The 144,179-nt window shown below is 39.2% G+C and overlaps 6 protein-coding genes across 7 annotated transcripts in view; 1 reads left to right on the top strand and 5 right to left on the bottom strand.

Moving 5' to 3' along the window:
* THSD4 (thrombospondin type 1 domain containing 4) overlaps positions 1-21,564 on the bottom strand; it is a 236,975-nt gene extending 215,411 nt beyond the window's left edge. The window contains exons 1-2 of the mRNA XM_083871241.1: positions 21,541-21,564; positions 1,731-1,838 (exon numbers count right to left, since the gene is read on the bottom strand). Coding sequence (XP_083727367.1) covers positions 1,731-1,759 — 29 coding nt within the window. The 5' untranslated portion in view covers positions 1,760-1,838; positions 21,541-21,564. The remainder of the gene's footprint in view (positions 1-1,730; positions 1,839-21,540) is intronic.
* Positions 21,565-55,322: 33,758 nt separating this feature from the next.
* On the bottom strand, positions 55,323-96,661 carry LRRC49 (leucine rich repeat containing 49). The gene is made up of 16 exons (XM_083870694.1): positions 96,605-96,661; positions 96,086-96,148; positions 95,472-95,559; positions 93,155-93,254; positions 92,372-92,575; positions 90,969-91,035; positions 86,860-87,003; positions 82,845-82,906; positions 76,865-77,012; positions 69,965-70,048; positions 67,055-67,206; positions 64,824-65,061; positions 63,424-63,609; positions 59,515-59,624; positions 58,694-58,847; positions 55,323-56,682 (listed from the first exon to the last, which is right to left on the bottom strand). The coding sequence occupies exons 1-16, from the start codon at positions 96,656-96,658 to the stop codon at positions 56,476-56,478; spliced, it is 2,061 nt and encodes a 686-aa protein (XP_083726820.1). The 5' UTR covers positions 96,659-96,661; the 3' UTR covers positions 55,323-56,475.
* A 2,395-nt stretch (positions 96,662-99,056) lies between these two features.
* On the top strand, positions 99,057-106,679 carry LARP6 (La ribonucleoprotein 6, translational regulator; the record flags this gene model as incomplete). Of its 2 annotated transcripts, none has more annotated exons than XM_083870700.1 (3): positions 99,057-99,117; positions 103,430-103,622; positions 104,710-106,679. In XM_083870700.1, 2 exons carry the CDS (start codon positions 103,581-103,583, stop codon positions 105,775-105,777), a joined length of 1,110 nt encoding a protein of 369 aa, XP_083726826.1. In that variant the 3' UTR covers positions 105,778-106,679. The 2 variants fall into 2 exon arrangements, with proteins under 2 accessions (XP_083726826.1, XP_083726825.1); XM_083870699.1 differs by lacking the exon at positions 99,057-99,117 and adding an exon at positions 99,382-99,572.
* A 1,144-nt stretch (positions 106,680-107,823) lies between these two features.
* MAPDA (N6-Methyl-AMP deaminase) lies at positions 107,824-115,457 on the bottom strand. The gene is made up of 10 exons (XM_083871157.1): positions 115,375-115,457; positions 113,846-113,976; positions 113,350-113,410; positions 112,911-112,998; positions 112,252-112,333; positions 111,405-111,531; positions 110,656-110,736; positions 109,919-110,057; positions 109,362-109,462; positions 107,824-108,494 (listed from the first exon to the last, which is right to left on the bottom strand). The coding sequence occupies exons 1-10, from the start codon at positions 115,432-115,434 to the stop codon at positions 108,303-108,305; spliced, it is 1,062 nt and encodes a 353-aa protein (XP_083727283.1). The 5' UTR covers positions 115,435-115,457; the 3' UTR covers positions 107,824-108,302.
* Positions 115,458-116,464: 1,007 nt separating this feature from the next.
* TM2D3 (TM2 domain containing 3) lies at positions 116,465-120,424 on the bottom strand. Its single transcript, XM_083870858.1, has 6 exons — positions 120,332-120,424; positions 119,327-119,425; positions 118,424-118,581; positions 117,756-117,930; positions 117,093-117,168; positions 116,465-116,818 (listed from the first exon to the last, which is right to left on the bottom strand). Exons 1-6 carry the CDS (start codon positions 120,417-120,419, stop codon positions 116,653-116,655), a joined length of 762 nt encoding a protein of 253 aa, XP_083726984.1. The 5' UTR covers positions 120,420-120,424; the 3' UTR covers positions 116,465-116,652.
* Positions 120,425-121,157: 733 nt separating this feature from the next.
* Positions 121,158-136,053, bottom strand: LOC310914490 (threonine--tRNA ligase 1, cytoplasmic-like; the record flags this gene model as incomplete). The annotated part of the gene is made up of 19 exons (XM_083870651.1): positions 121,158-121,990; positions 122,106-122,220; positions 122,959-123,031; positions 123,798-123,902; positions 125,016-125,116; positions 125,217-125,294; positions 125,749-125,886; positions 126,516-126,678; positions 127,183-127,349; positions 127,675-127,773; positions 128,392-128,538; positions 129,763-129,841; positions 130,536-130,600; positions 131,251-131,368; positions 132,167-132,288; positions 133,390-133,513; positions 134,078-134,268; positions 135,036-135,128; positions 135,619-136,053. 19 exons carry the CDS (start codon positions 136,051-136,053, stop codon positions 121,842-121,844), a joined length of 2,562 nt encoding a protein of 853 aa, XP_083726777.1. The 3' UTR covers positions 121,158-121,841.
* Between the last annotated feature and the right edge of the window lie 8,126 nt (positions 136,054-144,179).

The raw sequence follows: 144,179 nt of genomic DNA, 5'->3' as shown, positions 1-144,179 counted from the left end.
TAGATTTTAAATTTGCTTCTGTATCTGCAATTGGATCTGTCAGAAACAATGGTATCAAGCTACTATTTCAAGCACACAGGAAATTTGCCAGGAATACTTAAGCTATCCTGAGGTAAGCCCCTAGCTTCAAATCAGTGTGTGGCAATTTAATTTTTTTTAATGTTATTTCCCTCAGCAGCTTGCTTTGGCCAACTTCTCTGGACTAGGCTTTTTTACTTGTCATGCGTGACTAACTTTAAGCCTCCCAAGCTACAAAAATAGGCTTCTCCAATTTCAGTGGGGTTGGTCCAGGTATTCTCACAGTGGTGCAGAAAAGCCAAAAAGAACAAGTGCTTCTCAAAATAAGGCAAAACTTTTCAAGTGTACCTGAACAGGTGAGGTACCAATTGCAGCTGATTGGTGGCTGTGTAACTCAGGCCTCCAAGAGCCTTGCTGGTACAGCCCCTGCTCCCACAGTTAAGGCACTGTTTGGAGCCAACACCCAGTTTGAAGCACAGTCAGACTTTAAACTGTCTCACTTTCTCTTACTGGCAACACCAATTGCCAGAAATATAAAAAAACAAAAATATAAACATAAATATAAAACTAAATATAAACAGCTGGGGAAGAGGGGAAGGCACAAGCACAAAGCAAAGCAACATTAGGTCCGTTGTAGGAGTAGCATGAAGAATTGTGCAATTTAACAGCTTGTTTAGGAACACCTCTAAGAGTTCTTCCTAGTCAGTGCAGTGAGTGTTAGCTCTGACGAATAAAGCTAGAGGGTACCAAAGCAGATCTCTCACATGTTGCTGCCCTTAGTAGCTACATTTCATGGAGGAATATTATGGGCAAGTGTGGATTGTCCAGATACAGGTGATCAGTATTGACTAGTGCAGTATGGCTCTTGTCTCAAATTCCCAACTTCCTCCCAAACATGCTGAAGAGCCCAAGTCTGGGACAACTTGGGAGGAGCTGTGCAGGTCATCTTTCAACAGGAAAGACAACACTGGTAGTGCCAGTAATGTGTGACAGATCCATTTCACTGGAAAATCTGCCCTGGCATATTAGAAAGGTGCCAAAATTGCAATTCAGATATTGATGTCTCAAACTCAGGAGAAGCAAGGCTGGAGCAGAGGGTTACAGTAACTCCATCCCAAAGACAGAGCACTCAGCTGTCACTCTTTGCAGGAGGTCAGCCTGTGTTTGTTTGTTTGTGTGGCATCAGGGCTGCCTGTCTGCTCTGAATCTGCTCACCCAAGGACAGGACAGAACCAGACAGACCAGCTTAGGAGCAGCTGAATGTTTCCTTTGTTAGGAAAGCTTTTGAAAGGTCTTTCCCATGTTTGCCCACTGGCAAACTGTTTCAGGAATGTATAAGACAAATCCGTGAATGAATTGCAGCACAGGTACTAAAACATGTAAATCAGCAATTTAAGCCCAGTGACTGTAATTGTACAACCTCATCAAAAAACACAGAACTTTCCAGTAATACAGAGCATCACATTGGCACACACTGACAGATGCCTTAAGCATGAACAAACACTGAGAACTTTCTTTTTTCACTATCACCAAAGAATGCTATGTCTGGTATGCATATACTTGAGTATTTGGTCTTGGGACAAGATTTCTATTTACCCTCCTATGATACAGACACTTTTAACAGCAGAGCAAGAGACCACCAAATGGAAATTCACTGCAGTGTGTTAAGAGCATGTTAAGTAAGATCTTAAATGTTTTATTGCATCACTTACCTCAAAGAAACTATTAAACTGTCTACCATGATCTTTTAATGCAAGGTATCTTGAAGTGAAAAATTCCTCTTCACTGTGGTACAACACAATGACAATCACACACAAATCCTACAAAAAGAAAGGAGAAAAACAATTAACACGGCTTATTCAGTATTTTCCAGGATACAGACCTACATTAGTCATCTCTACTCCAATTCTTGAGACTTTACAGCAATTCAAAATGAATATCCAGTGCATGTTACAGGAATAAACTGTACGCACACTATTTTTTGCAACAGGATTTCAATATTACCAAAGCGCTCTACAGAAACACTGTGGAACTCAAAATCTTGGTTTGATTCCCAAGAAGGCAAATCTGATGTTAGACTTACTTGCCTTTTTAACTTGTATTCCTGGTATGCCACTTGTACAACAATAAATCAAACAACCTCATTTAAAGTCTTGTGTTAATAAAATTCAAATAACTGAAACTGGGTTACCAACTTATAAAGTACTAAACTTCTAAAGTAATATTATTAATACACTCTGCATTTTGGGAGCAATGCAAGGATGACTCTGTGAGTGCTCATAGTTTGCAGAAAAGGCCTGAAGAGCAGCGTTGTGTCCTCTAATACTGATGGAAAACCTACTCACAATGAAGTGAAATGCCTTGCCCACAGTCAAGGAGGAAATCTGGAGTTAAACAGCATTTTAAATATAAATTTAACTGATCCTTATTTCTAAGTACTATCAGTGCATCACAATTACTGTGAACACACAGAAACCCTACCAGCTCTTGGGAGGATTACCCAAGCGCACTTTCATTTGTTTGTAAATAATCTCAAATGTTCAGACACCTGGGAAGTTCTTATTTTAGTAAATTTATAATCATATATTGGGCATCTAAAATGCACCAGAATTTTCAGGTGGGAAAGAGGTCCTTGCAGTAAGGAAATACTGCATAAATCAAAGGCCTGGTGGGAGAGTGGCAAGGAGGGAGGAAAAGAGGACATAAAACACTATTAAAACCATACCCAAATCCATACATTTCAAAACTTTGTCAACCACTGTCTGTATCTTTCCTTTTACAAGTGGTTACGTGTTGAAACGCAGTGGAGTGAAGAGAAACAAGAGAACATTGCTGTTCACAGATAAAGAGCTCTCAGCCAGATAATTGAAAACTGCCTAGAATGGGACAGGACTGACAAGAATGTAAGAAATGTGCAGTTAGATAAAGTACAGATCCTGCTGCTAAGAAAATGCAGATTGTTCACAGGTAACTGGACAGGTTAAATATTCCCCACCCTCTCTTAAAAGTCAAACAACAATAAATTTGGTTTAGGAAATCCCAAAACACTTGTAATATCTTCAAAAGAGAATTCCATGATTGATTCATGATTTGAGTGTTTAGTTTTTTAAATGGAAGGCATTAAAAGATGAGTACTTGGGAAAGTATCACACAAAAGTTCTGTATGTAATAGTTTTGAGTTAGTCCTGAGGAAGAAAGCACTAAAGCTGAGCTAAACTTCATCCTCTCCTGCAGTTTCACAGTTGTCAGTAGATTTAAGAGGTTTTCTCAAACTTATTCACGGTTTTCACTACTTAACACTGTAAAATTGGCTTGTTATAAGATGGGAAGCACTTCTGAAAACAGATTTTTAGTCTAGATCTGCAACACTTCACACCGTTTGAGATTTTAGCACATTCAGTAAAAGCTGCATCCCTTTAAACGTTAGGTACACATCCTGCACCACCACCAGGCATTTGGACAGATCCCCTAACACAGGACTTACTAATTCTGAACTGAGAGGGAAGCAAATGTCTCACTGCCTACAACCTGACTCTTCATTACCAGCCATACTGAGGCAATAGTTGCTTATATCACTTATTGAAGATGGAGGCTCTGCCTGTAACATGGATTGTAACAACATGGTTTCAAGTTCTTATCATCGTGGGGTTTTTTCCAGATGTACTCTCTTTCAGATTTTTCACTCCACAATAATCTTTTCATCCACCAACCTTGCGTGAAGTGACAGAGTCTCAAAAAAACACTGCTACGGGATACAAAAGCACCAAAAAAGCAATGTACACTCCACTAATCCCTTCTATAAACTGCACCTCGTTTGAGAAACAGGAAAGATAACATGATAGATTTAGTTTTGCAAAAAAAAAAGAGAAGGACCCTGAGTGTTTCTGGAGATTGTTGTTAAAAAGAGTGCCTAAAGTCCATGCATATGTTTTCAGTTTTTTTCAGTTCATTTGTATCTTCATTGTCAATGGCAGGTTGCATTATTAACTCTGCTTTCAACTCATTTCAATGCCTTTTTCAAAACACCTCTTACTGCAACTCATAGATGCATTTCTTTTGAAGTATCATTTGTAGCACATAGTGCAAAACCTGCTAAATATTTAAGTGACTTTAAGAGCTTGTTTTGCAGATTATTTAAGAGCTTAGGTGCATACAGCCCACTGAAAGGCACGTCGTTTTGGCAGTGGTGTCTTTGATATGAAAATGTGAAAACGTGACAATCATTTTCCCTCCAGAAGATCCAGGGCAAAATGAATAACTGAAATGGCTACACAGTTAACACTGGGATTGAATAACATGAATTTGGCAGGGAAACTTTCAAAAGCCTGATGAGGTGTACTAGTGCTCGGTCAGTCTTGCATTCTAAAAGTCAAATTGCCTTCCCAGAAGGGGCTTAAAAGCACTATAGACCTTTCTAGCAAAAAACTCTCTAGTAACCCTGCATACAGCAAAATAGATATTAATTTTTCAACTGGAACAACCTACTCTTCTACTTCACAGAGTCAGCAAGATTTTCTCCACTGCATTAAAATATTTGACATTTCAGCAGCCTTCCCTATTTCACTTCCAAGCTGGATGAAGAAAAGAACAATCTGTGAAACTGGGTGGAAGAAAAAAAGAAAAAAAAACCAGCAAAAGCACAGCCCTCCCAGAAAACCAATCAATCAAACCTATCCAAACCACCTCACAGGATGGGATAGAATACAAACCTCCCCAGAACCAAGGATGACAATCAAAGGGAGAGGTGTTTCCTTGCATATAATCAAATGTGCATTGGGCCACAGAAATGATTTAAGGAGCCTGCTTAGAATCTCCTCCCCTTTCACACTGCAGGTGAGTGGTTTTAACACCTTCCAAGTGCTGCTGTCAGTTTCAGCAGTTATGAGACCCTACCAAGCAATGTGCCATAACCATCCCTTAACTTGGTATTTACTGACATTTACCCACACCCTTTCTTACAACATTAGAAAATAAAAATACTAATTTGTAATGGAGATTTCAAAAAGGAGTGGGGATGGATAATGGCAGTAAAAAAAAAAAATAATAGGCTTATAGGCAATCACAGAAAATTGCTGATAAGGAGAACATATATTTCTCAAAGAGTTAAATGACACAATACACAGAATTATCTTGGCAGACACCACAAATACTGTGCAGAAAGTTAAGAAAAGAAGAAGGAAGTTCTTCTGGGAAGTGAAAGGTAAGAGTTACCCTTTGGCTAATTAACTTCAAGAAACGTCTTCCTACTAAGAGGTTTGAAATTTCACAGAGAGCCAACCTTATCCCAACCTCTTAATTATCACGGGACCACTCACACGTGGCTTTTCATGTGACTGTACCCTTTGTGCATTGTGAGTGGATGGGATTTCACTGCCATGAATTCCTGTGTCATTTTACCATCAATCTGTACTCCTTGTAAATCCTGTCAATGCACAAACATCCATCTGCATCTGTGTATTAACTGTAACAGAAATTCCTGAGCATGTGCCTGTGTACAGTACCTACTTAAACAACCCAAGACCCTCTTTTAACTCACAACAGGAATGTGAGACTCATCATATAGAAACATATAACTCAACCAAGTTCAGAAGTGCTCTGAGCTTTTAGCCTCTCCTACCTTGTGACTTACATATATATGAAGCCAACTTCAATTTCCTTCAGTATTTATCTTTTTGGTCGGATTATGTGTCTTGCCAGCTATTGACAATGGTAACTTGAGGCAGCTATGAAAGTTGAGCATTGTTCCAAAGTCATGTTTCCACTGATAGGAAAAGTTCTATTTTGTTTGTTTGTTTGTTTGCTTTGGGGGGTAGTGGGAGGGAATCATAAATAAAAAATATCTAGAAACACTTTAAAGATAATATTGCACCCTTTAAGACTGCCTTTGAATCTGTTGCCTTGCACATTGGTAAAGTACATTGTATCTGTTGGTTTAGTTGTTCAAATCTATTAAATCATGTTCAGTGCGAGTCCTTTGGACTGCATCCAAAATTTACTACATTCACAAGACTTTGATAAAGCACTCACAGTTTGCCAGGTTTATCTAGTACATAATTTGTGCACACATCCAACGGCTTGAACTGCAGCTGTTGACACCTACCACCAGAGTTTTAATCTCTTCAAATATTCATTAACTACATTAAAACATACACTTGTCTCTGAAAGCTGCATAAAAGAGAAATCTACCATTAGATCTGATGAAAAGTTCTGATACTTACACGGAGCAAACATTTTATTAAAACAAAAACATCGAGTCACTCCACCTAACCCCGCAGGTACCTTTCTTTTTTATTAGAAATGCTTTGAGAACTTCCAGGTTCTCCTTCTGGGTGTGCCCTGAACTGCTGCAGCCCGAGAAAGCTCAGCGCCTGTCTGCAACGTAAGTGAGATGGAGATGCAGTTTTCATTTCTTTGCCTAAAATCCCACAGGGGGGTAGTGCAGTCAGTGTACTGCACAGACAGCAGTGGTACCCCGACCCTGCCCAGGGCTGCCGCTCACAGCCGGATGGGGCTCGCTGTGGCTGTGGCTGGGGCAGTATCTGAGCCAGCTGGGGCTGTGGATGGGGCTGTGGATGGGGCTGTGGCTGAGCCGGCTGGGGCTCGGTGTGGCTGTGGCTGGAGCTGTGGCCAGGGCTCGCTGGGGCTGTGGCTGTGTCTGTCTGTGTCTGTAGCTGTGTCTGTGGCTGTGTCTGGGGCAGTGGCTGGAGCTCGGTGTGGCCCTGTCCGTGTCCCGGTGACCGAGCGCAGGCCGGGCCCGGTGGCAGTGGTGGTGGCCAGTGGCGGTGGCAGTGGTGGCGGTGGCAGCGGCGGTGGCAGTGGCAGCGGTGGTGGCAGTGGTGACAGTGGCGGTGGCAGTGGCGGTGGCAGTGGCGGCAGTGGCAGTGGTGGTGGCAGTGGTGGCGGTGGCAGTGGCGGCAGTGGCGGTGGCAGTGGCGGTGGCGGCAGTGGCAGTGTCGGTGGCAGTGGCAGTGGCGGTGTCAGTGGCGGTGTCGGTGGCAGTGGCAGTGTCGGTGGCAGTGTCAGTGGTGGCAGTGGCAGTCGCGGTGGCAGTGGCGGTGGCAGTGTCAGTGGTGGCAGTGGCAGTCGTGGTGGCAGTGGCGGTGGCAGTGTCAGTGGTGGCAGTGGCAGTGGCGGTGGCAGTGGCGGTGGCAGTGTCGGTGGTGGTGGTGGTGGCAGTGGTGGTAGCGGTGGCACTCCCCGGCTCTGGTCCAGCCCGCCCCGGCACCGCAAACCCGCAGTGAAACACCCACCTTGGAGCACCCGGCAATTCCCGTCCCGTCTCTAGAGCTTTAACTCTGCAAGCCTTTCTCTTCTCAATGAACAAGTTCAGCTCATTTGTCTGCATTTCAGTGGAAGAGGTGTGTAACCCCATTATTTGGCATCCCACCTTATAATATTTAATTGTTCTCTGAAAATCTAGGAGGCAAATGTGGCGGAATCCAACAGTGACCATAATCCACAATTTCCCAAAATATCCATTCACAAAACGCAAATTTTGGCTTTTAAAAGTATCATCATGCTGGAGGGTGCCATATTCAAACAATTTGCTTCCATCTTTCTTGAAGAATATATAATTTAAGATCATGCAAGGGTTGTGACATTAATGTTGTAAGTAAAGGGGAGAGGCAGGAAAGTGTTTGCTGACAGGTCGTGAGCTGCAGTCAAATTTGAGTAGTAGCATTTGTTTCTTTTAATTTTTCTTAATCTTTGTTCACAACACTGATTATGTATTTGCTGAATGAGCACTAGTAATAAAAATATTATAAAAAGTGGAATGATTGCAATAATGAGCCTGGTCTAAAATTTACTAAAGATTTCTTAAATTCAATAATTGGCTTAAATATGGATTTAAGACCATAGGTCTGATAAGCAATTGAAGTATATTGTTGTGGTATAAAATATGACATGTAGTTAGCTAATTGACACCCAGTTCAATTGCAAAGAAAACACACTAGAATAGCAGCCTTAAATTCTGACATTATTTACAATCACCAGACTCTGTAAAGGTAGTTTATGTGGAGTTCAGACATACCAAATTTTAAAGAGAATCCAGAAAACACAAAATCAAATGTCAGAAAAACTGAATGAGTTGCTCTTTTTTATGTCTTTGAACTAATAACCCAGATGAATGATACCTTCTCAAGATGCAGGCTGCACCAAAATTGCCATTGTTAGTATGATTTTATCCCCTTTTTTACCTTTTGAAAGCATTAGATAATTCACACAAAAGCTTACTGCATGTAAAGGTCTCATGCAGTTTCCAGGCAAAGGACAATTAGGCAAAACATAAAATTAATCACAAAATTGAGATCCTATCACTCTCCAAATTGACAAAGATTTTTGGGATGCAACTGTGTGGAAACAATTGCAAACCTATCTTAAGTTCATTTTAAGATTTCAGAGTGGTAGGCTGTGCAATTTTGGCCAAATCCCTGGAATTAGTTTTAAAACTGTGCTTAGCAACCACATGGTGGCTGGTTTTTTACCTTCCCTTCTGTGTCTAAAGAGGCACTGCAGGAATCTGGATACCACCTTGTCACCATTCACTGGTTTAAGGAATTTCAACTTTTGTCACAGCTGTTCTGGATAACTAGTAAAAAACAAACTGAAAAGACCTTATACAAGACAAGAGTGCAGAGACTGGGCAGATCTGTTCCCATATGAAAGGCCAACTCAATGTTCAGCTGTTCTATTCCACCTGTGCTGTGTAAATGTGGCTGAATATTCCCTTTGCCCACAGATCCACTCACTGCACACACAGCCCTTGAGAGCTCCCTGTTCCACACTTAACCTCCCCAGAGAATTGAAAGGTTCCAGCAGTTTCAGCATTTGAAAACCATGAAAGGTGCTACTTATCACAGCTCTACACATAAGATATCATTACCTCTAATAACAAAACATATTTCATGTAGTTTAATAAATTTTTCTTTCCTTGTAAAGAACTTTTTTGCTACAATCTGAATCTTCTAAACCAAGGATGTAGAAGGGGCTAAACACGTAAGCGGAATGGAGACATTACAAGTTAAAAATCCTTTTCATTAAACAGCCACACTAATTTCTTTACCTGTAAATATATCAAAGAAAATTAACTTTTATGCTCTTTTCAGGACTAGGTTAATGAAGGCCATTTTCAGAATTGAAGAAAGGTTGAAAGTTAGAAGCTTTTCCTAGTCTGTCTCCAAAACACAGGCTCCCAACAGCTTTTAACTGGTGGTTCTGAGGACCTACTGCCTTTTGTATGAAAACCAAGGACTCACCAGCCTCAGAGAGTTGTAACACACCCTGTTTAAAAAGGTCATAGAAAACAAATATTTCAGCAAAACTAATTGAAGGCACATGTACAAGGAAAGCACAACATATTTCAGGAGTATAATCAGCTATTTCTTAGTAATGCAGCTAGGTGTCTCCTCTCTCATTATGTAAAAATCTTTTATATTACATAATTATTGTGAAGTTAGAAGATGCCTTCCTTTTGCAAAAAGGAAACATGATTTTCACCCATCTGTTTAATAAGAACGTCTGTCTGGCAGACACAAGTCTCTTATTTTTTTTCATTTTTTAAAGCTGCTTCTCTTGAGAATGGTGTTCAAGAAACATTGTAAATACATGCCTAAGCATCAATATCCTCCATGTAGTAAAAAAAAGAACAAAATACAGGAAACTGTGCCTCAGAGAATAATTTTTAAAGTATTAGGCAACATTCAGTATCATTTATAGGTGAAGAACAAGTGTTCCTGTTGCTAATGTACCCTCTGAAAGAAGTATTTACTGGTAAATAGATGTGTGTGTCATTAGCCTACAATTAACTCTCTGCATTGCTCCAACACAAGTAGAATAACTGATGTAAACTGTCCTTTCCATAAATTAGAGCTGATTCACAGTAATAGGATAGTAAAAGGAGTCAGCAATTCCTCTGTGAAGTCACAGAAACATTTTTAACAGTATAAAAACCCTGAAATTCATAGCTGTGATTTCCTTAGGAAGAAATTAAGCAGTAGAGGAAGGCTTAAATATATCACAGTCCTCATAATTATTACTTTTTTTTCCCTATCAAGCTATTACCTGAACACATACAATCTCAAAATACTAACTTTTACAAAGTCCCTTCTGTTATACTGGCATGATTTCTGAGGTGTTGTGGTACCAGTGTCAGAACACAACATGGAGGACAATACGAGATGTGGACTTGTAATCTGTGCCTGCTTACTCAGAAATAAAATATTTTCTTTGGAGTATGAGTGGGAACCATCTCTCTGCATAAATAATCCCTCCAAATAACAATGCCTTCCGGGAATACCCCTACATTATCCACAGCAGACAAGGACTGAAGTGTTTCAGTACAGAGACACTGCAAAAATCAAACCAAACCACTTTTAAACTTGTTAGCCAACCTCTAATGGCTAAGCTAAATCTTCTTAGTCCTTGGAAGAGATCACTTTGCATCTTCCATTTGCCAGAGAAAACACAGACTTGTCAAGAATGACTAGGCATTTTTCTTCTGGGTAGCTTTTCATAGCCACTATCATCAGATGTTTAATTTTCTAAAGTTAAACTCTATGCAGAGGAACAGTTACTAACTGGAACATGTACCTATAAATACAACACAGGCATCCTATCGAAATTAGCAGTAATATCCCTGGGATTCAAACTTCAGCTACAGTGACTCCAAGGGTTTCTGTACCATTATTCTTGATGTACTGAACTATAAATGGGATAAAAACCGTTTCTGGGGAACTTTAGAGATTTCCCTGCCTATTATGTAGCTCTCTGCCTTGGGTGAGTCACTCTAAAGAAAGACTGGCATTCCCTGGAGACTGAATAGGTCTTTGACACAGAAGAACAATTAGGGGAAAAAAACCCAAACAAACCCAACCCAAACCTATTTGTTAGTACAGGTAAAAGCAAGGCAATTCCGTGTCAGTTTACTTGTCCATGTACTTAGAAATAAAATACATTTATGAATGGATATGCCAGGCCACAGCCCAACAAGTCTCTCTCCCCTGCAGTTTGGCAGCAAAGTAACATTGTCTTGGTAGAGCAAGGACTGTCCCCAGTGTTCTAGTGCAGGGCTGCACTGCAGACACTGCAGACACTGCCTCCTGTACTTTCTCTAATGGAGATTAATGGGTGCACACATCCCAAAATAACTCATCAAATCCTTTTCTGCACAAGTTTTCAAGGACAAATGTTTTAACACACATTTCAATGCCACCAAAACTGGAAGGATAAACACCACAGGTGTCCCCTGACGCACATTTTGTACCAACAAATGTCCAAGAAAAAGTGACCAAGACTTTCGTAATAGACTCTAAACATGATGAAAGTCCTCTTCCCTTCAGTCCTCTTCTGCAGTCAGCAAACTGCTTTATTTTGGCAAAAAAGGGAGATTTCTCTTTTCTATCATGCAATTCCTACATAGCCTGGGCTTCACTTCAATCAGTGACCTGTAGTGCTCAGGAGACAGCACTGTTGCAACTCAGTTGTCATGAAAAATCTGAGCAGCAGCTTGAAGGTGCTGTGCTGTACTGGGGCATGGAGGGGCAGAGGTGCACCATCCTAAACATCCAAACAATGCTTTGTCCTCTAACATTTGGGATCATTTGGGCACTAAACCTTTGCTAAATAGTTTCAGTACATGAGAGCAACACGAGGCTTCAACTGACCAGAGGCCAGACACAAGGATGTTGAACATCTCAGGTACCCCTGTGGGAACATATTTTAGGGATCACTGAAAAATAAGTGACACATGTCCAAAAAAAAGCTGAGATTATTATGGCATCCTGGTAACTGCTGGACATGCCTTTGCTCAATAAAGCATAAAAAAAATCAACTGTGCACATCAAGGAAATGTTATATACCTAATAGCAAGGCTTAGAGGTTTTATTTTTTAAGAGGAAGTACAGAAAACTGCTAGATCATGAACAGAAAAACAGTTCACCATGTAGCTTACACATCTTCATTGTGCATTTCAGAGTCTAGGCTCCTGAAACATCTTGAAATTAATGAATTGTGCAAGATTGCCTAAATTACTTTATTATTAAATAATACTATAAGAATTATGAGATTCTAATTTATTTCTGATTAAAATTCTGTCTGGTGTGAGGGTCCCCACATACCGGTACAGAAATGCAACAATGGAATGTGAAGATTTATTGTTTTCTTTTATGTTTCTACATAATGATGAATAATAGGTCTAATGAGAGATCTTGCGAGAGCACTGTGAAATTAACTTTTTTCATAATTTTGAAATAGAATACCAGGGAACTTCAAGCCAACATGAAACAATAAACTATCAATGGATCTCGGCTGGAAGGATGGCACTAAGTTATCTTGCACATCTTTTGCAAATATTAAATTCTGCATGCAAGTAAATACAGGGATAACTCAGAGAACACACTGAAGAACTGTTCCACAGAGGGCTATTTAGCTTTTATCCACAGCAAAATTTAGATGAGGTCTCCAGCACAACAACACAGACATTCAATATGTTTATCTGCTGGGCTTGATATATATAGAATCTTACAAATAGTTCAGATCCAAAACTGGACTGGCAACAAAGATAGTGGCATCAGATGCCAATTGTGCTGCCAAGCCTTTACCACTTAAAGGGGTACATTTGCAGAGGTGCATCTCTTTTCTATAGGAAGAAGATGTTAATGGAGAAAAAAGGGAAAACACTAAGTTACTAAGCTTAAATTAGTAAAGATGACAAACAACACTATCATTGTGTCTTTTCAAGGGAAATTAGGATGCAGCATGATTAGTCATAGCAGAAGAAATGTAAAATCCCTATGTTCAGAAATCCAGAAACAATTTTACAGTTTCAATTCTATCCCCAAGACTGATGCCACTGAATATAATTTTCCTGAAGTTCTTATTTGGTTCAGGTTGCAGAAATATCCTAATGCTTGTATCAATCATAGCTCCATGTGGTGAACCCTTCAGCCTCCTGCCTTTTAAAGCTGAACTGCAAGATCCTTTAAGTGTTGGGAGACAGAGCTGTTTATTCTTATCCTGTCAGCTTGAAAGGGATTTTAGACATCCTACAAATCTTGTCTTGCTGCTATGCCTCATGTGCTCTGGTGGTCTAGATGACAGTTAGTATTTCAGTCCATTTGATGTAAACTGCATGAACTGTTACACTCCTACAGGAGATACCAGTCCTTGACACAAAACCACAAAGATAATCATACATTCAAGGAATCTTGAGCTATCATTCACTGAGCAGAGAAGCTGAAACCTTTCACCAGCTGCAGATTAAAATCTCCCTATTAGGGAATATATAGTTTGGAAGATGCCATCCAGTGGCCTGTACAGAATAAATTTATGGTTGACAGATAAAAGATCCAACCTTGCAGAATCACCAACAGCCCTTGTCACCTTTGCTAGTAGCATTATTCAAAAAACCTAAACATGCCAGGAAGATGCCTTTTTGACTTCCAGTCATCCTTTCCAGGTCAGGTTCTAGCCTTGAGTTTTTCTCAGCCTATAAGTGAACTCAATACTGCTTCCAATAGAGGTTTGCCTAGAGAGTAAGACACAATTGTAGTCTGAGTTTGAGAGTACTGAATCAACTTTGCTACTTGAAAAGTCATTCACCAGAGCTAATGCACATAAGTACCCACTCATATCTGCAAAAGCCAGAAGGGTTGAAGAGAAAAAATGGTAAGAAATACCATACTTCCCTATAATTCCTGCATGGGCTTGCAGAGAATGGTAGATTAAAGAAAACCCCTTTTTAACAAAGCAGTGGAAACCATCAGTACAGTTAGTCACCACATAGTAAAGAGGTGACTCTATCCTGCCTCCCCATTTAGCCATACACCATTTCATTCAGAATAAGGCAGTCTCAACATGCTTGCAACACAGCAGTTTGAGGAAAAATATTATATTTACTTTAGTGAGACCCTGTACCTCACAGCTTATAAACATACCCAGACTAGGAGGATACCCAGAGGGGGAAGTGTGACTACCATGACACAGGTCCACTCACTGACAGCATATCCAGCCTTTTGGCTGTACCTACAGACACTGACATTTCAGATTAAGGTATTATTTTCTGTCTGTATATAACAAAAGTTTTAATACACAAGCATCTTTGCTCACTATCTCTGTTAATCAGATGCAGCTTAGAAACTGTACTTCATAGTAGTAGTTTCAGAGTTGGCAGCTGTGCGAGTCACAATGAAGTCACTTCTCCCTTCTGACCACAATAAGAGCCAAATCTAATTCAGTGTATGAAAGTCAACTACAATCCAGAAATCTCTGCCACCATTATACCAAGTTTTGGGACTTTCATAATCATTCCTGCTCAAGAAAACCTATTCAAGTGGCTGGGACTTGGCCTAAGCAAAGTGAATAGGGCCCTTATTGCATCAGGTAAAAAGAAGTCAAAGGTCATCTCTTGGCAGTAGAGCCTGAATTTATTTGTGCTTGAGGGCAGGTTGTTACAGCACACTGACCCTCACCTGACGTCACTCAGTGCTTCCCATGTGTCTGCAAACTGAAAAACAGGGACTTAAAACAGGAATGTGGGACTTCTTGAATCTGCATGACAACAAGAACAGCCTATTACAAAACACTGGCAAAGGAAACCAAGTAACTCCTCCAACGCTGTGGACTTCATTTGCTGCTTTATATAATCTGTATGCCAGAGGAGATAGAGTGATCTTTTAAAAAGGGTGACCAAATCTCATATGCTGTCTTTTGGACTTTGGGGGTTTTTTTAGTCACTGCTATTGCACAAACTGCTTAGAGTCAGACGGTCTTGTAGAGTTACTTTTAATCTTCTACTTGAGTACTCACTGTTGGAGATAGGTGAAGACTTGCTGAAAGGAATGCAACTCGAATGGAATCACTCTGGGCACCGCTTCACACTGTGCTCTCTGTTTTAACATAATATCTGTATGGTCTGTGGAAACAGGCTCTTTGCAAAGCCTGGAGTTTTGAAAAGCCCTTCTAATTTAACTTTAAAAAACAGCGAAACAACAAGCAGAAACAAACCCCACCTTTCTGAATTCTCAACTGCTGGGAAGATACATTTGGAAACAGTTTCTCCCTCCTTCCCATTTTAAAGCAGCAGAAACAATCACAACTAAATCACAAGCACTATGACTCAAAAGAAATCAGAAAATTCTGTCCTATTTTAACAGTATGAAAGCAGCAAAGATATTTTAGCCCCTTCATGCCCTCATGATTCAAAAGTGCATAAGGATTTTTCCTTGTTTAAAATAATTCTTAGTTACTATTATTTAAATTTTGAACATGCTCACAACTCTCATTTTGCCATGGTGTGATGAATTTGGCCAGCAAAAAATACAGGCAGAAGGCACAGCTTTATGACAATTGATTAATTACAGCAGCATTGTGAGTGCCTAAGTAATAAATCTGAACCTGATCCTGCACTGTAAACATTCCTATAGAAAGAAATAAAGAATTCCAATTGCCCTAATCTGAGCAAATCTGTGAACTGGAGGGGGGCAGTAAGAAAGAAAGAAAGAGACAATCTTTTTGATGTGCAGTATGTATTAATGAGTACACGCAATGCCTGAAGAAGAAGGATATAAGAAATTACATTTTTAATGGCTGCTTATCACTACAAAAAAATCAAAACTGACATCCTGCCTTAACCCCTGTGTTTCAATACATGAACAGCATTTCCTGGGCCAACAAAACTGAACAATACTAACAGTTAATGGTTAACCCACTCTATTCTTTTAAATCCTTATTCATATGCTGGTTTAAAGTGCTTCAGTTCCACGTAGAGCCCCTGAAAATCTGAAGGAGGTTTGCCCACTATTCCCCACTCACTTCCCCTGAATACAGCTCCATGGAGCTACAAGAAAATGAGACAGAGCTTTCCTTTCTGCCAAATTAAGTAATTGCATCCATTCCGTACAATTTATCACTCTTTTGGGCAGCTTGTGTCATGGGATGACATTTTATTGTAATTATGCAGGGTGGGATTGGACAGGCTCTTGCTTCTCTTTGCCAATCTGATAAGCAAAAATATTTATTTTTTTACTTTCGTAGAAACTACATGTTTTAGATAAAAATAACCAAACAAAAATACAAGTATAATGCACAACCAACTAACAGTTTGATGTTACCGAGTCAGGACTACAGCAACCACCTTTACTGTGGAAAAAAAATCCAGGATATCTGAATACTTTCCAAGTCAACATTTACTCTCAGATTAGTGTCAATAGTTTTGCTGATTTTGCCATTTACAGCTAGGTTTGTCCTTCCATGCACTTCTCTGCAGCTGACCCAAAGGGAGCATCAGGGGAATCCGCCTGATTCAGGATTACAGATTTGACTCATACAATATTCAAGTGTCCAAGTGACGTTTTTCTCCTGAGGGAATAGTATCCATGCTCACATATATCCAAGTGCTGATCCAGCAAGGCCAAGCACAACAGATGTTTTTCACCAAGAGGCAGGTTTCATGAAGAAGGGCTTTTTAAAAGGGCTTCTTTATCCATCCTTTTCCCAAAACCAGAACGAAGAAAACACATTCCAACTGGGATATCATGACTCATAGAAGGGAACAAGCAGGAAACCACAGTACTTCTATCAGTGTTACAGACAGTATCCTCAGGCTCCCAACAAACACTTTGGGAAGCTTTCTCCTCCTGTTCTTTAATCTCACCAGACCATGCAGTCCCAAAGGACAGACCTTGGCCCAGCTCTTGGGCAAACCAGGTCCAAGGTGTCGCATCAGCCCCGCTCATTCATCAACAGAGACACTGGGGGAGTCTGCTCACTGCCAGGTTTCTCTGCTAAACTTCATTCTGATACAAGAAGAGGTCAATACAATCCAGTCAAAGATAAAGAAAGTTCAGAAGTTGAAAGTTCAGAAGTTGGGACTTCTGTTGTCACGGCAGTTATCTCTTGGATTTACTAAAAGGGACTATTCTTTTATTAATGTTAGTATTTTAAGAAGCTTGGGGTTAGGAGAAAAAGCACAAGTAAACAAAGTTAAATCAACAAATACAACATTCAAAAAAGAGTAGTTTTCTGTATTTCTCTCTACAGTTAATCACATATGGCTATATATGACTCATGAGTTTATAGCAGTCTAATAGGAAGGGAATAAAGGATCACAGTTACAAACAAGTGGCTCCTCTGCAAAAGGATGAATTTCATCTACCAAATCCTGTAAGTTAAATATGTTTCTGGCACCCAGAGTGTCTTCCAAAGGCTCCAGTTCCTGGAATCAACTATACAACAAGTATAACTTGTTAAGCTAAAGAACAAGTTACTAACCCTTGTACTGTCAAAAAAACCCACTGCAAACTCATAGCTAAAACCAGTGGTCCTGCTTTCCAATGACAAGAGCACATCAGGTGGGAGTGGCCTGATCTGAAAGACACTGAAGTTGCTGATAACCTTTTCCTTGACTTTACTGGCTCTTAGACCAGAGCTTTAAATAAAAGAGATAGTGGCTCTTGCACTTACTGAGAAAAAAAAATATACAGAACTGATGGAAAAAGTAAAATTTTTAAAATAATTTTTTCCATATAAGGAGCCTGGAATCTTCCTGTGAAGGGAAATTCCAAAACCAGGACCAAAATAAATACTGAAGTGGGATGCCAAGTAGTAGCAGCAGCACAGGACTGATGTGCAATAACCAACAAGAAAGACCTTAAGCTGTGATTTGGAGAAACACAGTAATAAACCTATGGAGCACATACTACATCATTTGGGTTCATTCATGTACAATAAATATTTTTACTCAAACAACTTTTTTTTTTCCTAGCATCTTTGCATGCAATCTATCTTCAGGAAATTTAACAGTTGACCAACATCCTGTAATTATCATACCTAGTTCAGAGATAAAGGAACAAGTTCAGAGATAAAGCAAGATGAGCAGCACAGCCAATGGCAGTGTTGAAACCAGAAGCCCACATTCCAGGAACTCACACATCCTTCACCTCAGCAGCCCACAGGGCTCCTTGCCCTCACAAGGACAGGACTGAGATCATATCTGCATTTCTAGAGCAAGAACAGCTCCTGTGGAGGAGCCCCACATTTAACACTTGGTACCACCATTTAAAAAATATGTAACAGATGTCTGTACATGGTGTTGACAAGTGCTGACTGTTTAACAGCAACCAAAATTATGAACATTGACCCATCTCTGGGAATGCCATAACCCTGCAGGGGTTACACAAATTTGATGTGTGACATGACACTCGAGTCCCCAAGAGGAAAATGGGTGGGACAGAACATTCCAGGAGGAGAAAACGGAGCTGGTTTAAATTACAGAATTTTAATCTGTTATTGTCACTGACACAAAGAACAAAAATTAACAAAAAGTAATCAGGCAACACTAAAGCACATGGTCTCAGCTGTGCTTCCTTTATACAGAGTAAGGTATGAGGCAAAATCAGGTCCATCAGATCATTCTGTTAATCAATTATACATACATATATATATATACACATATATATGCTTAACATCCTTCTAATTAATCCTCTAAATGAAGTACTAAACCATGCATTCTTCCTAAAAATCTAATATACATGAACAGAATTATCTAGTGTAAAGTACTAACTATCCTGAACAAAAATGAAGCTATTCGATGCAAAACACTGTTACTTGTCCTGCTAACAATGAAATCATGTTCATTGGTCACATACTGAACCACATATATTCATAACTTAATTAGCTTTACAATTACTCAAGTCATGGCCCAAACTGCATTTAGATCAGGTAGAGCTGCTGTCTGAAAACAAAAGAACGAAGAACTGAACTGTACATGTGCCTGCTCAAGGGAACAAGACTTGTCACAGAATCTGTTTTTCAGCCAGCACTGTTACCACTGGAAGCATTTCACAACTGAAAGCTACAAAATGCTTTCCCTATCAACTTTGTGGTAAAAGGGCTACTATCAAGGTCCAAACTCTTTAAGAATTTGGTTTGACACAGTAAGTTTTCTTTTACTTCTTTTCCTACTTGCAAAAAATAACAACCTTCCAAACCTGAAGCTTGTTATGATAACACAACACTACAGGGGACACAGCTAAAATTGCTTATGCATGGTTGACTTTGGAGCTCCTTGGGTTTTTTAAGTGCTCAACCACCAAGCCTCACTTCTCTGGTGCAGGATTTAAAGCCCACAGAAGTGTCTGCAATGACTGCACTTCACTGTAGATGATATACCTGATGATTTTGAAAGTAAAAAAGAAAATCCCAAGTACCACTAAGTGTCTCACCAGCACTTCACCTCTGTTTTTACTCCAACTGCCACTGTGAACAGTCTGAATATTACACATCTGATGTCACATGACAGAAAACTGAGACTGCAGTGTGAAAACCCAGCTTTTCTGTTGTCACTGTCTGCACAGAACCACACACTGAGGCCAATATGAATCTTCAAGATGATTCTGCTTTCTTGTTTTGTTTTCAGCCTTCATTTAATGCACATTTCTAATACAGTTGCTCAGTTTGTTTTACAGCAAAAGCAAAGATTTTGTACTGAGATCATAAAACCCATCATGGCCTGGAAACAACCTAATTCATCTTCTACAATTAAATCTCTGGGGCTCTGAAGGAACCTGCTGTATGAAATGCAGAAAGACAGAAATCTTGCACCACACAACACCTCCAAGTGTTTCTGAGGGTTAGTCAGGAATCAAATTGCTCCTTCAATTACAATGGAGCCTTTTCAGATTAAAATCAGCAGCAGCAAGACCTTGGGTTAGCCCTGCTCCTGGATAAAGCCTGGTAAGTTATGTTCAGGGCACAATTATGATAAATAACCCATATTTCCTACCTATACTCACTTTGAAGGATTCCCTATGACAATCCACACCAGCTGGCCTCATATTCTAACTTGGCTAGAAATGCTCACTGTGCAGCACTTTTCTTGGTGAAAGGCAGTCTCTCCTCCCAGTCTACTCAATTCTATTCTCCCACTAGATTCTCTGGAAATGGAGTTCCCTGGTGATGGAAAAGAAAGCACCAAAAATTACAGATGTCTAACAAATTTCAGCAACATCCAGTTTCAATTTAAACTCCTGATGATACTGAATAGGTGAAAATCACATCAACCAGTAGATTACTACTAAGTTTACACCAGAAAGAACTCCAAGCTGGCAAACTACAGCTTTGGTAGATCAGCTTTCTAAAGTGGCAGTTCCACAAACAGCAATAAACAGACAGATTTGGGCTATTTTCAGTTCCTGCTCTTGCCACAGAAGACAGGGAAAACATGCACAGCAGGCTGACAGAATATTAAGAGCTCATCAGGCAATTATTTAATCCATAACTTTATACCCCTGAATTGAGCTACTGACCACTAGTGCCTTAGACAGTGGTTTCTGATTAAATCAAGTGATTTATCAACAGGTGACACACTGAGTTACAAATATTTCTATTACTTTTGATGGCTATTCATGGTATTGATGCACCAAATTATCTGTCATCTCTGCTAGCAGACATCATCATGCCCTTATATAACCCTGTTGCATTGAAATCTTCCATATAGCTCAGTTTTACTGATCCCTTGATTACAAAAATTATGAAAAAAATGAAAAAATACAGGAAAGAGAAATTACACTGGCAAGAGATACAGAAGAAAGGTGATTAAAAAGCTAAGAATTCTTTAACCTGAAATAAAGAATAGCTGGGTAGACAGATAATGAAAGAACACAGCTCTGAAACAGCAGAGATAGTGAGCAAAACCCAAGCATAACTCTTTTTATAAGGTCCATACCAGTATCAGTCACAAAAAATAAGCCAAAGGAAGTAGTTTTTCCACACAACAACCTGTGGAACTCCCTGCTGCCAGCCTCTCTAAACTGCTCATGCACCCAGAATCTGGGAAAAAATAATTGGGCTGAATTAATGTCAAGCGTGTCAAGAGCTATAAAACACACGGATGTGGACACACTGACAGTTGCAAAAATGTAAAGCCCCAGCTGAAGAAGAAAAGGTATTTCAAGGTTCCCCTCGGCTCCAGGACATTCCCCTGAGCCTGACAAGAGCACAGACAGCCCGAGTGCCGGGGGAATTAAAGACGGTAACAAAGCCAGGGCAGGAAAGCGCGGAGAGAAACGCGGAACGCCAAACGCGGCTCGGGCTCCGCACACTGTGCTCGGTTAGAGCAAAAGACCTGGCCCAGAGCAGCAACAACTGCAACACGCATTTCTCCCCGAGGCGAGTTACCCTCTTCTCTCCCTCTCCCGTACGAGCTGCTGGAGCGGGCTCAGGCTACGTGCAGCACGGCTCCTGCCGGGACAGCGGGGGGCTCCTCGGGCTGCCCGGGATGCGGCTGCTGGAGCCGGCCGAGCGAGGGGAGCAGCTCTGCAATGGCTCCGTGCGCAGCCCGACACGCGGCCCGAGCCCCGCGGAGCCCGAGGCGCCCCCGCGCCGGGGAGGGCGAGACTCCGCGGCCCCTCAGCTTGGCCCCGGCCCCGCCGAGCGCCGCCGCCCCGGGCACTGCCCGCTGCCCGCTGCCCGCTGCCCGCCGCCCGCCGCCCACTGCCCCGGCCCGGCCCGGCGCCCACCGCCCACCTGGCGCCCCCGCTCCGGGCCCGGCCTCACCGCTCCGCGTCCCGTCCGGGGCCCCGCCGCCAGGCGCTCTCGGGGCCGGAGGGCTGAGAGCCGCGCGGCCCCGGCGCGCCCTCGGCCGGGAGTGCCGGAGCCCCGCAGGACCCGAGCAGGTTCCCGGCGGCTCCGGGGCTCAGCCGCAGCCTCTCCCCGCTCCGCTCCCCGCGCTCCCGCCCGCGCCGGGCTGCGCGCCGCCTGCTGCCACCTGCCGGCCGCCCCGCGCCGCGCAGCGCGCCCGCCTCCCTCCGGCCTCCCTCCTGCCCCGGGGTCCGGCGGGGAGAGCCGCGGGGCGAGGTGCCGGTGTCCGGCGGGGAAGGCTGCAGGGCGGAGGCGCGGGGACACCGCTCCGTCCGGCGCCGCCGGTGCTCGGACGTGCCGGGTAAGGCGGAGTGCGGCGGCGGCTGTGAGGGACCGGCCGGGGGCTGCCCCGCGGATGGATGGATGCCCCGCGGATGGATGGATGCCCCGCGGCCGGGAGCGCAGGTGTGCCCGCCCCGCGCGGTGGGAGCGGTGCCGGAGGTGTCGGGAGCGGAGCGCTGCCCGGGCCGGCCCCGCACTCTCCTCTGCAGGAGCGGCCGGGCAGGTGCTCCCCCAGCGCGGCCGTTCTGCAGCGGGGTGATGATGGGCACAGGGTGCTCCAGCCCTTCGCTCTTTGAGACCAGGGCACTAAGGCACCCCACGCTGCTGCCCTCGGACACGACAAGAAAACGCGGGAGACAACTGTCATCTCCCTACTCACTCTTGGTGAAAGACCACTTGCTTCCAGAAAAAATACTGACAACTAGAAAATAATGTGTTCCCGATAGTGTTTCCTTAAACGTCTGAGATCCACCGAGGCAGTAGCAGTGATACACTGGCACTGTGGAAAGCACACCACCGATAAGTAACTGTGAGGAGAATCTTCTCTTGGTAACTTTTGAGTTAGCATCTGAGGAAAAGGCCTGGAATTGTGTCTCTGTTCCTGCTTTGTATTAACTGTGCTGGACCTAAGATCCCTAAGGGCATTTTCACTGGAAAGAGCAATAAAGCATCCAGCATGAACTCTAAACTTTAGAACCAGATAGTCACTGGCAACAGTTCATCGCAACATTTAGTTTTATGCTTTAAAAAACCCACAAAATTACTATTATTATGCTGGATCTGGCCCAGCCAGGTGAATGTATTTATTTTAAAGCACAGCAAAACAGGTTGTTTTTTCCTGCCAACTTTTTGGGCTTCATTACACTTGAACCCAGACAAAAAGAGTAAAAGATGATGTGTTGACTATGCTATTCATTGCACAAAAACAACCTTCTCCATCCCCAAGTTCATGTCTAGATATGAGCTCTAAGCAAAAGATCTGCTGCAGAAAACCTACATTTCCCTGTGTGTTCACCAGGCAGTTGCCACAGCACAGCTCTCCCAGGCAGTTTCAGATGCCTTGTAGGCACCATGGCAGATGCTGGTTGCAAAAGGACAGCTGTGCACAGCTGTATGGTAATGATTGCTCATGTGCAAAGAAAAGTTGCATTATAACACTAAGAGAAGGGTAGCTGTGCTACCTCCAAGAGGTCTCATTTGTAGGAAGAAAATGGGTTTGGAAACAACCCATTTAGATGTAATCTAGAAAGAATTCTGCCAGTCCTTCCTGAGTTATGAGGTGGTTTGTTATCAGGTAGAACTTTACCTATGCTTCAGAACCCAGGCTGAAGCCTGTTTGGCAGTGGTAGACAATCTTTCAGGAAGCAAATGCCGCGCTGCTCTGACTATGATCTAATGAAGTACATAAATAAGTGACTAATTGCTAAGCCAGGTAGCATGTGAGCAAGACTAGCTCTGGCATGTTACAGTATTTTAGTTCTAATCTCTGCTCAGAGTACACATTCTACTTCACCTACTCTGCCAATTGTATGACTACTGTTTGCTTCAGGGAGAGACGACTGCAGCCAGATGGACTAGAGGCAGGAGTTCTTTTCAAGAGCAAAGACCTAAGTACTAAGGTATTAATTAATTCATTACTATACTTAGTTTACATGATGTGAATGCTCTGCTTGAGACAGTTCCTAACTCCTGATACTGGAGAAAGATTAGTTAACCTGTGCCAGTCTGAAAATTTTATCAGCCCTCTGGGGAGCAAGATTGTTCTGAATTAAGGGCAGCTGAACAGCATTATCCTCCACTCTCGAGGTGCCAAAGGCTGTTCAGCTGGGCACAGCCAGCATCAGAGGAATACATTAAAGCAGAAACCATGAGGAGGTCTTTTGAAAAGCCAAGGAACAAACACTTGTCACTGTTTTCCCTCCCTGTCCCTTTTGATGCCTCTACTTTAATTCCCCTGACTTCCCTCTTGCTTGCTATTTGAGTTTTCAAGTGAGTGCTCCCTCCCAAGGGCTAATGCAGAGTCCTGTCTGTCATGCCTGTGTCTCCTCCTCCCCTTGCTGCTGCTGCACTGCTGAGAACAGCGAGCATCGTGTTCCCAGCAGTGCAGGAGGAAGTTGTCCTGCTGCTCAGGGGGTGAGGAGCAACCCTTCCCAAACCTTATCTGTGCAGCAGAGCAGCTGACACTCAATTTGTTCTGAACAACTGCAGAGTCCCCTCATTGCACTGCAATGTTATCTGAGGTCTTTCATGGTCTCACTTAACAAACATGGCTATCTGATGAAAACCATCCAATATACTCAGGATATTGGCTGTTTTTTTCTAAAAAATGGACATCAAGGGGAATGTGAAATGGCATCTCTCTTTTAAATAGAGAGCAAAACATAAATGCTTGAAAGAAAGCAGCATTCGCTAGGAGATTAAATGTAATTGCAGTAACTCACAAAGGAAATGCTTGTTTAAAACTTTGATTTGCTAGCAAAAGATTCTGCACAAAATAATGCTTTTGAGGGAGGTATGAACTCATCAGGCAAAGAAAGATCTGAGGGTAGGACAGGAATCATAGAATCATTAATGTTGGAAAATTTTCCAGGCTCCTCTAAGATCACTGATTCCCAACTGTAAACCCACCACTGCCAAGCCCACCACTGAACCATCTATCAGAGTGTCACATCTACAGTAACCACGTGAATTAACCCACTTGATCATCTCTTCAGCAGTGCTGATTTAGTCACTCCCTCTCCTCAAGTCAGGGCAGGGAGAGCCACCAGCAGCACTCACCCAGCAAGTTGCAAAGATTTCCCTTTGAGATGTAAGGGGTACTGGGGTATTTTTACTTCCAAAGCTGAAAGACTTCCCTGCCCATGAGCCAGTTCTTTGGCCAGCTGCCTCAGTGAAAGAGGAGGAATCTATTTCGATTAGTTTCATTAAAATTCTTTGTGTTACAGCAGCTTGGGAACAAGACATTAGTGCTACTTCAAAAATTCAGACAAGGGTACAGCATAAAATGATAAGACTGGCAACAGACAAGAGGGTAGAAGAGTGCTGTAGGACTAAACTGCTGCTTGCTGGTCACAAAGAACCATTTCACACTAACAGTGGGAATGAAAGTGTGTGAAAATCCCCATTGGGATAAGGAAAGAGAGAATCTGAGAAAGAAGATTAGATTGTGGTAGAGTAGGAAGCTAGAGTTTCCCTCCCTTGAATTGTTTCAGCCACTTATTATTTGTTTCAATAGTTCTCTGTGAGCCACTAATTGTCGCAGTGGGATCTTTCTGCTTCATTTCCTTCTCTTTGTGAGAGCAGGCGTCAACACTGCAAAGAGTTAGAAATCTGCAGCCTGGTATACAGAAGACAACGTCCAATTTGCAACATGTCCAGCATAGGTCAGTGGCACGGTTAAGCCTTGGAAAGTGTCTTTTATACAAGCATTAAAGATCTTTGGGGAAAAAATACCACTCCTGCAAAATCCAAAAACAAACAGAAAAAAAGAAAGACAGTAGATTTACAAGTTTCCTCTTCACCCCTCGATCTGTTACTCTTTAAGTAGGAGTACTTAGTAGAAAGAGTACATGTCACCAAAAGAAAATAATAGTAGCTCAGTTGCAGCTTAGGTATCCCTGAGCAGCAGCAGTGTTTTGTAGTTTACACTCAACCTGTGTTCAGAAAAACCTGGTTTATGTCCTCATCCATGCCTTTCCCCAGTGCTAGATCAACAGTTCCTCTCAGATCCTTGCCTGAGTACAGCAGGGATGCATAAAATTTCTTGAATTAATAAGTGACACTACAGAAATGGGAGAACATGCCTGTTTTAAACTTATTGTACTTTGCATGTGAGGGCGAGTTCCAGGAATGGCAGTTCCCTGGGACCTGCTCTGATCTCTGATACCACTGCCTCCTTCTGAAGGCAACTTCACAACAGCACAGCAGGACAAGTTGACTTTCTAGCCAAACAAAAGAAGGACTTGCCCCTCCCTCCTCCATACCAAGTATTTCTCTTTGGCCACACTGAAGGACTCCTCTGTGTTCTGGATAAGCACCAGCCAGGTCATGTACAACTACACAGACACATCCTTTGCTCAGCAGTTGTCTTCATGTGGACATACTCTTTACTTTCTTCCATTGCCTTTTGCTAATCACCATCCTTAGTCCTTTAGAGCTAGTATTATGAAACATATGTCAAATAACCTGTCTACACATCTTTCCTGCTTAAGCCTTCCTTTTAAAACACATTCACAGCAGAAAATACAAGTGAAAGAGAAGCAGATGACACAGATTTAGGTAAAGCAAAAATAGACATTTAGGAAAACATGAAGGTCATTCAACTGAGGGACCTTTGTAGCTTGTTTCTTATCTTTACTATCTAATAGCAAGACTGGAGACCTACAGCACACACATCATGTGCTGTTTTACATTTATTTTCCTTTGGTGTTTCTCAGCTGTATAATTTAAACCTTCTTTCTTTTACTATATCTGTAACTACAACACATTCTAATATTTACAAATGGAGAGTGACTTGGCACAATATTGGGTGCAGTCTGTCTGCCATAAGAGAGGCATTCTTCAAATGGACCTGCCCACTGCAAGAGCTGGGGGATCTGAACTGTTTATTTAAAACCTAACTTCCTCTGAAAATAGCCATGCACAGCTGTAGGTCTATTGAAAACTGTTAAACAACTGGAGATTTAGACCAAAACATTGGTTAGAATCCTCTTAGGGAACAGCTAGATATGCCATGATAAGTGGGAGCAAAGGGTGTCCAAGGTGCTCAGAAGCAAGCCTTAATCCTGCCATGGAAAAGAGGTAGGAACCTAATTCTTGGAACTTAGAAATAAGCATGGATTATTTCAGGGGTTAGAAACACAGATGCTCAGTCACCAACAAACTTTGCCTAAGATATCTTTATTCCCTCTGGATGCAAAGGGATAATTACAAAGACCTGTGATTAAGACTGAGAACATCCTAGCTGACTGAGTATCCTAGCTGAAAAGCACCACCTCTGAGATGAAGAGTGGGATATGCTGAAGAGTAGCTACAAACACCCAGTTCCCTCAAGATGCTCCTACATCAGGGATTTATTGACAGGAAAGCATTAGTGCCAGTTCTGGCAGTGCAAACACACAGTGCTGCCTGCTGCCATGGGCAGATGGGGCCAGAAGCTTCCAGTAAGAAGCTCTAAGCCAGGACAGCCACTTCCATTCAGCACCACAAAGACTGGGGGGAAGAACCCACAGCCTGGCCCTCCCTGCTCCACACTTCCTCTCTCATCACAAGTCTGTGCACTTCTCCCCATGCTGGAGCTCTGCAAATGAGCCTTTTAAGCAGTGTGAGAATAACAGGATGATACTGAGGAAATTGTTCTTGAGCATGAGCTTTGACCCTTCTGGGCAGTGAATATGAACCACATGGGCTGGACAAGTCCCTGGCACATTAGCTGCCTTTGTGAAGTTATTTGCTGATTCAGAGGTGTGAAACTTTAAAAAACACTGTGGAAGCAATGGCACTGCTTGTGGTACTGAAACAGCATGGATTCCTCCTGGGCTGTTATGACTTCATAAATATTGACTTTGGATAAACCTTCTAACAATATTCTGGTTGAGGTGTTTTTTTTTTTTTTTCCCTTTTTCCTCCCAAGTGGATGCCCAGAGCTAATTTACTTAAGGCAACATACATGACACAAGAATAAGCCCTTTGAATAGTGATGCAATTGCTTGGTCATGAAATGAAAAAAATCTGATTTTTGATTGGTAGCTGGAATTCATGCTGTTTGTTTGATTTACTCTGGATTCTTTGTCACCTCAGTGCTATTCCTGCCAACACATGTCAGAACACTACTGATTATGGGTTGAAATGCTGTTTGAAAGCTTTTTATTAAATTTTAGATTATCAGTTTTCCTTTCCATTCCATAGGAGCAATGCAAATTTAGCCATGAATCTTTTTTCTTCAAGAAATCTCAGCTACAACTAGCCTCATGCTATGCCTCTTCCTTTTCTCATCTGCAGCAGTATGAAAATTAAAACAGCATCATTTATTTCCATGAAATCATTCCTATGCACAACATTAGAAGTAGGTCTAATATACTTTAGGAAAGTTCTATTATTTTTCACTCTGTGGCATGATTGCAATTGCTTTAGTATGCTGCTATACCAGTTGTCAGTCACAACTGTCACCAAATGAGCACCAGCACACATTTCTCCCAGTGTTATGCACAGGAAAGCCCTGATCCATTACAAAAGTGTCAGGATGCTACAGTGAAGATAAGTACATGGAGGAAGTGATTGCTTCCTTGTTTTGGAGACAAAATCAGACATTTCTTCCACTAGAAAAGCTCTTCAGTGTTAAATGTTCCTATGTGTTAGTCCGAATCAGGCCCAAGCTTATGTCTTTTATTCTCAACAGAACAGGCTGGGAGAAGAACCAAGAAAATAATGAAGGTAGACTGTAACTACATCTGAGAAGAAAGGAGCTTAAATATGATTTAAGGCATTTGGATATCCTCTCCCGTGGCAGTGGCAGGTAGAGCTTGGTAGACTCCAGCCATATTTCCAGGAATGCAAGTCAAGTATAAATATCTAAGTTTTACTCATTATTTCTTGACCATTTACTCCAGTATGCACCACTGCCGGTGTCAGACACACAAGCACAGACTGAACTCGCACATCTAGATTGGAATAGAGGTTGTTTCCAGACAGTTTTTAACCTTATTTCCTGATTTACTGATTCTTGGCTGAACTTAAAATTACCTGAAAACCATTGCCCCTGAGAAAATCTTTACTCAAGCATTTGATGAAAGTGTAACCTGAAGAACAACATCCAGAGATCCGGACTCTGTGCTATGGCTCTGATCAGACACTTGAAAGCAAGTCCTTGGCAGGAACACTCGTATCAGCTTCTTGTCATGCTGTCTGCTGGCAACTCGATGTTAATAGCTTAACATTTATATCAGCAACTCAATCAGGAGATTAATTTGAAGCAGAAGAGGGTTGTTTACCAAAAATAAATAAAAGGCCTATGGATTATCTAAGTACTGAGTTATGAGGTTTGCCTTTTTGTACAGTGAACATGCCTAGATGTTTTTCCCCTGATTCATAGAAACAGTTGGACCACAGGCAACCTGTGTGCTGATCTGCAGGCAAATCTTGTGTCAAAACATGGGTCTATACTGAAAACACTCCCAATGCATGAGGAACAGCATGAAAACAACTATTGTGGTGGCCCCCTCTCCTGTACCCCCTGAAAATTATTAGATCTGCATCATATTTTACTGTTACTGGAGGGTGTGAGCCCTTGGAGAGTAAAGATTTCCATTCTGCACTGAGAAGAATAAAAGTGCAATTGAACATAATATAGTGACTGAATTATTATTAGGTTATTAAAGAGAGGAAAAGACAGGACAGTGGAAAATGGGTGTGTTCAATTTCCTTTCTGAAAAGAAGGGGTTTTTAGGATGAGGCATATGCAGGCATCATTTCTGGAGGGGTATGTACAAGTTAGCCTTTTACATAAATGGTCATGGCCAAGACTAACCAGCTGCTCTGTAACACACTTCCTACACCATGAAAAGTCATCTTTACAGCCAAATCCCTATGAGCACAATGTGAGCAAGATTTCACCCTGTCTTCTGTAAAAACAAGCAGTCATTCTGGGGCAAGAAACCAAGATATATTTTATATAACTCAGGAACAATTCCCTCATCTAATAAGCCTAGCCTAAGATTTATTCTTGAAAAATTTACCAGCAGAGTAACTAGAAAAAATCCTAACAGAACATTGAATATAATTTCTTATGATAGATATTCACACTATGAATTCAGCAATATATAATCTAACTACAAGATGCACAATTTCTAACTGTCTATTAGTCAACAGTTTAATTTGGCCTGATTAACCGCAACTGCCAAAGACTTACTGTACAAAACACACTCTTCCATTTATTTCAATTTGGGCTCTTAAAAAACATTAAGATGCAGTAAATTTTTAAAATTCTGTGCTTTCCCCCCCTCTTTATTAAAATCCCTACTTACAGTTACAAAATAGATTGTCAGTATAGTCTTCTTCCTGCCTTCCTCCAAACACCTGACATGAATAACAGGTATTTCATAGCAGGAAGAGTCTTTTCCCTGGGATGATCCAGCACTGAGCAATGTTGAGCTGCATTAAGAATCTTGGGTGGCCCAGCCCATCCAGCCTTGCTGTGTTCCTCTCCCCAGGCTGTGCAGAGCCAGCTCTCTCCAGGTTGCTCCCTGGCCAGGCTGAGCACAAGGATGAGCTGGCAGCAGGAAGCCTGGCCCAGGCAGAGCTGGAATCCCCATGGCCAAAAGCTGAGCCCCGATAATAATCCCTCCCACAAAGCACTTATGCTGCAGCTTGAAAGTAACACACTCTGGCCTCTCAAAAAAGCTGTTGATTCTAAGGCTTGAATCAAATTTAACTTATTTGTTACAGTGAAATAAAGGCAGGAACAAAGTGGGTAGAGAGAAGAGATAAGATACTCAATTTAAAGATTAGCATGAGGGTAGTATACTAAACTAGACTTCATGTATTGCCTTTGTGTATGATGTAAGCAGAGCTCAGTTCACTTCAAGCAGATGGTCCACAGACTCCAAGCACTTAAAATAAGGGACAAGCACAGGCAAGCACAAAAGGATGAAGAGGACCAGGGTTTTTGAAACATCCCAGTATTGATTTACTCTAATGCACATACATACTGCATAGCAAACCCAAACTCTGCTTCACTGATCTACCTTCCTATAAACCAAAATGTACATAATATCAGCATCTGACCAGCAGGACAATTAGACATGTAATGGTGTATTATAGATTCACACACACGGAGTCTCAGATTGGGTAGTTTATCACATTCTATAAAGAAGTAAATGGAAGTACTATCCTGGAAAGTGCTTTTCTCATGTTGGAAAAGCAACCTAGACATATTTAAAGAGTGAATGGAATGCTCCTCACTATCTAAATATTTCTAATTCCCAAATTCTTTGAAGTAGGCACTGCTAATTTTTTCACATGAAAAATATTCCCTTATGCCTTTCAGCTGCACAGAGAAGAAGTGTTGAGCAGATGTGTTTACAGGCACAAAAGAACAAAAACATAACCTTATAGCTCTGTAGCAATTTTTCTATCTGCAGTGTTTCTGGATATTCACTTTACCAGTCCTGTAGTTTATTGCAGTTCTGTGGGGTTAATTAAAATCCTTGTACAAAATCAGATAAACAAGAGCAATGGGGGAGGGAATGTGTGTATTTTATGTACTGTCTATTCATCTCTAATGAAGCCTGCCCCATGTGTACAATCAAACATCTGGGGAAAGCCTGCACTTCAACCAGGGCAATCACTGCTCACATTCCAGCTTGAGTAGCTGGCCCTTTTCTTGAATTTTGTGTATATGTATCCATGCACACATACGTGGTTTCAGCACACGTTTCACAAATGAAAAGAAAAGGTGAGAATTTACATGGTCTTTAATTTAGGTAAAAGCCCAAAACACCTTCAGACCTTAAAGTGTAAACAGGTAACATCCTAGAAACTTCTACTCTGAGATTTTACAGGAATGAAGAAGTAGTCTTTTTAAGTCATATGTGACGGTCACATATTGACATGAGAGCCATCAATATAATCAAATAAATCAATCTAGATAACATTTATCCTCTATGTATGTACAGGACCTTTCAATTGATGAGATGATCTGAGCTGGAATTAAATCAATGATGAAACAGCATGTGGATATCAGGCAGCTGGGTCAGAGCCTTACACTGCAAGCAAGAAATAGCTTATATTCAACTCTCAAGTAATTATTTTATGCAGAAAGATAATTGTACATAAAAGTAATTGCTTGTAAAACTGTACGTAAAGATAATAGGAGCTCTTATACAGTCATGATTGTATAAGAGCTCCTATTCCCCAGGGCTCAAAAGAGCACAGTTTGTTTCCTAGTTCTGGTATCTCCACCTGTCAAGTCATTCATTTTGGTAACTAAGTGTTTCTCCTTCTGACAGAATCTGGAATTTTACTCTTCTCAGATAAGCTCTGAATGAAATTTCTTTAGTCACACCAACAGCCTTGGTCAAGACCTTGAGAGCTGTGAGATAACATTTTATGCCAATGTCACCACTGGGTTAAGAGAATCATACTAATAGGGAAGGCACATGTACTTCTGTCTGAAAAAAAGGAATCTGCCCAGTTCTCTACACACATGCATTTAAGAGACCAATCAAAGAGCTGTAATGAATGGTGCCTATTCTGGTCTTGTCTGTCAAGTCTGAGCTGCATCCATGGGTGGCAAGAGTTCTGCATCCATGGAACATTGCTGTGCTGTGGTTAACACAGAACAGAGTAAAACTTCTCTATTGAAATAGCATTGGTGGGCACATCAGCTGTGCAGCTTGAAAGGCAGCCAGTGCATAAAGGAACAGAAAAAACTACAGTCACATAAAAGTAGCTCTTTGAATAAGAGATTATTGATACCTTTACCTGAAGTCAAAATAGATTTTTCATGTCATGCAAATTTTGAAGACTTCTGATAAATCATTCTGTGATAAGGTGCTGCAATTCCCTTGATACAGCAGGATACTACCATATTCTAAAATGACACAACAAACAGTATGAGTTGTGTCTGCTTCATGCCTGAGCTAACAACAATCTCTGTTTCTACAAAGCAACTATTCTCCAGTCCAGTATCTCAGATAATACACAGTGGTTTTGCTGCTTATAAACTACCAGGCAGGTTGAAGCAAAACAAATCTTTTCCTATGGGTTATCAAAATTGTCACAGGTCACTTGGTCATTACTCTCCATAATTTTATGTAGGTTACTTCCAGTATTTCTTTAGCAATCACTGCATCTTTTGCAGCATTTTGCAGCTCAGATCCAGAGACAACCAACTCCCATCTTGCACACTGCAGCATTTGGATATCTTGCCTACCTTGTGTCATGTTTGTCCTGGATTCAATATACATCTTTAAAAAAAACTATATAGTTCCATTTATTTTTCTTTAGTGGCCTTCCTCTTCAAAGTTGAGTTTAATTTTCTCTCGGAATTAGGGATGCAACTTCAGCTCTGAGGAAACTAGAAATAAACCACCTTTATGTTATACAGACACTGTACAGTCAGTCAGAATCTAAGCACAGTTTGTCAGCACAAGTACTGAGAGCCAAATCATAACCTCCACTTGAAGGTGTGGACTAGATGAAAGAAATAGAAAATGCATTACAATGTCCAGAAATCTGTCAGAGGCTGAGACAGATTTTAAATCTTAACTAGCACAAAGCTCTGCTTCCCATGCCCCCAGGGCACTGTGTGTTTGGGGATTCCAGGTTACAATGGATGTTGTTGGCTGGAGAGGCTGTGAAGGCAGAGCAGCCTGGCCCTGCACAGCTGAGGGCTCTGACACATCCTCGAGATGATCTGCAGAAGGAACTCTGAGTCAACTACAATGGTTGTTTCTCTACCTGCACAAACTCACAATTCTCCAATATGTACAATGAAGAATATGAAGCTGTTCAGCCAGGGCATTTGGGTTTGGATGAGACAATCCTCTGCATACTTGGAGATCTAGAGAATTTCCTGACAGATTATGAAATAATTAGTTGGCCAGAGATCCACTTCTGGGCCCATTCAGTAGGAAGACAAATTTTATTTCCTCACAATCTCTGACTGGAGCTGGACAGAAATGTTGGGGGTTTTAATCCCTCGGGCAAAGTTGATAGGCTTGAGATAATGGATTTTCCAAAGGAGTTAAAGTTACGATGAAAAATTATAAGTTTCATGTTTGGTTTTTTTTTTCTATACTTTCCTGGTTTTCTCACTTTTGTCCAACTATTTCCTCTAAAAAGGAGGGAACTGGGGAGAAAGGAGGTTGGGGAAGGAAGAGAGAATGAAAGCGATCCTCTCCTTCATGAGTTTTCATACATTTAATACAATCCGTTTAACAGAAGATAGTGATTATTAAGAAAATATGTAAGTGCAAAGCCAGCCTTTTCCTAATTGCTAACATAACCTAAATGTAACCCAGAGAAGTATCAAGATTCAAACTGTAAAGTACAATTCATCAAAGTAATGAAATGCAAATAATCAGAGTTTTTAGAATTCCAAGATTACTGTTGGCACAAGGTAAAACTAAGTTCTACAAGAACTCCTTCAGCAGCAGGCAGAAGAAAACTTACCATAAACTTTTGATAATCCAAAAAATAATGAAGCCTTTTGAACTTTGCTGACATCAGATAGAATTCTCTGGGGGAAAAAAGAAAAAGAAAAAACCAAACCTAAACAAAACCCAAACACACATGATTCAGAAACATTTCTGCTTGATAGTCACAGTAGAGTGATGTACACCATATGAAGGAGTTTAGTGTTCTTCATTTGCCAAGAAAACTACAACCTCCTTGCTTGTTCCACTGTGAAGATACAGGACAACCCAGCAAAGATCATCTGTGGAGCCTTGCACAGGGCAGAGCAAGATTAATAGTCATGTGCAGAAATTTTCCTGAGATATTGCTTAGCTGACCAAAAAAATACAACATGGATCTCAACCGCTCTAACAGACCCTGCAGGAGCATTTATGTTCTCCATGTAACCTAGAATAGCTTACAAAATACACACTCTTGACAAGTTTACTGGCCTGTACTTTATCAGACAGGATTTGGAATATGTATTACTTAGAAGCTATGTCATTTCCCAAGGACAGCTTTTCACCCAAGGTCTGATGCTGTCTAAAACCTTCCGCCAGCCCAGCCTGAACAAGCACTACTCTGCTTGAAATAGAAAACAAAAAAAAAAAATAGAAGGTCCTAATTGAAATCTTTCCAGGGTACCAACATCATCTGCCAGCTCTTGTTTAGAAGTCCCCATTATTTACTGCTGTTACTCTTTTTCTTTTTTCACAACCTACTCTCTCACATAAGGGCAAATGCTGAAAGAAAAACAAAATAGACACGTACATAGACATATATGTACACAGACACAGAGCCTATTCCTAATCTTGATGTTGCTGCAACTCTTGTAGTTTTGGAAAAAGGAGCCCAGACATATTTTAATCACAAAAAGCTGATTAGATAAATTTGGCCTGATTCGTTGTTTATATGATAAGTTGTTCTAACAGTTTCACCTACTATGGCACATGGCCAGTACTGGCCCAGAGTGGATGTGAGTGTCACCTCTAGTTTGCTCAAGCTTCCTCCTCAGCATTTATTCCAACAGTCATTCCTTCATTCTCCCTGTTCTTCCAGGACTGTGGACACTCACTGTCAAAGGATCATAAACACGTAAACCTGTGAGGCTTTAATTTTTGTTCTTTTACAGCATTATTGATCTTTGTTTTGGTTTAAAAAAAAAAAAAAAAAAAAAAAAAAAAAAAAAAAAAAAAAAAAAAAAACAACAACAACAACAACAACAACAAAGGGCTGCTGTTGTCAGTCCACACATTTCAGCAGGTTTGTCTCTCCCACACATGGCTTGATGCCAGTGCATTGCTTTAGGAATCAATAACGTGTTCATTCACCCCTAAGGAAGGGTCACAGAAATGTTCAGCAACCAAGTGGGAAATAGCATCACTTATCCCCTCCTCACAACTGCCAGGCCAGAGATGTGGAGCTTGTTGTCAGGTCACACCATTCTAATAAGGCTTTCAAAACCAAACCTCTGCTCAGCACTCCAAGTAAGCAGCTGACCCTTTTCTCCTGTACTCTGTGTTGTTAGAAAAGTTACGATGTGTGAAGATAAAGCTGATCAAAAATTAGCATGGGCTTTATGTTCAAGTCAGAAGTTATTTCTCAAGCCCTGTAGTAAAAAAAAATATGCTAAAGATCAGTTGGAGATTATTATATAATAAACTACATTCTGAAATATTACTTGAAAATTTTGATACATATTTTGCAGTAACCCTAAAGAAAAATACACTAGAGGAGCTTAAGTCATCAGCCCCTCAGTACCACTGTAAATTGTGCAACATTATGCCCTACTCAGACATATAATAAAAGCCACTGACAGAAAACACTGATGGAGATGGGCCATTCCTCTGTCCACCTGAATTGTTCCTATACTACATATTGGTAGTACATTTTAGCTTTTAAGTCTCAAGAAACAGGAGCAACAGCGTAATTTTTCCAGTAAAACTACCCTACATTTTAGGCAGAGTAACTCTTTTCCTTGTCCTCAAGAGATATTAAATTCACTTCCAAATTATCCCCTTTCTTGGAACTGGCCTAGATGTCATTAATCTAAGGAGAGAATTTTGTCACAGCTGGAGTTAGTAAGCATCAGCTATGGACAGCAAAAAGAAGTAATTCCTAAAAGCTCGTGTGCAGACATTCTGGCACCTAAATGCAGACTAAACTATTTCTATACTGTCCTTTCAATCACACTGTATTTCTTACATTTCATCAAAATACCTATAATTTTCTTAATATTTTGATTTGTAGGACTACTGGTAACTCTAATGTCTTAGTTTGTGTCTATGTTATTAAGTTGCCCAATAATTCTGCTTCAAAGAATAACCAAAGCCACAGAGGCTATGAATCCTGTAATCACAGAACCATGGAAAATGCTCATGCCAGGGACTTTAGGGACTTCTCTTCTGTCCCACAGCAGGATCAGATCTACCTGGCAACTGCTGTTAGAGTTGTACTTAAAAATCTAAGTGACAGAGATATTGCACACTTCCAAAGAAACAGCCCATTATCCCTAACTAAGCATTCAAGCTCTTTATTTATATTCGTATCAAAACTTGAAATCACACACATTGTTCTTTCTACTTTTGTAGTTTTCTAGCTATTAAGGAAGGAAATTTTGTCCTCTCAGTCAGAAAATTTAGCTTTTTGAAAGAGCACTGTCACTACTGGAAGATGAAAGGAGCATATTTAGACCTTCTGGGAGCTCCAAAACACTTTGGAGCTTTCTTTCCTAGCTCATTTAACACAGCTGTTCCTACAGCAGGCATTGTGTAGTGACCAAGTACAAATGACTAATTCATCTTAACCATGCCAGAATTTCAGAAGTGAATCACTGGCCCTTTTCCTTCTATGCAATTTAGAAGTGAATATCTTCTAGTTTGTTCTTAATTGGGGTTACTTGTGTACTGGTCCTTTGGCACAAGTCAGAAAAGCAGATTGTATGACAGCACTGCAGGGTTCTGAGGAGCAGCTGGAACACCTACGAGCTGCAATTATATCTCCTTTCATTTAACTCCTACCCTTTTTCATTCTGGTCAATATAAGGGTCAGGACAGAGAAATCATGGATATCAAAGAAGTTTGTGCTGGCCATCAGAGCACAAAAAAGAACTGTTTGGGGAGAGCATAAGTACAACAATGTATTTGTACCCCCTGCAGTTAAAATTACATGTACATGAGTGAATCCCTCTAATTTTCCTATGTCATGATTTATGATACATGTCATTCGAAGAATGTTAATGATTTCAAGCCTTTCAAGAACCCAAACAACAAAGAATCATTAGCCTGACTGTTTGTAATTCAACCTAACAGATGACAACTTCCTGACAATAAAATGCTCTCTCTGTAGCTATGAATATGTCTAGCAAACAGGGAGAAAAACTGTTCTCAAACCCTGTCCAGTGTTGAAACAAGCCAAAGTCACAGACAATATTCTGTAAGACCCAAAAACCACAGTCACTGACTTCCATACCACTCTAGCAAGAATAACCTGTAGTGTTGTTCTTACAGAAACAATACAGGAATTAAAACCCAACTGCATCTCAAGAAATTGCAACAAAACACCAACATTGATCAGTAAAGATAGTAATAGCACCAGGGAACCAAATTCAGTTGCCCTGAAATTAGTGAGTTATTCAACTGCAGCACCAGGTTGCAGTCCTTATTTATAATCTTTATAAACTATAACTATAACTAAAGTTTATAGTTCATCTATAACTCGCTGCCCTAAAATATTGTGAAGCTTTAGTGTGTTAATGAGATGAATAATGACCTGGGGTTTGAAATAATAATTGTTTTATGGAGTTTAAAGGAAGACTGTTTAAAGGAAGATACCTGCCTTTTAAAGACAAACATTTTGATATTATGGTCAGTTGGTAAGAACTGGCAGTATACTGGATGGGCTAGGAAATTCCCCTAAATAAATGCTTGATATGTGCACTAAATTCAGGAAAGTTTGACCAGGAGTACTATTTGTATATAATATTAATAGAAATACCATCACATTGCACTTCAAATGGGATTTTGAAATACAGGAATTGCTATTGTAAATCAGGCTGTTAGTCCAGCCAGATCTGCTATTATTTTTCCTCCTACTGTGACTAATGATACTGCTTTGGAGAGGAGCACAAGAATCCAGCAGTTCATTTGGCCTCACTGACATCTGACAGTGACAAGTTTTACTGTTCATTGCTTTATTGCTCTGGCACGAAAAAAAAAAAAAAAAAAAAAAAAAAAAAGCCATTCTAAAAGCAATGATTTCCAACCTACAAGAGTGTTCTTGCCTGTGTGTTACAGAAAAGGTGAAAAGAAACACAGGTGGGCTATTTCAGAGCACACCAGTCAGGCCTTTTCTCCTCAACAGGCACAGTCCTATTTCCCTCTTACGTGTGTCTTCCTGGGACCTGAGGTCGCTTTGGTCCCTTTTCATTTCCTCGTAATGTATGAGTGTGGCTGCAGCAAACTTAAAGCTTACAAGCTCAGTGTTACTTACTAGCTCTTTCTTTAAACTCCTACACAGGTAGCTTCTTTCTCTGATTGCTGCTTAATATTGAACAAATAATTTCATTAATTTCATTGAGTCAATGATTCTTCATCTTTTTCCTGTTTTACAGCCAATTTACACAATTGACTAAATTTATTCCTTCCACTGCACATTATTGAGCATTTGACAATTGTTCCACATTATCATGGTGCCTGTGACCATTTTGTATGTGCAAGTCTTATGCAGTTTTCTCTAGTGCTGTGCATTTCACAAAGAATTTTAAACTTCTATGCCAGCCCTCTGCCCCATTCAGCTTTCTTCCTTGAGTTTCTTCAAAATGTCAGGTTTACAAGAGCCATCTACACTAATCCTGAGATAGTCCTTTAAACACCAGTTTCAACTCACTGCCAGCTGTCTGCATCCTTTTCCCTAGAGGATCTTCATTCTGCTTCTAATACTATGCAGCATTTATGGGAAATATAATGTGCTCTGCTATGGTTTGCATTCAAATTGTCAGAATATAGCACCATTCCTCACAACTTTAAAACTCAGAGGAAGTTTGAATATGACTGTCTTAACAGCTCAGAAAACTGCACATAGTGATCTTTTATTCACAGCACTTCAGAATGTGGAAAGGTGTCTGCAGACTCCCAAAAAGCTCTGTGAGGGTAATCACTCCCTCTTGGCAGCTGCTTCACTGCTTTGTTATTAAGCAACTGGACTCTGCATCAACACTTCTGCTTTACTCCTATAACTTCAGATAATTTTCTTTTCTTTATCCTTGTTTACATCAGAGAAATTACTTATCACTTGGGATGGATGCGACTGCAAGCTAAGTGCAGGCTGTGCCAGATTGATGCCAGTTTCCCAAAATGGTTCTGAACATTTTGTCCTTGTATATGCTGGCAGCAAACCCACATTCATCTGGGATACTGCTGCAATACTGCTGACATTTCATATCAGCAAGAGATAATTTTCCTAGTATAAACATGTATTTTTTTCTTGCCAGATACTAAACTTGTGTCATTCATAATACTAGGAAAAGCCACTTTGCCACAGAACCCATGGGAATATTTTTGACTTGAACTCGTTTTGCCTCCCACTGTTGAAAGGCTTGAAAAGAAGTCAATGAAATAGAAAGCCAAATTTCTCAATGGTTTAAATCTGTGCATTTCTGTTGATGATGTTGATAAGGCCATACGTGAGCATGGAATATATTTTAAATTCACATTTCTCCTTTTATTAATGCAATATGCTATGGTCATCTGAATTCCAAAATCATAAAAAAATTCCTTTGGATTACAATTCAAAAGCCTATGAGTGTGCAAAACCTCTGAAAATGTACTTGGGTGTAAAAGGCAATCCATGTTCACATCCTCAACCACAGAGATTTTCCAAGAAAACCCTTACACTTTCAAGACTTGTGTTGTGATTCTGTAAGCAAAAGTGAAATCAGCACTGTGGACAATGATTCTACAACTACAGTAATTGTTAATTCCATCTCACTTGTCCTAGCACATGCTGAACAAGTACTGAAAACAGCTACTGTTTCTTAGGTTCACAGTACTGATGTGGGGGTAGTTTTAGCAGAATCAGGCGATGGCATGTGGAGATAAGGTTGTAGTTGGCACCTGAAATGAATGTGCTGCTCTATCCCAAAACTCCCATAGTTTCAAAATCCATTACTAATACATAAGTAAGTGTTATTTCAGAGAAAGACAGACAAAAAGATTGCTTGTTTCAAGACAAAAAAAAAAAAACAAACAAAAAACCAAAAAACAAACCAACCAAAAAACCAACCAACCAACAACAACAACACAAAAAAAAAAAAAAAAAAAAAAAAAAAAAAAAAAAAAAAAAAAAAAACCTTAGAATTGCTTAAACACATTGAAATTTTGAAAGTGATTTTTTGTTGAAGAGGACTAATGAGACGAACTATAAGACAGGACAATACTACTGGAAATCTAATTCTGTTCCTATTAACAATAGAAAATAACAGGTCTCAGGACTTCCCCTGGTGCAACACTTGTTCAAAGCCCAGCCAAGCCCCAAATACATCATTAACAGAGTTTCTGGAATGCCTCGTACCAGTACCTGCAACAGTCAAGAATGTTGGTATGTTCATAAGAGTTTACTCCTGCCTTACAGTGTCTACATGTTCACTTCACAGTTACTCCTTTAAAGCTGCTGGGAGACTATCAAGAATATTACAGATATTTAAAGAACAAGTTCCACCATTATGGATTTGGCTCTTAATCTCTAGGATACTTGAAATGGAAAGAAAAAATTCTTTACCTTCTTGTGGAACACTTTGAGGGGAATGACAGATAGAATTAAAAAAAAAAAATTCTCTCTCCATTTCTTCTCTAAGGCTTGTCCAGTCTGATCCTGTCTAAGCAACAATAGAAGTAGTTGCAAAAGGACTGTTGCTGTTGTGAACAACTGTCACTATGCTTGAGAATATCAATAATAATCTACTACTCAGTGCCAAGCAAAATGCTCTGCAAATCTTTAGCAGTTACCTGAACTATTGCTTGGCTCTAAGAACAATGTTTTATTGAAAAAAAAAAAAAGAAATTGTCACTAAAATTTTAATTACACATTAGTCTCCCACATAATTTATTTTCCATTTCCTTGATTCTTACTGAGATCAATGCTCTGAGTCATATTTCATCCACAAGTCTAGGATTTGGAGTATGCAAGCCCTTCCAAGGGAGAGTTCCAAAAGCTCTCTGATGTTTTGGTCCTACGTGCTGTGCTCACAGGCTGCCTTTAGTGCTGCTCCCAGTGCTCTTGGACAGCTTCCTCCTGACCAGGACCAAGATTCTCAGAGTACCTGCCTTTGCCCAGGCAGCAGATAGTGAAATCACACAGACGTGCCTGATGTCGGACAAAACGTTCCAAGTGGAACAGAAAAACCCCAACCAGCATCCAGCATGCTTTGCATTCTGTTTCTTACTCTCCCCACCCTGTAAAATATCTCAAGTTTTATAAGATAGCAGAACTATTATGGGAGGACATGGAAAAGACATTACTATACATTATTAAACAGAGCAATGTCCATGTGCACGTATTTATGCTTTTAAAGAAAAACAGCTAAAAGAATACTTTGAGAGTTAAGAGAAAAACATTTCTAACTTCTTAAAAATGGATTCCTTTACACTCCACTTTTCTTCTTTCACACCTTTCTTTTTTTTTTTTTTTTTTCACTTCCTTAAAAAAACCAATCTAATCAAACCAAACCAACCAAACAAAAAACCACAACCACAAAACCCCGAAGAACTCTCTGAAGGTTCCCTGAGGCACAGAGTAAGCAAATAGAACAAACTTTTTCTTCAAATCCTGCAAGGTAAGAGGAAGTGAATCTTTGTTCTTTGTAAGTGACAGCAATTACATGAGCAATTTTTGAAAGGGGGGGGAATAAATAAATAGGTTTATTTGGTATAAATATTATATAGTGATTTTCATGTCCTGTAAGAGGGAAAAATGCAACACACTGTCCCTGAAATTTTCTATTGCAGGGAAAAAGAAAACTAATAAACAGAATTTTAAAAATCTGTGGAACCAGCCTCAGAATTTCGGGACTGGCTTTGCCTTCTTTTTTCTTTCGCACTCCTAATATCCAATCTTACTGTCTTTGCAAAATAATGGTGAGTCTGTTAGTTTTGGGACAGGACCCTTATGCAGATACAGATTCTCACACATACATTCAGATAAAGGCTTTAGGGTTATTGTGATGCTACTTTAGCTTTTCTTGATCTCCTGGAACTGGCACAATTTACTCATTTATTAGTTGTCCAAATGGGACAATAAATCCTTCTCATTCATTTCTTGAATCCTCCTGAGAAGCTATATATAAGTATTTAACAGTTCTTGAAACTTTGCTTGGAACTTTTCAGGTAGAAGCTCTGGAATGAAGACTTTGGAAACAGTTGAAAATCAACAGTACACTCAGGGGAACCCTGCTAAGCAAATCATCCTCAAGACAAAAGCTGCAATCCTGCCTTTTCCATTTAGTTGCCAGGCTCAAACAACTATTGCATGATAACTGCAGTTTTTAGCTGTATAAACTTGAGCTCCTTTTTTTTGTCCTCATTAGTTATTTCACTGAAGATGTAGATTCAAATCTGGTTATGGATTTAAAAAAAAAAAAAGAGATTTATAAGTCACATTGAGGTAAAAAGAGATGGCAAACAGAATGATTTATAACCCAGTGAAGGAACTGTAAAATGGTGGAAGTCTTTGCATCAGAGTCTTCATACTTGCCCAAAAGAAAATTGCAATGGCTTCCAAGTGATGTGTCACAGTCCTTTGCCTATTGTGTGGTCTAACATCCCATTGCAAAACTAGTTTTCCTCTTTCTTTCACTAGGTTTTCTGAGTTTGTTCCAGTGTCCTAAATGGCCTATATGTCTGTTTAATAACCCTGTCTCAAGTTATAAACTCTGCAACTGCTTGGCCCCTGGTTCTAAACAAAACAAAACAAATCATTTTCTCAAGCACTGTCAGTAAATTTAAGGAAACTAACTGCTCTCCAATCCCACCACAGAAGAGAATATTCTCTCTCTTGTGGTTTCAATTCTGAAAAGGAATAGAATAAATCTACATTATCCATGTTTATCATGTATATCAAAAAGTGCTTCTGCTTTGCTATTTTTCAGTGTTGTTTCTTCTTATTCTTGAAAAGACAAGCTTGAATGCAGGACTGGTTTCGAGTTTTAAGAAAGTACTTAACATCCATTCTACAGTTCAAATTTCTTTGCTGAATGACAAACTCTGCTTTGGGTAATCAGCTTTATGGAACACATACCTGATTTGTGCACACAACATAGTAGTGCCCTAACCTGCTAAATGCCTTTTTTCTTCTTCTTCTTCTTTTTTTCTTTTTTTTTTCTTTTTTTTTTTTCTTTTTTTTTCTCTTTGAGGCAAATCAACAGGAAATAACTTCTCCAGCATAGAAAAGTTGCATACTGTAAAAAAAATGAGCAACTGCAGCAATTTAACCAGTGAGTCATTAACTTCATTAAGCTAAAGAATCAACTGCAGCACAGGACCCAAACAAGAGGAAGTGGATGTAATTTTTTCCTTCCTCACCTTTCACATCCACAGATTCATACATATAGATGGTCCTGTTTGATCAGGTTCAAGACAGTTCATTGAAGCAAAAAGGATTGCAAGTGATCAGCACCAGGGTAAAAAACCCAACCCAACACACCAGTCCAGAGTTCAGGACTCCTGGAAGAAGTGTCTCATTTCAGACTTCGAAGTGTTTTAATGCTTTTCTGTTTAATGTTAGAGTAGGAATGTAGATGAAGTGTGACAGGTTTTCTACCTACAGGATAAAATATACCTCAGAGATACTAAAAATTTAAAATCTCCATTCTTTGGTTCCTATCCTGATGAAGTTTAGTGTTGGACTTCTCCTTTATAACACAACAACCAGAAGCAATTCCCAAACACCACTAGCTTGAGTCATCAACACAACACACTTCCCACCACACACACATCAAGCTCTGCTGTCTCTAGTGTTTTCATTCTTTCTAGGGAATTAAATACTTAATATATACAATTAGATAACTTTGCTAAATATCTGAGCTAACACTCAGTAGAGGTAAAGGCAGTACTTCACACCTCCCACTATTGTTACAAGCTCTGTGCAAACTTCTGTCTGCATCACCTACATCCAACTTCACATACTTGAGGTTTTCTTTGATACTAAAACAGCTACAGTCTAATTTTCTTTAAAGAAAGAATATCAAAGCTGAAACTGAGGAGAACATAGAAATCTCAAAGATTTATGTGGAAACCTCCTGGCCCTTTTCAATTCCAGATATAGATCAAGCAAATGAGACACAGACAGAAAGGAGCTCTCTGCAGCATTGTCTGTGCTTAGATTCTCATGAAAGCAGGACATATTTTTAGCCCTTGCACCTCCACTAATAATAAAAACAGAGCACTAGCAGTGTTGTATTTTTATCACACAGTGTCCAAAAAGGCCTGGATGTTGTTGCAGAGTCAGCCAAATTTCAGCAATGCTAAAACCAGCTGCATTCTCCAGCTGTACAGTTGTAAAGACAAAATTACGGAGTATCAAACCCAGCAGCAACACGCTTTAAGTAACTACATGTAATCCCACATTAAGATTGCTTCGTGTTGGTCACTGATTTCAGTTGCAGTGCCAGAGAAAAATAGTTCAAACAGACCTCAATGCCAATGAAGTAGCATTTAAATACTTATTTAGTGTAGAAACTTCTGAAAGTCTTGAGATAGAACCCCTGTACTGTATTGCAAGGACAATCCCCCACTTCAGGATGAAAATGTAGCTTCCTTACCAGCTTGGTTAAACAAGACTAAAGATTTTTGTTTCCATATCAAGACTGTTGGCCAGACCACACTGAAATGCAATACGAGTAGATGTTGATGAGAATACAAAGAAATCAATTTAAAAAAAAAAATCAGAAAAAAAAGAGGCCAGAAAAATGTATCAATCTGTTTGATCTATAGCCTAAAGCTCAAGTCCTGCCAGAGAAAATACCTTTTTATTTTTAATATTTGGAAGAGGTATAATGGAGTAACAGCAATACTTTCTATAAAGTAAATGGTCTGTTTAAAAAACATTTTAGACTGGTTTGACGATTCTTTGCATGTTTGTCCCTGAATTTCCAAGCTACCACATCACTCAGTCTTTTCAGATGGGATGCCTTTGATTTGCACAGGTTTGGCTTAAGGTCAGCAATGTAACAATCTCGGTGAATCCTGAAATAACAGACCATCCTCTAAAATCCCATGTATGAGGAGGACCCTGAGCAATGCTGGCAGATCAGGGAATGATCTCTTAGTCAACATAAAGAGATGAGTGGTCCTGTTCTCTCCTTAGACACTAATATAAGGCAGCTCAAACTATAAACTCTTCCCACCAAAGGGGAATAGGTGTCTCAGCTGGACTCTTCCCTGCCACATATGCTGAAAGGGAAGAGTCGAGCAGATTTACATGTGGATGGCACTTACCAATAGAACATTTTCTGCTCATATCTGAAGAGCACCAAGGAAAGATGTCTGTTGACAGCCAGCTGCTGTCACTCACAACTTCTCAGCCACTTGCACTGCTTTTCAAATTAGGGCTGGGGGGATTCTATCCAGCTATGTCACCTTTTATCACAGCTGAAAACTTCTGCCAACTTTTCAGCAAAAGCAGCAGATGGGAACAAGCTGCTGCCCCAACAGAACAATTGATCTAGCCTGAATTTCTCTTGAGCTTATCCACTCTAACACAGAACAGAACTATGAAAATGCTTTTCAAGAAATGTATTAACCCTTTAAAAGCAGTGAGAAAATAACTGCTCCTCTAGAAAACACGAAGACGATGAGTGCCACAGACTTGCATGAAAGTTCAAACAGTTACTGGTTTCCATAAGAGGCACTGCTGGGAATGTCTGAGAATGTCTCTGGTGGAGGACCAGGAAAGAGACCTCACATTGTAAGGATTATCAACACTGCTCATAAAGGATCTGTAAAGGGCCTCCCCTTTCTAAACTGAGACATGTATTCATATGATACAGCTATTCTGTGTCCTTTTATACAGTGATCACCGGGCATGCCTAAAGTAAATAAAGGAGTACCAAATACTCAATAGTGATGTAAATTCCTCAGCTGACACAGGCCAGAGGCATCCTCTTTTAACACAGCCTGCAGAAAGCTGCCTTCTGGAATGCACTGGGAGAGCAACCAAAGAGAACAGTTAAAGAATGTTATGAGAAAAAGACAAATGTTCACTGAGGTTGGGGTGCACATATTTCTCACTCAAAATTACAGAGACCTGCCAAGCTCTACAGACTTGAAATCAAAGTTGCAATCCTGGCTCCCAGCTCACTCGTGCTGGTGTCTAGCTTTCCTTCACTCTACTGCAGGACTTTGGGCCTCCCTCCACTCCACAGCACTGAGCACCAGAGCCAGCTGCTTTGACAAATTCCCCGTGTTCTAGGAGAGACCTACAAAAAAGCTTATTTCTGAAATTCAGACTGCCATTACAGTCCCTCCTTATCTCATAGCCCAAACTCCTCTATTCTTGCCACCCACCCCTTCCTCCTCCCTTTTCAACAGTCTCAGAGAGGTAAAAATAGGAAAACCAAAATTACAAAATTTGAGCTAGTTTGCTCCAGATCTCCATTGAAGCCACAAAAATAACCAGTTCCTTCACCTCTGTATGATAAGAATGTATCTAAACTTTTAAATGCAGCTGCAAGAATCCATGGCCTTTCCAAGCTCCTTCTAGGAAAGAAATAATATAATTTGCTACCAATGCAGGCAATAATTTCTCAGATCTGAAAGAAGATGCAAATTTTCCAAGAATCACGAATTTTCCAAGAAACATTTCCAGGAGATCACTCTGGAGTTTGCCCTTGCCAAAATCTTGATCCCAGTACCACAACTGCTGCCAAGAACGTGTTGTACCACTAACCTCTAATTGTCTCTGATGTGAAGACTGATGTCATCAAACAATGCTTGAACAAAGGAAAGTCCACCAGCATCTGACATCATATTACTTTAATCCAGAATTAAAACAAGAGAAACAGTTATAGTCACCAAGTTAATCTCTAGACTATTCCATAAATCCTTTGGAAAAAATGTAGTTCATGAAAGTAGTCTTGAGCACATCGCAAAACTCTTTTGAATACTTAAGGAAAAAGAAACTTTTGAAAGTTTTCTCCAAAAGAGATGAAAAAAATTCATCCAAAATTTTGAAATAACTTTAATTTGAGGTGCTAAAGACAATTTCCAAAAGCCTACTTAAAGTTTTGCAAGATCTTTATCTGTAATGTAAAATGTAATTTAAAAAACCCAAACATGCTGCAAGATCAAAAGTCAAAACTTGGCAATCTTATAGATTTTCAAATGCTTCTGATTAGGAATCACTGAATTGATAACATTCTGAAACAAATGTGTATGAAGAAATCAAGAGTATGAGACTCCTCTGAATTAACAAATATTTCAAAGAGATATTAAATATATAGCAATACAAAAAATACATACTTTCAGTGCATTTTATCTATCACAAATTCCATCCATGCTATAGGTGTAATGACCAATAAAAAACACCCCAAAACAGTGGCATGATTTCTCCCTAGGACATAAACTAGCTTAAAAATCAAAGTAAATAAACATGACCTGGTGAATGTGCTGGTTAATGAAATATGTGTTAGTGGCAGACAAGTGAGGGATTCTCTCACCTGCTGGTTCAATTGAAAGGAGAGCAATAAAAAATTCTTTTAAAAGAGCCAGGAAAAAAAAAATAATCCCACTGAATTTCACATTCCATGTGCTAGAACTATTTTGCTGCAGCCTGACAGGTGCCTTTACCTCCAGCACTCTTCTCAGCCTCTCTACAAAACACAGCTATGCCACTTCAGCTCTACACCAGTAACTAATGCCACTTAAGCGACAGCCTCCCTTAAGCTCTTCCCCACTGCAGAGGCTGGGAAAAGCAAAAAGCTGCCTGTGCCTGCCTTCTGAACACTGAAGCCATAAGCAATGGGGACAGTATTTTCCTTAGATAACAACAGAATACACTGCAGCCTGGCAACAAAGGGTGGGTAAACGGAGAGTCTCCTCAGTGGAGTATGGGAGGGGAAATTTAGAAATATTTGGCTTCTCATAACATTTCTCACACCTCTAAAAATACACAAGACTGCTCACTCTGTGTAGCTGCCCCACACTTAATACACAGCATAGATGAGATAAACAGCACCTGGCTGCCCTAACACCTTTGTCAGCTCATTACCAGCTATCTAATGCAACCAAGTGTTTTTCTTTCACTTTTGATCCTGTTAAAATGTAGGTCATGAGGGGATGATAGTTTTCGAGGCATGGCTTTTTATCTTCTGGTCTCCTCTGAATACCACTTTGGAGGAATTCTACCAGTGTAGTTTATAAGGAGGAGTCTCTGGAATAAAAACTGAGAGCTAGTCAGTAATAAAGGTCCACAGATGTCTTACACTAAATATTCTTAACATGAGAATGTTTACAGTTGACACTCATCTGCTCCACAGAAAGACATCAAACACATTCATAGATCACATATTGAGATGCGCATTATCAAAAGGCTAGTTTTTCCCTGCAACATGACAAAATTTGTAGAAGTGAGGTGCTAATAGAAAGAGCGAAAATGTGAAAAATCACTAATCTTGGATTGCAACGTATGTTGACTGAATTTGGAAACTGCCCTGAGCACAGTACACCTATTAAAGTACTCTCCTGACACAGACTTTAGTTAATCCCTGAGTGAGCTACAGCCAGCATCATCAAATAAGGGTAAAAGTTCAGTACCAACAAACAACACAACTTTCTCAGACCACCTACGGTTCCTTTTTGGTTTCTTCTTCTCTTCCTCAATGAGACACGCATTTGTGCAATTTAAAAAACAACCTTCAAGCTAAAGGATCCTTTGCGTCTCTGAAGCAATTTTTCCTTTAAATAAACCTGAAAATACTGAGAATGCTACTCTGCAGAACGTATCAGAGGAATCTGCTCAACAACTTGAACACCCATATTATCTGCAAATGACCTACTTTCTTCACAGTTGCCCAGCACGTAACAATCTCTGTACAAGAGAGAGCAGCTGCCTTGCAACCAGTGAGCTCAGCATCAGAGAAATGGCTGTGTCTAACAAAGGAGAGATCTTGGTTATTTTGACATGTTTAACACATGCATTTCTGGCTTGTCACCAAGAACATTTAACATATTTTGCAACACTTTACTACCCACAGACATATGCTATTGCACTGCTTTGAGTGAAAAAGCAGCTATCTACTGTCTAACAATGTCTACTCCAACTCAGTCTCCCACCCTAACCACATGGCACCCTCCCCCTTTGGCAACAAACACATTTAAATCAGCAGAGAACCTGTATGCCAGCACTCAAAGTCTCTTCAAATGTGACAAAAGGACTTACTGATGTAGAAGTCACTAAAGTCTAGCATGACTTGAGGTATGCCGTTCTCATTTTGGAAGTCTAGGACACTCAAATTTTACCTCCCAATCCAACTAGAATCCATGTTTGTTCATCTTTAAGTGGGCTACTTCTTAAGTGGGCTCTGACTGCCTTAGAAGAACACACTGGTTTGAATCACAAGAGAGGGAAGCAGACAACACGTGGGAAAGATGGAGCTTGTCAGTCCAGATCCAAGATTTGCAAACATCAACATCTGGAAGACTATCTTCACAACCTTAACAGGGAAAGAAAAAATAAAAGAAAGAACAACTCCACTTCATTAAAAATATGGACATCTAAAGTAAATCAGATGTTTGACACTGTAGAAGTATCTATTTTCCTCCAGCCAGTACAGAATCTACATGAGTTTCTAATCTAGATGAGATTCTAATCTGAGACCCAAGACACAACTCATTATCATATATATAAAAAATTCTCACTCAGATCACTGGGAATCTTGCAACAACTTCAACAGCATCAAGGTTTTAGCTCACATAGATTATCTAGTTTGGATTTTCTTGTTTTGATTATGGATCCTAATAAAGAGCATAAATCAATGCAAATAACTTTGAGAATCCTAAGCAGCGTGTCACCTTGCATTAATACATCTGCAGAGTGGACTTACACTCAGCTTCATAGTCAGATAATTCTGAGAACTCCAACACAAGTATTTTACTCAGGATATAAGAATTGTATGAAGCCTAATACACCCTATTGCCAGTGCTGAGGTAGAAACTGAGTAAAGCTGTAGTCTGTGCCTCTTCCATCACTCTTCAGAATCAGTTCTTTATTTTATGAGGAAGCATAGATCATTGAAGCCTAATGCAAATAGGCAGCAAATGTGCTACATGCCCAAATAGAACACAAACCACAGCACATATTGTATCACAGTATCATTTCTAAGTGTCATATTATAGCTAATCAATGAACTCAGCATTTTTTCTTACTGTAAAGTCACAGCTTCTCTACATATTGCAATGATTTCTTTTATTGAGTGTGACCACTGTTATTTGCATGATCAAGTAAGATGTCTAGACTATGTGAGTATGTAGGACAAACATCACATTCACAGTCACAATTTCTTCACCACTGTAGTCAGAATTAACCTTTCAATCTGTTGTCTAATGATATACTTATAAATAGATGGAAGCCATTATCATTCTAGGATATCTTCTCCTGTGCTGAAGTGTTAAGTGTTCAATACTACCTGCAGAAAGGCTTTGCATTATTACCTGTACTCTTGAAAGATATCATTCTTGCTGCTTTGAAAAGGTTAATGCTGTTTATGTTATCCATGTCCAGGATTCCAGAAGGAATGAATTATTTTTTACCTGCTCAGTGTTTGTTAAAAGTTCCAGTTTTGTTAAGTGTAAAATGGAGTATTGCTAAATGCAGCTTTTAACCTCTGGAATATCCGTATTACTCAAACAGAAGTGAAAGAAATAATTGAAAGTGGAAAATTTCCAAGTTATGGATGTAGTGATACACCAGATGCTATGCAATATATAAGAATGAAGATTGCACTCAAGATTTTCCCTAGTATGCAAGTACCTACCTAATTGGGAAGATTGCAACAAAAGATGGGATTAAGCATTGTCATGACACTAACCAACACAATCCATCATCAAGAAATCTGATCCTACTGTCTTGATTACATTATTTTATGTTGTACCAATCAAGCAAAGCCCACAGCAATCAGGAAGCCATCAGTCTGGATTTCCCAAAAAGCTGGATAAAACTACTACCCATAAGGGCCTCCTCAAGCCAGTGTATCAGTAGTAAGGACTATGGGGTTACCTTGTACAAACACACTTCCTGGGCATGCTGGATTCTTCTAATGCTGGATTTGGTATAAATATTCTAACTTGCAGTTTTCTACTTTTTCATACACTCAGTGTACTTACGTCAGTTCAATTTGTTTCTGCTTGTAACACATCTATCCATAACTGAAAAAAAACTCCACCAAAACCACACAGCTTACAATTTGAGAAGAGTCACTGTTTCCCCCATTAAGATGTCTCAGTTCTTCACCAGTGTTTCCTGAAGTTTGATACAATAAGCAGAAGTGTCTGTCCACTCCCCCTGTACAGAAGTATGGCATATCAGGCTCAACACACAGACTGTAAAGAAATGCTGTTTTCACCACAGCAAACAGAGACAAGAGTTCCTCCAGATGAGCTTTTCTTTCTTCCCTTGAGAGCAGAAGCCTAGAAAGCTTGCCAATAAAGTTAATACTTTGGTTGAATAAACACAGGCCCTTAGATTCAATTTTTAGCTCGTGCTCAAGAAAATCCAGCTCTGAGGTGATGTGTGTAAGCAGATATCTCTCAGCTCTCTGTAAGGTTGTCTCAAGTCGGTGTAGCCCACACAAACTCTTTCTTTGTATGCAAAAAATAGATCAGTTTATATTTATTTTGGAGTAAAAGCCACCTTATCAGACAGCAGAATGAAGTGATAACCGGTCTCTTCTTTCCCACTCCTTGTTCTATAGATACGTAGCAAAACACCAAGACTTAACAAATCTCAAAAAATCTGATGCCTCCAACTTAAAAAGGAAAATAATTTCACTGGAACTGGGCTTCAAGATGTAGCAAAGTTTGTGTGATGCGGAAACAGAAAAACATCCAAGGAGTCTGTTTTCCCAATCAAACCGAATAGCTGCTATTGTGATTTTGACCTCCCAATGTAAATCACATATTTATGACTATTACTTAATAAGAAAAAATAGCAAATACTTGCCTTAGCTTCTTTAAATAAACCAGCTAACAAAGCCCAATTCACCCTGATGTGTTGCTATGAGACAAAGTAGAAACTGGAAGCATCATTGTCACTTTAACAGCCCATAGCTCTGGTTAAAAAAAAAAGCATCCACTTGTTCTGAAATTATGGAACGTATACATAGATTGTGGAGTCACTACTGTTTCCACAATAGCCTAACTCAATGTGCAGATCTGTTTTAATACATTAGCCTTTTTATTATTTTCATTATTTTAAGTTGTTTATATGACAAAAATACATCTGTAGCAGTGGAACAAAATAATTCACTTTTCTATAATGGAAAAGAGTTTTCAGCTGTTTCTGGATTCAGAGGTATCCCTTGGTCCCAGGCAGAGTGGCAGTGTTACTTCTATGCTCAGCTAAAACCTTTTCCCAGTACCTTTTTCTTCCTCATAACTGACAGCATCAGCTTTTGGTTTGCATCAAGTGAATTTGTTCTCCCTGCTCCACTGTGGCAGCAAATATGCAGCTCTATTACTTTTTCAGATCCTGTACTAAAAGGAATGTATGAAATACAGCTCCTCATCAGTCTCCTTACTGAAGATCAAATTTCAGTTGCATAACAAACAGTGACTCTGCATGACATAATGGGGCCTTCATGCATGAGACAGCTAAACCGAAACTGAAAAAAACATAATACATCATTATCTGCTTTTGTCTGGACACAGAAGAAATTTGTCTCAGGAAATATGTAAATTGCATAAATAATCCAAAAAATCAATCCAAAAAAGTTTTTAAATTACTTAAAACAGTATCTTTTTAACCCTCAAGGTGATTACTAGTTAACATACAGATATTTTACAGTAATAGTTCATGTCCTGTGCAGAAGTCAGGCTACATAAGAGGATCACAGTCTACTTTGGATGGGATATCAGTGAAATATTAACAACATCAACATTTGCTTTTAAGCAGCATTTACAGGCTTTTGAAGAAGAAATAAAATAACTACTTTCAGACTGGAAGGTTTTATTAAAAGGTATCATTGCCATTCTAACTCATCAATTGACACCTGGAGCCATAGAAAGTTCATATACATGGCACTTAAGTTTCAGAATATCTAAGAATTTGCTGCTTATATCACCTTCAAATTTTTAGGTATTTGGAAACTCCAAAATAAGTAACTACAGGAATGCATCTCATGAGTCTGTATGAATTAAGAAATAATTTGGGTAACCACAAAAACAAGATATAGCACTCTAACAATTTTAAGATCCTCCATCTGCTGAAAATTCTATGTATTCTTAGGTCTAACATCACTTTAACCCATCACTTGTTTCCTAAAAAGAATTAGTGAAAAGGTAAGTTCCCTTTTTTTCCTACTGGTTTTATGTGAAAAGAACATATGAGCCCAACACTGATCTTTTCTTCATTTAAAATAGCTGCCTACCTACCCTCACTTCAGCCATTTAGCAATCCTGTTATGAAACAGCTGCTATTGGTGAAAAAAGTCCAAACTGGCAGCATTCACAGATCACTGGGAATACAGAGCATTTTAAGATGTTTTTAAAACTCCCCATTGATACCCTCTGATTCATTTTTTCAAGAGCCTACCTTAAAGCCTCAAACTAGGATTACACTTCTAAAGCCTCAATATCAGAAAGTCTGGCTTTTCTCTTGATTTTCCCATGGAGGACTTCCTGTTCCTCTAGACCAATACAACCTTCTTAAAACATTTTTTTCCACTCTTTTACTGCAGCTGAATCTGATTCAAAAGGGGCCCAACTGTTCCAGCTACATCATCAGGAGAGTTCTGCACTTTCACACAGCTGCCGAGGTTTCTGTCCCCATGCAGAAGCTGGAATTGCTCCACCCACCCCCTTGGCACAGAAATGATAGATCTAAAAACCTATTGCATGATCTTTTCTACACGAGCTATTTCTCTAATGTAAACACTCCTTTCCTCACATTTTGCAGGGCCCTAATTTGTTCCTTTAATAAAATGCACCATAAAACTTGAGAGTGCAATTTTCCAATGGAAAGGAAACAAAAATCCCACCAAATAAACTAATCTTATTATAAATTCCGTGAAACAGTTCAAAAAGCCCAGATAGGTGATTGTTTCTATTAAATTCTATCAACTGCTGGAGCAGTTTCTTCAGGAATTCTAACACTTCCTTAGAATTTAAGTGACTTAACCTCCACTATATCTGCAGACTGAAAAGCCACTACCTGCAAGTATAACAGGAACCAAATGGAAAATTGCATTTAACAGTTAACATCACTGTTAACCTGCTCTGTCACAGTGTTAACTTCACTGTTAACCTGCTCAGAAATGGGATTCTCTCAGACAACATCAATGCACCAGCTTGAGCCGAATGCGAGCAGACTGTACTCTCCAAAATATCTGTGACTACCAAATTCCTGCTACTCATTCAAGGCTCAAGGAGCTTGGTCTGTTCAGCTTGGACAAGAGTCATGGGAGACCTTAAAGCACCTTCCAGTGCCTGTGAGGGGCTCCAAGAGAGCTGGAGAGGGTGTTTGAACAAGGACATGTGGTGACAGGACAAGGGGGAATGGCTTTAAATGAAAGAGGGAAGATTTAGGTTGGATATAGGGAGGAAATTCTTCTTGTGAGGGTGGTGAGGCCCTGGCACAGGTTACCCAGAGAAGCTGTGGCTGCCCCATCCCCCGAAGTGTTCAAGGCCAGGCTGGACATGGCTTTGGGCAATCTGGTCTAGGGGAAAATGTCCCTGCCCCTGGCAGAGCACTGGAACTAGATGGTCTCCAAAGTCTATTCCAACCCAGACCTGCCATAATTCCATGATTTTCTGGGCATAAAACCTCATTAAACTGTATTTGCATCTCTGCTTTGACACGAAATATCTTCTATATAGAGTTTAAAAATAAATTTACTTTTGAGTCATAGAAACCCTTACAGGAAGTTTTCTTTAATTTCGTTTTTATAAATGAGCCTAAGTAAAGTAAGAACAATTTCAATTAAGTAAAAAATGTGCAAAGGTTTTGGATTGTTTTAGTTAAGATACAATGGAACTAAGAAAAATAAATTTAAATGGCACAACTTTCTACCTGCATCTGAATGCTATCCATGGCAATCAGCTGGACTTGCTAACGCTTCCTAAATTCAATTTCTGGACAGAAGGTGGCAAGCTGTTCATTGTGGTAGTTACTGTACTACAGAATGGGGTTTTTTCTACCCATTCAGTTGATTATGGGGCAAGTTGTGTCTCATCTCTTCATGCAGCATTAAGGAGAAGTCTTTTCTTTGCACACAGTACTTCTTTACAGTATCTGTGAAAGGTAAAAGTGAAGAATTTATTTTTATTGATAAAATGAAATTTTCACACAGTCACAGAAATGAATTACAACTGAATAGTAGTTATCAGTCTCCCTACCAAATGTAATGCATGCATTTTAGCTCATTTGATCTTGGCAAATCTTAGAATAAGTTAGTAATCAAGAAACAAAATAAATTATATTAACATATTTTAGCAAAATAAAAATAAAGCTCAAGTGAGTATACCTTGGAATGATATTTTACCTATAACAATTCACACACCTTTTTAATTAAATTAATGAAAAACATTTGAAATTAGGTTTGGGCAATTTGTTCTGCTGAGAATTAGGACATTAAATGTCAATATTCTGAGCACTCTTGTGTGAAAAAGTGTTCCATAATCTGACAAATTAAACAAGAATAATAAGTCTTCATCGAGTTGGGATGTAAAAATAATTTATTAGCTTCTGGTCATAAAAAAATTAGCCACTATTCTTGGGTTTTTTCAACAGCAGCAGTCAAAAAAGTGACAATTGAAAAGTGTTCAATAAAAATAAGGCAAGCTTCGTAAATTTGTTCTTTAAAAATCAATGCTGTAGCACTACAGAATCAAGGGTAACAGAAAAAAATAAACAAGAACTTAGTAAAACAATCACCGAGTCATTTCTATGGTACCACTTCAGTTAGCCAAGGAAGCATTGGTAAAGCAGTACAAAAGTAAACTTTCACCTCAAAACCATTAAGAGTTAATTAAGATTTAAAGGCATCCCTTTGGGGGAGGAAGTGAAATATGCCCTAGTGATGATAATTTTATATTCTACTGGTTTATGTTTGTAAAATATGAGAGAACAGTGAACCAAAGGCTGCAGGACAACACGCCCACTCTACTGCTTCTGATCAGTGATCCGCTGGAGGCAGAGCTTCATGTAGGAGTTTTTATTGCGGATTTCTACCACCGCATCTCTGACAAGTTCAATGAACATCTGAGGCCAGAGCTTCTGCAACGACTCATTCTTCATATTGATGTCAGCTGCTTCTTTCACTAAGCTCTCAACGTATGTCTGGCAAAATGTTTTTCTTTCTTTGATTTCCTGCATGACAGAAAAGTTACACAATGTATAAGAAAAAGGAAAAAAAGGTTAAACAGGAGCAAATCCAAAAAAACACTCTCAAAAATTGAATGAATTAAAGAACATAGCAATTAGCAGGCAGATGCTATTGTGCACTTTCTCCCCCTGGTTTTAAGTTGCATGGCCCAGGGTCTATGTCCAGCTTCTACCTGTGTGGCCACAGAACCTTACTGTATTCATAATGTTCATACTACATTAAGTCATTAATTTATCTGAAATTAACTTTCAAGTAATTATATAAATATCTGTTGACAGCATTACAATTTGTGTTGCTTTCTGGCATAGGAGTGAAGATTTACAGATATTATTAAGCACTAAACTATTTTCCCCCCTCTCCCTTCCTAGAATTTCATCTTTACAGTATAACAGTTGAAAAGTATATGTTTGTCTACCTGCCCTAACAAGAACATTTTTGTAGGAAAACATGCCAGTACTCATTCTTGTCCACAGGCACTCTGGCAAGTGCTGGTTCCTAATGTGTATTACATTGGACACTGAAGTAAGCTGAACCTTTAAAAATATTAAAAAGATACTGTGCTTTGTGCAACTACTAACTCTGCATTTTAGTAATCAAACTATATTAATCCCTACTTCTACAAAGTTTCTATAAAATGCCCTAAGCTTTGAACAGTAAGTCATATTGGAGCTAAATATCTAACTAGTTTGGATGGTGGCATTGTTAAAAATGTTAGATCATGCTACAGACCACCAAAACAAAAGTTTTCTTTAATGAATAATAAAGGTGAGAAAATGCTTTCCAGCAGTTTGACTAAACCCCCAAATTATTCATCAAAGACCCAAGACTGCCAACTTCAGCAATACACTTCTTCAGTCACATTTATGATTTTAGTTTATTGCTGCTGGGGAACTGGAAGGAGTCCTTTTTGCCAGGATGTTCTCTTGTGACACCCTGAACCTGCTGCCACATGCACAATGCTACAGCAAAGGACAAGGTGGGAATTGCTGCACTGGGAAAAGAAAACAATGCATTTATTTAATGAACTGCACAAATACTAAGCTTATTTTATTTTATTATAGGGCTGATTCCATGGTAAAGGACGATAGGAATACTTCACTCTCTTACTCTATGTCATGTAAAGATTTAAGAGCTACTATCACAGCTTTTGAAACTAAAATGTTTTCTTAATTTAATCTCTCCACACATGCAGTCACTGTCTCCTTTTTATGCTGTGGATCTGAGATAACAAAACCACAATGGAATAAGAGAATTCAGTGATTACTGAACTTGATTTAATTTCTTGCACTAGAGGATTTATGTATTTCCACATAATCAAAAAGCAAACAATGGGACAAACGTGAGAAGCAGAGTGCTTACAGTTAGAACCCAGGATGATTGCTCTGAAGGGAGACTGTGGCTGAAAAAATCATATTCTCCCTGGGAACAATTTCTCTCTGCCTAAGCAAAAGAGTTAGCAAATCAGAAACACAAACTAAAACAAGCGTGACTGATGCCCTTGTCTGAAACAAGCCAGCCTGCAATTTTATTAATAATTAAACCTAATACATTGCCTGCATTTTTTTTTTCCCTGTAGCTCACTTAAGAGCTAGAAAACAGCTTTTTATTACTACAGCCTGCACTATCTCACATGTTGTCTGAGGGTGTTCTTCACCAATTCATTCAGGGAAAATCTAACATGTGCAATATACATTCTACTTCCTAAAAAATTGTGCTCACTCCATATGGCTTGTAGGTGAGAATGTATTTCTGAGACCGTGGCATTGTTCAGGAATCACTTCACCAAAGACAGAAACTGAGCATTTTCCAGTATTCTGAGAAAAAGATCAGTTAGATAAAATATTTGATCAGTTATGTAAGTGTGTTAAGCACTGATGTTTTAAAACCACCATTCTCAATAGCACTACTAAAACTCGATGTACAGATAAATTCATTGAGCAGTAGCCCAAGGTTACCTAACAGAAAATGGAAATGTTTTGTAATTACATATTTTACCTCAAGCTTTTCCATATGAAAATCCTTTGTCATGTAATTCAACGTTGCTCGAGCTGTGCTTTCCCCTCCACTTCTTCTGTTATCACTGCTTTCCTCACTCCCAACCCCAGATTTCTTTCCCTTTCCCTCCAGCAGATAGTGGAATTGTTTCCTCCTGTGAAATGAGATTTACAATCCTAATGATCAAAAACTTTTAAGTGCAGATGTTTCTAGCTATTGTGAGGGGGGGTTCTCCTTCTGAACATACAATTTCGAGCTTTGAAGTATATTGATTGCATCCTGAAGTTATTCAAAATATTCTAGATGTCCCATCATTAATTTGTCTCTAAACAATTGACTTAGATATCTATCACATAGCACTTCCTAAATAGGAAGCCTTGAAGCTTAAATTTTTATTAAGTATTTGTCTATAGAAGACTAAAAATAGGGGTATTTAGCACCCTTCTTTACAGTACAATTCCTAAATCTGTTAACCATTAATTACCCACTATAAAATACCCACTAAAAATAACCAGTTCTCATCATGAAGGTCCACAAGTCTTCAGTAATCCCAGTACAAATGGAGAACTGAACATGCAGTTCATTTGTGTGCATGTTCCTTTTCATCTCCTCAGCAGACTTCATACAAGTTCTGGGAAAACCCCTGGCTACATGGACAAGGAGATGGTAACACCTGGGCATTATGCAGAGGAACTACCTTCTAGAAGATGATATTTGTCAAGTTTTTATCTTTTTACCTAAAAAGAATTTATCATAACAGTGTGCAAAAGAGTTAAACAACATGTTCTGGACAAACTGCAGTTCTCTTCTTTGTATTTTACCTGGATTCTCCAAATAATGAAAGCATGCGGTAATGCGGCAGCTCCGAAGATGCCACATATGCCAGAATGCCAAAGAGCCTTTCTGCCTTTACAATATCATTTTCAGTAACCTGTGAGAGACAAGAAGGGAAGAAGAAAGAAAAAAATGCATTTCAAAATTAGCGCATTTATATTTCATTAATATGTACATTGAGAATTAACTGAAATTTGTTATATAGAATATGGCACACAGATCTGTTGCATCTTCAAAACAGACACTTGCTTTTACTGGCACTTTAAGTGTATTTTAGAAGAAATCAAATGAGGCACTGGTGCTTGTTTTATTTCCTGTTATTCTGGATATTTTAATGTAGATACATGATGACTTGTGCTTCATGATAGTCTTCATGCAATGACGAATTTTATAAAGGTTTCTACCATTCATTTTCTGAAGGCCAGACATATTAATTCTGTTCCATACTGCATGCAACCGCATACAAAAGGTCTGCTGGAAAAATTCTGATTAAGTTATGCTGGAGAAACAGAAAGATTCTGGGCATGCACATGTGAAAAGATAACTTACAGGCTCTCTTATTTTGGCAGCATCATCGAAAAGGCTTTATAAAATAGAGGCTTTAGAGGGAAAAGTTTTTCTTTGCATTTTTCAGCTCCTGAAAATAAGTGTTCACTCATTGTATTTTTCTAAATGTCTACCATACTGTTGTTTCAATATTAAGTTCCAGCTCTCTCTCTAAACTGACTTCCAATGGTTGAAAATTTTTCAGGATTCACTTTATACAAAATTGAAAAGTGTAAGGAAAGTGGAAGAGATTCATTCTTTGGTGGTGGTGGTGGTGATTATTTTTTGTTTGTCTTGGCTTGTAACCTCTGGAGACCATGGCCTGTGTTTCTCCGACCCTGATGGCCAGACTATGAACTGATTTCAACTGCCAAAAGTTTGCTGGCACAGTTTCTGCACTCCTGGCTTTGTACTGAGTGCAGAAGCAATCTTTATGATCACTAAATCTGACCTGGAAAACACTGGACAATGAAACCTGCTCATTGACTTCTTAACTTCTGGATGAAATTTAACTTCCATTCATCCTATTCACCCTAACATATTTTGGGAGAGAGACCCATTATTAAATACATTTCAATACTCACAGTATTTACTAAGCACTTCCAGACAAACTTTGTATTCTGCGTTATTGAAATGTGTGAGCATAACAGAATTTTCATCCACATTAACAGATCTTTGTTGTATTCTTCTGCAATGTTAAGAGACTATACAATCTACACTTGTCTAAAGTATACTGCAACAGCATAATGCAGGGGTAAATTCATGAAAAGCACAGATCAGGGAATTAGAAATGCAAAATCAATTCCATTTCTACAGTGGAATTGAGAATTTTAACTTAAAACTAAGTAAGTCTTACTTAGTAGCCTAGGAGTAGATGACCTTGCTGAACAGTCTGTAACAGAAGCAAGGTCTAAAACAAAGAGCACAGAAGGCAGCTAGGGAAACAAAGCCCAGTGCAGACAGAAATGCCTGTTGGAGAAATAAGTGATTTTAATGTATTTATTTATGTTAAGAGAAGCATAAGGACCAGGTCAACAGAGACAGCAATGCTGAATACACTCTCCAGCTCACACAAAGTCATGTTCTCTATCTTAGTGCAGTGCATTGTTTGCTCCATTAATCACAAAAAGATTATAACGGTAGTATCACATAAATGTAAGGCTTTATGCCTGCTCCTTGCCAAGTGCACAGAACAGGCACCAACTGTGCCAGCAGGCCCTGCTCAGGGACAGGGGTACATCTGTCACACTCTATTCCATACCACTGGCTGGACAGCAGTCTGGAGGCCTTGGTAACTTCCACTTGACAAGTTAGAATTAGTCTGAGATTACTATCACTGGGAAAAACTTCAAGTAGTATCTCAATAAAGACAACTTGCTTCTTCACAGTTAGTAAATGTAACAATTGGACAAGAGCACAGAATCATTGTTAGGGGAAGACCAACACAGCTTCTAGCCTGGAATATTAACTGGAATGGAGGGAGAAGGCTGGGGAGAAAATAAAAGGTTGTTTAAAGAGGTTATTTACAGTTTAAAAGTGATGCATTTAATTTAGTTAATTCAGTTAGTATATATTGCTTTTACTTTGCAACTCTGCATACCTCAGAGCTGACACCACAATAGTCTCCCCAAACATTGCACACAAATGATAATTAGAATAGCAGAATATGCACATTTCCCTTTCTGTCATCTGAAACTGTTACTTAGGGCTGATCTAAGTCTGAGAATCACTTCAGGGGTTGTGTTCTTTACATTGAAATAGAATTTTCTGTTACTCATGTTAATCCAATAGGTAATACACATCTGCAGAGCTGGATATCATGACTTCTGCTATAGGGTAACGAAAAACAGAAATCAGAGCTCATCTCTTTCTTCTGCTTAGCTAAGACACTTTTCAAATGATTAATGACACCAGAAAAACCTTTCTGTGTGCACATCTTCATGTAGTGTGGTCTGGCTGAAAAAGTTTGTTGAGGACCAAAATGTTCTTGTCATACATATTTAAGATCTGATATATGTCTTACATAAAAACATGCTGTGCTACATGTGCTCCATTTACTAAATTAATCCCCAAGAACTATTAAATACAAAGTTTTGCCTCAGAGACTGAACTTGTTGACCTTGAGATTGTAACAAAAAGTCTACTTAAACAGTTGTGTTACTTTCTTTCTCTTTTGAAGACCAAACACGGAAGATTTAGCTTCTATTTGCTTTTCATCTGAATCACTAGTGTTAATTTTGAAAATAAGATGCAGTTAAAAAAGAAAAAAACTTTATATTTTTAAAATCAAATTTGAAGAGCATTTTTCCAGCAAAGGACGAAATTTGAAGTTATTCTGTACTTTACATGGGATGACTATCACTACATTTTTTTCTTTTCAAGATACTGTGCTGTTGGAGTGAGTCCTATTTCCATCCATCCTTTCCTTGTGAGTTAATCCATTTGAGCTCTTTACCCACTCTTACTCTTCTGAGCAACTAATATATGCTTTATACAACTAAAACCAAGTAAACCACGACATCCAGCTTTGGCTGGATCAGATAACAAGTATATCTAATCCAAAACATATGATGAAGACCAAATTAAAATACCAGATCTAAATGCTAAAACTGTGTATTATTTTTGCTCTAATTAACTTCCATAACCTCTCTTAAACTTATTTAGCATTTAAAATTGAGTGTGCATTCAAACATTGTGTTGCATTGTAACTATTTTCACCCCCTTTATGATCAAAGTCCAAGTATAAAATAGCTGGTTTATATGCTTGAATAAATTTACTTTCAATTGATGTAAAGGGCCATACAAAGTACAAAGAACAGCAATATTAGAGCCTAACTTTCCATTTATTTAAGCACAAAATGCACACCCAAGGAAAAAAAACCAAAACACCACCCTAAAGATCTTCTACATAGCAAGCAGAAAAAACCCAACTATTTGACAGACTTTTTCTGTGACAGGCTTAAAGTAGAAAATATGCTCCTATGGTATTTTATAAACTGGCAATTATAAATAATCATATACAGTAAACTATTAAGGAGTTTGTCAAACACATTTTTCCCATAAGTATTCAATGTCAGTGCTGTGATTTCTCAAAAACAATTAAAAAGTTCTTCTTAAAATAAGGTAAAATTCTGCAGATCTTTAATAATAATTTCACATATTTTTATTAAATATTATTAATTTTAATATTAAGTGCACAAGAAATTACATGGTGAAGTCTACTTAAATGTTTCCCCTCTTAATAGTGAGAAGACAGGGTTGTGCTGATTTCATTAGGAATTCATCTGCTCTTTTAAAAACAACACTAATTTATCCTGTAAGACCAATTATAAGAAGCAACACCATCCTACCTTCACTCCATTTATCTTCTGCAGATTAAAATGGTTCAGTCTGAACAGAACATAGTATTTCCACAAGGTGAAGTTGACAACTGGATTTCCCTGTGGATCAACCGTCAACTGTTCCATGCGATGCATCTCAGCCAGTGCATTGAACTGCTGCAGGGCCACAAGGTTTGTCTCCTTGAACTTCAGGTGCTAAAAAAGTCAAACCCCAATAAATTAAATGAGGAAGCAAAGAGTGAACAGAGCGATTCCTATTTTGTGCCACTCAGTTTTCAAACTGTAACAATCATATGTCTGATGAAGCAACTGAGCCCATTTCATTTGAGGTCCCTGTAGCAAAACCCACCAATGTATCAACCAAGTGCCCTACTACATATACTAAAGAGATTTCAACATTACAAGCCCCAGGCAATTTGTAAATTCTTTACTTAAAGCAGGAATATTTTTAATGTTGCATAAAGCAATGATACTACTTAAACAACGTCTCCTTTAACTCTGCAAGTAAAGCACCTGCAATATCTACACATAAAAGTAAGCACAATACATGCTTTGAAATATTCTGCCCTTTTTGGGCACAGGGTGCTGCCCTAATTCATACCCTGCTCTGCACTAATGAGCAAGGTGTATGCTACACAGCGGCATTATTGTGGGAAGAGGAAGGAGGAAAAATTGATTGTGAATATAAAAATTTAGTTATGTTTCCATCACCCACAAGTCTTCCTCCACCCACAGTGAAATGATTGTTTCATTAAGACAGATGAATCTGTCTTGAGCCCCCCAGAAACTTATCCGTCTCAATTAAATCATTAAGTTTTGTTATACTCAAAATCTTGAGAAGTAGCAGAGAGCTCCAGAGCCAACCAATCTGAGATACAAGTTGCTTATGTTTGTTATCTCTATTTTAATATTTGCATCAAAATGACTGATTTGAATGACTAAGAAAAAAAGAGAGACATACTGAAAAGACTTCTCATTCACGTTGTTTTTCATCATCAGGAATTTCATGAACTGTGCTGATTTAGTTAGCTATTCTTTCTAATCTTCATCTTTTTATCCTATCAGCAATTTGTTCTTTGAACTCATTACACAAATGAAGCCTTCCTGATACCACGGATCCATAATAATAAAGAACAATAATACTGTATTTACACACAGGTTTTGCAACTTAAAAATAATCAGGTAGGGTCAAAGGAATTAAAAGAAATAAAAACCAGTCTAAAAAGAAATCTAAATTTAAATTATTGATTTTTAAGTATCAAGGTTAGTATTATAACATAAGGAAATATGCAATTCTTAACAGTATCTATTTACATGGAAGCACTTAGTGGGGGGCTGTGCCAAAGTAAGGTTCTATTAGACAACCCATATTCCATAGTGTTCAAAGCTGAAACATGAGGCATGCTCACCACACAATTAGGAAATTTTGTCTTCAGTTTTGCTAACACTTGAACAATTTCATCAAATTCTATGAACATAAAGGAGACTGTGGCAATAATGCCAGCTGTTTGCACACTCCAGCTTCGATCCAGGCACTCCAGTGCCCCAGCACCATACAAGCCAAGAGTGTCTCCTTCCACTTCCACTAAATGAGACTCTAGAACAGACAAGCCTTGTACTGCACTGCTCAGGATTGTATCAAGAGATCTGCAGAGGAAATAAAAACACAGTGATGTAAATGAGATGATTTTGAAATAGTATCACTCTGCTGAATAACAGTCCTTTCTTTTACCAAAACTCAGCTGTCAAATACAATGGCATTTCTCAGCATTCATTCATTTTCAGTACCCCATCTGGTTCAAATACACTAAAGGCTGGAAAAACCCTTCTTCCATCAAGTAACACTGTATTTGTTCTACTTCTTTAGCAGAAAGGCTCTGGGTGTATTTGAGTTGGTGGTGGGGTCGAATTAAATAAAGAGTCCATTCATATTTAATAATCAGCTTTAAAATTTTAGCCCAGAACGCAAACCTAGCATGTTTTGTGTTGCTTTAGATATCTAAACAAAACTTCAAACAACGTATTTATTTATATCCCCTTCACATTCTATGTTTGCTATGTGAAATGTGAAAGTGGACATGAGCAATAACTCAAGCATTTCTTTCAAATAATGTGACCTTCACAATTCACAAGAGCAATTTTAAAATCAAGCAATAAATCCAGGTATTCCTGACTCTTGTCTCTCTTTATCCTACTTCCAACATGATACACTCAGCTGGCTGGACCTAAAGTGTACAGAGAACTCAAGATAAGCACAAATTACAGGTTGAGAAAGTTATGCAATGATTGTTATTATTTTATTCTTTAGCACATTATCAGTCTTTTAAATGTATTTTGACTAGTAGCAATTATTTGACTGATGTTCTCTTCACAATAACAATCAGAACTCTAAAATTTCTCCCAACTGAAAATGTTGAGAGCCTATCACTTCATACGTGAAGATCTAATTACTTAACTATGCTGAATTTCACCTGCAATTTCATTGCTTAGTAGCCCATCTTGAAATTCTGCACTATGATAAAACACATACATCAAGACAGCATCATTTCTCAAGCAATGGGAATTTGTTCATTAACAGAACAATAGTCAAACCACCATAGTTACACTGACTTGGTCACAGGGGAGGGATTATCAACACTGAATTAAATGGCAAAGAAACCAAGCAGGCAAGAAAGCAGGGGGTAAATGCATTCAGGGGAAAGCTTTGGAAGCACAAGAATTTGGAAGCACAAGAACAGATGATGGCAATTTAAAAATGCTAAGGAAAACATGTTTCAAAAGATGTAGCACTTGACTGGAGATAAGAACCAGTTCTAGCCATAATAGACTGAAACTCAGATGGGTTCTACTTGTGAGAGACAAAGACTTCCTGAGCATCCCTGACATTTCCAGCATTGACCAGGGACAGCAGGAAGCTGTATTTGCTATTGAATTTGTGCAGGCTAGTTTTTAGCCATTTGCCTGACTTAACCAAGGTTGAAGTGCTACTTTGCTTTTAGCCAATCCAAGGTATACACTTGTTCATTAAGTGGGTTCTGGTCACATGACCATCTTTTTAGATGCAAATAAGCAAAAATAATACATTTTAAACCAAGAATACTAAAATTATCTTGAGAATAAAACTAAGTCTGGTAACTGCTACTGTTGAAATAACACAAGTGTGAAAGCAGTCCCATAAATGATGCTGCAGTTTAAACTAAGAGCCTGAATACAACTATGATACCTCTTAATACATAAAGAGATTACAAATCTTCATAGTGCTCATACATTTTTTTTTTTTTTCATTTAAACTGAAGGCAACAATCTAAGCTGTTATGGAAATGAACAGCCTCAGGAATCCACATTTAACATTTCTTGTAAACATGAAGTTGTCTTTATTTAGCAAAATCATATAATTTCATAATAATTTCACAATCACATAATAATTTAGCTTGCACTTCTTTAGGCAATGAGTTGCTGTTCTATTTCATTTTAAACATGTTACTTATTGCTAATGGTCAAAAGCAAAGTAAACCATTTTTCAGGGCTGATTTGCATATATAGCACTTTTGATAATGAAATACAGCGAGATCTCAGAGGTGAGAAATAGCAACCTGGAATTTAAGACACAAACAGGTAAAAGTATCACCCAATAAAATACCTGCTTTCTTCAGGAAATACATATGCAGCACTGCCATTGATCTGGCAGGGCTCATCCTCTTTATCTTTGTTTAAAGAAGCCTCAAGAGCAATTCGGTTCTGCTGGATCTCCCATTGCCGGGCGATGTTACCGATCGTTAACCGCTTCTTCTCCTGAAACGAGAGACATGGTCAGCACAGGGCATGGCAGGGCAGCATCAACACATTGCTTTGTTTTGAAATGTGCTGCTTAAGCAAAACATTTTAAATGTTTCAAATTGAAGAAACTGCACTAGTGGTTGGTGGTTATGCATTAATATCAATGCATCATTCTAGTGTTATTTTGCATAAGTGCCAGCAAATAATTTCACAAAATTTGCAATAAAGAAACAAGAACAGCAACATAATAAATCCGCAACTTATGAAAGCATGATGTTAAGCTACTTAGGACATGGAAACTGCTACTTCTGCAAGTTTTTCCATTTTATAGGGCTCAGAACTCTATTTCATGTTCCATTTGCCCAGGGAGTTTTGATGCTTTCTGGTTAGAGAGCACTAGTTGCTCAACACTTACAGATTTCCATGATGACTGAACACCATGTCACAGAAAGGGAGGGAATTTGGAATCATCAGAGGCTTTTATCACAACAATCTTCAGAAAATTCTGTTTGTTCTCAAGGGTTAGGGTCTCCACCTCAATTACTGTACAGCTCTACTGCTTTGTTAGCCCTCAGATGTGGGCTGCTGGATTCCTACAGAACTTCAAAAACTTCCACAAATTCCTTTTACAAAAAGCAAATTTTACAAGTGTGAAGATTCTGCTAGCAGTAACATGCTCTTGTTCCAGTAAATACTAAATCCAACCACTGTTGGAAAGGAATGACATTCTCTATACATTTCAAAGTACATCTCAATCTTTCCCAGAAGAGTGGGCTGGAAGCAATAAAAAAGAAGTCTGGAAAAAAAGATGAAGAAATTCTGCTGTTTGGGCAGACAAGTATCAGCAAGGGAAAAAGAAGGGATGACGTTGCTGAAATGAACATTTTCAATGCGGTGCATACAGGAAAACAACAATTGTTTGCTACTGAACGAGTGCCTATAATTCATTTACACTTCATGAAGCATAAGAAATGTTGGAGAAATGTGATGGTAAAAAAAAGTTGCAAAACATAGATCTCTAAATATTTTTTTTTCAGATTTAACTACGAAGAAACCTATAGTTCCCAGCTTTTTTAGCTGGACATTGTCTCCATTAGCATATTTAATCCTTCAATTCAAATGTGTGGAACAGGAAAAAAACCTGAATCATAAGAACTCATTTAAAAAGGACATATCTACAAAATCATCAAATCATAAGAAAAAATATTGGTATTTTACTGTTATGCCACTTAACTATTTGAAGATAGAAAAAATACTTTGATTAAATTAAAGTCTAAAATGTAATGTTGAAATTGAGTGATGATGGCACAAGACACAAAAAATATTTTTTCCTCTAAGGGAATTTTCTACTAGCAAAAAGCACCTCAAAATCTAGGCCACCAAGACAAACAATCCCTTTGCTACAAGGAAATATTACATCAATGGTTAAGACCATGAACTACTAATAAATATTTACTTGGTTTTTTTCTAGTCATAGGGACTTTTCCAACAGCATGAGACAATGCCATGTGTGAAAATTATTTACTAATTTTCCATTTCTTTATGCTACTAAGATCTGGCACCAACACTTTAAATCTGAAGAGACTTTAAATACATCAATATCTTACAGGGAAAGAAGAAATACCAAAACCAAACAATGACATTGCCTTAAAAAAAACCCAAAAACATCCCCCCCAAACTGTATCTAAGTATTTTTTTATTATAACAGTATTTTTTAATCAAATAGAAATATACAAGTATGTAAATATACAGAAATCAAAACATTCTTAGTCACTGGAATGAATTTTTCCCCCCCATTCATATGTTTAGGTTCTTGGGGGGTTTTTGATATACTTAGAACATCTTTGAACATACTCTTAACATTCTCTCTGTGTCTTTTTCTTTTTCAATTATATAGGTTTGCTACACTTCTTATAGCCTCCTGCAACTAATCCAATCTAATTCCCTTAATGAAATATGATTTAACCTTGGAAACTTAATATGGGCATGAACATGTTTTTGTTTTTCTGACTTTCAAACTGAGAGAGATTGTTTATACAGGCATTACTGGCTGACAAAAAAATGTAGGCACCTTTTTTCTCAAAAAAAAAAAAAAGAAAAAAGGATTTGGAGATAAATGGTGACATTCACACAACAAATGGAATGTAGATACTCTTAGATTCTTGAACTTTAGTCTCCTGTTAGGAGCACAGCTGATGTAGTCAGCAGTCCCATGAGGAGCATTTTGAAGGGCACCTGGGTCTCCCCTGGTGGGGCACTTGTGTTCTCTGTGTGTCAGCACCAACCAGACCAGCTGGGCTGAGAGATAAGACAGACCAGAGCTCTGCTGCCAGAGACAACTGCTGGGGTCTGGCTGTGGCCTCAGGGCCCCTTCACTCTATCCACAGAAAGGGACAACTCCAACAGGAAAAAATGGAGGAAGAACTACTTCAGAACACCCTGCACGGCTGCAGTCAGAGTGTTCACCTGAACAAGGGAGACCAAGGAATGTGAAATCACTGGAGAAGTCCTTTACTTTAGCCTGGAGTTATGACAATGAAGTTTGCCATCCACTGCCATGTATCACACTCGTGTTCAATGTGGGCTTTCCGCTCAATTGTACCTCACCTATTTGACTGAACAGAGTTTCAGTCATGGAGTGCACTGTTGAAGCTGTAAAAATAGATAGAGGTTTATTGGGATATTATATATCTGCAGAAAAAAAAAATTGGATATAAATTCTTGCTGTAAACTGGTTTACAGTAACCTTAGAACAGCCACAGACAATAAATACCTTAAGCAAGGTCTGTCTGTGGCTCTCACGCTTCCTTTCCTCCTCTTTCCTTGCTGCAATAGATGCCATACGTCTTTCTTCTTCCTGTATGAACAAAGAAAAACAAATTCCTAAACGGAGGAACTAAGCTGTTTCTGAAAATTATTACTGATAAATCATGTTCTTGTGTTGGTATTTGAAATGTAAATTTTCATTTTAACATAATTTTAGAAATTTTATCTTAATGTTTCAAAATACTGTTAAAACAAATAAAATTGTTAATTATAAATAAGTCAAGAAAACCAGAATAAATAACTAATCAGATATAAATGCTGAAGATAAAGCTAGTTAAAAGTAATATATATAAGAGTCTTTGAAAAAGTATAAAGCATATGGTGAGTATGACCATGAAAAATATTTTCAGATATGACAGTGCAATATATCTTTGTATATTTGTAGTAGTTTTTGCAATCAGCAGGATTATTCTTTTGTAAAAAAACACACAGAGCAAAAAAGCTGGGTTCTATTTATGCTTGAATAATAATCCAGGACTAATTTTCATCATTATAAACTGTTTCCAGGGCCTGGCTTTCCTCAATCAACAACAGAACTCGAGAAGAACAAAACATTTTCAAAGTTAGCTATTCCATGACCCTTACGTCTCATCAATATTATTGCCTAGTGACGAAATCTCAAGAAGAAAGCCATTGATTTCTAAACAATGAAAGTGAAGCTGCTGCATTTTCCTGGTACAGCAATTTGATACTGCAATACACCCATATTAGGTTGGATGCCCCTTGTTTACTGAAGTCTAAACATTCTCACAACACAGTATTTTTAGAACATATATTTCCAAGTAACAAAAGAAATGTTCACTATGAAGTAAAAAGTGTAGAGTCCTTCCAACACAAATATTTGGGAAGCATACTTTAACTTATTTTGATTTACTTCACATGTCATTTGGGCATTTCTATTGAAGTGTCTTCCCAGAACATATGAAAAGTGTTTTAATTTCCTCAAAATAGAAAGCTCCTGTCCAAACCTTTTCATTTTCTGGAAAAGTTATATGTTAACAAAACTAACAAACAAAAATGAACAGAAAGCACCATCAACCAGTAAGACATATTAACTTGTCAAAATTTCTCCATAAATAAAACATGCTGTGTTTAGAGCATTGTAAGGACCTCTAAGCATATGGCTGAGTGCTTACTGGAAGATAAAATAAAACAGGAACTTCACACTTAGCATGGCCATTACATTTTTAAGAAAACAATTTCCAAGGCATAAGGAGTTCAGTGCATGCAGCAGACTTATTCTGATCTATGTACAGTCCCTCTGAAACCCACTGACACACCATGGATTTTGGCATCAGTCTGAAAAGGAGTTAAAGAACAGATTTTCAAACTGTTTCTCCATGACTTTATCCTAATATCTTACCTTAAACAAGAAGAGTACCTCAATGCACAGTAAGGCATGAGGCTTTGGACTGAGTAAGCTTCTTCTTGTATGCAAGAATCTCCTTGGAACACTAACTGGAAAGCCCCTAACTTTTTTTTGTTTAAATTATTATTCTTAATTTATTCTCAAAGCAACTTGTCTTTTGCTGGTGAAGTTCTGTTGGCAGCCTTCTCTGCTACTGGGCTTTTAAGCTGTTCCTAAACAGGGTATTTCCAAGGGGCAGTGGCATGGAATTACAGCATAATCCAGGCTAGAAGGACTTTCATAGTACTTGTTAAAGGAGATCATCAGTAACTGATTAACAAAATAAAAGCACACATGGATACAGAAGGCCTTCTAGATGCCACTGCAACAAAATACCACACAATGAAATCCAACACATGAATGGGATGGTTCAGAGGTAGGCTGTGAAAATCATTAACTAAACCTCATGCAGGTAATATGTCACAAATATGAATGCATTGTTAATAATGCAAAATAAAAATGTACTGTTCCCTCAAGATACAATTCAGAATTTTAGGAACAACAAGGATTATTTTCATTATAGCTGTTTATCTCAATTACGTATTCATTATTCTGTTAGTGTTTTGTGTAAAAAACACAAGTCTTAAAATAAAAGATAAACATTAGCAAACTACATTAGTGATATCTTTCTTTAGAGAGCAGGTCAGATTTGTTTCATGGAATTTTATTTTTTTAATTGAATCACTTCAATTGACTGTGTATCTATGCTTTTAAACTAGGCTTCCTAAAGGAACAAGCTTTTTACAATTTTTTGTCTTCATCTTCTCTAATGACTTTTCAACACATTGAACATATCAAATAACAAAGTATGTTTAGAAGTCTTAAATTAAGGACTTTCCTTGTTCCCTAGAAGTTTGATTATATTAAATTGGTATGCAGAAAGAAGAGAAATGTAAGCTAGTTTTACCACCAAGGAAGAAGAAGCAGAAACTATCCATTCTTTTTGGCAGAAAACATCTGGCCATTCATCAGAGACTCAGTTTCAAACTAACTGAGGTGGTGTTGTGTTTCATACTGGGGGAGGTGAGAACTAGATAACAAAATTGCACTGATACAAAATTAGCCTTCATTAATTTTATTTGTTCTAAAACAACTTGCTGTAGTTCTTTCCCAAGCTTTAAGGCGATCATCCATAAAGTTCCCTAAATTGGTTTTCTCTCAGCTTCAACAGATCTCTTCTTACTCTGTCTTCCTTCTCAAAGCTTTCCCTTAATCCAGTCCAGACGTGCACCTTATGACAGTGTCTTCCATGCAGGAGGGTCTACTGCCCCCACTGGAGTCACTCCTGCGCCTTCCCTACCAACAGAGTCTCCATACAAAGATCAAAATCAGCTAATGCAAACTACATTCTAACAAGAGTATTAACTGAATAAGGCTCTTTTCCTTCATCAAGAGTTTATCCTAATTACAGACACTTAAAAAAACACTAATCTTTTTCTAAAAGAAGTTAGCTCAGGCAAAAAATAAAATACATCCTTAGCTTTACTCAGTATTCATAAAGGCAGAGTGACAGGGAAAATCTCTGAATAAAGATCAAGGGTCATGTATCTACATATACATTTCTTGATTAATCTTATACAACACATGTGAGCAATCTTAAACACATTCCCCAGGAACCCGCAAGAAAACCCCCAGAGTACCAAAGAAGTTAGGAAACAAACCTCTACCTAACCTTGCCACAATTCCCTTTTACTGTCATCCCTTCTCTTTAAGAAAGGATTTCAGAAGAGCTGGAGCCCTCTCCCTGTATCACTGTTTTCCCCTCGTTATCCTGTCGCTGATAACGACAGGGCCAAGACTTTTGCCCCTGATAACCACAGGGCCAGGATTTTTGTCTCTGATAACCACAGGGCCAGGATTTTTGTCCCCGGGCGCTCTGTCCGGACAAGGCGGGGACGCTTTTCCCCGGCCGTTCCCCGAGCCCGTGGCGCCCCCTGCCGCCCGCCGCGCGCTCCTGCACCGCCGCTCTCCTGCGGGGAAACCTCCGCACAACGCGACGGGAACGCGCGCGTTCCTCCTCACCTCTGCCTCGCTGTTCTTCAAACAGTTCCTTTCAATAAATGACACGATTTAAGTCACACAAAGTCACACTTAAATATCTTATTTCCCAGTGGAAAGAAAAAAACCCAAACATTAAGGATCCCTCCTCAAAAAAAAAACCAAACACCATCCCTCAGAACACTTTATGGCAGTGATGGAATACAGTAATGAATTCTGTTCTGGATAAAGCAGAACCTACTCCCTGATCAGCAATGAAATGTCTAAGCAAATAATCAAAACCAAACACAGCTCTCTTACTTTAAGCTTCTAAAACATATAAAACCTCAATGAAAAATGCAAAGCTTTACTTCTGAAAAGACACAGCTTGTCTTTCAATCTGGCAACATTTTAAAAAAATTGCATTACGTATCATATTTACACACACACATAGGAATACATACACACTTAGCAAATTCCCTTGAGGAAGTCTGTTGGAAGTGATGGATAGCAAATGTTCCTGGTTATGTGACTCCTAAGTAAGGAATATGTATACATTTCAATCATATTTAAATATTTTATTACATATCTGCAGACAATATCTGCTTACTATTACAAAAGAGGGAAAGAAAAGAAATAGGATCCAGTCAAACCATAAGCACCACTGGGCAGGCCCACTTTTGAAAAGGTTCAAACTACAAAACAGGGTGAAAAAGCTTCAGTGCCTAGAAAAACAACCATTATGCTTAAGTTAACCAAGATAAATAATCACAAATGCAACCTGAGCCTGCTGTGAGTGTAAGGCTCCACACAAGCCCATTCCATGGATCCATTCATCCAGTCCCATCATCCTGCAGCTAAGGGAAGGTAAAGGTGTAACTGAGTTACTGACAGGAACACAAATGAACACAGGAATCCATCCAGCCACAGTAATTCGGACATTAAGCCTTTAGACTGAGCTGCCAAAGGTCAAGAAAGCAAAATATTTCCATTGAGCTGATGTTTTAGATACACAACACCAAGTGGTTGGGTTTTCAGCTGAAAATCATCTTGTGAACAAGTGGAGAGTGTTATAGGTGCTTAACCTCCACTGATTTCACCACAATTGGGTCTGTGCTTTAGTGGTTCAAGAGCTTGAATCTTACTTTCAAAAATGGCTTAGTAACGAGGTGGCCAAGAAAACATCAGCTTCCACACTGGTCAGGGTTTAAGAGTTGTCCTAATACAATACAATCCCTTGCCTAAAGGCAAATCTACCCCAACTTAAGCGTTATTAAAACAGTTACAATGCACAATGTTTTATTCCAAGTACGTGTCTTTGGTTTTCATGGCAGCTCTGTATTTCTGAATAGTGCCCTAAGGCAGGGACAGTTGTCATTAAATTTTTGCACCAGGGCTCCTTTCTCCAGGGAATCCTATGGAAAAAGCCTGGCACCAAAGAGCGTGTATCTTGTTGAAACCAAACATGAATGAAGCTTCCAAGTCTCACAGAAACTTTTCAAAATATCCTTCAGTAAAAGCAAAATTAAAATCAGAACTAACAATTGTGTAAAACTCAGTTCTTGAGCAGAAAAGCTTCTGAACAAGTTAGTGAAGAATTCCTAGTCAGAAAAAACCCCAACAATCCTCCAAACTCTCAGTTTGTTATGAGACAAAGCAATGCTAAAATTCAAAATGGCCTAAATGTTCTTCAGGCTGATGAAGAAAAGATCCTAAAAATGTAATTAGAGTTTAATTTAGTTTCTTATACTAATCAAGAGTGCAAATCACATACTCAACACTGCAAGTCCATTCCCTCACCAGGTCAGATCTACCCTTATAGCTGATGGCGACAGCGTGTTGCAATGTTAGGCAGAATGGCTGGATTTGGAATTGCCAGCTCTTTAATTTTACCACAAATCCCATGATACTTGTTATTTTCCTTTAAATCTCAGTTTCTTAAGTCATACGATTATCTGGGTAACAGTTTTTATTGGAGAAAACACACAGCACCCTCTACGTGGGGAAAAATGTTAAAAGGCTCAAAAACAGAAGGCAAATAAAGAGTGTAAAACACATTATTTTTACAAGTAGGTTTATGAGCAGCATAACTGGTGAAGCCTGGTTTTCTATGGCTTTTTGTCTTTGTGGTTGATTCTCTGATGTTTAACAAGGTGCAAACCCAGATTTAAGTTCTTCCCATGGCTGTGCATTTCTGATAACTTTTCCCCCATACAGATCTCATAGAGTCTAAAAAGGAGTTTGAGCTCTTTCTACAGTTTTTCCCATCACTGATATTTCCACCAGGATCCATCCCCTCTTGACAAGGGTAAAGGTGAGGAGATGGAGAGGTATTTTCTTTATTCAAATCACGTTTCTGAAATAATACTGATAAAACGAGTTTTTGAAAGCAAAGTAATTAGCAATTATTAAGTCAGTATAAAGTCATAAAATATAAAACCCCCTGTAGCATAGAATATCTGTGACTAAATAAGTATTTAGTAATATTCAATGATGGGAGAGAAACTCTCATGTCCCAATCACTTTCTTTTCAAAATTATTGTTTTCTACATACAGGTTATACTTTTCAGCCTAAGTGGCTTGATGAAAAAGCATCAGCTGCAATTTGCAATGCTCTACAACCTTTGCACAAAGCAAATGAGCATTTAAAAGGAAGTGTGTGTATCAGCACCTGGTCCAAAAAGTTACCACTGTATCACTGTTGCTTGCTGCTGGATTTCTCTGGTAAGAAATCATGCTCACACATCACTTTTGAGCAGGCACAGAAGAATTACCAAGATTATTCCTATATTAAAAGGCAAAATAGGTGGCATTACAGTAAAACCCTGCTGATTGTCCTTCATCCTCTGAAGTGGATTTTCAAGAAGCCTGTAGGAGACTGAGTTATGTGCAGGTCCTCTCTCCCTTATCAAGGTTACTTGAGCTTGAGCAGCAGAAACAGAAATTATCAGGGAGAGTAGGTTAGGAAGAGAGAAATACAGACAGACACACACACACTGTGTGATCAGCAGATCTCCCTAGGGAGGCTGATTAAAGAAACCAATTAAATTCTTAAATAAAAGATACCAATTACAGCAGTTTTAGGGCAAACAGACCATTCCTTTGGAAGAGCTGTGCTGTTCCTTCTCATCCAACAAATCAGAAAAGACTGTTAGGAAAATTCTAACCAAAAGCTTTGCAGGCTCTCTGATGTCACATAGCAGCTGAACATACAGCATTTGCTGCTGAAGAGTTTTAGCACTTCAAAATAAACATGTTAAATGAAGTAAAAATGCAAACCCTTACTTTATAGTCAACTAAAGAAAAGGGTATAAGTTTTAAATATTGTAACATCTATTCACCATTCCGTACTAAATTAAGAAAAAGTTTGTATTTTTAATACACACATATACACAGAAATCCCTGAAGTTTACTTCTGATTTAAAGTATCTATTAAATTTGATGAAAACAGAAATTTCTTACTGTGATTCTCTTCATATCTAGCTGTCGGAGCTGCATCATATGATGGAGAACAGTGTGTTTGTACCATGTCTCCTGAGCTATTGGATTGCCATCAAGGGTGATATCTGACAAGGATGAGGAATCAGCAAGGCACAGAATATCCTCAAAACTGTAACCAAAAGAGTTTAAAGTTTTAATGTCATGGAGTAGGAATAATGTTGAGATGGAAGATGTTACTTCTTAAGGACAGAACATAAGCATTTAACTGTACCGAAACACTTCCACCCATCAACACTGCGTATGATAATTACAAGTATTCTGAAATACCAGCAGCTGCTGCTGGTAAACTTTTTAGTCCCTTCACATACAAATAAAAAAAGATGCAGAATGAGGGGAATTATGAAAGCATATAAATCAACCTCCCTGCAAAAATATGATACATATAAATTCATATTTGGAAATATAACAGGCATATTTGCCACCAAAGGCAGCGTGAAAAACCTGGAACATACAAGGAAAGTCAACCACAAATATCAAAATGATCCTAGGTGTTTGCATCATCATTAATATTGGAAGCAAAGCAACTACAAAAGCATCATAATCTTCAAAACAGATTAGTCCATTACGCTGAGTTCAGTCTATAAACTCTAACCTGCTGGCTTCTTAGAATACATCAGATTTGGTTACCTGCCAAAAAATAACTGACCTGTGTAAAATATATTTCGTGATGTATAACCTCTCTAGCGTTCCTTTCATTGAAAATGAAATGTGAAAAGAAAGCAGCTCAGATATTTAGTATTTTTAAGCAACTGAAACAATTTGACTGGATTTTAATAAAAAAACCTGAACAGCTACGGTAATAAATAAGACTCCATAACATGTTTATAATGTATGAATGACATTGCACCCATCCTTATGTCCTTTGGCCTTCAAAAGTCAAGTCTGCCTTAAGTCAAGTCAAACCTTAAGTCTGCCCTGAACTTAGTGATCAGAAACCATATGCAGTACAGATGTTCATTTCTAAGATTGTCATTGCATAAAATTGCAATAACTATTTTTGTGCAGCATGCAGCCAAATTGGTGCAGCATGCAAGGAGCTGCTGCACTGCACACTCCAAGGGCACAGCAGAAAAGTGACAGTAAAGAGAAAGATATTACTGCCTTTGTGCTTAGTGCATGAAAACAACCTAAAAACCAATGGAAAACGAACTATGGGTAGATTGTGATACAGTCAGTCAAAGTTCTTAGGATATCTGAAGAACTGGCTATTTTGTAAATGTAGTTAAAAGCTCAATTTTCTGTTTCTTTTTATGATTCTGTTTCCTTTCCAGAAAACAACTTATGAAAGCACATTTTTAGAAGATCAGGCTGACACATTACTTAGAATACATACTCAATATGTCCTAAAGATAAAAGATAATCTTCCCAAATGACACAGAAGTTAGTAAGGCAAGCTCAAACATGTCGGAACTAAAAACCCCAGAGTCTGAATTTCCATTGATCTAGAACATTTTTCATGTTTTTCAAACATTTTGTTTGAAAAATATGAAAATCCTTGGTGTTCAAAACTATTTTTAAGTGCAAGTATATTTAAAAGCATTAAATATATTTATTCCAAGTACTTACCACTAAACATTTAACCAAACAGTATTTCTTTCATTACATATAATTTAAAGATTTTTAATAAAAACAATTTCTTCAGGAAATGACAGAAAAGTTGAAAGCTTGCTAGTGTGTTTTCAAGACCTTCCACTTATACATACTGCTGTGCTTTGAAATTCTCACTGCTTCAGCATGCCAGAACATTCACTCTGGACCTAAAAACAGATGTGCTTGCTTTATCCTGCTTTTAGCTGCCCTATTAGCAGCTCAATTTTAGAAAGAAACAGTAGTGCAAAAAACTGTTTTCACATCTTTATATACACATGCAAAAAAACAGAGCTTGAGAAATTCCATGTAGAAAAATTTATATACTGTACTTGTCACACTAGTATCCCAATCCTAAACTAAGTAAAGCTTTAATGTGCTACATTCCCAAACAGATTGCACAGTTTACAACCAAGCTTCTGTCAGCTTCCCAGCACACTGACTGCTGGGACAGAGCCCCGTGGTGAGCACTCGACAGGAATCAGAGGCCACGTCTCAAGGCTCTCTCTCTCTCTCTCTCTCTCTCTCTCTCTCCAGCCTCTGCTCACCACAAAGGAGCCTTTAACCTGCTGAGTAAACACAAAGCAGCTCTGGATGGTGCTGTGTCAGACTGCCTCAGTCAATCTTCTCGAGTGCAATGTCTGATCCTCTCTCCAAAAGACCTTCTCCTGCAGGAGACAGCCATCTCTCATTCCTATTGTTCTTCTTACATAAATTATCTTTGCTAAAATTGTAATTTCAGCAACACAAAAGTAAGTCACTAATTTGGGCTAAATTATCAGAAAGCCTTTTCTGGAAATCTTTTCAGAATAGATCAGTTTTCCATCTTGTGTGCATGCTCCAAGTCCTGCATCCAGTTCTCCCCTCTGCCAAAGGGACACAAACCCCCTTCTCCTGTCTCATATCAGAATGTGGCAATCACTTAACAGCAGAGCACTCTGGAGCCCAACCTGCACCACTGACACACATTCACAGGACACAGGAATATTTATCTTCTGTTTTAACCTGCTCATTTAGGGAGACAATTGTTCCTTCCCTATGCATTTGCATCAATTTTTAGAAGCATGTTGCACAAAGGGAAAAAGCTCTGGAATAAAGAAAGGCAACATACATACATACTACAGTCTGAAAGAACACCTGAGAGGGAACTGCATGTTCAAAAATACCCAAAGAAGAAAACTTGTGTTTTTCCATGTTTTAACTACTAAGCTACCTATAAAAACACATGTAACTATCATCAACCTTTCATTCCCTTTTACCTGCTTTTGTTCAAGCATCTCACAATGCATTTATAAATTTTCATCTTGCTGAGTAAAAAGATACTTTCTTGTTTTCATTAGGCTAAGAACATTGCTTCTCTCAGGTTTCCAATTCAGCAACCAAATGAAAAACAAGAATTACGTGAGCTTTTATCCAACTTATTCCATATGCCTAGACTAAATGAAAAAGCCAACATAATGCTGACTTGGACAGCAGTGTAACACTGAAAATATGTATTTTGCTTCCAAGATCAAAAAATGGTCTTCCCAGGTTTCAAATGTTCAAATATGAGCAACAACTTTCTTTCTGAATCTCTGTGGCAAACCTTTCCTGCAAATGTTACTGCAATCTCTTCCCTGTGCCACATGACAAATTAAAAACGGGATTTCTCCCATTTTTTCTCATCACCAGTTCTATATATAGATATTGCCTTCAGCCATCAGGTACAAACGCCTCCAGTGTGTAACTGCAGAGAATTTTTTGGGCTGAAGCCAGAAACAGGACTTCCTTTGTTTCCTACCAGCATCAAGTTCAGTTTTAGTTTACATTATCTTGCCAATATACCCTCTTATAATAAAAGTTCTGCAGAGAAGCAGCAGCATTCTGAGCCCTTTTCTGAAGTATGAGGTAAAAAGAACATAGTGATGAAATCTGTGGTAGAGCCTCAGGCCTAAAATAGTGACAATTTTAATGGCATTCCTAAGTCTTCTACTGAAATATTAATTCAATATGCCAGGATGTGTCAATTTAAGACTCAAGGATTTTCACTGACACAAAAATAGAAACAAGAACATCTTTCTATGGAAGCATTGCCTCAAAAATGCTATTTTAAAAAAATGAACATTAATAAAGTATTACAATGAAATTGTAACAAATATATTCAAGTTCTGGAGATTTTGTCATTTGTTTCTATTTGCAGGGGAGGGGTTTACACACCTACAAATAAATTAATTAGAGTATTTGTGCACCAATTTGCTTATCAAACAAAATTCAGTTGTATAGACAGAGCTGTTTTCAGGAGAAAGCATTTTTCAAACTATCCTATGGCCCAGAGTAAATGACTTTGAGTAAGTGCCTCAAAAGCACACAAAACCATTTAAAAGAGTGTAGGAACAGTCAGATAGAGCACAGCAATTCACTGGTGCTGTGGTTGCATAGAACTCCCTCAGTCAGTTCAAAGAGTATCAAGCCAAGCATCAGAACACAGATGGTCAAGAATATACTTGTAATATTTAATCACCTTCCTGGTAGAAAACATACCTGCTACATAACTCTAAATAAGGAATTACAGAGGGTTTTAGCCTTCAGAACTGCTACATGTTGTAAAAGTTTATTATTTAAAAAAATCCAAGCTGAATGTGATTAAAAGAAATTTTTCATTTGTGTGTTTTAAAATAATGACTGGTAAATAGAGAGTTAAAGTTATCCATCCGCCTATCTGTCTACTTGCATATACAAAATTTACAGAAGAGCAGTATGTTTTGTTTAATATTAAGATTTTTTTATACATATTCCAACTGCAAACTCAAACCAAATTATATATTGCCATATATGTTCTAGATAAGTATTTATAGCTTACATGAAACCTAGATATAGATATAGATCTAGCAATAGACCAACTAAAGCCCCCATGAATAAATGACAAAAATTCTAATATACTACCAAGAAGCAAGCTACTGATCACAAACTTTGAGAAATCCATCAAAACCTCACAGAAAATTCCAAACATTTTTCCCTTCTTTGAACACTGTAAAAATAACATGAATTTGCATAAAAACAATATGAGAAAGCAGCCAGAAAGCTACACAAAATACACCAAGTCCGTAAAAAGACACAGCAATTTCCCTGACTGCAGTGATGCTCCCTGACAGCGAGGGAGCCAAGCTGCTGCAGTCCCCTCCTTGCTCCTGCCAACCTGAGACTTTTTTTAGAAAGCCAGAAACAAAGGCAAGTCTCAGTTCTGGAAATGATTCAACAGAAGCAAAATGCTAACCCCCTCTCTTCACTGTGCCAATTCAAAACAGAAAATAAGATGACTAGCAAATTAACTAAGGGAAGAGCATAAGAAAGACTCCTGCAGTTCATCTCTGAATTGTTTTTAAATGTTTAACAGCCATGGGTATTTAAGATGTACTGCATTTGTACTTTAAGAACCTAAGGAACACAGACAAGTAGGTTGGAGCTGTCTGCAAATAACATAATGCAGGTCAATATAAAATGTTTGAGTAGCTATTACAATAAAAGCTCCTACTAAGTACATTTCACAGAGAAAGCAGATACCACAGTAATAGCATGGCATTTACAGTAATTAGAACACGAAGCATCTTCCCCTACCCCACATTTAATTATTTGATTCTAAACAAAGAAAGCTGCTGGTGATCAAGGGATTAAAAAAAAGGACATACCAAACTGAAGATAATGCAGGCACTTGGCTTTTTTTTTCAAATACTGGCACAAGTATAAAGGCAGACTTCAAAAATGCATTAATATGAAAAGGCACAGAACACAAACATTTCTATTTATAACTAAATGCTCTTAGTTACTTGAAACTATAGAAGCCCAGCTTTGTGAGCTGAGCTATTTTGCTTCTGCCATCTGGTCTGAAAGAGAACCATGAATATACCTTTCAGACTTTATTAATGCATGGACAAGTAAAATACAAGCATGAAATAATTTACCCATAGCAAGCAGAATCTGACTCAGCAGTTTGCATAACTCCAGAAATACAGTGATGGAATGTTAACTATGATTTGTACCTTGCATAATGCTGCTTTAACAGACAACTAGGTTAACAGCAAAACAACGTCCTTACAAATCCACTTTTAATTTTGACCACTATTAAGAGCGTAATGATCAATTAAAAATATGTTTCTTGGTAGAATACTCATAGTAAAACTACATTTAAATGCAAAGGGTTTAAAGAATTTTTATACCTAAACTAGAACATGCACAATGGCTTGATTGTGTTTTTATCTGACATGTTAGGGAAGGAAAAAAGGATCTGTACTCACAGTGTTTGAATTCAAATGTTCATGAAATACAGCTCCAGTAGGATACTTCAAATAACTGACAGGAAGCAAACTATTCCCCTTACCTAGATATATTGTTGAAGCTGAGGAAGAGACGCTGGAGACAGGGCAAAGTATCCACATCTTTCTAGAAAGAAAAGATAGGCATAAATTCAGCAGCTGGAAGTGTCTTTTGAGCCTCTTTACTTGGCCTGATGAAATGCATTCATTTCTAAATGCTGTAACCTTGCTGCAACATTGATTTCTGTAGAACGTGCAGCTCCATCTCTCCCTAATGCAGACTGCAAGGGAGTGTTTCAGTGCAGATCCCACTCTGCAGAACACGCTGCATCACTTGCAAAGCAAATGATGTTAAAGAAAAGGAGGGTATGGCTGCTGCTGCTGCTTTCTGAACAGGCTTTTGGGAAATAAGCCAAGGTGCTGTCTCAGCATTTAAGCTGCAGGATAAACATGCTTAAAAAAAAAAAAAAAGCTTACTGAAATAAGGTTTTGAAGCGCAATACAGCAGTGCAATTAGCACTGCCAAACAGCAGTGACTCTCCAGAGGATGATCTGAAGGACTCTGTCACCTTTATAACCTTTACAATTCACATTTAAAAGATGGTATGAGTTTACAGAATAAGAAACTCTAAACTTAATATTACCACTAAATGTCTTCGCAGAAAACCTCTAAATAGCAAATAGCTCAAATATTAGATGAAACATAACAAATAAGATCAAACTTCATTTGTGAAATCCATATCAGACAGGCAGCACAGTCTGCAGGGATTCACAAGCCATTCATGTCTAACCCCTCAGTTCTAAGTCTGCATCTCCTTACCCTAACAATGGTCATACTTCAGCTTGAAACCAGAGGACACAAACCTGGGAAAGGGAAAGGAGGATCAGAGCTCAGTGTCTTGATTTTAGTCTACGACTCTTCCTCCCTTCATCAGATTTCTGACATGTCCACATGGCAGTCCAGAACAGTTCATTCCAAACAGGTAAACAAAGGCAGCTCAAACAAACCCTGCAGCTCCTATTAATAAAACACTAAATCTAAGCTTAAAAAGCTGCTGAGAGTCACTGCTGGATACTATGAGCAGGGCTTATGTGATCAAGTCTGCAGTTACAAAACTCCTCCTTCAGAGCTGTCCTGAGTCCTCCCAGATCAGACCATGGGGAGATTGAGTTGACAAGAGAAGTACATTTGGTACCCTCTGTCCCCAAGGCTATTTGGTGGTGAGGCCTCAAAGGGTGGGCACACATGATACAGGTGGATACACACAGGCAGACAGGCATTATAGGGTTGTGCACAGTAATGCTTAAGCAGCAATGATTTCAACTAATCACTGGAGAACACAAAGTAATTACCCCTCAAGACATTTCCTAGCATGATGTGTTGCTGTCCTGTAAAACATGTTGTAAGTCCCATCCATGTGGCAAGAAACACTAGACAGGATTGTTAAAAAAAACTCAAAAAAACCTCCAGCTACTTCAATTTTGATACACAGTCTTATAGTGAGGTGGACAGAGGGCAGGAGTTCTTTCCTGAAAAAAATGGTGAACATCTTGACCAGTCCCCTTTCAAGTCTAAGATCAAGCTGCAGATCACAAAATCCAAAATGCAAAATTTTTAATACCTCAACGCAAACAAGCAGGTCAGTCTTTCAAAGAAAAATATAGATAATCTTCCTAACAGAGGCCCTAACTCACAACTGGATGAAAATAAGTAGATATTTCATATCTCATTGTATGTATATATCTGTGCTTTTGATGCCATATGAGACTATTTATAATCATTTATTCTGTTTGCTATTCTCCTGAACAGTCAGACTCTCTGAATACATTTCAGTCCTGTAAGATACTTCTGCTATAAACCAGGCCCCAGAACTGCCTCTGCAAATCCTACAGCTTTGAATCAACTGGAGTTCATCCTTACAAAAATAACTACTTATGATTCAAGGATTTTCAGTCTGTAGTGAAAAGCCCAAAGATAAAAAAAAAGTCCCTAAACTGGTAGTCCAAGGCCAGTGAATTGCAAAGGATGATTGCAGATTTAATTCCTCAAACCAACTACAACTCAGTTGGATAATTTTAGCTATTCAATACAGTAAACTGCAAAGGGCAGAGAGTTCAGGATGGAACCTTATTTTGTTTGACAAATGAGATCATCATCTTTCCTACACAGAAATAATACACTTAGGGAAGGCTGAAGGGAGGCATGTGAAAAATAAGGAAGGGCCACCAAAAATTGCGAAGCTATATAAATCAGATTTTTTAAAAATTATTTTAGAATAGCAATTTATTTTTAAAATTGTGTTCAGATTCTTTCATTTGAAGGAATAATCAAGTTTAAAAAGCTTGATTCATAATGAGCATTGTGACAGTGACTGAGTAATTAAAGCACAGTAACCAAGTTCTTTTCATGAACTTAAGAGTGAATATTTTGCAGCTAAATACTACATCATAACAGTATCATGATTAAAATATCTCCTCCACCTGCACAGTCAACCACATGAACTTAAACTTCATCTTAAAGAAAAACAGTTCCCCTCCCTCAGCCATTCAAGCGCTACAGAAATAAACAAACAATCTTGGATGATCTTTCCATAGAATGATATTTCTTTCCATATTTCTGCATTTATAGTAATTTCCTATTGCAGCAGAATCTGAATTGCCATACAAAAGGAATGTAGCTTTCATTTAAAAAAAAAAAATGTAAGTAAAGAAATACATGCACATCATTGTACACACAGAAAAAGACAACATCTATCATTAACGTAAGAAAAAATATTTTATTTTACCAGCCATCTTTACTTAAGAGTTTTAGACAGTATAGTGTGTATGCAAAACTTAAACAGAGTTAGTGCCATACTGGCTAAAATGCTAAAATTACCATTCAATGAAAAACAAAACAATCCACACTCACAAAACTGTATCTCATTAGAATTTAATCAGAGTAAAACCCCCAAAAGATACCAACAAGAACAGTTTAAAAGAACCTCACATGCCAAAAAGCAAAATAAATATTTCACTGAAGAGAACATCATCTTCTGAAACACTGTCTCTGCCAGGAGACACTAAAACATTGAGATACAGCACAGAGTCCAAGTCTGTAAGTCACTAATTTAAATTTCATGCTGACTCTACTTGAGACAGCAGAAAGTACAAGCTGCACCTGAGAGGACTGAAAAGGCAGAAGCTACAAGCAAAGAGAATTTGAGGTAACATCACTGACACAGGGGAAGGCACAGTGACAGAATCAGCAATGCGCAGAAATTTCTTATTTTTGAGATGTAAAACGAATTCTGACTTGGCAAATAGGAGAAACTGAAGAAAAGAAAGGCTCAGCAGCAACAGGGGACCAGGAAATAAAAGAATTATGCAGGCCAGAAAAAGATAGGTATCTAAGTAAACTGTTTTATTTTTAAAAGCTCTTGTTTGAATAATCCATTTACCATGTCTGAACTACAACTCAAATTGCATAGTGAAAAGCTTAATCTTTAGAATATGAAGACTTAAAATGCTGGGTTAAAGCTTCAAAAAGAAAACTCTGGTCTTACAATCAATACCTGTTTTCCCTGCATTTACCCCAGCAACATTTTAAAGTTGAAATTTAAGATGGTTTTATGGCTTAGCTAACCTACAGAAATGGAGATGATTTGTTACTAGAACATGAACTTGTATGGAAGAAGAATATCTAAATTTGCATATTAGAACCACAAAGCTTTTTCAACATCTCTTCCCCCCTCCCCAAGGAACATAATGAGCTTTCAGATTTGAAACACTACAAGTCATCACAGAATAGTTTGGGTTGGAAGGGACCTTCAAAGGTCATCTAAGTCCAGTCTCCCTGACCATATTTAAAGAAAATGTTACCAATAACACAAAAAATACATGTTTGTTACACCTTTATGTAGTAGAATTAAGTATTGCAGCAGAACAATATAAGCAACACAATATGAGGAAACACAAGATGTCAAAAACCTGAAACACTGATATGGTTTAAACAAGTTGGAGTTATCATGCATTTTGTCAAAAACAAAGAAAAATAAAATGAAAAAGAAAGAAGAGAAGGACAAGAGTTTTGCTCCTTACTATAGCAGAGACTTGATTATGCCGGAGGTTGAGCTCTGTGAGTGAGTCCAGTCCATTCAGGTTCTCTACAACAGTGAGGAGGTTTCTGGCGAGGTTTAACACTCTCAGTTCACTTAAATGACCGATGTTTTCTATTTTAGCAATCTGTCAGAGATATGAGAAACATGCACACTGTGTTTTATATGGATATAAAATAAATATGTATGTATGGCACACATGTTTTCTAAAAGCATACATGAACTATCAGTTTCATACAATAGTGTGCCTGTGTTTCTCTAAACCATGATACTCAGAGGTCCAGAACAAGCATTCACCCACATTTTTCTTGCCATCCTGCAGTAAAACTCAGTCAACATTTCCTTCTATCCCATCAGAAATCAGGTTACTTCGGCTGTGCTGCTCTGTAGCAGCAACCTCAAAGACATAAAACCAAGACAACACTGATGGTATCATAGCATGCCAAAATGGGGGAATTTGGTGTATGGCTGAGCCTTAATTTGTCTGCAAAGACACTCAATTATCTTCCTGGGATTAGAAAAAGGAGGGACCTAACAAAGGCTGAACTACAGTAAAGAGGCAGCTGGCAGATACTTGTTTATATACTTATTTTAATACTTAATTTTTATACTGTTTTAAAGACTCAGGTGATAATGACAAAGCAAAAAAAAAAAAAATAAAGGCATAAAAGGAGCAATAATTGCTAATGATCCTTAATTTTAGTTCTTATTTCTGGAAATATCATTGTATTTTACTGAGGCATTGATTATTGCTCTGATGATTCAGTATGGGTTTGTTTCCTGTTGTTAATGTTTCCCAGTGATCCACACAAGGCTCTCCATCCAGATAATTATTTCTTATGGCAGTGTGGGACCTGTCCTCCAGCACCTGTGCAGAATTTATGCCTGACTTGCACACAGGGACAAGCAGGACAGCCACTGCACAAGGGCCATGCCTGTGGTACTCAGTGAAACCCATGCTGGGTGGCAGAAGGAAGACAGCAGATTTTCTTATGGAAAATATTACAGCAGGCACAAGGTTTTGGCAGTGCAAAGAGCCACCAACATGTATCATTCCCTGTCAGTGAGAATTAGCATCTCTGCACCACTGTAAGCCCCTTTAGCACCCAGTGCCCAGGCACACCATTCCTCCTCCAAGAGCCCACAATGCCAAGGTGCAGAGCAGTAAAATAGTGCCTGGGGTCACAGACATGGAGCTTCCTGCTGCTCAAACCAGTGCAGGTCTGGACATGCCAGGCTGCAGAAAGTCTCCAGCAGCTCCTGGGACAGAAGAGGTAAGAGAGCCATTATTTAACAGTTGGGGAATGTCCCATTTTGTTCGTAATTTCCATATATCCATACACACATATGTGGCCATGTAAGTCTGGGACTGGAATATGCTGCTATAAGAAATATTTCAGCAATTTCTCAATTAAAAAGCAGACAAAAGTAGATAGCAAGACCAAAATTAAATAACATCTCCTTTGATTTAAGGTGCTTAAACTTTTGATTGAACTGCTAATTCAACTATCCACGTGTGTGTATTTTATACAAAAATACAAATATTACATATATTTATATATATATAATATATATAATCTTGCTGTAGCAAGAGGAAAAGAAAATACCATTATTTAAAAGAACATATTTATACAGAGAGACTTTTAAAAGCAACCCCAAGAGCAGACAGTTGGCATGAAGAGCACAGACCTCTGCTGATGTCTGCCCAGCTAGAATTAGAGGCTAGAATGTTACAGTCTAGAATATTAATCCTGGTATTTCACTGCTATTGCAAAGATAATGATTTCATCAGCAACATATAGAGCTACTCTTTACCACTTTGCTAAGCTTTCAGATTAGTTCTACTGAATTGCCTGTTTCAATTATGCATGCACACATGAAGGTACACCTGCTTTTCTTATGGACTATTAGGTAAGAAATAATAAAGCTATTATCACTTATTTTTGGATGTTTCAAATAATACTTGTATAATACCAAAAGAAAGTAGTACACAAGTCAAAGTCTACTTGTAAACACCGAACAAAACCACTATTTATCTTCTCATTTGCTTGTATCTTTGAATTTCTCACTATGAAATAGAATTCAGAAAAAGGTTGTTATAATCAAATAATCACTCATCAATAATTAAATTGCACAAATGAAAGTTGCATTTTTTTAAAAAAATCTGAGATGAATGAAAAGAAGTTCATGCATTAAAAAAAAAATCAAGCTGCATAATTTCACTTATGTCTTGAACTTCTGGAAAGAAAAATTATTTACAGAATTAAACAGAACACAGGAAATTACTCCAATGACATTTCATATTTAAAGCATTCTAGAATAAAATTCATGTGTAGAGTCCCTGAATGATGCAATTCTATGTGTCTATGTTACTGTGTTAATAATAGTTAATTTAGTATGTTTCCAATTCCTTGTCTGTAATCTGTACACAGGATTTGATTGTTCAGTGCTCACCTGGGATCACTGGTAACATATAAGAGATACTGTACACAATTAACAACACTCAATGATTATTGTCCTTTTGCTGAACACCACTGAGATAAGTCTGGCTCCAATCCTCTGATCTGTTGTTTAAATTGCTACATTTCTTGAACATGAGAAACCATATTTTGAAGTTCTCAAAGGCAATTATGTTGCTGAAGTCTGTTCTTCAGAAATATACAATGTAGAAGAAATACCTTTAAAGACAGACTAGAAAGCTGCCAAAAATGAAAATCCCACTAATTTAAATAGTTAAAAGAGCTCCCTTATTCAGAGTTATGTAAGTTAACAACAGCAACAACAAAATCCAGCCTTCAAAACAAGGCACTAGTCCACTAAGATGTGTCTCAAACACAGCATTTCTCCTCTTAATTTCATTAGGCCTTCAAAAATAACTAATACTGTGGATGGCAGATTGGTGTTTTAAATTTTGAATTCCTCAAAGACAGAGGAAAAAAAAAAGAACTTAAACAGGAAAACTTGCTTATCTGTGAACTAGAAAGGAAGGTAATCTATTTATGGAAGATAAATTCATAGTCTTTATTTGGTCTTTGCATGAAAAATACACTAAACCTACCAAAAAAGGAAATCATTGACTCTATTTCCAAACACTTGTGCCCTTCACATCTACATTTATGATGAGAACATTTTGAAGACCAAAATAACTTACTAAACTTCAAGATGTAATATTAGTTCCTGACACAGAGTAATTTGTTATATTCTCTGGATGAAAGTAAGCCTATCATTACAAAGGTCACCCAGCAACAACCAGCCCAAAACTCCTAGTAAAGCTGCAGTTAATGTAAAGAGTTATACAGATACTTGAAGACAAGAAAAGGTCAGATCTACATCACAACCACCTGTAAGAATTGTGTAAGATGTGTTTCATTTTCATCAGTGATTCCTCCATTTGTGCTGGGAACGTGTGCTGACTGCCACAGCTGCATTGTTAGCCTGCAAGTATTTTTATCAAAATCCCCCTGCAAATTTCCAGCAGCAATACAAAAATACAATATTGTGTTGTTCAAACAAACACTTGTGAATGAATATGTTTGGAGATGACCAAGACTCCAAGGGCAATGCCATCCCCTGGTCCTAGACTGCCTCTGCCACTGTACAATGTGCACACTGTTTGACTAATGGGATTCAAAGCAGCCACAAAGTTATTGCATCACTTATAACAACAAGTCCCTACAGTGCTAACTTGTCTTTTCCCTCTCTTTTACATGTATGTAGGGAATCTGGTTTTGTCAGACCACCAACAGTAGAAACAGCAATCAATCAGACCTAAAAATTTACAGCAGTTCTAAGGCTGTGTTGCTTTAACCACACCACAACTGCTTGTGGTAGGTTACTGTTGTGCAGGTGTGAGTGCCATTACACTCAGCTAACTCAGCATTTTAATCACTGCAGCCTTCCTGAAATACAAGAGACTGGTACAAAGATTGAAAACAAACATCATGACACCTTTTATTAACTTACTGACTTCGGTGACCTCAAGAACTGCAAAACTTGACACCAGTTCCCTTTAATGAAAAAATACTTAGGTAAAAGACACAGCAAACACATGTCTACACAACAAACATAGGCAATCAAGTTATTGTACTGTACCTGATTTCCATGAAGATCTAAAACATCAAGGTTTTTTAGGTTCTCCAGATTTGAGATCTTCTTTATTCTGCAAGATTGCAATTATGACAATTATTTTTAGTATTAGATTAAAAGTATGTTTCATTTTCCAGTCAATACAACATTAAGCCTTTTTTTCCCTGACTAACAAGAGTAACAGAAAAATAACAAAATTTTGAACCATGAAAAAAAAATTGATATATAAATGAGTATGACTTTAAGACTATCACCTTCCTTTCTGACTGTCAATAAATCAGTAGCAGCAGAATTTATGTGGTTCTTCTAGAAAGAAGAAAAAGATGGAATACTTGCTCCACTGGAAGCCAAAGTCAACAACTTAATTGTCGTAAAACTTCTCTGTCCTGTCATATTTTGTCAGACTCCAGACCCAGCCTATTATACACCCAACAGCATCATCTACTGGCTGATGACATTAAACATGTTATTAAGCATTCACTTTGAGACTAATCAAAAAACCACACACAGATCAAGGCAAAACCAAGTTGGTAACAACTCTGTCTGATGTGTAACCACTCACTCACAAGTAGGCCAAGTCCTAATTACCTCAACACCACACTTCTAAGGTAAACTGCACTCAGGGTGGTTATGATAAGGAAAATAATTCCTCAAAGCACTTCAAAATTATAGTACACTCCAACATTTTACTATAAACAAAATTGATTTCTACAGGTAAAATTTTAAATGCAAAAGCTCCTAACTCTAGTAACATACTCGTCTATTGAAACTTGTCAGTTTTGAGCACAGGTTGAATCAGGAGGTACATTCTTTATAATCTGCACATAACTGAAATCTGGGCACCAGTTCTCACTTTACTGAATATAAGAAAACGAGGGAAATGTAAAAAGTCAGAGCATAGCCTTTAGATATGTGAGCAATTCCATAGATACATATATTAAACTATTAAAATTAAAGGCTACAGGACTAGAAGCAATAAATAACTCCATTAAAATCCATGATTCATCTGTCTGGTATTTTTCCCCAGCCAAATATATCAGGCAGAAATAATTTTATAGGTTATAAATTATCAATGAATACTACATTTGATCTGGAAAGACATTCTACAACGTGTCCCAAAAATCTAAGAACACATATTTAATAATTGGTCAGAATAGAAGATCAGATGGAAACATGTGAAATACATTGGAAATGTTGCTTAAATTTACTAAGAAAGGAAGTTTTGAAGAACATGACACAAAATCTGTGTGCTTACTCAGTGGGATCCCTGATACTTAGCTAATCTTAGGGCTGGTCTCACTGGTATGACAGCAACACCACAAACTGAAAACTGTAACAGAAACAATGAGAAATCACAGTTGTTACACCATAAGAAGTAGAGTGCCTTAGTTAGGTTTTATTATTTTTACCTGTTCTTTCCCAACAGAAGGACTCTCAGGGATCTCAGAGTTGAAACCCCACTTATCTCTTCAATCTGATTATCATATAAATCTAAGAAAACGAGATGTTGAAGATTAGAAATATTTTGGATACGAGTTATAAAGTTATGCTGGAAATTCAGAAGACGAAGGTGATCTTCCCCATCAATAATTGGGCACACTGTCAGTTTTTGCCTGGAAGAAAAAAGAAAAAACAGAACACACAAGTAAGTAACAAATCAGTAACCCACCTTCTGCCCACCTACTCTGACTGCACAGAGAAAAGTATATTATCTTGGCTAAGATAGCATTAATTAGGTTTGCTAATTAAATTCTGTAGATAAGGCAGAAACTCCTACCTATTAAAAAATTAGCCTAAAAACATGGCAGAAATACTTCCAAAACTTTCTGAACACCTCTCCTCTCAGAGATTCGCTTGTTACATGGAAACTACATGGAAGTTTTGTGTTGCAACCACACTAAAATTCCAACAGGTGCAGCCTCACAATCTGTTAAGTTTTTCTTCAGCTATCACATGAACAGCCTGTTCAGATCAGAAATCTGCCTGCCTTAGATGACTGCTTTATGGATATGTTCATCACAAGAACATCCACAGAGAATTTCTCCATGGAACACAGTTCTTCTCTCAAAAACACACACACACAAAACCCAACAAGCCAAGCCCAGCACTGAGTGCAGCCATTAGTGGGGCACTGGTCATTCTGGTCACTTCAGACCTGAGCCTGTGGCACGTTCACTCCATCACCCTCTCACCTTTCCAGGGTAAGTCTGTCTGAGTTCAGAATTTTTTCTTCAGCAGAACGTTGCAACACAGGAAATGTTATTGATGAACTGCTCCCAAAATTTGTGTTATCTATTGGAAAAATCATAGCGAATATATGAAGTACTTCTCTGTTGATGCATGTTATGAACTACAGGTGATAAAAGAAAATTTTTTTTTCTTATCAAAAGCAAAGAATGAAAGTGCTTTTTGCCTCCATTCAGTACTATGATGTATCAATTTTCTTTCCTGATATTATTTGTTTATTACTATATCCCTCTACATCCTCTTTCCAAAGTACATCCATTTCTTTACTTTGAGATTTTTTTCAGCAATCTGTTGTAAGCAGGTATTTTCTATGCCTTTAGTTTGGTTAGAATCACTCAATGATATTTTAAGCTAAGATTGTAAAATTGTTTGAGTTTCAGTATCTGAACCTAAAGAAGATATTACCCAACTTAAGATAAATTTAAAGACATAGATCAAATAGATGCTGATAGAACTAGAAAATAAAGCACCAAAATATTGTAACACTCCCACTGAGCCACAAATAAATGCAAAGTCTTTCAAAGGTAAGTGCACACAATACCTAGTGATCATTGGTATTTCACTCCATTATCGAGAACAGGCAGCCCTTGAAAATACATTTGTAACACTATTCATCCTTATGCATTTCATTAATATAAGAGGAAAAAAAGGAGGACGCCTAAAAATACCTGCAAAATTAATCAGCAAATGTGTTCTGTGAGCTTTGGCTTATTTGGAACATGATTCCATGAAAAATATTGGTCAAAAATAAATTATTGTGCATGCACACTACTGCAAAATGTAGGCTTGGCTTCTGTGTGCTTGCCCTTTTTTATTCCTCTTCCTTCAAATAAATCAAATCTGTTACCAGGAAAAACAGAAATTCTTTAATAAACAAGACAACTGTTTTACTACTATGATACCAATGAGTCCGTTGTTGTCTGAAATATACTATTAAGTATCTGAGTAAAATAATTTGTTGGTCAATTTAAAATCTTCTCAGTGCTCTTCTCGAATCTTATAATTAGCTACTCTAACAATACTGTCTATGCATCTTTCAAAATCAAAACTGTTACAGAAACCCAATATATATTATATTATTTGCAACAATTACCATTGTTGCAGAAATCTTACTTTAGTTGTGTCACAGGTTTTTAAGCCAATAAACATAAGATCAGAAACTTAATCATCAGTCTGAAACATGACAGGATGGCAGTAAAATGATTTTTTTTCCTATTCTTCCTAAAGATGTGTAAAAGATCCCTATTGCTGCTCTTTTAACAAATCTTTCTAAAGAAAGATTTATTAAAAGCATTCATTTAAATGCCTGTTTTGTATTTCTGAAAAAAATTTCTAGTGGTTTCCTGACATTAGTCTACTGACCTCTCTTAACACCCAAAAGGAGCACAAGGAAAACACGTTTGGTGAAGTGCCCAGTAAAAGAGAGACAGACTAATGAGAAGCTTCCACTGTTACCTGGACAAAAAATGTGGCTGTTTTGTTGGGCTCTGGATTTTGTAAGGGTGTGAATGAAAGTCTCCCCAAGTCCTGATAAAGAACCTGTCCCCTGCTTCAATGCCAAACCAGGAAATTCTGTCAGGCTGGATGGTACTGGGAGACAGAGCAGCTCATTACACACCAAAGAGCTTAACACTCTTTGGTCTCCTGTGCAGGGAACAAAACCAAACTGCAGACTTACATTTACCCCATAAGTTGTAGAGTATCCTTAAAAGTCAACCCATTCTAAATGGCTGCTGGCCTTCATTTTTTACCAGAATGAATAAAGAGTTGCCATGATAAATAAATTGATCTTGTACAACAATCACAAGCACCAGCAGCAACATGGCAAGAAATGTTTCAATTCTCTTCCAATCCTCACCACAGCTAGCAGTGATTTCCCCAATATCTTGCTTTGCAAAGCCAAGAGCACCCAAGCACAACAGAAAACTATCTCTTTATATCATGGTTCTAAATTAGAAACTAATTTTGTCTGAATATAATAAAATGTATGGCTATTGAGGGAACAGTAGGGCACTTGATAGATTGTGGTTTTGGAGGTAGAACAAAAAATGCTCTTCCATGAGGGGGCAAAAAAAAAGGATGAAAAAAGCCCGGCAGTAGCAGAGTGGGTTCAGGCCATGATGCAACAGTAATTACAGTGAATTACTGTAGCCAAGTAGGAAACATTGTCACTCTTACATTTTATAATCATGATACAATCTTTACTTTTTAAATAATAAAACAGATACAAAGACAAACAAAGCAAATCCTATTGAATATTACCTTGTCTTCCTGAGTAGTTTTTTTCCAGGTCATGCTGCAGAAGTCTATTGTGGAAAGATGACTGTTCTTTGTTTATCCTGAATTCAAACTGTAACAGAGTGTTATAGACAAATGTTAGACTTTTCAAATGTAAATAATGCCTTCACACGGACAAACACAACCTTAGTACTAACAGCAGTTCTCAGGAATTTCTACAGCGGTTTGAAAAATCAGAGAAGAAATAATGTCTCCGGTAAAAGGTGTATTCATTCTTTTAAGACACTACAACTAAAAAGCTTCACTGCTGGAAACCAAAATGAAATAAAAACAAACCCCACCCTGTGAGGAATGCTGCAATTACAGGAGACATGTACAGATAGAAAATGAAGAAATGTCATAAGCTATATATATATATGTTAAGCTTATGGCATGCTATAGTAGAAACCCATCATTTTATATGTTTTTAATAGGATGAAATAAATTAACAAAATACTATCAGGTACATTAGACATTGAGATATTGTAAGTGAACAGATGAATACTGAAAAGGTAATTCCTATTGGAAAGCACACAAATTTGTCTGTATCATACAACTACATTAGTTAACATAACTACACAAGAAAAGGTAATAATTACTGGTTTGGCTTTTTCTGGTATTGACGAGGTCTGGATGACCAGCTGGAGACCACAATTATTAACCTGCAGATCAGAAGAAAATAAATTAAATGCTGCATTTCTCAGAAATATCAATACAATTGTTGATTGCAATATTGATATCGTGTATCAATACAATTGCTTTTTGAACAATAAAGCTATTTTCAACAGCAAAATCTGCCAAGAAAGGAACTATTTTGCAAAATACTATGAAGAATACATCACAGCTCTAACACTAAATTTTTAATTTACAAAAATCACACTGGTTTTAGTTTTAAAAATACACTGCAGGTGTGACTGTCATGGGGATACAAGCCAGTAGGAAGAAAACAAGTGTTCCTGGTCTTTGATTTACGTGACGAGGCGTCTCAGAGGAGCACTGAACCAAAGGGCTCATCCATCCATCATCCATCCATCCATGCACCGCCCAGCACGGCACACACGGTGTCGGGGGAGCTGCCCCCGCCCCCCGGCAGCCCCGGCAGTCCCGGCAGCACTCACCGCTGCGGGCGCGGCCCGCGGGCCCCGGGCGGCGCGGCCTCTGCTGGGCACCATGGCCCGCTGCCCCCCGGCCCCGCACGGCCCCGCAGCCCCTCCGCTCCCCGCGGCTCCGGCGGCTCCTCGGCGGCTCCTCGGCGGCTCCTCCGCTCCTCTCCGCCCCTCGGCCCCGGGGAGGCGCTCAGAGCCCCGCAGCCTCCAGCGGCCCCTGAGGGCTCCGCGGCCCCGAACGACCCCACACAGCCCCAGACAATCCCGCAGCCCCGCGCCGCCGCCCTGTCGGAAATGGCCCCGCCGTTACCGCGGCGACCGCGGCTTCCGCCCCGCCCCCGTCTGGGCGGCGCCGAGGGCGGGAAACCCTGAGGGGACGGACTGACGGATGGACACAGCGCTCTGTGGTCGTCCTGCTGTGCCCGGTGTCACCCTCACCCCGCTGCCCCACAGTATAAAGCCGCTATTATGATTGTGTTTTTCTGAATTCTACGAGCGAGTGGCTGTGTGTGAAAAGCCGCGACAGGGCGAGGAGCCGGAGGCTTTCTGTCGTGCCTGGGGAGGCCTTCTGTGGGCACGGACTGGGCACAGAGTGTGACAGTCACTGAGGGGACAATCGGCCTGTGCCAGCTCCCGGTGCTGATCCCTGAGGAGCTCCACTGAGGCATAGGGGAGGCTTTTAAATACACACACCCAGAAACAAGTGTTTAGGTGTGGCTGTTAAGGTGTGTAGAAGGGCTGAGAATTGATTGCCTCGTGGTGTCTTCCCCAGTGAGAATCATGGAACCATCAAGGCTGGAAGAGACCTCTAAGATCATCAAGTCCAAATGCCAACCCAGCACTGCAAGTGTAACCCCCAAGCCACAAACCAGTGCAGATCCAGATGCTCTTAAACACCTCCCTGGGCAACCTGTTCCAATACCTGGCCACAAAACCAAATAAATATTCCAGGTTTCACTTCTTGTATTGACATTTTAGTTTCCATCTGCTGAAAGGTTGATAGAAGAATAATGTAATTACAGCATATTTTGTGAGAAATGCAAAATATGTGGGGGTTTTTTTTGGATTTTTTTGGTCGGTTGATTGATTTTTTATGGTATGTAGACAATGCAAATAAATGCACCATAAGAAATCTGTGCAGACTTTGGTCATGCAGTTGAGGTTCACGGGTTTGTGATGTTTACTGGGTACCAGCGAGCCATGGTTTCCCTCTAAGGGATTTGTCTACATTAATACATTTAGTTTTAAGTTTTGCAATGGTTACAAATACTGCTTTATCTCCACTGGAAGTTAAGCATTATAGAACACTGTTATATTAAAAGGAAAATAAAGCAAACCCAACAAACCCATAAAACATTAGTCTGGTAATTTCAATGGAGATCTAATCTACCCAGTGATTGAAATCACATCAGTCTCCATCTGGCCAAAGGCCAATCTGTGCTGCGACCACTGGCAGAACAAATAAACACATCTAGTGTCCTTTGCTATGAAATCAAGTTCCCTTAACCTTGACATAAAGATACATCAGATAAACTGAAAGGTCTCTCTCAAACATCATTTGGGTTAGCTGCAGCACAAAATAGTTCCTTGTTCATACTTCTAACCTTGTTTGTGCCCAGGAAGGCAAACAACTTCCATGAACCCACACAAAATCTGACCCACAGTCCCTGTCCATATTCTTGCCTAGAATATGCAATTTGTGTTTGCATTTCTGCATCCACTGAAATAAATAGCAAAGTGATGCCTTACCCAAGACATATTACAGAATGTTCCATTAGCAGAGAACTAGAGATTTGGTTGGTGATGCTTGTAAGCATATTTCATAAACAAAATACTTTATGGCTTAAGGCACATTTAAAAATCAGCCGCAGGGCAGCCTCAGGATGTGTCCATGCCAGCAAACCTGACTCATGAGGACTGTCTGCCACAGTGATGAGAAGAACTGGCCCTGAGTGCAGCCTCACTTCTTGTCCATGCAAATTTTGAAGAAGAAAATATAGAAGCAATGCAGACATAAACAGGGATGCCACAAATGAAGTTGTGACTTAAAGATCATTTAGCAGTTTGGGTACAGACAGTATTGAGAAAAGATCTTCCTTAAGTGAAGAACGAGTATTTGTGTGGTAAATTGAAAAGCCTTTGATTGTAATATTTAGCACATGAATGTTAATTTCACTTCAGTAGCTGAAACAGTCCACTGAAATATAGTGCAATAGTTTAAAGTTCAAAATAATCACTGCCTAAGTGCTTCGGAAGAAGGCCTCTATTTTAATTAAGGGGGGATGTTTTTATTCTGTTTAAGTGCCATGCAGAACTATAGAGGAGACTCCTCTGCAAAACCAACGCGTATCCAGTCATGTCCTTGCTCACTCGTGTATCTTATTTCCAAATCTCACCCTCGGCATTTAAGCCCCACTTACCCAGAGGAACCTTTCTGACTTTGACAAAACGCCCCGCTCTGTTCGGGGAGCAGCGGCGGAGAGCCAAGGCTGTACCAGGAGAGGAGAAGCTGAGGCTGCTCCCCGGTGAGGAGCCCGTTGTTTTCTGACGAAACAAAAGCCGCCTGTGTCCAGCCGTCAGGGAGGAGAAGGGCTCTCCAGCCCCCGGCGGGCCCGGGGGCGGCACGGCCGGAGGAGGGTCGGACCCTCCCGCTCCGGGCGGGCGCGCCGGGGGAGTGGAGCTGGGAGCGCCGCCCCGCCGGGAGGGGACAGGGGGACAGAGGGGAGGCGGCTGCCGCAAGCCGGGGCATCGCTGGTGTGGCGGCGGGCCGAGCCCGGCCCGGGAGCGCCATGGCCCAGCCGCAGCCGTGGGCCCAGCCCGCGGGGCCGGAGCCGCCGGCGGGGAGCGGCCCCGTGCAGATCCGAGTGGCCGTCCAGGCGGCCGCCCAGGAGGACGAGGAGGACGAGGAGGAGGAAGGGGGCGGCGGGGCGCCGTGTCCCAGCTGCAGCGAGGAGGACTCGGGGCGGTGCGGGCGCTCCAGGTGAGCCCCGGGCAGGGAGGGGTCCGGCCGCCGACACCCCCGAGCGGAGCGGAGCGGAGCGGGCCCGGCTGATGCAACCCGAGGGGCGGGTGGGAGACGCTGGAGAGGCTCCAGAAGGGACACCCCGCGGCCGGGGGAGCTGCCCGCAGCACCGATGGCCCCGCCCGAGCCATGTCCCACCGCCCCCGACGGGACTGCCGGGCCCGCGGCTCCCCACGGCCCGAGCGCCGGGCTCTGTGCTCCCACATTCCCAATGCACTGCCTTTTACAGAAAGGTTTTGGGGCTTATTTGTAGCTGTGTTTTGATGTTTTGTTGTGCGGTTTGATGTTTTGGTTTTGTCCCTCTTTTTGCCCGTTTTGGCTTGGCCTGAAATAGTTTTGATGCTTACCAGGATCTCTTACTTGTAAAAGGAACATCCAGGATTTTGGTGCCAGCAAACCGCAGAGAGACAAAGCTCTACGAGTTGTAGTTCATCCTGTGGTTTGTACTAAAGCTGCAGATGGAGTCATAAACTGTCTCATAAAGATTTAGATACAGTAGCAAGAAATCCAATATTCTGTTTGAACATTTATTGTTTCTAATTGATTTTCTAACTTCATACCTAGCACTGACTCAAAATGAACTGCAATGTATTATTTTAAATTACAGAGGGGTGGCAGGGGAGTGAGAAATTTTCTGTAGCTGCCAAAATTGTCAACTATGGACTACAGAAACAGGAGTTGAACACAGCTAGGCACAGTTAGGGTTTTTAAACTGAGTCAGCTTAGTTATCCCACAATCATATGTGACTGTTGTATTTTTATAAATATGTACAGCAGCCTACAGTATTGCATTCCAATTACTGATTTCTTAAAATCGGGGAATTATTTATATTTGTTATCTATGATATTATTACTTGTGAAGAGCTTCTAGCCCTGGCCTAGACTAGAAAAAAAAAAAAAAGTTATTTTTTCAAGCTTTGAAAGACAATAGCAACTCTTAAATGTCACTTACTTAATCCTCTGCAGTAGGTGCTGTCTTCAGAAATGTGTTGGGGTATATTTATTTCTTCTGGAAGTTGCCTTTTTGTAAATGGCCTTTTCCTGATCCAGGAAAGGCCAGAGGTATTGCCATGGAGAGAACTCTAAAGGCTCTGCATCAAAACTAGGTGAATGGAGTTTACACATGCTCCTGCCATTTACATAGAACCTTACCTAAGGATTTCCTTTTTGTGAACGCAGCACCTGATAGGAAATTATTTACAAACATTTGGAAAATTATTAGGGATGATCTAAAACTGTTGGGAATGAGCCATCTTACTCTGCAGCTGAAGCTTGCAGACAACTTGCTGTCAGTAGGCACCCAGTAATGTATTCCCATTTTTGTTGACAAACGTGGACTGCCCTTGAGTGATTGTACTCTTGGAATTTATAAATTAGATTGCCACATGGTGCTTATTAATGCAATCCTTTATTCATTTGGAGACTCAGCTAAAAATTTTCAGAAGGTTAGATGCTATCCAAACAATTTAATATATTATTTGTGAATCTTGATATTTAAAATTTCAAATCTGCTCTCTCTGTAGATATGCTTAGTTTCTTGTGTGACTAATGGCCAGATGAGTCACCATGTTAAAAGATTGTTTTTCATTCTGTTTTACAAGCACATAATCACAAAGCTCCAAATAAAAAAATAAAGTTGTGAATAACTACTAGGGTTTGATTCTTTGTCAAAGTTGACTGAAATTATTTATCAACTGCTTTTGTAATACAGTTGATACCCCAGAGGTGCTGCCAGTCGATCATCATCACAAATTAATATGGAGCCAGTTACAAATTTCTGCATTTATTGTAGGTAGGTGCTATTTCCATACAGCATTTAGTGAGGGCTGTTCTAAGAGCCTACAAGATTTTGTAAAAGCCAAACATAGGAATAGTGTCCAGGACAAACTGTGACCAGTATTTGAGAGGGGAAATGAGGCTTGTTTCACCCTGGTTCAGTGTGTTAACACTGCAGGTAGGGATGGTGCCAATCTCTGCTAACACACAATTCATTTTTGTTGTTTTCCAAAGCACAACACCCCTTTTTGTCTTTAAACAAATATCTGTGCAAATATCTCTGCTAATAAACCCCTAAAACAAGTGTAACATCAATCCTGAGCTAAAGGCAAGCTTTCCCTAGCAGAGTGTGGATTTGTAAAAAGGCTGAAATGTTCCAAGGTTCTTGCACCCAGACTAATTCTGAATTGGTAGTAAATGAAGTAGTGGGAAGGGATTATAATGAATGAAAACACTATTGGTGTTTGCTTCCTTCTGAAACCAGCACCCACAGCTGGGCATTAGATATTTTTTTACCACCCTACTCATTACTTCATCTATTATCCTCCACTTCTGGCTTTGCCAAATAACAAATTCTTTGTCTTGCTCTCTCATTCTTGTCATTCCTTTGAGCCGTACCCTATGAAAGGCCAGGGAGATTTTTAACAGGGAGACTTCTCAGATTGTGCAAGTGAGTATCCACATAGATCTGATGTGTAGCCCTACCATCAGAAGAACCACAACAACCATGTACTGTAAGCTTCCCAAAGCCAGGTCCCAGAGAGCTGCTGTGAGTTGTGCCAGCAGCAGGCACAGTTCCTGTGCAGAGCACACTGACCCAAGCACTCTGCAGGGAGCAGCACAGCCACAGCACTGCGGTCACTGCCTCCATCACACGCAGGACAGAGCTGTGCAGGCAGGGGCTCCAGCAGGCTGCATCCTCCCTGCCAGATGGGCCTCACTGCACCCCAGTGTGATGCCTGCTCCTTTTCCTAAGGATTTCAAAGCCTGCAAAAGCCACTTGAGACAATTTTGGGGAAATGCATGACTCCTTTTATTGCTAATTTACCTGGGAGACCAAACTAATACATGATTTATGGGGTCTTAGTGGATGATTTAATTTTTTTACCAGAAACTTTCATGATGATCCCATAACAAAACCAGACCACTAACAGTGTGAAAAATTTACTCTGACTTAAGATAGACTTGTCTATTATAGTCACCTGTAAATGGAAATTTCTATTTCAGCAACAAACATGTTGCTGTAACCGCATGTGGCAAGATGTTTACCTTGAATCCATGGCTGCAGTATTTTTTGAGGAATAAGATGCTGAACAGTGCTCCATTTTTCCCAGGTATCCCGACAATATGATGGGAGGTAAAGGGAAGAAATGAAAATTACTTCTTAGGAACCTGCATGTGTGCATATAAACCTGTTCCTGAGGTACATGAGCTGGCAGGTTTAGCCCCTGTGGTAAACTGCTGGTTTTGTTACTCTGTCACTCTGGAAGTGACCTGTAAAATGTGCAACAGTCCTGTCAATCCTTCTTAGTCCCTGGATATCAGCTCCTGCATCCATGCAGTGAAGATACTTAAGAAATCACAACTGCATCAAGTTGGAATATTCATTCTCTGGTATGTGGCACTACTCAAAAAGCACATAAAGGTCAGGCCTATGTTTAATAGCTTCATACTGAAAAATACAACACTGTCAGTGGAGGAACTTTGTATACTACCAAGTGCCAGTGGACTTTCATTTCATGTTTTGGTGGAGGATTTGAGTTGGCAGTGCTTTCAAGCCATTAGTGTAGATGTCTCATTGTTCTGCACTGAGATCAGTATTGGAATGAGCTCAAGACCTTGACTCCTCATGCTGACTGGAAAGCTTCATCCTCTGAGCTCGCCTGCTGGCTCAGCTGGGTGTGTTATACCTGCCCAGTGCCCACATCTAAGTCAGTTGGAACCAGCAGAATGGTTATGGCCTTTCATTTTGAAAGGCCATTTGAATCCATTAATAGAAGATGAAGACCTGTTGATAAAATGATTTAACTGTTTTCCAGTGGTGGGGAAAATGATGATGACTCTGACCAGAACTGGAAACCACCAGAAAATGACCTGATCCAGAAGTTAATAGCACAGATTGAATATTACTTCTCAGATGAGAACCTTGAGAAAGATGCCTTCCTTCTGAAGCATGTGAGAAGAAATAAGATGGGCTATGTCAGTGTTAAACTCCTCACTTCATTTAAGAAGGTAAGCTAACTTTTTAAGACTTGAAGGGTCTCATGCAAGCCTGATGAATCCAAAAACAGTAGAAGAGATTAAAGTAACATTTTATACAGGCAGCTTTTCAGTCTTTCGCTTTATCTGCCTGGTTTTGTTACGATGGTTAGGTTTGTACTCATCCAGAACTTTTAAGTGCTGAACTTGTTGATGATTGACTGGGGAAATCATTGGCTTAAAAGCCTGTATGCTTTTAAATTATCATTCTTGGAGAGAGGAGAACATTAGATGAAATTAATTTCCATGGCAACTACTGATGAACATCTGGCTAATCCTGGTAAAGTTACATTCTTGTCTCTGAGAAGTGACAGTGAATCTGACTTTTGGATGGAGAACCAAAAATGAAGAGTAGTATAAAGTATCTGGTAACAAAAGTCCCTCAAACTTGAAGTGAGTTTTGTTTTGGTTTTTTCTGCTTACATTAGAAAGACCTGTGTACATCTGTATGTAACTGATTTCTAGAATTACACTAGAAACACTTCTTCAAGATTCTAAATCTCATCATTTTGCAGAGTTGTTCTGTCCAGAAGTTAAGGCATTCTAAATTTCTTCAGACCACTTTAAATGGATTGGTAGCAGTATTGGTAACAGATAAACTCTTTATAAACATTTAATGGAAATGGAAAAGTTTGGGGTGTTTTTTAGACTGAGATTTTTGAGGGAGGAAAGAGCAGTTCAATACAATGAAGACCTAAACCTAAAACTTCTTGTTTGGCAAATGTAACCTCCCTGTAATATGCATTTTGATCATGGTTCAGGCCTAGATGTGGAATGACCAAGCACTACTTGAGCAGACTTTCAGATGTAGTAATGATTTCCAGTTTGAGCTTTAGTGCCAGTTCCTGTTTTCATTCGATTCAGTGGGACATGAGCTTTAGAGGACCTCACTGATGCCCATTATAGCATGAAAACTGTTTACTTTCTCACTAAATCTGCTACATGAAACTTAAATCCAGGGTTCTGTTTGTAGACTGAAGCCTGAATCTGCCTTAAAATTCCGTGATTAGTTTGACTGTGTTTGCTCAGTTGTGGTGCTTAACCTGTGTCTGTCCCAAAGGTGAAACACCTTACTCGTGACTGGAGAACGACAGCCTATGCACTGAAGTACTCCAGCACTCTGGAGCTCAATGAGGATAACAAAAAGGTTCGAAGAAACACTCCAGTTCCAGTGTTTCCAAGTGAAAATGTCCCTACCAGGATGCTACTGGTGTATGATATCCACATGATTTCTGAGCTGCAGACCCTTAAAGAAGAAAACGGATGTGTGCAAGAAAGGATAATGGAGCATCTCCTCAAAGCCTTTGTAACTTTTGGTGTAATTTCATCAGTTCGTATTCTCAAGCCTGGCAGGGATCTCCCCCCTGATATCAGGAGGGTCAGCAATCGGTACAGCCAGCTGGGAACCCAGGAATGTGCAATTATAGAATTTGAAGAGGTAGAAGCTGCTGTGCGTGCTCATGATTCCATATGTGCTGAGAACAAAGAGACCGGCATGAAGGTTGTCCTAATAGGCATGAAACCACCAAAGAAAAAAGTTCCCAAAGACAAGAACCGTGATGAAGATACCAGCAAGAGCCTTAAGAAGACTCGATCCCTTAACAAGAGAGTTGAGGAACTTCAGTTTGCTGGTGATGAATCTTCAGCAAACAGCTCTTCTGACCCAGAGAGCAATCCCACATCGCCGCTGTCAGGACGCAAACGTACCACAGCAAATTCCACCAGTAATTTGAGCCCCGTCATCCACCCAAACAACCATTTGAGTCCTAATATGTCACCCAGATCAAGTCCTTGGAACAGTCCATCTTCACTAAGGAAAGTAACCAAAAAATCCCCGCTGGCTGAAGACAGCAAGCTTAACCCAAGCACTAGCCCTGAAATCCCAAGGAAATACACTGATTATTCCTCAGATAGCAGCATCACTCCTTCTGGGAGCCCCTGGGTGCAGAGAAGAAAAGCCCAAACTCTGACACAAGAGAAGAGTCCTGTCACCAGTCCCATGTTGGTTCGGAAAATACAAAATGCAGACGGTCTCCCTGTAGGGGTGCTGAGGCTGCCTAAAGGTCCTGATGGCACCAAAGGATTCCACAATGGCTGTGAAAGAAGGAAGGCTATGAAAGGTGAATAGACTGTGCTTTAAAAACAGTTTCACAAGTCAGCCAACTGCTGGTGACCAAGCCTGGTGAAAAATTGTCGCTTGAGTGACTCAGTTAAGTCAGTATTTAATTTTGAAAGCTTTTGTATTTATATAGAGACTTTATCATTTGTATATTTGTATATTTTCTTCACAGAACAGATGAGGCTGGAAGGCATCTCTGGAGATTGCCCAGTCCACCTCCTTTGCTGAAGCTACAAGTCACTGCTAGGTTTGAGTATCTGCAAGGACAGATTCCCCAGCCTGTCTGGGTGATGTGTTCCCATGTTTGACCACCCACACAGAACCAGTCTGTGCCCCTTTTCCTGTTACTGGGTATTGCTGAGAAGTGCCTGGCTCCATCTTCTTTACTTCTCATCAGATATTTAAAAACCTTGATGAGATCCTCCCCCAGAGCCCTCTCCACTCCAATCTAACCAGCGTCCTCTCTCTAGGCCTCACAGGAGGGACATGCCAGCCTTTTAATCAGCTGAAGCACTTAGCTAATGCAGGGCCCTTACTTGCATCCATTCTTTTTAATGTATTATTTTGAAACACCTAAATATTCAAGCAGGCATATAAATCATTGATGTAAGTACACTATTTGCCAAGCTAGGATCCTGAGGAGCAGTGTGTACTTACAGTTCAGTGGCTGTATTATGAAAAGCTATGGAATGTTACCAGTCTCATTATAACGGGTTGAGGTTTTGAAGACTTCCTGTGTTTGCCTCAGAAAGAACTGAGAAACCAATGCCACAGTGAGCAGCTGTTCTCACAAACATCACCAAAGCAGTATTGTTCAACAGGACCAGTGTGCATTTTCATGAGTAAAGACTCTGAGCACTGGAAACTGCTCTGTAAGTGTTCTCTTGTATAATCAGATGGAAATAAAAATATTAACTCTAGATCTATTTTGTTTACTTTAAAAATAAGTTGAGCTGCACATGAATAGAAAACTTAAACCTCATCTTATACCACATGAAATTCTAGTAGCATTTATTCAAAATTTCCATTGGATTCAGAGAAAGAAAATCTTCTCTGCTCCATTACTAATGGTTAATTCTGTGGTGATGCTTCACTTTGTGTGTCACAGTCATTTTTAATACAGTATTATAAACTTAACAGTGGTTATGTCACTGCTAACTCAGAATTTGACAAGCAGGCTCAGCAAGAAGTGCTTAAATTAAAATTATCTATAATGCTACATGAAGTCAAAGAAGGAAGCTAAAGTTTACTTACAAAAGTTAAACTCTAGAAAACTATCCCAGGGATAGTAAAAGCATTTCAAGTCACAATGGTCAGCTTGGGAACTGTGCACAACAAAGGTCTCATCAGATGGTGATTCATCCCAAAAGTCCACATGCTGTTCAGCTTCTTAAATGTAACCTTTCTGCTGTGTAAATAACTGCAGTGACACACAGACTCCTAGATACAGAAATCCCAGTTCTGTGTGTTGCTGTTCAGCCATCCATGTACATTCCTGGTTCTCTCACTGCACACAAATGGAATCCTTCAGGCGCCCTTCCGACTCCCATGGCACAAACTGCAGCATGTGCACACTCACAGACTGTAAGCTCTCAGACCAGAACACACAGGCAGGTACCTGGAGAGGGCAGAGTGAACCCCGGGGCTGCCCAGGGCAGGGAGAGCCTGGGGCTGCCAGAGCAGCAGGGGAGAGGCTGGCAGGCAGCACTCACCCCACAGGATCCTGCTTCTCCTCTGTAGAGCCCAAACACACACATGCACGCCTTGAAGTGGTGGTTTCAAAAACATGGAGCTTGAGGCTATTTTTATTGGGTTTTTTTACACAACAAACAGCAATTCTAAAAAGCATTTTAAGAATGAGACCACTTTGCCAAGTAGCTCAGTTACTGAAGGCATTCAGGATTCTTAAGTGCCTACACACCACCAGTGCCCAGGGCACCAGCAGAGACCCCCAGTTATTTTGTGTAGAATTGCTGTGGATTGCTACTCAATCCACAGCAGTTTCAGTCACACATGTACAGCAATAAAAACAGAGACAATATTAATTCCTTGCGATAAATATTTCGTTCTCCCTGAGTTTGTTTCTGTGTTCACATTCAATCAATAGCTCAGAACATAAAACAATACAAACCCCAAAAATACACACCACACATTCAAACTGCTCTGCAGAATGCTGCCAACAGAGACATTTTAAACACCAACTGCTCTGCCTTCATTTTGTTCCAGCTCTCAAATGTTTATATTTTGATGACATATTTCAACTAAGTATTTTTTAAAATGTCATATCAGCTCAAGAGAAACAAGGTGACAACACATTTGGCATTTTAGTCACTGGTTGAGAGCCCTTCCCAACTACCAAAAGAACATTTACTTCTGTCCCCAGTAACAAGGGATGCATTCCAGTTGCCTTCATTTCACACAGGCAGTTTATGGCTGGGTTTAAAACCCTGAGGTCTGAGAAAAGCCGGGGACTTCAGTAAAAAAAGCTTATTAACTCAGCTAATACACCCGAGCTATTTAGGACAACAGTTTGATTAATCAAACAGAGCTGGCTTCAGCTTACACCATTGTTCCCTTAGCTTGGATTTTACTGCATTTGAAGCAAAAATATAGTTGATTGATTCATAGGAAAGATCCCACATCTGTGATCGAGTCAGGTTAAATGTGTTTGCAACCAGCTCGTATTCTTGCGATAGATCGGTTGCAAAGACGCCTTTATCATCAGTCTGGAGTTAAATTGAAAGGAGAGAAATAAAAAAGTTTAGATTAATTCCTCTATATCAAAATGGGTTTTTTCTATACATACAAACTAGTTTTATCTTGCCGTCTCACATTTTATCCCACTGTTCTTTCATCTGTGCATGGTTAATTCTTTATTTGCCCTATTTTCACTAAAAATGAATTAATTATTCAAACATATAAGAAAACCTCTTAAAATGATGGCATGATTTATCAAGAAAATAGGATTTCCTACTAAAATTGCTAGAAAGATGGCTATCAAATGCCTGCATATATTCAAGGTATGTCAGTATGTGCAGGTCTCCTTATTTCTTTTTTCCTTTTTCCCAGGTAAGCACAGTGCTATAATATAAATACACACATATACTTGCTGTGGATTATGGGGGTTAAACTAACAGGATAATAGTGAAACCCTACCAATGGCAGCACAAGTACTTTGCACCTTTAATGCTTAAAGACCTTAATGAGTTATCAAAGGAATTCAGGAGCTCTCTCCCAATACAATGAACACCAGGTAAGCACAAGTGCACATACATGCACTGGAGCCATATGAGGGTTTTAAGAGAAATCTGTCATTGTGCAAAGAGCTTTGCAGTTTACTGCTTGTATAGCTGATCATCTTATCCCACAGAAGAAAGGCCTGGCTTTACAATAGAACCAAGATAAATACTAGCAATTCCCATTTGAATTAAAAGCATTTCTCAAACAGAACATTATGATTTCATAAAAGCAAATTATTTGCTACAAGGTCAGAAAGTGTAAGTCAGTTCTTATCCATAAACAGAGAAAGACTTCTCCAACTTCTCAAGTTTAGCCCTTTGCCTAAATACATGCTTAAAAATCAAAAAACTTACACAAAGCACTGCAGGATGGCCCATATTATACCAGTATCCAAAATGGTGTTTGTCACAGGAAGGCACTGTCTGAGATTTTATGTTTGATGTCATGCAGAATTCTAAGGGAAAAACAGAAAAAGAAATGAGGACATATGTTAAAACAAGTTAATTGACTTAGAAAAGTCCTGAAAAAAAAATTAAATCAGCTACTGTTGTTTCCTTGATTTTGTATGCTTGTTTGGTAATTTATTTTGAGAAAAGCTTGCTAATCAATTTCTTTGGGCTATAAAATCTTGGGAGCTTGCAAACCAGGTACAGAACCACCACACTGTTTTGTACAGTAATGACAAATTATGATTTGGTTTTGCTTCCATCTGAGACATCAGCTGTTGTCTGCTGCCATAAAGGTGCCAAAAACCCTGCAAGTGTCACAAGTGTACCTTTATGGGCAAGTCTCATTGCCACATTTGTCGAAGCCACCTCTGGTCAGAGACACACTGGTGTCACTAGATCAGCAGTGCATATCCTGTTCTGATATCCAGAGATCAAGTCATGGTAAATATTGTTTCCCTTACCAATAGGTATATGATTCTGCTGAACCAGTGACACTATCTCTTCAGAACCTGCTGCTGTGGAGTTGAGAAATGTTCCATGTCCAATTCTGTCAGGAGGCAGACCCAGGAGAATCTTGGTCTCCTCTTCTTGATTTGGAATCTAGAGAGGATATATTTCACATTCTGTCAAGGCAGCATAGAACAGCACATTATATCATTACAATGGACTTCCAGTTCTACTTTCACAGCATCTCTTATTCAAAAGAAAGTGTTAGTGAAATAGAAACAAAAATAAATATGCTGATGACGTCATATGTCCTGCTTAGTTTCCTGAAAAAATAACTATCTTCAGTATTTACTGGACTTCTCAGAGCCAATTCCAGCCACTATTTGAGCAGAAGCCCAACTCTTTCTACAGATATCAGTGGAACTACTGGTATCACTGCTCAGGAAACTGTGTGGATTTCACTACACAGGAAAATAGCATGAAGAAAGCAGTGGATCTCTTAGGAAGCTCCTAGTTTCAATTTCACACCTAAACCCACAACAGATATAGAACAGGAAGCAATAATCTGACTGTTCAGATTTAGAACAAAAGGTTGAAGACTTCTCCTTGTTTTCTTGTCTCTTGTCAAATGCCCCAAATCATTAATACTTTGGCCTGAGAAGTTCAAAATGCACAGAAGGTAATTTTAGTTTCATCAAGATTTTCACAAAATGGAAATTACAGAGAAGCACTGAAAAAAACCACCTTTTACCTCAGAAAGATGCAGTGCCAGCTTCAGACCTGCTTTTTTTGCTTCTGAGAGCGGTTCCAAAAAATCTTGACCATGTCCTGCCTGGAAAACAGGGACACATCACTATTCTACAGTTTATTTGACAAAATCCCTGTCATTACCATAATTAAGAAGTCTAGCAATATCCAACCACGACATTCAAATACAGTTACATTTAATTATTCCACTTTTCCCATTATTTCAGTTTTGAATGCAGCAAGTCAAACAACCCTCTGCCATCTGGTTTAGACCAAGGGATCAAACACCAGGAGCTCAGATGATGCCTAAGACTTACAAGCCCATTGTCTTGATTTTGATACCTTTTACACAGCTACCACCTAGAGCTATTTCACTTCAGCTTAACAGCTGTCCTTGAACATTTTTGCTTTCTTAATACAAAATGAGCATTTGGTGCAGCTAAACAAAATTTAAACTATTGACAACTGGCCTCCACCCACTTAATCTGACTGGGACATCTCAGGTTCAGACACTTCTCAGATAAACACTGCTTTTCAATGCTTCTTTTCTCAGTCACACACTAATCTAAGGATTCTTTGTTAGAGTATCTGCCTCTTACAGCAACAGGGATTAACTCAGTGTCAATCCACTCCAGCTAGGCACAAAAATTGGACAAAAACTTGTGAGAAAAAAACTCTGGTTAGAACCACCTGCTGTTACACAACATTATACATTTATCTTCAAGAACAGACTAAAATCAACTAAAAACTTACAGTGGGATTACCACTAAGGTCAAGTCCTACTACAACCCCATCACTGGAAAGCAGGAACTCTTCAGCAAGTTTAACAGTCTGCTTAGCAACTGCTGGGCCATCTCTTCTGTTTATTGCTATTAACAGCCTGAGATAGAAATGTATTAAATTATTAAAATAAATTATTATTGAATTATATACAAGCTGTAATGTCAGGAGCTCAACAGATTTGATACCAACAAAAAAATGGCACTTCATATCCTTCATGACTGAGTATAAGTATAGGAAACTGTTTTAGGAATGAAGGTACCAAAGGGCAGAGGGACACAAACAGATAAATAAGTTACAAACAGATAAATAAGTTGGCCCATGTAATACCACACATGAAGGATGAAAATTCTTCAGTTTTCACAAAAAAATCTAGTAAGGGTTGTTACTGAAGCTATAAAGACAGGAGAGCAAACTGTCTCCAATCAACCACTGGCACCTTCTGAAACCTCTGTGCCAGTCAGGACCAGTTCTTCTTTACAGCAGGCTGCTTGTACAGCTAATCAAACAAAAATGTTTGCAATGAAGCTAAGCTGTGAAAAAGGAGTCAATTCCACGAAAAACATTTCCTTTCCTGAAAATGTTGCGAAGACTGGACAGTCTTAGAGATGAGAGGTTTTACCCAGTTTTCTTTTTCAGCAGTAAAAAAGAAGATAAAAAGTCAGGTTTCAATATGAATTACCTGTTTCCATTCCATGTAATCTGGTTTAAAAACAATTTTCATTCCTATACTGATGGCTTGTCAACCTCTCTGCAAACATGACCAAGCATCAGACTACACAAAACCTTGAAACAGAGGTATTCCACATACTTTACTTACCTTACATCTATATCCAAGCCTTCTTCTTGACTCTGCTTTATACCCTCAAGCACAGTTTCAACATACATCCTTTTGGTCATACCTGCAAACACATGCACATGTTTGGAACAAACATATTTTAAGTTAGTTTTATTTCATTGCAGACCCAGCTCTCTAGTCTCCTAAATTTCATGTTGCATCTTTGATTTTAGACCATATAGTGTTCTAACCCATGTAATTCTAATTCTATCTGCAAATATAGCTTTACTGTGAAACACACATTTGAACTAAACCTCCTCCTAAGCATGTGGAAAAATTAAAATGAGTTTGTGTGAACCAGAGAATCTCAACAGGACTTCTGTGTTTCTACTAAACCACACCTAGATTAAAAGAAAAATAACAAAAGTAAAATATATCAGTTATTAAAAATATTAGCAGACTCAGATGCTGTACTCAAGTGAATAACCCAGTCTTGAGGGTCATAGAGTTGTGACCAACACATTTTGGTCTTCAAAAATCTAATAGGAAAGTGATATGCTTTTACATGGTTAAATCTTAGCTTTCATAGTTAAAGAATATTTTTATTGAGCCAACTAAATTCGACTGTACTTGTTATTAACATAGTCTTTAAGTTCTATAGTGCAAGAAGATCACAAATGAAAAACCAGAAGAGACTGTACCTGTGGAATTTTCTTCTCTTGGAGTGCTTCTCAATTCCAGATACTTGACACCATCATCAGCAAACTCTTTAATGACATCTTTAGTTATCTGATTAAGTAAAAGTGTATTCAACACCATAAAAATGATCCCTATAATTAGTTATATTTTCCTTTACAACTAAAACACCCAGTTATTTTTTGTTGTGAAACACTTGCACTGTTTTCAGGCCCAGTGTGTTTTAGTGGTCCCCATGTCTGTGGAAATATTACCCCCACAGAAGGCACCTTTGATGCCTTCAGGGAGAGTGAAGAGAGTTCAAGTGTTTTACAATAATTATTCTGACCTTCAGTTGAAAGGGACCTTGTTGATATTATTACTTGGAACCCAATGCTCTTAACCCAACTGATTGTAACTGTGTACATTGCTTGCTTGTTTTAAGTAAACTTTTAATTAATTTACCAGTAAAATATCTTCAGTCCTCGTGGTAACCTGATAGATGATCTGAAACATCTGAAAACATCTAAAATAAAATTAAAGAAATTAATTGGAAAGACACTGAATGAGTATTTAGGAAAAAAATAAATATACATTCACAACAAAAGTTATTACTACCACAAAACTTTTTGAAGGAAAACATGAAGTTTCCAAAGAAGGAAACTATGTGAGTCAATTTTCTCTGAAAAGCATATAATCTCAGTGAAAATTTTCAATCCTTTAAAGAAGGAATTAATCAACAAGAGTTTTCCTTTTAGTTTCCAAGCACCTAAAAAATTACTCTGTAGATACAAGTATCAAAAAAAATCTATGAGATTATGCTGTAAAACTTGAAAACATATTTTCTGCACTTAGTGTGTAAGGCCATACATTTCTGTTTTCAGAAACTTTTAACTTAACTTTTTTAAACCTAATTTAAAAACTTTTGGTAACTGTTCATCACACACATGCATATACTCACTCATCTAAGGTTCTTTTCTTTCCTTTGTCAATCACAGTCATTCCATTATGGATCTGAAGGTTTGGCTTCTGGGCCATGAGTTTCTTCATAGTAGCAGAACTGATACAGCCATTCAAGTGAGCATGGAGCTCCTACAGAAATAAAAATACTATGGACTTATGGAGAGCATGGCTCCTGCACCTTGTTTGTACTACTGTTCTCATATCCTACATCAGGGTTTCACTCTGAGTTTGAAAATAACAATTATCTGTATTTTGGCCAATAATAACTTCCTTAGGTTTTTGCAAGCCCTGGCTCAGCTGAGAACTGCCCCATTTCTTTCCTCTCACTTGGAGGCTGCTGCTGGCACTGGTCTCCCCGGGAGCACAGCAAAGAGCTCTCCAGACAATTCCTGGGGTGGTGTGGTCCAAGGTGAGGAGGAAGCCAACAGCCTCCTCAGTGTTATAAAAAGTACAGTAAGGATTCAAGAATTCTGCATCCATCCCCATCCCCTGCAAGTTAAATGTACATGTTGCTATTTTTGAATGATGGACAGGTGCCTACCCACTTCCCTTCTTTTGTTCATACTCTGAAGTTTAAACTCACACCAGAAATGTGGCAAGACCTGCCATGAACAGCAACTGCAGTAACTCCTTTGCCTGAGGCCTCTTTCTGCCTGACTTTGGGCTCCAAACCAATTTCTCACTTCACCTTCACTCCGTATCACCCGTCCCCTGACTCTATGGAATAGGTGTCTAGCGCCCTCCCAACTCATTCAAAATGTATCTACAAAACATCTACTTTGTTACCTGCCTCTCCTCTCCCTGTACACACCCGTTCTCAGTAGGAAAAGAAAAATGGAATAAATACTTCTCTTCAAGCTTTACACTGGAAAACACGTTGAAATTGTAACTCCAGCTACGCCCCAGGAGCTGTGCCTGCTTACAGCTTGTGCTGACGAGCCAGATATACACTGCTATAACTGTATTATATTTTTCATGAGCTTACAATCACCTCACACAATTCTGTCAGATACTAAACACACACCCTGAAAAGGAACTTAGTGAGAAGGAGCAGTGGGCTGGAAGGACGGTGTGGTGCGGGGCGGGTTTGCCGGCACCCCGCAGTGCTGTCCGAGCTCAGTGCCGCAGCCCGTGCCCTGGGGCCGTGCTGAGCGCGGCACAAACCCGATAAATCCGCACGCGGCCCCAGGGAAGGCGTGCACTGATATGCCCCAAGTAAGGCACACCCTTGGGACACGGAGAGAAAGCCTTATCTGAGCCAGACTCCTCGGCTGGACCGAGGGGAAACAGGACAAAAAGAGAAAATGAATATCGCGCTCAGCTGATTTAACTGCGATTAGATCAGCCGCTAATGTCTGTAAACACACCGGGCAGGCAAACACCCCACCGCACCTCGCGGGGGGGCAGGGCCCGCGGAAAACGCGCCTTTGGGAAGAGCCCGGACACAGCAGCGCCTGTCGCCGTGTCCGTCTGTCCGTGCGCGGCCCGGAGCCGCCGGGGGAGGGTCCGCCCGCCGCCCCCGCTCACCGCTTTGGGCAGCCGCCGGTAGAAGCGCAGCTCCCGCTCGCGGTCCCGCTCCGCCGCCATGGCGCCTCCTCTGCCGCCGGGGCGGACCGGCCGCGGCACCGGCACCGCCCCCGGTATCCGGCACCGCCCCCGGTATCCGGCACCGCCCCCGATACCGCACAGCACCGCCCCGAGCCCCGGTACCGCCCCCGGTACCCGGCACCGCCCCCGGTACCGGCGCCGCCCCCGGTACCGGCGCCGCCCCCGGTACCGGCGCCGCCCCGGGCCCCGGCACCGCACGGCACCGCCCCGGCACCGCACAGCAGCGCCCCTGGTACCGCCCCGCGCGGGGCCGCCGCTCCGCCCGGCGCACACAGACACCGCCAGCACCAAGGCCGGGAAAGCTTCAAGGCGCACTTTATTCAAGCGACAGCATTTCCAGCACCGCAGTGCTACAGCAGCGCCCGCTCCGGCCCCGCATTTACCGCATTCACTACACCAAGTCCTTGTCCTGCAATGGCACTAGTCCGCTACATTATCGCGTCACTAAGGCCTAAGCGGATAAATTCATCGATTATATTGCCAACCCTTTTTTAAAGTAATTTGGCAAGCTTGCTAGCACAAGAATAGGAAACATAACTTTCACTGATATGCAGGTCAAACCCAACCAAAACATCAAAAAATCTATTTCAATGATTTCATATTTTTAGTTTTACTGCAGTATAATTCTAACCCCCCCCCACAATTTAAAATAGAACCCTTAGGCAGATATTAGCTTCTGCCATGTCCCAAACCAAGAAGTTAATGCAATTAACATCATAAAACATGGTGATGTAACTCAGGCAAATAAATTATCCTCCCACAAATAATAACAAAAAAAAAAAAAAAAAAAAAAAAAAATACTGACATATTTAGGGAAGTTAGCTTTAGAGGTAAATTCAAGCATACAAATATGAAGTAAACAATTCAATATTCAAGTTAGTTTGCAGCTCTTTGGGGGCCTGTCGGATCATCCAATCTCAAGCAGAGTGGAGAATTTGGTTAGCTGCTCAACTTTTTTTCATAGAAAAATACCATGTCCATAGAAGAAATGAAATTAATTTCAACTTACTCAGTGATCCACTCTTTTATTTGACCTTAGTTAAAGGCAAACCAAGTACAGATACTGTACATTAAAACGTATGCACATAGAACAAACAGTTGTTTGTCATTCTTCCTTAAAGGCTCAAACCTCCACACTCGTTTATTTAGAGCCCTTTGCAGGCAACGACTCCTCTCTGAAACACCTTGCAGCCACATTTAAATATAGAGAGATCCATCTGCAGGTCCCACGTAGCCAACACCTATCAGCAGCACATCAATCAGTGTCCATATTCCAAGTCCACCGAAGCTGAAGAGTTTTCCCAGACCTTCCCGCCACTGACCCAAATAGAAACGATCGGCACCAAATCCACCAAGGGTGATGCTAGAAGAATAAAAATATGATTCATTATTATTTCTAGAGGAACTAAGCTTGGATATCCAAGTGCTTTTTCTCCAGCTGTGTTTGCCGGAGACAGCCAGCATTGCTCTGTGAACCCTTCATGCATTCTATGCCCACCATTTCAAGCTAAACTATCTGAAATACCGGTTATTTGACACACCTCTAAAAAATACCAAGCAGAAAACCAAAGAAAACTGAAGATTTTAACGAAAACTAATCTATTTTAGCTTAACATTATCCAATGGTTCCTGCTTACCTTAGTGCCAAAGCAGTAGACCACTTATAACCTCCAGTCCAATTGCAATAGAGCATCTTAGGAAAGACACGGTTACCTAAACATTGGAAAATATTAAAACCTTAATGCAATAAACAAAGACCATATAATAAGGAAGAAAATTAACAAGGAAAAAGACACCACATTTTTCCAAAATTAGTCTAAAAGGGCTGACATTAACTGAGAAACAACTGTCAACACAAAAGGTATTTATACCCTACAGTTCTCTGTTCCATCAATCTTGGTACCGTACCAGAAAAGTCAGGGAACAGAGGGAAAATGAAGCCTAGTTGGATAGAACCAGCATAATCTTCTTTAATTGGCCTATGGAGACATTTGATATTGATTCCATCAGTGGTCTGAGAATCAGACCACTAGTCAGTTTAAGTAAGTTTAACTCACAGAAGTTGACAGAAATAAAAAGAACTCTTTTCTCTGGTGTGACAGTATACAACAGTATAATAAGCTAATGTTCACAGGCAGATGTTGCTATTATGCTAAAAAATGAAATGTAATAATAAAAAAATCCAGTAGATTGATCAAGGTGCAGGCTGTTACTGTAAAAGGACATGAACGAACTTTGTAGCCACCCATTACAAAATATGTGAAAAATTCTTTAGAGAAATCCAGCTCTGCCCACCTTACCTAGACAATGGATGTGATCCCGGACTGTGCAAGTTGCGTTGTATCGTTGTCGGGGGCAGGAAACTGTCATGCAGTTTGTGGAATTGGTACAGACATAATCACTTGTGGCAAGCTGCCAGCAAAACTGGCAAGTCATGTTAATTGTAAAGTTCTCCTGCTCGTGGTTATTCTCATCCTGTAAAATGACAGCACTATCATTTCAACAGTATTAAAACCAAAAAATCAATGTGCAGTATCAAATTAGATTTCATGAGCAGACATTGTGGGCAAAAGAACAATTGTTCTGTACCTCTTATAGAGCAGAATAGAAAACCACTAAAGAGGAATAACATTGCTGATTCCTCCAATATAAGGCTGCTGCCAAAAGGAGGACTGATTTAGTCTCACCTTTAAGGTCAGTTTGTAGCTCTGACAGATATTTTGCCTCCCCACTCCCTAAATGTTTGGAGTGGTTTAACTCAAAGGCATGTCCAGGTAATGAAAAGGTTCAAGGCAAGAAAGGCAAATCAAGGAAGGGCCTCTTCAACAGCCCACAGTGAGTGATCAAACTTATCACAGAACTGCAAACCTGCCTACATCAGAACCTGGAAATCAAAATGCTGAATTTTAAGATGTGATGCCACAGTTTAATTACTTAAATCCGGGGTTAAGAGTAACAGGTTACTTACAACACAATGAACATGTGGCTTGACTTTGCAGTCAAAAGTTGCTGTCTTCCCATATATACAGGAATAGTTCGTGTTACATGTCATGCAGTCTGGTGGCAATCTACTGCAAAGCCCGTTGCTGGGACAATTAGTCACGTAAGGTGGAATTTCTGTACTTTCTGCAAGGTGCAATAAGTGAATTAAGAACCCAAGTAAAAAAGGCTAATTTAAAGTCTAAAGTATATATATATACATTTTCTTATACACATACATAGACAAACACATGCACTGATGCTGTATAAAGGGCTTTCCTCACTCTGCATGGAGCAGCACTCCCAGCCTGTGCTGTGAGGGCCAGAGGAGCCACAGGGCTGTACAGGACACCAGCCAACACCTGAGCCCAGCACCAGGACTGGCTTACAGGGATTAGCACCGCCTCAGCCAGCACTCCTGAGCACAAGTAATCAGTTCAGGAATAGCAGCGGGGTGACACGGGTAACCTACTTTGAGCTGAGCTCTAATTAGGGCTGCAGCTACCTCAGCCATTTGCTGTTTGCATGTGTACAGAATCACCTCCCAAACTGCCAGCAACAACAGCATTTCTGTCAGCCCTGATGCCCCCTCAGCAAACTATGAAGCTGTACTGATGGTGGACAGGGAACAAGTTCTTGCAGGATGCTGGAGTCTTTCAAGAACTTCCACCATACTGAGGGGTATAAACCACATATACCACAATGGTACTTTAACCTACCATTTTCTAGTTCTTATATGGACCAGCTGTCTAATTAGATAGCCCAAAGTAATTGTTCTGGTCATTGAAGAGTAATTCATTGAGATCATGTAAGACCCAATTCAAGAACTTCTGGATTCAAGACTGAGAAGGATCCACAGACAACAGACAAAAGAAATAACAAAATACCTTACCTAATGCCTTAAAATAAGGAGCATTTGTACTTGTTGGAGTTAGGCTTTTTGCCAGTGTAGACTGTGGCTGTGAAAGCTTTGTTGTCATCAAAGATCCTGCTACAAGACAAAAACATGGAGAAAGTGAAATTGTTAGAACAAAATTCATCTTCAGAAACACTTTGATTTCAGCTCTGATATGAAAATGCAAGTAGAAAGTGTAATGAGATTAGAAAAAAATATCTGTTTTCCTGTTCTACTAATAGTGGGACATGTATGTTACACATTAGAAAGAGCATTAGAATGAAGTTGCTCCTTTAAGACAATGAACTACATTCATTTCCATTCGATCTTATTTTTTGATTCATGAGTATTAAAAGCACTGCTCAGAAAGCAGATTTGACACAGTGTTTTCTACTGAACAATGCCATTTAATGAAGCAAAGCAAGTAGTTCTTTGACGGAAAGATGGACTATCGGACCCGCTCTGGAGGCTGTTGGTGCAGGGCTGCGCGCAGGGCGCTGCGGGGGCCGCGTTCTGAGGCTGGGGACAGCCGCCCTGTGCCAGCCCCGCCGAGCCCCGCCGGCAGCCCCGGGCACGGCTGAGAGAGGACGGGCAGCTCTGTCACACCGCCCCCCTGACCGCGCCGAGGAGCCCCAGGGCCTCTTCAGTCACACACGTTCGCGACAAAGAGCAGCCACAAAAGCTGCTGTGTAATACAACAGCACATGAACAAGCAAGAGGGGCCTGGGCCGTGTTTTGCCCTGACACCGAGCACCTCAGCCCCAGCCCCAGCCCCACAGAGCCGGCACAGCGGAACGCGGCCGTGCCCAAACAGCCGCCTGGCCCGCAGTCAGGGGAGCGGCCACGAACCCTCATCACCCCACACCGCCACCGCCGCAGCCGGACCCGCGCGCAGCCCTGGCCGCTCGGGGCAGCCGCCTCCACCCATCCCAGACTCCAGCCGGAGCCTCTGCCCCATCTCCCAGCCCCGCCGCCCCGTCTCGGCACGGCGGCCGCGCTCACCGCGGCCCGAGAGGACGGAGAGCTGTGACAGGAACAGCGCGGCCCCGCAGAGCCCGCGCAGGCAGCGCCGCCACCACCGCGCCGCCATCTTGGTGCGCCCGGCGGGGCGGCGCCGCCGCCAGGGGGCGGGGCGGGGCAGACCCGAGGGGCGGGGCCGAGGGAAGCGGCGGCCCCACAGTGGGAAAAGCCCTCAGGGCCTGAATGCTGCGGGCTCAGTACACCACACATAGCGGCGATAGGCCGCAAAAATAAATGTATGTATAAAATATAGAAATAAAAATCGTGCTAATTCCGTCAAGTGGAACAGAAAGCTTTCCCACCACTCGCTCCTTCAGTGTTTTTTTTTCCCTTTTCTTTTAGAAGCAGAAGATGAAAGCAGATCCACAAAAACCCAAACGAATACGAAACCAAACACAGACCTATTAAAAGTCTGTACAAGTGGTGGCAGAAGTAAAACAAGCTTTGTAGTTGTGTTAATATTTATGCATTAAATTGTAGTTTCTGCTTCACAGCTGTGATATTTAAATCACAACCAGAGCTGTATAGCTTAGATAATTGAGAAATACACATAACACTATATCTAAGCCTGTTAATTGAATAACAGCACATTAAAATAAAAAAAAAAGGTAAAAATTAATCTCTCCAAAAAATCTAGTTCAATTACCTGCAACAGCAACATTAAAAATCATTTCTAAGCATCAACAAAGCAGAAATACAGCCAGTTTCAAGTCCAATGTACTGTTTTAAAATTAAAATTGTCCTCTGCTCCTTTTCAGCATTCTAACAACTCCCAGCAAATAAAGTAATAAATTACACACAGAAAGGGTTTTCAACGTTTTTTGTTTTAGTAAAAAGCCAAAACAACAGCAAACAGAGGAAGAAAATAAAACACTTCACACACAGTTACAGTAATTCAACCGCATTCTTGGCAGACACCATTACAGCAACCATCATCACACCAACTCCACCAGTGCCTTGTTCCACTGAGACTTCCAGCAAAGACTCCAGTGCAATCCATACTCTGTGAACACACATTCTGAAACAACCAAGCTATTCGTACCACCACCCTCCCACCCACAAACTTCTGTTTCCATCTAACCCAAACCTCTCCTGAGGCCCCTGGGCACTGCCAGGCTCATGTGACAGTCAGGTACCTGCTCTGTGACTGAGGCAGCTCAGCACTGCCAGCAGCATCCACTGTCCTTCCCAGCCTCCTGATCCCCACCCTAGTACAGCCCTGACTCATTTCCACAGCAAACCCACCACAGCAGAGGTGCAGGACTTCCTAAACAAGCATTCTGCCATTCAGGCAGATTGGAAACCCATGCGACTGTTGAAGGAGTTGGCAGCTGTATCTGTCCTCTCATGCTTTTCCTGGAGCACTAACAGTGCTACATTTGCTTATTTTGTGTATCTGTTAACTGAAAATTCTCTCGGATGAGCATCACTGCTGTGCAGGAAGAAAAATATTTCACATAGGCAGCTAATTTTTTTTTTCCTAGCAGCAACATCAGAATTCTTCTTCTGCATTTAGAATTTGTGAAGTCTTAAATTTCTTGAGTTTTTCAATAGCAGAAGATACTGAAATCTCCCCGTGAACTTTGTTGTCTCTGGTTCGCACATTGACAGCATTGTTTGCTTTCTCCTTTTCTCCAACCACTGCAAGACAGAGCACAAAATATTACACAATCTATGTTAGAAAATGAGCCTAGAACAAACTTTGTCCAACATTAGAACTTAAATGATATTCAGAAATGTAAGATGCTGCAATTACCTAAAATGAAGTTATACTGCGCCAGCTGTGCATTTCTAATTTTCTTGTTTAATGTGCAGCTTTGATCTAGATCCACATCTGACATAAACCCTGCTTCAAAAAACTGGTTGCAAACCTAAAAAAAAACAAACCCAAAGAAACCAAAATCCTCTTAGTATTACTATATAGTTTTCAATATATATTTGAAAATGCTGCAATTATTGATCACACCCAATAATTAATTCATGCATATGCATAATTTCGTTCTTGTGGATGATTATAAGGAATTCAGTGAAGTTATCTGAAGAAACCAGCACATACAGCAGCACCCCAGCTAAGAGACAATACAAGATAACATCTATATCAAACATCTGCTGCTCTCCTGCTGCATGACAAAAACATGTCCTCAGTCTGAGAAAGGAGAAAGAGAAGAAGGAACAAATACACTTATTCTTGCATTAAAATGAAAGTATGGGACAGAGGTAAAAAAACCAAATCATAGATCAAAAGTGATGTAGTCAAGAACATACATGGTGGGAAATGGAAAAAACTGGCTCTGCCTACTTAGAACTAGAGAGTACTGTAATGAAGCACTAGTTATATAAGGTTTGTCATCCAGGATGCTTTTTCCTTTGATAATTACAGAAGTATGTATATAAAGAATCCCAAATACTTTAAATTACATTAACTTCACATATTAACTTCACAACCTTATTCAAACACATACAATTTTTGAACCGTAATTTTAACATATTTACCTCTCCCCCCCAACACATTTCCAGAGTTATTAAGCATTAATTCCCTTTTCTAGGACAAGCAGTTAAGGATCTATGAAATGTGCCTGCTGCCACCAGGAGCCAAGCTCTCCTCTCACCTGCTGGGCGTACTGCTCCGAGGTGGGGCCCACGGGCACAACCATCACCTGCCGTGGAGACAGCCAGAACGGCCTGGCCAGCACAGCACACACAGGAAAGAAAGGGGCATTTTACTTTTCCAGTCACAGCCATAATGTTCCACAATAATAACATCTGTGTAGAATTATTTACATTAGCTAAAGATGTTGGATAGTGTATTGTCTCCCTCTTTTCAAGCTCACATAAAGTAGCCAATAGATGGATTCCAGTAAAATGACATATGGGGAAGTTGGACCTTCTGTTTCCTTCCTAGCTGACCTCGCAACTTTAAATAAACTTTTTTCTGCATTGTTTTCATTTTTATCTATAACCTTACATTAAAGGTGGACAGTCAGACAGGTGACTGAAAATAAGAATTAACTCTTCCTTAGTACTTTAAACGAAGAAATATTTCCAGATCTTATCCAAGATATTTTTATACTTCTAAGATAAAATTATTTCACATATTAGGATTAATTAATGTCTGTGTATATACAAATAATTGCTTTACATATATCTGACATCGTCCTGGTACAAAAGCACGAGTTTTAAGAAAAAAAGAACAACGATAATGTAGCAGTTACACATTCAATGACAATTCCTGTTTCTGTATGTTTTTCTTTTTTTCTGCAGTCTCATGAAATTTTATTGATATCATACAACTCAGATGAGAAAACTGGCCTTTTCTTGTAATCATACTTACTAATTTTGAGAAAATTTTAGGTATATTATTTTTGCATTATAATATATGGGACAATAGGAAGGATATGCAGTTTCTACATTGTAAAAGTCTTCTTAGAATTCCATTTGTGCCACATACCATTTTCCTCCATAATTTTCTGCTAGAATAGCTATCATTCTCTCCACAGATCCCAAAATAGCTCTATGAATAATCACTGGCCTTTTCTTGTCATCACCATCCTTACTGAAAAAAAAAAAAAAAAAAAAAGGTTTTTTAAAAAAATAGTTATCTTAGCTCACACACACGTAATCCTACTAATACTTTTGATTCTACTTTTAACAGAAAGACAAAATTTAGTTAGTTCTACTTATGAAAAATCTACTGGTTAAAAATGTACTTCAAGTCAGCTGGGCTTTTAAAGGAATTCTAATTTAAAATAATCATGCCTACAGCTAGTGGCAGAGACACTCTTAAATTTGAGAAGACACTTGACTGACTCAGCACCACTTTTGCGCATTTTTAATATTTTATGCTGAACTCTCCTTACATTAGGACTTTTATTTTGTTGCACAGGATCTAACCTGCCCTTACTATTCATTACTTCACTTAAATTACAATCCTGAAATATAAAAAAAAAAAAAAATTAAAAAATTCAGTTCATAACAATATTATCATCTACCATAAAAGCTATGACATCTACTGTAGAATGTACTACAGGACCAAAACATTACAAAGATTCTTATTCTATCTTCCCCAGTTTTACAATATGAAAAATCAAACAGTAGAAATAAAATCCAGAAAACAATTATTCAAGTGAGCATGGCAGTAAGATTAATTTGCTCAGTGGGCCAAGCTGGAAACCAGCCAGATTTTCACTAAAAGCTGTTTACACTTGGTTTATGTTCAAAGTCAACTAATTTTATCTGATAAAAACAAAGAACCACTTAATACAAACTTACTTTCTCCTTAGGGCATGTTTGAATTTCTGTGCCATGTCTTCCAAGGAGGCACAATGACTAGGCTGAAAATGAAAACTGACTCAGCTGAGGAGTTTTCAGCACAACTTATGATCAATTGTCCTCAAAGCTGGCAGACAAGACAGATAATGAGACTTTCCTGCATTTACAATTTAAAGTGAGGTATCATTACATTGAGTATCTTCAAGTTGGTAACTCGCTCCTCTGCTCACTGGGGGTGTTTGCTCTCCCTACTGATTTAGTCTCCCAGCTGACTGATTTACAAGCTGATCATTTGTTAAATGAGCAATACAGCATTACTACATAATGGGAATTACAGATAATGAAACCTATTGTTTAATTTCATTTTAAAAAGGAAGACGTTTAGCTTAACACTCACCCAACATAAGTAAGGTTAAACCGAATGGGTAGCTGGAAGTCAAGTTGGATGGTGGCACATTGGTGGTACCTACCAATTGCATCTTTGATTTTAATATCAATCTGCGAAGCAAAAATAACACAGTTACTAAATATAGTTTGCCTGCAGTACGTCTGCATTTCTGTCCACCCCAAAGTTGTATGGAAATGCTGAGTCACTAACCTTAGGACCATAAAATGCTCCATCTCCTGGATTCAAATTCCATTCCTGTCCAAAGTTATTCAAGCTGTTTTGAAGTTGCTAATCATAAGAATGAGAGAGTAATTAAAAAAGGTACAGAAGGCCCTCTCATTACTCCAAGTCAAAGCATTTGCCTTTCAAATTCAAAAGGAGTCAAAAGGCAGCACAACCCCTGTTGTTCAAGCATTTGCTCATTTATAATAAACAATCTGGAAATTGTAGTTCCTTGTATAAATATTATAATTAATCAGAAAAAAAAGATTAATAGAAAACTAACTAGTTCAAGCGGCTAAGTAAGAATCTGAAAGTTTTGGTTTTCTATAGAAACTTTGGATTTAACGTGATGTTTTCCTACAAGAATTTCCACTAAGGGCATTATTTAGCATCTGATTTAAGCAATTTCATCATGCAGAATGGAAGAACTCAATACTTAGAGTTAATATTTAGAGTTAAATATCTACCTCTGCAAGGACAAATATTAAGAGGTTTGTTTCTTTGTTTTTAAATTAATTACCTTTTCTGCATGATCCCAGATCTCTAAATCTCCAAGATAATTTTCTGGTCTTGTAGAAAGATGTAGTTGAAAGGTAAAGCCAAAGACAGCATATACTGACTTCAAGAAATCAAGACAGCCCTTAATTTCTTCCTCAATCTTAAACATAAAACATATTAAAATAGGTTAAAATTTATATACATAAAAATGTAATTGAATCTACTGAATTCCTCATAACCAGAACATAAGAGTTCATTAAATAAGAAAGAATTAAAAATCACTTGAAAATTACATCCAACAAACCCAAATCCATTTAATGGGTAAAGAGACATCTGAGGTGTTGGGTCTTCAAAGCATAGCAAGAAAAGCAGTATTTTTGTTAAGCATGAGGTTCTGGAGCCAAACTGCATCCTGAACTAAAGTACATCAATTTATACATATAGTTCCACTAAAATCTGTGACATCACTTACAGAAAAGAAGTTTATTCAGCATTTCTACAGAAAACAATGAGATCAACTGCTTTTTTTTTTTTTTTTTTTTTCAGAGGGAGATGGAAAATGCAACAGATCTTACTTTCCGGGATTTAGTTGCCCAATGCATCTTTCTAAATAAAAGGAAGGACCTAGAAAAAAACCCATTGAAAGCAGCATTACACTATACAATGGGATAATCAAGAGCTGAAACAATTCAAGGATTTTTTTCTTGTTTACTGTTAGTTTGCACTGGGAGAGGGAAGGGTTATTTTGGTTGACTGGTGGGGATGTGGGAAGTACTTTTTTTTTTTTACCTGTTCCATTGTGCAAAAGATGTGAGCATCATCTTGTTGGAAGCGCCTTACACGAGTCAAGCCACTCAAAGTGCCCGAGAGCTCATTTCGGTGGAGAACTCCAAAATCTGCAAATCTAAGAGGCAATTCCCTCCAGGATCGGGGACGATGGGCAAACATCAAACTAAAAGGGACATGGAAAAACCTTCCTCTTATCCTTCTTACAGGAGATTTAGGACAACACAAATGAATGAAGCTCAGTACAAACAGTAATCACATTTTTAAGTATTTACTTGTTCAGGTTGCCTACATCCTGAAAGACAGGCAAACAGAAAAAGCACACCATGCAATGAACCACTAAAGACCACTGAGGAAAAAACACTGCAGGAGTAAATCAAGACTGGTTCATCCATACCCTTCTTGGAACATCTGATGCCCACCTCTACCCAACAGAACTGGTATTTACTAGTGGTACAGACTAGTATTAGCAGGCACAAACCCAGCTCAGGGCAGACTCACTGCAAAGCTCTGCTTTGGGACACTGTCAGAGCAGCTCTCTGGACACACTGGCTTAGTGGTCTATGGTAAGCACACATCACAGCATGTGTTAATTCTCCTTTTACTTCTCCTCAGCCCCACAAAGGATAAATGATGTAAAATAAGACCTTTTCCAGCTGAGAGTACAAACCAATGTCCTGGACAATTCATGGGTTTAAGGGCAAACATTTCCTTTTCAATCTCAAAAGAGAACATATTTTCACTGTAGTGCTGCCAATGTCCTGAAGCTTCCCAGAGTTTACTGTTGAAGATGTTTGGAGATACAACCTCAGTAAAATCACGCCTGCGATATTCCCCCTATGGAACAAATGCAACGTTTAAAATTTTGATAAGCAAAAGCTTGATTCTTTCAACCTGTGGTATTATGATGGCAATTTACAGGAACATGGTAGGACTAGTGCACATGTAGATGTTGCACAATTGGAAAAACACAGCTTCATTTTGCCTTATTTTCAAAAAGGTTAAATTTGCATAATCCTTGCAAAAATCTTGTGTACGTTTACATGCATAAATACTTCTCTTTCTGTGGATAGCTCAGCACTATGAATGGCCTATCACTTCAGATCAACAAATGATAACCAAGTTGTGAAGACTTATATCAGTAACATCAGTATATACTCACCCGTATGAAATCCATGAGTGTGTTATAAAGAAAGGCACCTCTAGGGAGGAAAAAGCAGCTTCCAGGACTCAAATCATGAAAGAAGTAGAGTTCTTGCTCCTAGGTAAATGAAAACCAGAATGTTCTAGTAACAATTCAGAGAGAATGTAACTACTTCACACGCATTGAGACACTGTTTGCAAAGATGGAATATTCAGCAACAAGATGATTTATGGTCTACAAGTTCTCAGAAAGACAGGTTAATTGATCTGCAGTTCTTACTCTTAGAAATTTGTAAGAACACTGAATTCCATTTTTTTAATTCTTTGACCATGTAAATACACATTTCCCCAAATTTACATCTATTATAAAGAATGACCAAACCATGTTATTCACACAATTTCCAAATAAATTCTCTTCTGTGAAAAATAGAGTGGCCTAGGTAGGACCTGCAAAGACTCTACATTAATGGGTCTAAGATTTCTATCCCTAAACTAAAGGACTAAAGCCATTAACTTTTTCCCAATAATAGTTTAATATTCATATGTAAGTGACAAGTTTAGTTTGTAGAATTAAGATTTTAAAATATAAGCGACATCAAGAAGCACATAGAATGGGCACTCCCTTAAAACTGTCAAAACACAACAACAAAAAAAATCAAACCAAAACTAAAATACAAGGGAAGAGAATGAATTCTAGAATAGAAGTATAAAAGAAGTAGACAGTGGAGTAGTGTACCTTTCCAATTTTCCTATGATCCCGGTTTTTGGCTTCTTCCTGAATTTTTTCCCATTCCTTCAGCATTTTGTTATCAGGAAAGGATATTCCATATATTCTCTGCAGAGTTTCCATGTCAGATTTTCCTTCCCAATATGTAGAAGAACTCTGATACACAAAACCCATACTTTAAGATAATGTTACATAATATCAGACGAAGAGGGATAAACACTAACTCATTTGAACATTATTATATTGTTCCTTGGGAAAAGAATTATATGCAGTCCTTCAGCATTTGTTTGTAATACAAAGAGACTTGCAGTGCCTTTTAGTCAGCATACTAACACAGAAGACAAACAAAAGTGACAGGTCATATCATATTTTATTCTGCTTAAGTACCTTGTTTTAACTCACATCATGGCATATTTTATTATTTCGTGTCATGGTTTCTAAAAAGGCAGGACTTGTTTGCACTGAAAACATAATGAAGTAGGGAAACATGAAAGGCAAAACAAACCTAGCTCTCACAGTTAAATCTGAGTAGTTTTAACCCTCTACCCACTTAATCCCTGGAACTCCAGAGTTCCATACACTTCAGTTAGGAAGCCAGCAAAAACCACAATAATGAATGCTCCAAAGAGCTCAGTCTAATAAGGTTACCAAAATTAGCATCTGTGAGTAACTTAAACTACACCATAAATTCAGAGGCCTCTGCAAACACTGTCTCTGGCTTTCCTGGAAGCAATGCCATTTTTTAACAGCAGCACTTGCAGATCTGCCAAGGTCCACTTTATCTCCTGTACCTGAAAGATACCATCTGACAAGGTCAAAATACTGTTTTCTGACCCAGTGAGTACCTCGCCATTCACTTAATGCAGAACAGAGCATGTACAGCCCCCTGCACCCAGATGTGACAGCTGGTACAGACTAACCAGGACACTTGTGCTGTGAAGGGCAGTGCAGGTGGGACACAGTGGCACAGTCCTGCCACAGGAGCTTAGGCCCTGCACTTCTCTCCTGTGCACGGCAGAACTGGCTCCACAGCTCATGTGCTCATCACTAGGCTAGAGCAGTTCTGCAGTGCTTTTCATCAGTCTAAACGTGCATGTTACTACACTAATACTCTGATTAAAAAACATGCTGGTAACTTTCACTTGAGGTATTACTGTCTGAGTCAAGAACCAGTAAATTTCAGACACAGACCAACGATCAAAGTCAGTAGTGCTACTTGTACAATGGGAGCTGGGAAAGAAATGAAGAGCTGTTGTACAGTAAGTAAAGAAAACAACACAAAGGACCAATCCTAGTATAATCAGCTCAGGAAAAATAAATATATAAATAAACCAACTGATAATTTATTTCAGTTTCAATGCACAGTTAATTTAAACTTACCTTAATTATTTTAAGGGCCTTAATTTTTCCAGTGTGTCTCACATGTGGACCCCTGCAGAGATCAATCAATGGACCACATCTACATGCCAAAACAAAAAGAATGTGCACTTTCAAGCAATCTGACATTTTTCAACACAGTCACTAATGGCTCACAAGTTCACATTTGACACATCCAAACGTGCCAGTAAATCCAAATCAAAATATGCAGCATAGAGCAAATTCAGTGCACCTTAAATGTAACTGTGCCTTCTACCTGAAGTGGAATATTCACTTAGTAAATGCTCAGCACACTCAATCCATTTTCAAGAGCATCATAACACATTTGCCAATTCATATAGTTCCACATGAAGTTGTTCAAGTTGGCCAGGAAATTTAAAACTATGCACATCAAACAGAAAATGGTTTTGCCATTTTCCAGCCTATTAACAAGTAACTGAATGAGCAGATTCTTCGCCCCACACTGAGCTAGAGTTAGCTTTATCCATTATGCAGCGAGCCAATGCCAGAAATGGCAACTTATTTTCATCAGTCTACTGAAACCAGAAGGAATAAATAAAAACTGAAATTGACATTTGCCCATAAATTGAGACCTAATCCATCTCAGCAGAGGAAGAAAATCTCACTTTACCTAAGTAACAATATTAATTGCAAATTTAAGTCCCAATCAAACAAGAATTCAGAACTTAGAATAAAAAAGCACCAAATTATTCTCTCAAATTAAAATAATTAGCTATAAAAATACTTTATAACACCTTTTGAGTACATTTCTTTACCTGTATACTGTGGTAGTTGGTGTCTTCACTTTCTCATTAAGGATACGACACTTAAACTTGTTATACTGAAACATGAACAGCCAGAAACGTCAATAAAATGGAGAATAAAATTCTCTTTAAAAATTACATTTTAGTAATACAAATGCACCAGTAAAAGACACTCCAGCTAAAAAACCCAAACCAAACCAAAACAACAAAACAAAAAAAATCCCAAATCACAACAATAACAACAAAACAAGCCCCTCATATATTTCTCAGAAGCTTTGTAAAAGCAGAGGGGAAAGGGACAAACATGCTAACTCCCCTGAGGGTGTGTTGAGGATTGTGATTACACCTGAACCCCAAAGCACCTGTGAAAAGCAATCACACAGTACAGTGAGACTGGTGATAGTCACTGAATAAAACAGGACCAGAGCTAAAGCTTCTTCTGACCTGTCTTCACGAGTGAGCCAAAAGAAATGTATGCCTTTCATTAACTTTTTTTTTTTTCATTGAGCTTGAGGTGTGCTTTTGTGGAATAAAGAATTGTTTTTGTAAGGGCTTGAAAACATCCTGAACACTTGAGAGGCATATGGAGAGGGGGAAACAGATGGTATTGTTTTCCCTTGTTTACTAGACAGGTACTATTCTGATGGGTCAGCTACATGCAACATTTCATAAAAGTTACATTTTAAAAGATCATTGTACCACATCCACAGCCATTCTGAAGATTTACCTTAAACATGTCTAACAGGATCTCCTTTTTGACTTCCAGTCTTTCAAAAACCTGTTTCTCTTTTATGATATTTTTACAACGGTTCTCTAGTAGTGGGAATTCAGTACTGGATACACTTCTAGATAAAAAGACACAGGCAAAAGAAATGAACATTAATTATTTTGATACTCCCATTTTTTCAAGTGACCACTTTCTAATGGTCTAATTTGAAAAACATGGAACGTGTTGTGATTTGTCACAGTATTTTTTTTTCTTAGTTTCTTACAATCAACTGTATTTTCAGAGACTAAACCCAGAAACACAGATAATACTACCCTGAACAAACCCATTGTAATCATTCCTGAAACAGCCTTTGACATGATTAAATGTCTGGAAGACCTATAGCTCAAAATAAACATACGATTTAAGAAAAAAACAGAAACCAAGGGGAAAAATGGCTCAACTCAGACACAAGAGTTTATCAGCTCATGCAGATTCAGTATTCTCCCTGCCTACAGAAAGATAAACAAGGAAAAAACAGAATTGTAAAGCTGTGCACAAGGATTAGAAAAGTAGTAAACACCTAGACAAGTTATATGCAATTGTGCCGTTTCTACAAGTGATTATGGCCCCTGGAAACCAAACTTGCACGACTCTTCATGGAAACCACCCCCTTTGCCCCACAGGAACTGCAGAAAGTTCAACCCAAACACTGCATTTTTTCACAGAACAGCTTCAACTCTTACAGAGCAGGTGTCTGAACACTGCTTCTGAATTTAAATATATACACCAACTCAACTGAACTGCATACATAGAAGACTATGTTTCAAATCATATTACAGACACAATTATACTTTTAACATGCAGAAGCAAATAAAATAATTCTAGTACTGAGCTTTAATATGGTGTATTAAAGTTCTAAGCCCTGTAATTTTACCTGTTTTCAATATACATGTCATAATGAAATCCATTCTCAATTGGTGGTCCATAGCATAAGCAGCCCCCAAAATATCCTTCCATGGCCTCTCCAAGAATGTGAGCACTTGAATGCCAATAAACCTGTAAATGAAGTCAGGTGAGCAAACCATGAGGTCAGTGGCATTGTGTAACTAAAAAGAAGAAAAAACAAAGTAGCGATGTATCTGCAGATAAGACACAGATTAGAACCAATGTTGTTCAAATTTTGAGACAAGTAAAACAACTTTATCTTTGCATTATGAAGTACTCTAAAAGATTAATATAATGGCAGATATAGCACTAAAGACCCTGAAAGGAGATGACTATACCTCTGCACAATTCCTTCAATTTAGTACTTAATGTACCTTGTTCATTTATAAGTTAATTTCAGTCAAAGTCTATGCACAACTAATCACATCTAAAGCAATGTAGCCAATTAAGTTGCCATTGCTCACATTCAGTACATTTATTAATGGGTCTGTAAACTACATTACCTGAAATGTCAGAAGAGGGAAGCCAACAACACAGTAGATCAATACCATCAATCAAAGTCTGATGTTCTGAGTTCTTATTAATTCAGACTATTTCAGAGCTACTGCTACAAGATAAAACCTTTACAGGCTCCTGAAATGTCTCCAACGAGCTTAATCACATGAATAATTATTTGACAAAACTGAAGTCTAATCCTAATGTATAATGATAACATAAGCTTCAGACTGAATACCATTAAAGAAAAATCTCAGTCATGTTGTTAAGTACAGGTATAGTTTAATTGACTAAGATACGTCTACTTAAAGATCTAATAAACAGTGCCAGTACAAGGAGGTGTAGATTTTATTTATGACTCAAGTCTAACACTGGACAGTTTTTAGAAAACAGTAGAGACTGCCTCACTTTGCTTTCACTGTCTGATCTTCAAATGCACTGAGCCAAACCATAGACTGTTTCAACATACAAGTCAAGGCCTTCTGTACCAGTTCCTTTGAGAAATAACTTGTTAAAGAGAAGGATGAAAAGAACACAAAGATTTTACTCACTCTCAGACTACAGGCACTTAGTATCTAATCTTTGTTGAATCATAAGAAACACATTACTTGAATAGTTTAGTGGGTTTTTTTTAATTCAAGATTTTAAAAGTTTAATGCTGCAATCAATTTTATGTCATTTCTTTAATCAAGAAGAACCCAGAGAGTGTTTACTCACAGTTTTGGCTTCTTCATTGTCAAAGGTGAGCAGCTCTAGAGTGCAATCTCCCTCCAGTGGACGCTCTAGGTCCCAGAGTTCACCATTCACTTTGGCTATGACTGCATTTGAAGCCAAGGCTTGACTAAAGAAACAGAAGAGATAACAAGAAGCATTATGGGTTCAGATAGATAACAAGAAGTGTTTGGTTCAGATTTGTAAAAGACTTTAGATTTCTAAACCCCACGAGACCACATCCACATCTTGTAGCACCTGAAGACCTAAAACTTCTGTTTCTGTGGTCTTCTTAAACACTTGCCTACTGTTAAGGTATAGAACCTTAAGGCCTTGAGAGGTTTTGCTCAACAGTTTTCAGTGCTGGGGATCTGGAGGAATGGATGCTCCTTACAACAGGTTCTACTGTATCTGCTAACTCACAAAACTTCTGATGTCTCTTCATTCCTAGCAGTGTCACAGATTTAATTGGAAGCAAGCATTATGATCCCAGCATAGAATCAAGCATCACTCAGACCTGTAACCAGCTGTTTCTACTACATGAAACTGAAGTGTCAATGCTTTCCAAGCAAACCAATTTAAGGGAGAATCCACCCACTGGCCATGACATGTATTTTATACAACAAGGTGAAAGACAAACGATAGTAACAGTTTTATCACTACAAAAGTAGAACTCCTTGAACGTGCACGTTACCTAATTCCTACAGCTAATTGATAAGGTGTGGTTTTCCAAGATTCCCCTTCAACTGTCTCTCCATCTGCCAGAGTAATTTTGATAGATTTGCTCTGGTTGGCTGCTCTGTAAGCCAGCAAAGCATCATGTTCTTTTTTCAATGCTTCATAAAGCTTCAGTCTGTCTTCTATGAAGCTTGGCACACACTGGAGCTGTAACATATAAATTTGATATACACACACATGTTTGTGAGACAGAGAATAAAAGGATTCACAGTGCTGGTGCATCCCCAGAGGTTTCAACTTGTCCCAATTCAACTGTACTAGAATTTATACCAAAATTCAGCAAAGCATTTATAAACAATTATATACAGGATACTCCCACCCCATTACTGACTATTTTATACTGATTTTCCAGTTTTCCATGCACTTTCATCAGTCTGGGCCTAAATGGACCTGTGAGTTGGACTTCAGAAAGCAGCTTATGCTCCTGACTCAAAATTTGCATTTGACAGGTGTCCTGAAGAAATTTGGATCACCCCAAGAAGCCCTCACTTCTGCCACTACATTCAAAGCATCAGATTCAAGCCAGACAGTTTCACATGAAGGTTGCTGTATTTTAGCTTAAGGTGAGTTATTAAGCTCTACTGTACTACAGGAGTGCTGCTAACACCCTTTCAAGAACTCAGTTTAACTGCTCATGAACCATCACCCTCCTTAGGCACTACAAAACCATGACCTTTATTTTCCAATTAGCTAAATCCCTTTGTTACACAAAAACTAGAAATCTAAGAATGTATCAGTAACCTGCAAGATGAAGCTTTTGAATAATGCGAGTTTTTTTTCCTCTGTGCTATAGCAAGCCTTCTTCCCAAAAGCTGTGATTTCAAAATACAAAAAAGTATTCCAGATTTGAGCACCTTTTCTGAACCTGGCCATAAACCAGTCCTACTATTATGTGGTATCAAAGAACCACTTACATCATTCTGGTGTTGGTTCACAGCTTCATGTTCTTTTTTCTTTTTCTCTTTAATTTGTTTCACTGCATCAGTTGGACTTGCACTGGAGACTTCCTGAAAACAGTGATAATACAAAGTATATCTCTACTATACCTTTAAGATTTTTTCCAGCAACCATCAAAACAAAGCAAACCAGCATAACATTGGGCTAAAGAGGCAATTACAAGGAATAAGGCATGTCCCTAATACAAAGGCTTCTCATAGCACATCTAAACTGCATCCCTTTGATGTTCTGCAGACACAGCAATGCTGCTCACAAAGTAAAGTCCTCTCAACACAACTTCCCAAATTTTACTACTACAACTATCACCAGCAAAATCGCCCCTTGGAGATCAAAGCGGAGCAGGGAGCAGCCACAGCAACTTCAGTCGTGCGATACCTCGAACAGGTTGCCTGCCCAGTGATGCTGTGGATGCCCCACCCCCGGCAGAGTTCAAGGCCACGCTGGATGGGGCTCTGAGCAATTTGGTCAAGTGGAAGATGTCCCTGCTCATGGCAAGGCAGTTGAAAAGAGATGATCTTTAGGGTCCCTCCCAACCCAAACCATTCTGAACCGGCCTGGGCGCAAAGGCAGAGGGCACTGCCCGGCTCTGCGGGCACACACCGCGACAGGCGGCCGCTCCCGGGGCTGGGCACAGGCGGCTCGGCCCTGTGGGTGTCCCTGTCCCCGTCCCGTCCCGTCCCTTCCCGCTCCGGGCGGCCCCGGCGTTACCTCCGTTACCTCTCCCCCGGCCGGAGGATGTACAGGGGCCGCCCGGCCCAGCTCGGCCGCCAGGCTGCGGCGCAGGTGCAGGAGGCGGTAGCGCAGCTTCTCGTTCTCGGCCCGCAGCCGCTGCAGCTCGGGGCTGGCGCTGTCGGGGCAGCGCAGCTCCTGCGGCTCCTTCAGGCGGCCGACCTCCGCCGCCAGCCAGCGCAGCTCCCGCTCCTGCCGCGCCAGCCGCAGCTCCGCCGCCTCAGCGCCCGCCGCCGCCGCCGCCATGTTCCCCCGGCGCCCCGCCCCGGCCCCGCCCCGCCCGCCGCCCCTCAGCGCGCCCGGGCCCGCGGCCTGCCCGAGACCCCGCTCCGGGCTCTGAGGGGGCGGGAGGTTCTGCCCTGCCCAGCCCTGCCTGACTGCTGTGCGGGTGGGGGATCAGCGGAGCCCGGGCCCGGGAGCGATTGGGAAGTGTCCATAGTCACGAGCAATCACGGCGAAAGGACCTCTGAGGTCATGGAGTCCAGCCTGTGGCCGAGGACCCCCGTATGAACTGGATCACCGTGTGCCACATTCAGCCTTTCCCTGAACGCTTTAGGAAACTGTCAGTGTGAAATCCTGTTGGTCAGATTGCATCCTTATTTGACTTCAATGCCAGATAAACACTGCCAGGGCTTATTCGTAGTGGATGCTTTCTGGCTGACACCATTTCTTATGAAATTAGGCTGACTGAAACTATTCAGCATCTTAGCACAATTTGCAGAGTTTAGCATGAAGGTAAGTAATTTGGAGAGGTTTGAGTTGCCAGGTGTTGGGAGTCAGAGCTTGGGAGAATTGTACAACTCCTACTGCACAGTCTTTGCTGCATCATTTACAGGTCACTGCAGTTAAATACCTCAGTTCCTTGACCCTGGGAAAGAATAGTTCTCCATTACAAATCCTTTATAACCACCATATACTTCTGTATCCTTTTGTCTCAAACACTTCCTTGGCATCTTCACTTTATCTCGTTTCCTCCTTTGATAGTACTTCACACTCACTTTTCTGTGTTCAGTTTCTCAACACTTTCTCAATACTTTTGAATTGTTGCCATTAACCTATATTCAGACTTTAAAAGGTGTGGATTTTTATTACTAAATTGGCAATTAATAAATCAGAAATTTCACATTTTATTTTTCTGTTTACACAATGGGAAATAACTATATGGTATGTGGGAAGGCAGAGACAAATTTCGTAATTGTCTGCAACTTGATGCATTTCCTATATCACCCATTCTTCTTTGTGATTTTAAGGTTTTATAAGAACACATTAGAGGTTATAAGAATATATTCTTTTATCAACAAAAATAATGGGGCATTTCTGGCTCAAAACATTGTACTCCTTTAGAAGAAAAAAGTCAATTATTCAGCACATCAAGTCCAAAGATACTCCTATAGTGTATACTCACAAATTTAAATTTAATATACCTCAGCAAACTGATGCCAATACACTTTTTTCATTTGCACTAATTCTTCCTTTTCTGAAGAGATGCAGCTTGGCAATACCTATGTCTATCCCTCACTAGAGCAAGGCCGTGAATCTTTGAGGTTGGATTGGCAGGTGTGAAAGTAAAACATAATCCTTCCTTTGGAAATCCATTTTATTATTAACTTGATAGTTAATAACTGCTATTTTAATTTTTAAATTCACTACTATACAGAATTAATTACTCTGCTTAGGATACTGATGACAAGCAGAGTTATCAGGACAATAAAATAAACACAGATTTATTTTTTAAATTAAACTCCGAGAAATGTATTTAGGTTACATCCTCAGTATCTCATTTTTGGGTAGTGCCTTATGAACCCAAAAGCATGTAACTTTGGGCTTTCTCTAGTGGAGTAATGGAAGAACTTCCCCTCCAAAGCTGTGGAGGCTGAGAAGGCTGATTCACAGGATGTTGTCTAAGGTATGTGGAGTACCAGTATCCTCTATCAGGATCTTTTATCTGCTGAGATAATGTAGTGTTAATTAGTAGAATTTCTGAGATAGAAACAATTTGAAGAGAAAAAAAAAATAAAATTGTGCTACCTCTATGGATATTCAAAACCAGAGGGAATTTTGAGAATTAAAGAGCCCTTCCTTTCAAACACTACCTAGAGGATGTGCCAGATAGGTTTGCTACTTTCTCTGCCCTCTGAGCTGACCCTGGTTTAGCTGTGCTCCCTCCTGGCTCCTGGTCAGGATGGCTCCTGGCTGGGATAGCAGCTGCTTTGTACCATCCCTGTCCCCCCAGAGGGTCCTCTCTGGTGTGTGATGTCGTGCAGAGCACAGGGAGCTCCACCTGAGATGATCACAGGAGCGTGAGAATCTCACTGCTATGGCCAATAAGCCATAACATCGTAAACTGGGACAATATTGCTTCAAATCACACGCAATCCCATGGTCCTTGCCCCAGATGATGTGTCACACAGAGCCTTGTCGTGTCTGCAGACAACCACAAGGTGACAGGCAATGCTGCCAAACAATTCTGTGAAGCCTCGCTGCTGAACTGGATGCTCACATACACAATAAAATTCCTGCATTATGATGTGGTCAGTAGTCAACTTTAATATTAACTGATAAATACTTGTAATTTTGGAAACAGAAGAAGCCTGACAGGAGGGTACAGTGGTTGCAACTTGAGAGCACAAGAACAGAAAATATTCTAAAACTCGTTGGACTAAAAGCTTGGCAAAATATTTTTGTTTGCTCCACACCAGATAAACTACCCTTTAGTAGCAAGGCCATGGATGCATCATCAGTTGGAAGCAATAGAAATAGAAAAAGTAGACTAAGAAACAGGAGGAGGAGGCAGGAAGTATTCATAGCTTTTCTATACAGGGAATTTATGTTGACAGAAAGTATGAAAACAAGACTGAGAAGCCCACGTACTAAGGAGCATTTGCATAAGGGAGGTTATGTAATGTGTGATCCCCAATGAATGATTATCAGTGGCAGAACACCTCCACTGGGATTGCAGTAATCTTCACTGTTAAACCTGGCTCAGCAAATGGACACTACATGGTTCATTTTGCTTGGAAATGGCATAAAAACCTAGACATGCAGAAATGTTGTTATTCTTAGTAGTTAAGTATTTACCTTCACAAGAAAGATCTTATTCTGTAACCTTCTTTTTTTTTTTTTTACCCTTTAAAAATAGGTTTACAAAATATATATAGAAACATGCTTTCTAAATGTGTAATTCCGTTGCATATTAAAGCTAATATTTTATGGAAGAACCAGAAGTGGAGGGCATTAATACTGTGGTTTGGGTATGGCCTCTGAGGAATATAAAATCAAAGTGTACCAAGGATGTTTTGTTTTCTGTCCCGTACCAGCTTGTACAGATTATTTCAGTTTGATCAGCTGTCTTCTAGAATGAATTATTTTTTGCAAAGGGATATCTTTGAAGATCAGTTACAGAATTAAAAAGTAACAGTAACTAAGCAATTCTCAGTCTCATCATTACGGTTCAGAAGCTGTTAACAGTTGTAAAGGGCTAATTAGTGTAATGTAATCCTCTTAGGAGGCTGCAGGCATTGAGCTAGATTTCTTTATAATTTGTATGTAGGCCTTCTTTATTCCATTGGAATTACAATAATCACAGACAGCAGTATGTATTTGCATTCTAGCCATCCACATTATGTTTATTTTGCATACTAAATACTGTACAATAAATGCAGAAGTAGAATTTTCTATTTTCTATTTAAATATCAAAATGTTTGGAAGAACAGCCAAGTCCTGGTTTTACAACTGTGCAAAATCTACCAGAAGAGAAAATGAAAACAGGAGTAAGTGGCTTTCTGAAATCCCAAGCAATCAGAGAGAGAAAATACTGGAAGAGCTGGATGTGAACAAAGTGCTGTCATATTTGGTTTACAAGAGAGTCTTTTCCTTGGAGGAATACAAAGACATTTGGTGCCAGGAGAGCTACAAGAAGAGAACTGAATATTTTCTAGATAAACTCTATTTAAAAGGCCCAGGTGCTTTCTCTGCCTTTTGTTCCATTTTGGAGGAGGTCTCTCCTAACTTGCTGACATGCTTTCTCCTTGGCTATGAAGGTAAGGTCACTGCTCTGAAATGCTTAAGTGTATATTGGTAATGTCTTGCAATCCTTTGACACTAATAGTTATTTGCTATAATTAGTGTTTACTTTCTCTCTTGCACTAAACCAGAGATAGTATTTGTTGCCGTTATGGTTCTTTGTTAGAAAAGAGAACATAATCAGGAGGAAAAAATATTAAATATATTTTATTGTTATACTTAGAATATTTAAACTGATAAAATGCTGAATACTCAAATTGCTGCTACTAATAAATAAAAGTCAGGATAGGGGAAATGATTTCTAAGTATTACTGATAACGCTTAGATAAGAAATGTAACACTGATCATTTACGTTCCTTCCCCGTTCTGAAATATTTAAAAATAGATTGAGAAGTTCTGTAGGCAAAGTACCCGAGTCTGTGAGCCCTTTCACGTTTTTCTTGTAATTCACATTATTTATGGTATCTGTCCGTAAATAACTGCATGAAAAAGGATTGTATTACTAAATATCAGCCATACAACTGGAGTTAATCAAAAGGTTATTTGGACATCAGGCATTATCTGTACTTATTTGTGGAAAAATATTTTGCTGGATATTAGCGAAGATAATGCGAAAAACGTGTAGACTGCTTACAATTATATCTTACTGACCTATTTTTATTTTTTGTGTCTGTTATATTCTAAATTTCAGTCTATCAAGTCAGTTAGAGTTTTTCTCAGCAATGACTGCAGGGTTGTGCTCAACGGTTATATAGAGAATGTCCTTTTAGAATGTAATTAAAATAGTCACATCTTTCACCGATCTATTCAGTACCAGGTTTGAACACATTAAAATTACAACTATTTATAAATAAAATAAATAACTCTGAGTCCTGTAAAAATATTAATAAACTAAATATGAAAAATTGAAATATAAAACCATTTTGACCTTTAAAACAACTAGATTGTGCCCTCTCTTGACAACCTGATTACTTTTAAAATTGACAGTTGGAGTTCTAATTACATGAGAAAGAAAGAGACATTTTACCCTAATTTAATTATGAAAAGATGCCTACTTAATGTAACTTTTCAAGATCAATTTACAGTAAGGTTTTATGGCAGCAACAAGAAAATCAAAGGAAGTTCACAAATGTTGTTGGGGAATTTAATACATGTACAAGGTACTTGACAGACAACCATGTTATAAAAGGGCTACCTAGGGGCTCTTTATGCTATCTTTTTTTTTATTTTTTTTTTTTTAAAGCTTATAAATATAAATACAATTGCTTATAAATACATTATAAACTCAGGTCTTTTGGAATGCACTCTTTGGAATGAAGTTTGGGCTTCCTCTGAATTAACTGAAGAGATTGCATGGGGAGACTTTTATTCTATGCCACCTAAACAAATCATGCAGGGGCCTGTCACAGAACAGATTTCAGTCTTCCAGTGGGTACAAGGTTTGGGGATAGTACTCCTCTAAGGGGGGATGGCCTCAGCTGAGGGGTGCAAGTCAAGGACTCTTGTCTCCCTGACAACATCACAGGAGATACAGAGAAAAAGGAGAAAGCAAATGCTGCACATTTCCAAAAGAGTAAAGGATACTGTTGGAACAGCGTCCCCAATCCATTCTGTCTGTCTGTGCCTTGTGCAGGCAGAAAAATGCCTCAGGCTGCCTTAGCTCAGCCACTATTACACTCTTTCCTCCTTCCCCTCCCCCAGCAGCGCTTATCAAATGTGCAAAGCTAGTTTTAGAATCTGTTTTTGCTAGTAATAATTGACTGGATAACAGGCAAAGAAAAACACATGCTATATAGTCACATTAATTCATGCAAATAATCTGTTTAAATTCATGCATGCATATGTTGCAAATTCAATTAAAGGGCATTTTATGTTATGGCATTGTGGATTTTTATAGATTGATTTTGATAAACCATGTTACAAGGTGCACAGAAAGATATGATGAAAAAGAACATTGTTCATTATTTCCATTACAATAATTTTCTTCTCCACCCTCTAAAGCTGACTGATAGGGCAAAGGAATCAAAAGGAAGGATCACAGTCTAGATGCACCATGAGAAGCTGCTATGCCTGTGCTATGTGGCATCAACACCCAGCTACCAGAGTAGTGCCATCCTGCCCACTGTACTTGTTAAAGACACTCTGTATGACAGGCTGACTGAGCACACAGAATAGAATCAATGCCTGTTATTGATCAGCTGCATGTACAATGGGGGCCAATTTCTGTTCTCAGGACCTGCCCCTGTTGGCAGATAGGGTTATTTGAATGTGTTTCCATTGTCTGCATGCCCTACAGAAAGAACCATTTGACAGGTGCTGGAAATGTGGCATGACTCCAAGAGGTCACCGAGGCTCTGGACTAATGTAGCTCACTGCAAAAACTGAACTGTGCTAGTGGAATGTGGCCACTGAAGGATGGACTGTTGCCTTCCCGTAATTGTTTTAACACCACTTTGAGCTCTTTCACCTCATTATTTAAAAGAATTACCCTCACAGTAACTTAAGGGGTGTTACAGCACCACTGATACCTCAAAATTAGTGACTTGATTCCTTTGCTTACAATTCTCACTATAATATAAAACAAAGCTTCTAGTGATTTCATGGGGAGAAACAGTTGGTTACTACTTGCCCATACAGAACAATAGAAAGTCAGTTCTTCATTGGCCAGACAAAATCTCAGATGGAGTAAGACTTTTTATTATTTTCAAATTTCTATAAATTTTCTGACCTGCATATCTCAGGTCTATTGGAAATATGAATAGGGAAAAAACTTAACATAAAAAAGGTCAAAAGAGATTGTGTTTACCTAAACCAGCCACTTATCCAAATGTAACATCACTGACCGAATTACATCAAACTGTAGATGTTATTTTGAATTATGCATCAGTTATTAGAAAAATTTCTTTATTGTTATCCAGACCGTATGCATTTCCCAGCGTTATCAGAGCAAACAAAACTGAGAGCTGCAGCAGAGATGGAGCTTCATGAAACCTGTCAGATGAGTGACCAAGAAGGAAGCCTTTCTGCTGAGGAGCAACTGAACCAATCATTCAACAAATACAGGTTAAAATTATCACTGTCATGATGTCTTTAATAATCACAACATTTCCCACATCTTAGTTTCTGTATAAGTGAAGTACCACTGAAGCTTTCAAGGCTTTAATTGCATTGGTTGATTTTACCTGGCATTTGTAAAGTACCATTCTGTTTTGTATAAAGGACATTTTTGGATGTTGATTTTTGGATGCTGTTGAATCCTGGGAGTCAACCCTGGTCTTTGCTACAGGTATTCAGTGGTGATGTAATGCACTGATGACACTGCTAGTTTTCAGTTTTCAGCCCATAGGTGCTGGTCTTATGAAAATGTTGCAAATAACATAAAGAAAATAATTATTTTCCTTGGACTTTCTGTTTTCTCCTCCAACAGCAGTTTTTATTCTCCTGTTGACTGAGAACTAAAATGCTGAAGCTGGCAGATCTCAGTAGCATTAATAGTACATATAGACATTTCTTTCCCACATATTAAGAAGAGATTGTTTGACAAAGGCTGTCAAATAAATTATCAGAATTAGTAATAGCCAAACTGTGAAAATCAGATACTATTTTTGTAGTTGTTACAAAACAAACCATCTATTTTCACACTGTGAGCAACGAGATTTTTGCATGCAGCTTTTCCATTTTCCTATAAATGGATTATGATTGTGTGATACATGCTTTATAGTGCATGTAATTAATTCATGTTTGAAGTCCAATTTATGGATTTCCCACTTCTGCAGTAATTTTAGAATGGCTGAGCTCCATTGTAGAATATACCTTTCTGAATATATTGGAATTGTGTTTTACAGCTCTTAAATAAGTTGAGTTTCAACACTAGCTCCATTGATTAGAATATGGTGCTGATAACCCAACCAAGGTTGTGGGTTCAATCCCTGTATGTGACTGCCTTAAGTCACTTATGAGTTGGGCTTGATAATCCTTGTGGGTCCCTTTCAACCCAGAATATTCTGTCATCTGTCATTTGAAAATTAACATTTTGCACAGGGAAACAAAGCTTATGTGTGGCAAAACTTCACTGCTAATTGTAAATTCTATTGTAAAGGTGACAGTCCCTGCCTTGCTTTAAATAACAAAAAATAATGTGTACAAATCATGTAAACAGCATTTATTCAGAAAGAGGTGCAGAGTTAAGCCACAGCACTAGATTTTTCTGATTTATTTGGACAGCCATATATTGGCATCTGACACCTCTAAATGCCATTACTAATTTAGGTAGTAGACTGTTTATGTCATTTTTGCACGTGTTTTGTGTTCCTTCAGAAACTTAATAACAATACCAATAATGAAAAGCA

The sequence above is a fragment of the Zosterops lateralis genome (assembly GCF_965231275.1).
Source record: "Zosterops lateralis genome assembly, chromosome: 13".
NCBI classification, from domain to species: domain Eukaryota; kingdom Metazoa; phylum Chordata; class Aves; order Passeriformes; family Zosteropidae; genus Zosterops; species Zosterops lateralis.
The sequence above is the reverse complement of the archived record's forward strand: the minus strand, read 5'-3'. Positions and strand labels throughout refer to the sequence as shown.

Excerpts from the sequence above, each read along its gene's own strand:
- LRRC49 (XM_083870694.1), bottom strand. The coding sequence starts at position 96,658 with ATGGTGCCCAGCAGAGGCCGCGCCGCCCGGGGCCCGCGGGCCGCGCCC. Across the intron at positions 95,560-96,085 it reads TACCAGAAAAAGCCAAACCA|TTTGAATTCAGGATAAACAA; the intron begins GTAATTATTACC and ends ACTCTGTTACAG. Across the intron at positions 67,207-69,964 it reads ACAGACAGACCTTGCTTAAG|GAGAAGAAGCGGTTAACGAT; the intron begins GTATTTATTGTC and ends CTCTCGTTTCAG.
- MAPDA (XM_083871157.1), bottom strand. The coding sequence starts at position 115,434 with ATGGCGGCGGAGCGGGACCGCGAGCGGGAGCTGCGCTTCTACCGGCGG. Across the intron at positions 113,977-115,374 it reads ACCGGCGGCTGCCCAAAGCG|GAGCTCCATGCTCACTTGAA; the intron begins GTGAGCGGGGGC and ends TTATTTCTGTAG. Across the intron at positions 110,058-110,655 it reads TGGCACTGCATCTTTCTGAG|ATTCCAAATCAAGAAGAGGA; the intron begins GTAAAAGGTGGT and ends TATCCTCTCTAG.
- TM2D3 (XM_083870858.1), bottom strand. The coding sequence starts at position 120,419 with ATGGCGGCGCGGTGGTGGCGGCGCTGCCTGCGCGGGCTCTGCGGGGCC. Across the intron at positions 119,426-120,331 it reads CTCCGTCCTCTCGGGCCGCG|CAGGATCTTTGATGACAACA; the intron begins GTGAGCGCGGCC and ends TTTGTCTTGTAG. Across the intron at positions 117,169-117,755 it reads GGATCACATCCATTGTCTAG|GTAACCGTGTCTTTCCTAAG; the intron begins GTAAGGTGGGCA and ends TCCAATGTTTAG.